Genomic DNA, 131,201 nt, shown 5'->3' on the forward strand with positions numbered 1-131,201 from the left:
CAGCAGTTAAGAGCACTGACTGTTCTTCCAGAGGTCCTGGGTTCAATTCCCAGCAACCATATGGTGGCACACAACCACCTGTAATGGGATCCGATGCAACTCCTCTGGTGTGTGTCTGAAGACAGCAACAGTGTACTAATATTAAATAAATAAATAAATGGAAAAAGATGAATCAAGAGATGGGTAAATTGAGGGTAGCTAACCTTATAATTCTCTTATCTCATGTATATTAATAAGACTAGCTAAGCCGGGCGTGGTGGCGCACGCCTTTAGTCCCAGCACTCGGGAGGCAGAGGCAGGCGGATTTCTGAGTTCGAGGCCAGCCTGGTCTACAAAGTGAGTGCCAGGACAGCCAGGGCTACACAGAGAAACCCTGTCTCGAAAAACCAAAAAAAAAAAAAAAAAAAAAAGACTAGCTAAAAAGGCAATGTATTCAACCTTGGTCTCTATTACAGCCACTATTTTTTTTTCTTTAAAAACGTTAGAAGGGGGCTGGGCATGGTGGCGCACACCTTTAATCCCAGCACTTGGGAGGCAGAGGCAGGCGGATTTCTGAGTCCAGTCTGGTCTACAGAGTGAGTTCCAGGACAGCCAGGGCTATATGGAGAAACCCTGTCTCGAAAACAAAAACAAAAAACAAACAAACAAAAACAAAAAACATTAGAAGAGGGGGGCTGGAGAGGTGGCTCAGTGCTTAAGAGCACTGACTGCTCTTCTAGAGGTCCTGAGTTCAATTCCCAGCAACCACATGGTGACTCACAACCATCTGTAATGGGATCCGATGCACTTTTCTGGTGTGTCTGAAGACAGCTACCATATACTTATAGACATAAAATAAATAAATCTTAAAGAGAAGGAGAAGGGGGGGAGGAGATGTCCAGGGAACAGACGTCCTTGTAGACACTTGAGAATCACTAACATCACTAGGGATGTCAATTGTAGAGGGAACATCTTGTGTATTGTATGGAGGCAGCATCTGTCAATTAACTCAGAGAGCCACCTGCCTCTGTTTCCGAGTGCTGAGGTTAAAGGTCTATACCACCGCTGCCCTGTTTTGTCTTCACTGGATTCTTGCTGGAAGCAGGGAGGTGGCCGGATATCCGGGGTGGAAGTCAGGCTTCTTCATAAGTTGATTTAGGGATTTTATTTTGCAGCAGTGCGTATAAAACCAAAGGCCTCATAGAAGCTAGGCAGGTGCTCTACCATTACTTCAGGGGAGGCTGTCTGAGGTCTGGCCAAGGGACTCACACAGGCCAGGATTTTGGCTACATGGACACTCTTATAATGAATATCCAGCAGGGACCCAGCAGATAAAACAATCTGCCTGGGCAAAGACATACTTGGAGCAGGGAAGAGGAACAGTGAGGGTGAGAGTCTTAGGTTGGAAGCCAGCTAAATTGATCCTACATTGAATGGGTTCCCTAGGCAGCTGGGCTGAGCCTCCTGCAGCCTCTTTACTACTTAAAGGTAAACTGGAGCCAGCCTTTTCTTATCTACCTTTTTGATATATTTCCATCCATCTCTTCCTAGTTAAAATTCATCCCTAGGAGGACAGGGCTGGACTCTCTAGTGTGTCCTGTGTGCTACATGCCAGGATGAAAGTGAGGGATTCTTGGAGAAGGCATGACCTTCAAAGCAATCAAGGGTGAGTTCTGGTATCTGAATAGGTTCTGGAGGAGAGTATAGCTTTTAAGTGTGAAAACAGCTAGAAAGTGGACTGGGGGGGGGGAGGTGGGAGGGGCGGGCTGGTGAGGGCCACAGTGCCCCTTGACCTCTTTGCATGGGGGCACCAAGAGGTAGTCGAGTGTGGCCAAGCGCAGTGTGGGGCTGGCATCAAACCAGATACAAGGGTCATAACTGGCAACCTCCTGACGCTGCACAAGAGGCCATTAGCCCTCCCCCTTCACAGCGAAGCTCCGAGGCTCAGGGGCCTGGACCACTTGTGAGATTCTAGAGATCTGGGCTCATGTGCGGCAGGCCTGGGAGCCCAGGCTGGCAGGATGCAGGATTATCCATTAAAGGAGGTGTGGGGGCAACAAAGTGCTCCTAAAAGAGATGTCTTATGCTGAAGAACGGGCCACCAGGGCTCAAGAGAAGTGCAAGGTTGGACCTTGCCCAAGATCCAGAGTACCTAAGAGGGTTCTTGTAAATCTGGGCCTTGGAGACTCTGTTTGTCTGTCCTCGGCTTGCTCTTGATCCCTCCCTTTTACTCCAGGACCTAGAGACTCTTTAGTTACCACCTCCCGTTACAGCTCCTGTTCTGGTCTCTCTGTGCCCAGAGGTTTCTATGCTAGCAATGCAGGGACCAAGCTAAACGGGTTTATTGTGGAAGGAAGGTGAGTTTCCAGAATACAAACCTGGTAAGCACAAGGATGGAGGCCCAGAAGGATACTTTCAGGATGCTCCTAACTGGGGACCATCTCTGCTCACTGGAAGGTAGACCTGACTCTTGAGCACAAAGACAGTAGCCACCGGGGCATGTCACTGACCTCAGTGCGGCTGCCTATAGATCTGGAGTAATGAATTCCTACACCAGGGAGGCATCCATCCAGGTGGCGCTGGACCACACAGGCAAGTACTGTGAGTACTTGTGAGGAGCGACAACTCTCTGGGAACCCTGTGTTCTGACAGGACAATTGCAAGGTTTGAGTGAAATAATGTGTGCAAAGACCTTGTACCAAGAAACCATTTCCAGGCTGTGATTAACGTCCTCTTCCTCCCAACCTGTTTTGTTTTGTTTTAAACAGAGTCTTTGTAACAAAGGCTGGTCTTGAACTTGTGATTCCAGATGGTTTGGTTCTCCTCTTGATTATTATTTATGGTCCATCTCCCTCCCTTTCTCTCTTTCTCTCTTTCTTCCTTCCTTCCTTCCTTCCTTCCTTTTTTTAAAGAAATATTTATTTTATGTTTGTGAGTACACTGTTGCTCTCTTCAGACACACCAGAAGAGGGCATCAGATCCCATTACAGATGGTTGTGAGCCCCCATGTGGTGGCTGGGATTTGAACTCAGGACCTCTGGAAGAGCAGTCAGTGCTCTTAACCACTGAGCCACCACTCCAGCCACCCAATTTCCCTTTCTCGATCTCTCAGCTGGGAACAGAGGAATACGCCTGTCAGACTCTACTATCTTTACTGGTTTATGCCGGATGTCCTCGTGGGATGGGGGTGGGCAGATTGCAGAGACAACCTTGTTTAAATGCCTCCAGCTTTCCTGAGGTAGGCTTGGGTTGGTTGGTTTCCTGAGGTGGGTTTGGCTTTGTTTGTTTATTTTTCCCTGATTTGGAGTAGTTTTGTTGATTGAGTTTTTGAGATAGGATCTTGCTACACAGCCTAAGCTGGTCATGAATTTCTCATCCTCTTGTCTCAGTCTTCTGAGTGCTGAGGTTGCTGTGTGTCACCATCTCTTGCTCAGGGGTAGGTCATACTCAACCTTTAGAGACGGGCCAATAAGAGATTTGTCTCCTCCCCTGCCTTGGCCTGAGGGTAAGAAGGGTTGTCTCTGCTGTACTTTATCCCAGAATGCCCAGGAGTCTCCATCACCACTTTGGCCTGGACTCCACGTTACCCACAGCCACTGGAGGTCTCTTTTCTGACTGTCTCTAGGGACCACACCATATAGCCCTTCTTTCTGCCCCTCCTGTCTCAGTTCACGAACGGAAAAAGTCCATTGTTCCTGATCAGATACAGAAAGGTAAACTGCACAAGAGAGTGGCCACAGCTTTCGCCCACAGTCAGACTTTAATTCCCAGTGGGGTTGGGGTGGGGTGGGGGTCACAGGGGTCACTCCAGCCTTTCTCCTGCTTATTCACAGGTGGAGATGTGTTAACGTTTCTAGCTTTTGCCCATTTCTTTAGGTACACGCCTCCTCGCGTTCTTTGTGGCCTATGATATCGACAGCACTTCTTCCAAGCACCTGTACCCTGAGTGTACACAGTTCTGAGATGCGCAGGCCCCTGTCGGTGCTGATTCTACAGCCTAGATCCACATATCCTCATAGGTTTAGGGTATCCAAAGCCACGAGGAATGGCTACAAGCAGGAGCTCCAGAGAATCGGGCCAGGGCGTGGAGCTCAGCTGCAGCTCTGGGATCAGAGCACAGCACTCCAGATGGAGTACCTAGGACCCACGTCAGCCATAACTGTGGGGGCTGCTGGGATCCACAGGAGCTGAGTCCCGCCGACCAGCTGGCCGGACAAGCTGCCACAGGCGATGGCTAAGATTCTGGACTTGGCATGTACCCAGTACACAGCCAACCCGCAGGAGCTGGGCATGGGGTCTTCGGGATCCCGTGGGACGCTGGGGACCAGGGTGTCTTGAGCCACCACCCTGAGGCAGATGAACCATAGCAAGGGCCCTGTTGCCCTTTCCCTGTGGCTGGGGGGCATGTCGACGAGACTTCCAGACTACAGGCTGAAGGGAAGGGTGTCCAGGCTGCAGGTTACTGGAAGGAATCTTAGCTGGGGGCTCTCTGCAGAAGGGGAGAGAAACATGTAGTAAACTCAGTGGCCTAGTAGAGCCTTCCAAAAGCCCTTTAAAACCACCTACTTCTCTTCTTCACAGTCTGAGGGCACTGGCAGGGGAAGCCCACAGCTTCCCTAAAAGCCTGGCCCAGGACCAGGGGAAGCCCAAAAGTTTGGTCTCCAACCTGAAGGCTGGGAGGGGGGAGCCCACCATCTTTCTGGGCTTACTGGCAGCTTGGCCATCTCAATAGCCCAAGTCACATGTACCATTAACAATACCATTCTGGGCAAAGGTCCCCAAGAAAGACCCCCCCCTCATCCTCCCGCCCTGGGTTCTTCCCTTATGTGGTCAGAGGCCAGCAGATTTGAGAATCTCTAAGCTCTCTTCCTCCAGCAGACCTCAATGTCTATTGTATCCGAGGGGGTGGGGGAATAAGTACCCCAAGTAGAAAGAGGCAAAGGAAGAAAAAAGTTCTCCTGCCTTGTTCAGGCAACACTAAACGTGGAGGGTGGCCCCTGAGCTGGGAGATGAACTCTAGAAAAGTTAGGTTCCCCGTGAGGAGTTCGGTCCAACCCTGTACTCACCTGGGTCTGGAGTGCCTCAGTCCCTTGCCTAGGCTGCCAGACAACGTGCCCGGGAGCAGGTAGAGGAGGCTGATGCAACCGAGGGTTACCGTGACCATCAGCAACTGGGCCATGGCGGGCTGGGCTGTGGAGCAAGAATGCAGTGAAGCTAGCAAATGGGGTGGAGGAGGTGGGCCACTCTGGCCTGGAGCCAACCCTCTTTGCCTACCAGTTGGGGAGCCCTTCTCTGCCCCGGGGCGCTCGGAATGTGGGAAGATTGGTTGGTACCTGCGTCTGTTGTCTGTCGGGGCACAGGTCTCAGGATCTGGAGACAGTTGGCAAGGCTGGGATCTGCTGGCAGTTCCCAGAGCACGCAACGGAACTTGAGGGTCAGGTCGTGGTCTCCTAGGAGAGAGAGCCTTCTGGGGTCCAGCGGAAAACCAGTTTGGGAAGCACTTCCAGCACTAAGTAGTCTTTGGAGCTAAAGGCGTGGCCCAGACGCTGATGGGGCGGAGCGTCCTCCACCCGGTGGGCTGCGGTAGCCACGCTCTCCTGGTGGCTACTCCTGCCCAGCAAAAAGCAGTAGAGCCACAGGGGGTCACTTCAAGGGGCCCATCCTTGCCGAGAAATGCTCAACAGCTGACCAGAAACCCTGTGGGGCTACTACCCTCACTCCTGGTACCTTCTGGTGCGCGACAAAGTCTCAGAGACTAGTGGAGCCAAATGGTTGGCCAGGCAGGTGAGTGCTAAGGTAGGGAGTTGTGCTCTGGCCACAAGGGCATTCACCTGTGGTTGCCCAGCATCCCCAGGGGATAATGGCAGATTCCCGTGGTCTGCCTGCTTGTTTCCCAGGCAGGCTGTTCCTCATTACCAAATGCTGTAATACAAATACAGAGAGAGACCACACCACAGCAATATTCTGGGTGCTCTTTTCTGCACACAGTATTCTCTGCATGAGTTACACACGCATGCACAAGCAAGTTGTGTGTGTGTGTGTGGTGTGTGTGTGTTAGTTAGCATAAAGGCACTCTTATGGTTGGGCATACTTGAAAGTATGCAGGTGTTCTGTGAGTTGCTTTACTATATTTTTTTATCAGCTTTTTCCTCCCACTGGGGAGTGAACCAAGCAAGCACACACCACTGAGCTACATCCTCTGTTACCTTATTTGCTTTCTTAGTTGAGGTAGGGTCTCCCTAAGATGCTCAGGCCAGCCCTGAACTCCCTCTATCACCAAGGGAGGAATTCAACCTGAAGTCTTCCTAGCTCTGCCTCTTGAATAGCTGGGATTACAATCCTGCACCATCATCCCAGCAATCAGCCTTTTTTTTAACGCTAATTTTTATTTTTCCATGCTTTGATATGTCTCCTTTTGACTTATTTTTGTTAATCTTTAGCATATAGAATTATGGATTTTATTATGACATGTTCATAAACATACTGTTGGGTTTTGCTCATATTCATACCATAGGTGCTTGGTTAAGCTATATTCCAGTGATTCTTTTTTTCAGATTTTTTTTTTTTTTTTTTTTTTTTTTGGTTTTTCGAGACAGGGTTTCTCTGTGTAGTTTTTTTTTTTTTTTTTTTCAGATTTTACACAATTAAAACCCCTACCATTGGAAGCTCACACATATGCGGTATATGCCAAATTGTTCTTCACAATGATTGTGCCAATCCACCATCCACCGTGGATTCTGTGACATTAGTTCTTAGCATCTTTGTCAGCCTGACAAAACTATTCAAAACAAAACAAAGCAAAACCTATCAGAAGCACTTTTTTTTTTTTTTTTCTGACTGCAGGAACATCTCTTCAACTCTCTGTGTTTCCTCTTCTGTTTCACTATGTCCTTTTGTGGGGCTTCCCCGGGACTTGGTCACTCTGTCCCTCCTGCTGAACGAACATACACGGGTGCTCAGTAAGCATTTGCTGGATGCGTACATACAAGTCTTCAGTGCAAACCATGCTGGAGATGTTACTTTACCCTCTGAGAAAAATATTAGCAGAGTCACCCAATTGCTGGTTCTTATCAGTTGTGGGAAGGGTGGTTTCGTCAGACTTACGGAAGAACAGTGTGCTAAGCATGGTGGTGCACACTTGTAAACCAGCATCAGGAAACAGAGGTAGGATCGTTAGTTTTAAGACCAGTCTGGGCTACATAGCAAAACCCTGCTCCCCCCCCCCGTGTCTCCCCCCAAGCCAAGGCTGAGGAATGGACCTTTGTAGTAGGTAGAGTGCTTTTCTATGTGTTCAAGACCCTGGGTTGCATCTACAACCCCTTCAAAAATGAACAAAATGTGACCCACCCCCAAGCAAGTGAGCCTGGGGCTGAGGCAGGTGTTAGAGAGGTCAGAAGGAAGGGATGCAGAGACAACAGGACAGATGGGTCAGGGAAACTAGGCAGAGAAGGGGAGGGACAAGGAGGCTGAAGATTGGTCCACAGCCCTTCTATTTGATGGTGCAGGAAGCCATTCGCACAGGAAGAGGCTACAATGTGGACATGCCCAAGCTAAGTTGCCTTCTCTGGATAGAGGTGTCTGTCTAGGAGGCCTCCAGTGCTGTGGGCCTAGGCTAAGGTTGGGAGGAGGGGGAGGTTGGATGGGGTGGAAGGCTGGAACAGCTTTTGGTTTTCCAGGGATGGCTTGGTTCTGAGAGCTATTGTAAGCATCATCTGAGAGAATGAAGAGATGGTGCGGCTGAGTACAGAATCTGTGTGCCAGTTCTCAAGGGGGAGAGGTGATCAGAGGGTGCTGGGACATCTTAGGTTCTTCAGCTGAGCATCCTGTCTCCAGCCCACCTCCATGTTCAGTTTGCCTTCACACTGCTGCTGGAACTGCCATCCAAAATTCGAACACTATCATGTCATTCACTCCCCCACCCCCAGCCTCCAATAAGTGCAAAATACACCCAGTGGGCTGTCAAAACGACTCAGTGGATAAAGGCACTTGCCACCAAGCCTAGCAACTTGAGTTTGATCCCCTAGAGCCCACATATTGGAGAGATCTGACTTTTTGTTTTGTTTTGTTTTTGTTTTTTTGGGTGTTTTGGGTTTTGTTTTGGGTTTTTTTGGTTTTTTTGTTTGTTTGTTTGTTTTCATGACAGAGTTTCTCTGTATAGCCCAGGCTATACAAAAACTCACTTTGAAACCAGGAACTCACTTTGTAGACCAGGCTGGCCTCGAACTCAGAAATCCGCCTGCCTCTGCCTCCCGAGTGCTGGAATTAAAGGCGTGCACCACCACACCCAGCTCTGACTTGTTTTTAATTTTTTTTTTTTATTTATTCACTTTACACCCTGCTCATTTGCCCCCCCAGACCACCCCACCCACAATCCTTCCTCCATCCCCCTTCCACTTCTTTTCTGAATTGGTGGGGGCCCTTGAGGTCTCTGCGAGGCTAGGCATTTCCTCTCCCACTGAGGCCAGGCAAGGCAGCCCAGCTAGTAGAACATACCCCACAGAAAGGCAACAGCTTCTGGGATAGCACCCTCCCCTCCCCCCCTCCTGAGAACTGACTCTTAGCAGCTGTCCTCTGACTAATACACACGTGCATGGAACGCAAAATCAAAAATTTTGTAGTAATATTATTTTTGGAAAATATCTCTTGCAATCAAAGAGACTGAGCTTTCGTTGGACCTCACAACGAAGTTAATAATATAGTTTGAGATCACTCAAGATTTAACCTGGAGGTTGGGGAGACTTAACCTGCTATTCTACTGGGCACTCGAGCTTTTATTGATTTATTTATTTATTTTTCCTTATTTGAGGCAGGGTCTCACTATGTAGCCCTGTCTGCAGTCTGGCCTGGAACTCTCAAAGATCTGTCTCCTAAATGCTGGGATTAAAAGCAGTGTTTGAGTTTAACCTGCCCATAAAGAACAATGTAACAAACTGCCTTGGGTTTCCCAGGTAACCAGCTTTTTTATCAGTTAAGTTATCACATAGCTTTAATCTTATATTTTCTTCCATGCCTGGGTCCCAGAGTAATGTGTGTGTTGTGATCGTTTGCTGAAAACAGCCAACAGTTAAAAGCAACCTTCTCCAATCCATAAATACCTAGAATAAATCCTGCAAATACGTGGATACAGGGTGAGAGCATTTGTCTGCAGATTTCGTTCACTATTCTGGGCTACTTGGGAGTGGCACTGTAGTTTCTTCCTCATAAAAACTCTTTATAATCTCTGTAAAGAGTCCCTCGTCCCTTCCCCAGGTGATAGTTTCTGTGCTGGTCAGTGAGCACAGAGTGAAGCCTTTTGCTAGGGACAGATGGAAGACATAGGAAGAGAAGTGGAGAGTTCAAATTTGAGTTTACTCTTGGTCAAACTAATTCAAGGGAAAGTCTCTGTTTTCGTTCCTTAATGCATTTGAAAAAGAACAGAGGAGAAGGAGCTTGAATTCTGCCTTAATCAATGTTGGAGTTTCTGCCTGTCTGTTCTGTCTGCTCCTTTCCCTCCCACTGTGGTCCCACGGTCACCTATGTAGTACATTATCTGACACCTATTGGATACAACTGCTCTGCCCCTGTGGCTCTCAGTGGAAACCCTAGTACCTCTTACCTTTAGTTGCAGAAGCTGCCTTTGGGAGTAACTCACAGGCCAGCAGGGCCCCAGCACCTCTTTGTTTGTTTGTTTGGTTTTTGTTATTGCTTTGAGACAAAGTATTACTATGTAGCCCTGGGTAGCCTAGAACTTCTGATGTAGTTCAAAATGGACTCAAACTCATAGAGATCCACCTGCCTCTGACTCCCATATGCTGGGATTAAAGAAAATGTCCCATTATATCCAGCCTGTCTTATCAGGGCTTTTTTTTTTTTTTAGATTTATTTATTTATTTTATGTATATGAGAACACCGTAGCTGTACAGATGTTTGTGAGCCTTCATGTGGTTATTGGAAGTTGAATTTAGGACCTCTGCTGGCTCCAGTCAACCCTGCTTTCTCAATCCCTGCTCACTCTGGCCCAAAGATTTATTTATTATTATGAATAAGTACATTGTAGCTGACTTCAGACACACCAGAAGAGGGTGTCAGGTCTCATTACGGATGGTTGTTGAGTCACCATGTAGTTGCTGGGATTTGAACTCAGGACCTTTGGAAGAGCAGTCAGTGCTCTTACCTGCTGAGCCATCTCACCAGCCCAATCAGGGCTTTTTTTTTTTTTTTTTTTTTTTTTTTTGTTTTGTTTTGTTTTGTTTTGTTTTTCGAGACAGGGTTTCTCTGTATAGTCCTGGCTGTCCTGGAACTCACTCTGTAGACCAGGCTGGCCTCGAACTCAGAAATCCACCTGCCTCTGCCTCCCGAGTGCTGGAATTAAAGGCCTGCACCACCACACCTGGCTTTTTTTTTAAAAGAGATTTATTTATTTTATTATATTTAAGTACACTGTAGCTGCCTTCAGACACACCAGAAGAGGGCATCAGATTCCATTACAGATGGCTGTGAGCCACCATGTGGTTGCTGGGATTTGAACTCAGGACCTCTGGAAGAACAATCAGTGCTCTTAACCGCTGAGCCATCTCACCAGCCCCGGGCTTTTTTCTAAAGTTTATTTTTATTACACTTATTTATGTGTGTGGTGAGCCATAGTACACATGTGGAGGTCAGAGGACAGCTGACAGGAGTCAGTGCTCTCCTTCTACAGAGTAGGGCCTGGGGATCAAACTCAGGTTTATGAGGTTTGGTGGCAAACACTTTGACCTGCTGAGCCATCTCACAAGCCCTTTGTCAGTTTGTTTGTTTGTTTGGTTGGTTTGGTTTTTCAAGACAGGATTTCTCTGTGTAGCCCTGGATGTCCTGGAACTCACTCTGTAGACCAGACTGTCCTCGAACTCAGAAACCCCTCCCAAGTGCTGGGATTAAAGCATGTGCCACCACTGCCTGGCTTTTATTTATTTATTTATTTATTTATTTATTTAGGTTCAGCTGTCAGTTTTTAAACATTATTTTATGTGTGTACATGTTCTGCCTGTCTGTCTGTCCTTGCAGCGCGTGTACTCCTGCTGCCCTCTGAGGACAGAAGAGAGCATCAATCTTCCCGGAACTTGAGATCAGGAGGGTGTAAGCGCCCTTGTAGGTACTAGGAAGCAAACCTGGGTCATCTGAAAGAGCAGCCAATGTCCTAAACATGGGATCATCTCTCCATGCCTATCAGTTTTTTTTGTTTTGTTTTGTTTTGTTTTGTTTTGTTTTGTTTTGTTTTGTTTTGTTTTTCTGTTTTTTGGTTTTTCGAGACAGGGTTTCTCTGTGTAGCCCTGGCTGTCCTGGAACTCACTCTGTAGACCAGGCTGGCCTTGAACTCAGAAATCCGCCTGCCTCTGCCTCCAAGTTTTTATTTTTTTAGGTTAGATTTATGTGCTAGTATGTGGGTCTGAGCATCCCAAAGTCAGAGAATAACTTGTAGGACTCAGATATCTCCTTTACCACATAGGTCCCAAACTTAAGAGTACGTAGGGCATCACACATGGCAGCAAGCACATTGGTCCACTGAGCCATCTCACTTGCCACAGATTTTCTTTCTTTCTTCCTTTTTCTTTTGAGGCAGGGTCTTAATATGTTATATATCCCAAACTGGCTCTCTCTGCCTCAGTCTCCCAAGTGCTGGGATCCCAGGGATGCACCAATACATAAAAGATTTTTTTTTAAATTAACTTATTTATTTTATTTATGAGTACACAGTCAGTGCTCTTAACCAGTGAGCCATCTCTCCTGTCTGCTACATAAGATTTTAAATTTGGGACAGGTGGAGATGAGCCTTGCTGAGAGAGAGGACTGAAGTCCCCTATGCTGTCCTTCCAAGCTCTGGGCGACAGGACAATTGCTGCTTCCTGAGCTTATTCAAGCTTGTCCCAAGCCCATGGCAGGTAAGGATAGGGTTAGTCTCTGACCCCCAAGTTTTGGCCTGACTGTCTAGTCTGCTTCTTTTCCTTCTATCACAGTCCCCACTGTCACCTATACAGTGCATCATCTGACACCTGTTGTATACAACTGCCCATGTGGCCTCCCAGGGGAAACTCTAGCACCTTTTTCTGTTAACCTTTAGTTGCAGAAGCTGCCTTTGGGAGTAACGTGCAGGCTGGCAGGGCCCCAGCACCTTTGACTTTTGAATGGGGTTGGGGGTGGGGAGCAGACAAGAGTTTTCTCGGGGAGTCCTGCCCTGGGATCAAAGGGTTGTTTGGTGTTGGTGACATTGGGGAAGACTTTTGAGTAGTGGCTCTCAACTTTCCACTGCTGCGACCCTTCAGTACAGCGCCTCATGTTGTGATGACCCCCCCAACCATAAAATTATTTCCCCCTGCCCCCTGCTTGCTCCAGTCCAAAGATTTATTTATTTATTATATGTAAGTACACTGTAACTGTCTTCAGACACCCCAGAAAAGGGCATCAGATCTCATTACAGATGGTTGTCCATGTTGCTGCTGGGATTTGAACTCAGGATCTCCAGAAGAGCAGTCAGTGCTCTTACCCGTTGAGCCATCTCTCCAGCCCCCATAACGTTATTTTTGCTGCTGCTTTATACCTGTAATTTTGCAACCGCTATGAATCATAATGTAAACTGTGCCTTCCGATGGTCTTAGGCGATCCCTGTGAAAGGGCCATTCAACTAATCCAAAGGGCTCTTGACGCACAGGTTGAAAACTGCTACTTTAATTTTCTTGGGGCAACTTCACCAAGAGATATTGTTTTCACCAAGAGGAATAAATTTGAGGTTTGATCCCAATGGTGAGGATTTTGAAAGTAAAAGGCTTGGTGCACTGGGGGAACTGATACAGAGCAGTGGGAAGTGCGTAGGTCGGTGGGAAAGGCAAGTGACTCTGGAAGGAAGGTAGTGTAGATGAGTCACGTTGGGGGTCTACAATATGATGGGAGTGCTTTTGTTTCCTCTAGGAAAAGCCAACTCAAGGCTTAGCTGGCCATCCCCAAAACACAGGTAGGATGTTGGAGAGTGAAGACCAAAAGACAACTGCCTACTAACCAGCAGGCGAGGGAGTATGTTTTGGGAGTATCCATCCAACACAAGCTAGGCTCACTGTGTCACTGTGGGCCATCCTGCTCTGTCGGGGGTATCCATTTATCTCAAGTTGAGTCAGTTGTGTCATCAAGAAGGGTCACTCCACCTTCTTAGGTCTGCAGGATACAGATGGCGAGGAGACTACATAGCTGGGTGAGACGTGGGCAACAAACAACAGAGGCAGCAGTCTGCAAGGGGACAGGAGTTTGGAGGTGTGCATGTGCATAGCAATGGGATGCGAGAATATTGTCTTGGAGGAGGGCCCTACACTGGTTGAGGAGAGGAGACGACAGGCCCTTGAGGAGAAGAGGTCGCTAGCAGGTGACCTGGGGATGCAGTGGTTAGAGTACTCAATTTAGTGGCAAGACATTTGAGGATAGTTGGAAAGGACCCCCTGCCAGGGTTGGGGTTCTTTTAGGTAATGACACTGGGCCCCCATGGTCATGAGAGGAATAGGGTACGGGGTCCTATTAGTTTTCAGGAGAGGCAACCCCAGGTTCAGACACCAAGTCAAACTTGCCTGCCACCATTAAAAAAAAAAGATTTATTTATTTTATGTATATGAGTACATTGTAGGTGTCTTCAGACACACCGGAAGAGGGTATTGGATCCCATTACAGAAGGCTGTGAGCCACCATGTGGTTGCTGGGAATTGAACTCAGGACCTCTGGAAGAGCAGTCAGTGCTCTTAACCTCTGAGCCATCTCTCCAGCCCCCCTGCCACCATTTCTTAATGGTATCGAGACGAGTTTTAGTTGATTGACAGAAGCAGCCAACTCAATCAAGTCCAAACACAGGTTTTAAGCAGAAAGGAAGATTTTGCAGCCCACCTGGCACTGGCAGAGAGCTAGGTTTGTGTCTCTGTGCACAGAACTTTCCTAGGACAGTCTTTTCCTCTTCCCCCTCTTTTATTTATTTTTATTTTATCTTATTCTTTTCAAGACAGGGCTTCCTGGCTGTTCTGGAACTGGCTCCGTAGACCAGGCTGGCTTCAAACTCCATCTGCTTATGACTCCCAAGTGCTTTAATTAAAGGCGTGCGCTGCCACCACCACCACCACGACCACCAAGCTCATCCCTCTCTCGTAAAAAAGACATTTTCACTTTATGTGTATGGGTGCCTTCCCTGCATTTATGTCCATGCACCACCACGAACACGTTCTGGAGGCCAGAAGAGGGCGACAGATCCCCCTGGAACCAGAATTGCAGGCGAGGGTCCTGCAAATCCAGCACAGATTCCCATAACCTCTAAGCTATCTCTCCAGAAAGGCCCTCGCATCTCCTGTTGTTTGGACACATGGTTTCCCGATGAAGCCAAGGAGACTGGACTGGAATTCATGAACGACCTGCTTCAGCCCCCAAGGGCTGAGACTCTTTATACACATACACCGACGACTGGACTCGTCTCTCCTGAGATTGCTTTCATTCATTCTCCAGATCTTGCAGGTGGAGGGAACAAGATGCTAATAGGTGGCTTGTCTTTCAGTTCTCACAGAAAACTAAACTCATCAACAAGCAAGCCTAGTCCTCCCCCTTTAATCTCCTGGTCAAGGACCTTGCCCCTCCTACAAGTGTCCATTCCTGTGTTACTGCAAGAGGCCTGGCCAACCCCCTGACCTCCAGGGCGATCCAACTTCGCAGGAAGGTGACTCAAGCTGGGACTTTTTTTTTTTAATGCAGGTGTTGGATATCCCACCCATCCAATGGTGAAATATCTAGCTGCTCCTTTTTGCACTGGGAACTTAAAAAAAAAAAAAGCCTGTAAAGTCTTTCCCTTGGCCACCATAAGGTTGACAGGGTGTGTGGCGAAGCCATGACACTCCTCCATCCCCCAGCTCGGTCCTCTAGTTTGGGAGACTTGCTGGACAAGGCCTGAGCTCCACTGGTTTGCTTCAGGCAGACTGAGCTGGACCACGCCCCTTGACCCTCAGAGTTAGGCTCTCCCAAGGGTGAGGTCCAGGTCTCCCTTCATTCCGGGGCTTCAGTTCCGACGGAGAAGTATGCCCTAATCCTGACCGGTGCTTCAGGTCGAAATGTCGGCCGCGGGACCAGGGTAGCTGACCCGCCCCGGCCGCCGTAAGCTTCACCCGCCCAAAGGGTTGAGCCGGTCCTTGAGAGTGAGGTAGTAGGCGGGGCAGCGCCCTCTGGACCCGCCCCACGCGGAGTGGACCAATGGAAGCGCACTGTGCCCGGTCCCGCCTACACGGGAGGGGCAGAACTGCGCAGGCTCCCGAAGCGCCCGGGCGGGCCGGCTGGCTGGGAAGATGGCGGCGGAAGCCCTGGTCAGCGGCGCCGCAGAGGAGCGGGCCCGGGGTGTCCCAAGTGTGCAGCTTAGGGCCAGCGCCGGGCCATGAGCGCGCCGCCATCGAACCCTCGAGCCGTGGAGCCCGCCTGCGCCCCTTGCCATGGCGCGGCTCGCGGACTACTTCGTGCTGGTGGCGTTCGGGCCGCACCCGCGCGGTGAGTCTCAGCGCCGAGGGGGACGAGCTGGGGGGACTGAGGGACTGGGACTGAGGACTCGAAGCTAAGAAGACCCGGCCGGAGGCAGGGTCAGGAGCTGGGGCCGAGTTCTCGGGGCTCGCGAAAAGAGGCCTCCGTAGTTATTGGCCACGGTGGCGTCGGGGCAACCCGCGAGGACCCCGGACGACATGGCCTGTGTAAGAACCATCCCTCCTACACCTGGGCACCTGCGTCGCTGTTCCGAGGTGGGCAGGGGCGTGTCGCTCGGGCGTGGGAGGCTGGAGGACCCTGCTGCAGTTCGGTCTCCCCGATTCCAAGTTGGGTGGGATGGGCTCACCCCGCCTTGGCCGACTGCTGGTGGCTGGGTCTGGGAATTTCAGAGAGGGGGGCGGAACGTTTTCGTTTTCCAGCTTCTCTGACCCAGTGCTAGGTCTGAAGCCTCAAGCATCGCTTGATGGGGTGCAGTGGAGGGGGAGGGGTTCGTAGGTGGTATGGAGCCGGACTTCAGACGAAAGTGTCACACTTGGAGGAGAGCATTCCTGGTGTTCAAGCCTCTAAGCCAGGCCCCTCAGCGGGGGATCAGTGTGGTGATCGGTACTCCGTGTCTAGGAGGCCCTGATCTGGAGTCAGCACCTGTGTCTGAGAGCCCTTCAGTCCCGGGGGGTAGGAGAAAACGGAGCCTGACAGTGACATCAACCACAGCCATGGAGACAACAGTGTTGGGGGTGTTGGCTGGAGTCCTCAGTGTGCCAGGCCCTGCACAACCCTTTGTGTGTATGATCTCATTTCTCCCAATAGCCCACTGAGATTGCCTCGCTGTTGCCCTGTCTTCAGCATAGAATCTGGCATAGAGAAGTTGAGTGTGTGGGTCTGGAATGGAGGCTGGGACTTGTACTCTGGCTGTCAGAGTCCACCTGCAGAGGGGTGGTATCTTAGGGACAACTGTGGCCAGATGAGGTAGCCCCTAATCCCTAGATGTAATGCCTCCTACCGTGTTCCAGTTATCTATTCCACACAATTATTCTGCTGCTTCTCAGACCAGCTGTCACTGTCACCATTTAGGACCCAAACTTTTTTCTTTGCCTTTCTTCTTGCTAAGTCTCCACTAGGACTGTTCTTTTGTTTAATGTCCACATGATGGACCCTGTACGCACTGGAAAACATCACCACCACCACCACCACCACCACCACCACCACCACCACCACCACCACCTCTGCCTTCAGATCTGTTCAGTACCCTCGCTTCTTTCTGCTCTCATGTATTCAAGTCTATATCTTTTGGCACTCAGTCCAGAGCATCTGTCTTTCCCTCCAAAGAGGGAGTTCTCAAAGGCAGAGACCACATTGTGTTCATCCCCCTGTCCTCCATGAGCAGGAGGCTTGCCACCAGTGTTGTACTGGCACACACAGGGAGAACCTGTGCTCCAAGGCATATGTGAAGGCCAGTGAGGTGCCTCCTCTGGAATGGAGTAGGAGTACTGCTGGAGAGTGAGGAACCAAGCTGGCCAAGGCTGGCTGGGGTCTCGGGCTGGGCGCTGGGCCAGGGCTGGAGAAACAGAATGGACTTGGATGGTGGTGAGAAGGGTATGAAGAAGGTCTTGTGAGACAGAATGTAGGTAAAGGCCAGGTAGGGGAGGTCTGCTGGGAGTGGGGTAAAATTGAGGGTGACGTGTGGGTAGCTCCATGGGAAGTTGCTGTGGCACATGGGGGCTTACTGATACAACTATACAAGAGGTGTGGACCTCTAACCTCTGTACAGGACGGGATAGAAGGCTAAGGCCAGAGGTGGCTACTTTTCCTGAATCATCGGTGTGATGGAGTAATTCTCAGATTACCCATCACTGTGGAGACTGCAGGCCAGTGAGCTCTCTAAGCACTGCCTTCTAGGGTCAGAGTTGACTGGTTGTTGGCTGACCACTCGGCCTCAAGCATTCCTTTGAGGAACCAGCCTGGAATCGGGTTTCTGGATGTGGGCTGAAGGTAGATCTATAAGGCAAGGGATGTGAGTACCAAGAACAAAAGACCCCACGCTGAGGAGCACACTAAAGATTAGTTGTCCTTCCTTTGTCACTCTTCACCCTTGGCTTGCACCAGTTACTGTGCACTCTCGCCTCAGTTTTCCCATCTTTATATGGAATGGGCCACACGGAGCTGCTCTGAGGCTGTCGGGAACACTTGTGCATAAAGATATAGCACAGGACTGGCCCAAGGAGATAATTTACATCGAAGGTTTGAGTAGCCGATGTAAGAATGCTAGGTAGGTGTTTCTGAAGAAGGTGAAGGGCCCTCTGTGTGCTGACTGACCCAGGATGCAGGGTCTTTTAGATTAAGGGGATACGCGTGAGAGGATACCTCAGTTTTGTTCTGAATCAGAACTTTTTCTCTGCAGCTGCTAGGAGTAAAACCTTGGTAATGAGTGCCTTTTTAGAGAGGTAGCATTCTGGTTGCTAATGGTTACAGTTGGTGACCTGTGGGCAAGGCTACAGACAATAAATGCCTGAGCTGTGTGTAACCTTTTCCCTTTAGACTCTATAAAGTAGAGGTTCTAGATGGCACAGCATAGACCCCACACCTGGTGAGTAGGGCTGTGTGCTTTGTCCTGTCACTGAACTGGACACCTTTTTTAGTATGAGGAACCAGACAGCATAGTTTGAGACCCCTGCCCAGTTCCCAGACATGGTCACTTCGTTGCTTGTAGCTTGGGGAGTCCTCAGTTATCTGGGAACACCAATTATCAGACCCTTTACATGACTTAAACCTGACAGGTACCCTTCTACTACTTCCTGTGAGGAAAAGCTACATCTTCATCAACCAAGAAAACTATTTGTATTTCATGACCTGGCCTCTTTCAGCCTTGATGGTAATGAGGTGGCCACATTCTTGGGCCCATCTACTGTCCCCACCCATGGGCCTGCCCTCTCTCTGGATCAGGTTGGGGCTGTTTGGGGTGGCTGCAGTTCCCTCCCAGCTCCCCCCACACCCTGAGAGTTTAAGGGTCCAAGATCTTGGATTAAAGTTTCTGTGGTCCGTTTATAGATTGGGGGTAGGTCAAAGAGAACATCTGAAAGAGCTGTAAGCTCCTGCTGCACACGGAGTCAGCTGTAGCTTGCCTGGAGCATTGTGTCTTCGTGTTCAGGTCTGATAGGTAGAAGCAGCAAGGCAGTATTCTTTTGTTTCCTCTCCCTTTTCCTATAGCTAGGCTCCTGAGAGGCAGCAGCTATCTGGTGCTGTCCAGCATGTATGGTGAGGTATGTGGTAGGGCAGTCAGGGGAACTGCTATTCTGTCTGGGCCTTTCCACAGTGCACACTGTCCACGGCTGGTCCTCCAGGCATCAGAGCCTGGCACTAGTGATGAGGTGCCAGCAGATGACAGAATACATGATCTGTATTCTACCACCCAGTCTGCATGAGCCTGGCTGCTAGAGGTGCTTTGAGTTTAGGAATCACAGTGTATCTTCCTAGGGTGGGCCTACCCAGCCTGTGGGTTTAAGAGTGGTTCAGGAACTTTCTTTTTTAGGGGTTGTTTTGTTTTTTTGTTTTGTTTGTTTGTTGTTTTGTTTTGGGGGGTTTTTTGTTTGTTTTTGTTTGTTTTTTGAGACAGGGTTTCTCTGTGTAGCCCTGGCTGTCCTGGAACTCACTTTGTAGACCAGGCTGGCCGCGAACTCAGAAATCCTCCTGCCTCTTGTCTCCCATGTGCTGAGATTAAAGGCGTGCGCCACCACCGCCCTGCTGGTCAGGGACTTTCTATCTCTGCTTTAGTGGACCTCGGTGTCCATCCTCTATAAGCTGCCCAAAGAGCACTGCCTTGTAATATATGGCTGTGCTATCGGAATTCCTTTTAGCAGGGTTGGGATAGGGAGGGAGGATGTGCCTGCTCTTGTCTACCCAAAGTCGACAGTACATTGATGGGTTAAGTACAGTCATTGCAGGTTACTCCTGTTGCCAAAAGTCTTCAGTGGGTGACAGACACAGAGGAACATGGCAAAATCCTTCATACAAATGCAAGCTAGCAGTTTGGGGTCTCAGAGAAGCCAGAGAGAGTTAACAAGGCTTCCTCATGGTCTCACTGGGAGGGAGGGCCTACTGTGCCTAGGGCTCCGGAAGTTGTTCTGCACTTCTGACTGAAGAACCTGTTTGTTTGTGAGGTGTGAGTTGGGCAGGGTGTGGGGAAGATGGTCATATAGCTGACTACATGCATTCAACAAGTCCTAATTAGGCTGTAGTCTGTACCATGCACAGGAACTTGTGTCTGTTCAGGATACTACAGGTGCCTACCAGTTGCCTGGAGAGGGGCTTATACGAGTTGGGGGAAGGACCTCAGCGTCCTGCTTTGGACCCAGATTTAGGTAGAGAGTAGATAGCAAGCTTCTTAGAGGAGGCACTGGGCTGAAACCTGAAATTCAAACCTGGGCTGTCACAGGACAGGAAGGGGCTCAGGAGAGATGCCCACTGGGCTTCTGCCTTTATGAGGCAGTTGGGAGTCTCAGGAAAGGAGCTCTTTAGAGTGTAGAATCCTCAGGCTTTCAAGCTAGTGGGAAATGGGAATTAACATTGTACTGGCAGTGGAAGGTGACCATCCTTTCTGTGCCAACTCCCCTGGGTAGAGAGGCTGCTAAAAACAACCCTCAGAAGGTTACTAGCCCTCCTGGCCTTGTGGGAAAGCTGCAGAGCAGAGGCTGCAGTCCCTATCTGTGTACCCCCCGCCTTCCTTCCTCCGCATGCTGCCTCGTGGCAAGAACTGGGTGAGCCCTGGGTGCCAGCCAGGGCTGGGCCCAGATGGTGGTTTAGGGCCGAGCACAAGGAGGCTCTTGCCGGAGTGGGTGGGGGGAGGAGCCACAACTGAGGGGGGGGGGGTTAGTGTGTGTGTGTGTGTTTGTGTGTGTGTGTCTGTGTGTGTCTCTGTGTGTTTTCACAGTACATGCACTGTCCAGGCCTGTTGAGGGTGGGACCTGAGGAACCCCATAGGGGTTTTATCTTGGTGGGACAGGTGTGTGGGTGTGTGTAGGTAGGCATGACACCAGCAGACACCTGTCCCTTCCTTGTCTGTTGCCTGATGCCTGCAGGGTGTTGGTGGTAGGAGGAGGGGAGCAGGAAGCTGAGGTTTTGTGAGTCATAATAGGCCCTGCACCCCACCACCTCCTGCTTAGCAGCAACCTTCCTAGTGTTGACAGTCGTGGTGCTTGCTTCATGGTTCTGGAGGGATGCATGGTCTCCCATGGTTGCAGCTGAGTTCCTTTGCTTTTAGGGGACCTGGGAATTGTGGATTGTTGTGTTGAGCTTAGTGGTTCAGTACGACTGTGTTCAAGTGGACCAGGCTGGGTGGATGTGAGGCCATAGCTCAGCAAGCAGGCCCATTGCACACAGACATTTTCTGGAACTTAGGCTGAGCAGGGGGATCCATGACAAGACCTTTTATGTAGAGCACTCTCCCTTTACCGTCTGCTTCTGCTTCTTCCACTGGTGGGAACATCAGTATTGAGGCTGGTCCATGGGAAGGATGGGAGAGTACTGTGCCCTGAGGATCTTGAAGTGTGAGATGCAAAAGTGAGGAGGCCTGTTTTTCTTTGCATACCACAGTGGTTCTCAGCCTGTGGGCTGGGATCTCTTTGGGGTCAGATATCCTGTATATTAGATATTCACATTGCAATTCATAACAGTAGCAAAATTACAGCTATGAAGTAGCAACAAAATAATTGTATGGTTGGGGGTCACCACAACATGGGGAACATGAGGAATATTAAAGTCGCAACATTAGGAAGGTTGAGAAGCAATGCCATACGAGACTCCATCTTATGTGTGTATGTGAGGCAAAGGAAGCCATCACACATCCTCACCGCTGCCCTCACTTTGCCTCCTGATTTAATGGTGTAAAGATGAGCCCAGGCCAGGACCTTCACTCCACCTACATAGACTGTACTTAGAAGTACTTCCCTTGCTGGTACATACTGAGGGAGTCTGGGCGCTTCAGGGCTCAGAGGGGCAGCATATACTTGCTAAACTCTTTGTTTTTGGAGATTTGTGTTCTGGGAGGAACTGTCTCTGAGGTACTGTGGATAGGTAGCAACTTGGATCCATGGTTGGTGTTTCCACCCCCATCATAAGAGGAGCTAAGGCTTGAATTCCACTCATGGGTCCAGGGCAGACAGGTGACAGGGATCACCAAGATACCCAAATGTGCCCTGTATATTTAGACATGTCCACAGTTTGCATGGCGCTCACTGTGGCAGGGGTTGAGGCTAACGCTGCAGGTTGGCAGTCAGGGAAGATATTGAGTTCGCTAAAACTCCTCCTCCTCCCTGAAAGGTCCCTGTACAATGAAAGGTCAGCTTGGGCTGGCAGGTGAGAGGAAGGATCTGGAGGCTTCTCTACCTTCCTTATGGTGGCCTTGGGGTCTGCACCTATCCAATGGCTTATCTACCCAGAAGTCTATTGAGAGAAATAGTAGATCTGGGAGCTCAGGTTGGTCTGGTGCCAGATAAGAAGAGGTTGTTTCCATCCTGCGCCAGTCCTGGCAGTGTGAGGGTTGGGATGTGTGGGGAATGGTGCTCTGACCACCTGCTCTTGTTCTCAGGGAGTGGGGAAGGCCAGGGCCAGATCCTGCAGCGCTTCCCGGAGAAGGACTGGGAGGACAACCCTTTCCCCCAGGGCATTGAGCTGGTGAGTGTGGAGGTGTAGCATTAAGGGGGAAGTCAGGTCCACTGTTGATGGTAACTGGCCTGACAGGCAGGGTGTCTTGCTCATGTCACTGTGTCCCTCATGGGCTTCACCCTGGATGGTAAGGCCAGAGCTATATTACTCCTTTCCTTGAGAGAGCTGAGGCTAGGAGGCTAAGGTGTTGCCTAGGTAACTAACAGGCGCTTCATATACCCAGCAACTCTAGGCCCTGGCAGTACAGATGCTTGAGGATACATGGTAGGGGTAAGGGGGGAATTTTTGTTATAGGTGTGGGTGCAGGCACTAACTGCTGATCCCTCTGCAGTTTTGCCAGCCCAGTGGGTGGCAGCTATGTCCCGAGAGGAATCCACCAACTTTCTTTGTGGCTGTCCTTACTGACATCAACTCTGAGAGGCACTACTGCGCCTGCTTGACCTTCTGGGAGCCAGTGGAGTCCACACAGGTCAGCGTAAGCTCTGGTGTGCAACATGTGAGGCTGAGCCCTGGGCCGTGGCCAGCCTGCTCTACCTCTGGGGGTATGTTCCTGTTGGGAAGGCTGGGTCTCAGTCACCTCTGTCTTCCACTCGGTCTCATGGGATGACTCTGATTAGAGCCAGGAGAATGGGTTTCTGTTTGCAGGAAGTAGTGTGCACTGAAGATGCCACAGAGAAGGAGGAAGAGGCAGATGGAGGAGGCCAAGCGCGGCTGTCATCCACAGCCCCAGCCCAGCCTGGCCAACTTTTTGCGCCAAAGACTCTGGTTCTGGTGTCTCGACTGGACCATTCCGAAGTGTTCAGGGTGAGGAGGGCCGCCATAGCAGCAAGCCAGGGCACAGGGTGTTCCTGTCAGCTGTACCACTGTTCCCTATCTGGTTGTTGCAGAATAGCCTTGGTCTCATCTATGCTATCCATGTGGAAGGCCTGAATGTGAGCCTCGAGAACGTGATCGGGAACCTGCTCACATGCACTGTCCCATTGGCTGGCGGGTCTCAGGTGGGTCTTGGAGACAGCTGGATGGCCACAGGCCTTCCTGGTACAGTCACAGGAGGCAGGGGTGGGGTGGGGGAGTACCTATGGGGTACTGATAGACTGGCTAACTGAGCACACTCAGCCCAAAGCCTCAGATACTCCCTTCTGCTTTTGGTGCCACCCTTTGCCATCTGTTCTTAGCCCTGTCTACTTCATACCTGTACCTTTGGGCCTTCATTTTCTGTCTCTCTATCCTCTTGATCATTGGGTGTGTTCCTGTCACTGGATGCTGTTGTCCGTGTATCTGTCTGCTTCCTACTTTGTGCCTTGTCTAATGGTGTCTCTCTGTCTGTCTGTCCTGTGCAGCTGGACTCTGTTGAGGAAGGAGCGGTATGGATTCTTTGTTTCTTCTGCCCACTCAGGCCCTGCCCCCACCCAGATCAGAGGCATTCCCCCCTTACCTTGAGTTTTCTCTGCAGAGCTGCTCAGCCAACAGAGGCAGAGTGTGACCTTTCCCTCCAGTCATCTAAGCCAGCCCCATCTCAAGATTTGCCAGCTTACCTGGGTTCAAGTGCTCAGATTTGACCCAGCTATACTGCTAAACCCTGATCATTTTCTTTCTACAGAGAACCATCTCTTTGGGGGCTGGTGACCGGCAGGTCATTCAGACTCCACTGGTAGACTCACTGCCTGTCAGCCGCTGTAGTGTAGCCCTGCTCTTCCGCCAGCTGGGTGAGACTGCCTGTCATACCCTACCCCTAAATTCCTGTCCCGGGCTGGTGGTCAGAGGTGTGGTGCTCCCTGGGTTATGGAGTAGGGACATGCACCCTCACCAGGCCTTCTTTCTTCAGGTATCACCAATGTGCTGTCTTTGTTCTGTGCTGCCCTTACTGAGCACAAAGTCCTCTTCTTGTCCAGGAGCTACCAACGTCTAGCAGATGCTTGCAGGGGTCTCTTGGCACTGCTGTTCCCTCTCAGATACAGGTGCTTTTCTGCCTGTCCCCTCCTGTCTCCTCCGGGTCCCTCTGCCTACCCCTATGCCCTCTATCTGAGGCTTACAGTGTCTTCTGGCCTGTTACAGCTTCACTTATGTGCCCATCTTGCCGGCACAGCTGCTGGAAGTCCTTAGCACACCTACGCCTTTCATCATTGGGGTCAATGCAGCCTTCCAGGCAGAGACTCAGGAGCTGGTAAGGGCTGTGCCTTGTGTCTGCATCACTGCCTAGTTTGCTGGTCTCTCACTGTTTGTTCCTTTTGGTGCCCAGCTGGACGTGATTGTCGCTGATCTTGATGGAGGGACAGTGACTGTCCCTGAGTGTGTGCACATTCCACCCCTGCCAGAGCCACTACAAAGCCAGACCCACAATGTTCTGAGCATGGTGAGGGTTGGGGTCAGGGTGGGACTGGAACCTGGGGCTTGTGGGAACCATCATCTGACAGCCAGGGAACCCTAAGGTCACCATGCAGTTGTTCTCTGCTTCCACAGGTCCTGGATCCAGAACTGGAGTTGGCTGACCTTGCCTTCCCACCCCCTACAACATCTGCTTCCTCCCTGAAAATGCAGGTGGGGGTCACTGCTGCTCTGGGATAGAGATTGCATTGCCTCTCATGGCTAAGCTGATGGTGTCACAGCCTACCTCCAAGCTGACCTCAGGCATCTCTAGCCTGGGAGCAAAGGAGCGATACAAACAGTTAGGTGTGGTGACGGTGCCAGTCAGTACAGTGAACCGATCAAGGGGCTCTGAACAGGACCTGTCTGTTCAACACTTGCAGAACTCACTGGGCTAAGAAGCACTGTTGGGAAAGGCAAAGGGGGGTGGCAGAGGTGCCTGGGAAACCTGTGTCTGGCTGTGAGTGTTTCCTGGGACCTGATACTCACCGCACCGACCTGCTCTCCCAGGACAAGGAGCTCCGTGCTGTCTTTCTGCGGCTCTTTGCTCAGCTCCTGCAGGGCTACCGCTGGTGCCTGCACATCGTGCGCATCCACCCAGAGCCCGTCATCCGCTTCCATAAGGTAGGCTGTGGGGCTGGGGCTGGGGCTGGCTCGTGAGGCCATGAGGAGCTAACTTCCTGGTGTTCTCCCAGGCAGCATTCTTAGGCCAGCGTGGACTGGTGGAGGATGATTTCCTGATGAAAGTGTTGGAGGGCATGGCCTTCGCGGGCTTTGTATCTGAGCGCGGGGTTCCCTACCGTGCCACAGACCTGTTTGATGAGGTACAGCCTGCCTTTGCCTGCCTACCTGTCCCTCCCCCAGCCCACTTAACTGACCTCATCACCCTGCCTCCTTTCCCCTTAGCTGGTGGCTCATGAGGTAGCACGGATGCGAGCAGATGAGAGCCATCCCCACCGCGTCCTGCGTCATGTCCAGGAACTGGCAGAGCAACTTTATAAGAATGTATGGTGGGTGACATGGAGGGCATGCTACCACTTTGGTCCTGGCCCTCTAGCCAATGTCTGCCCATGTTCCCTCAGGAAAACCCGTACCCAGCTGTGGCGATGCACAAAGTGCAGAGGCCAGGAGAGGCCAGTCACCTGCGGCGGACCCACCGGCCATTCCCCCGGCTAGATGAGGGCACAATTCAGTGGATTGTGGACCAGGCTACGGCCAAGATGCAGGGCGCACCTCCAGCTGTCAAAGCTGAGCGGAGGAGCACTGTGCCTTCAGGGCCCCCCATGAGTATGTAACTTGAAGGGGAAGGCAGGCTGGTTTAGGATGGGCACGGGGCCAGGAGTTAAAGTGAACATGACCTTTCTCTTTAGCGGCCATACTGGAGCGCTGTAGTGGGCCTCATATCAACAGTGCACGTCGCCTGGAGGTAGTACGGAATTGCATCTCCTATGTGTTTGAAGGGAAAATGCTTGAGGCAAAGAAGGTGAGGCCTGTCAGATAGAACTTCTAATCTGGGATTTGGGCAACAGGTGTCAGGAGACTCAGTTCTTTCTTCTCGTGTTGTGATTCCGAGCTTGTGCAGTGCCTGGGTGGATGGAGGATGTTCTTTCATCCGAGTGACAGTAGTAGGGTGAATACACTATACACAGTGTCTTCTGCAGTTTTTGGAGTGTGTGTTTGTTTGCTTGATTTTTTTGCGGGGGAGGGGGTCTGAGGGAAGAGTTTTCAAGACAGGATCTTTATAGCCCAGGCTGGCCTGCAACTCACTATATAAGCAAAGCTGACTTTGCTCTTAGCTGCCTCAGCCTCTTGAATACTGGGATTACAGGTATAAGCCACCAGGCCTGGCTTAATGTTGCTTTAATAATAATCTTGCATGCTCTTGCCCTTCATTGCTCATGAACACATTTGAGGTCTTAATAACATTTGTGAGGTGTTCCTGTGAAGCCTCTCTCCAGAGCCCATGTCCACACTTGCTTGGGAGCCTGCACCATGCACATTTCTCTGTCCTTATGAACTGTCATTTGTGGAACTGCTGGGTCTGTTGGAAGATTTTGTCTGTATTGGTCAATGAAACCCAGCGCCTGGGCTTCCCTGAGTTACACTGGCTTTGGGTTTTTCTCTGCTTAGAGCTTGCGCTTAGCTACCTCCACGCTGACTCAGGGTGAGGTTCTCCCTGCACTGCTGTCTGTCCTTCATCACCTTTTGCCTCTGCTTTCAGTTGCTTCCGGCTGTACTCAGGGCCCTGAAGGGGCGAGCTGCCCGTCGCTGCCTTGCCCATGAGCTTCACCTGCACGTACAGCAGAACCGGGCAGTTTTGGATCATCAGCAGTTTGACTTTGTCGTCCGCATGATGAATTGCTGCCTGCAGGTGAAACTGGCCTCACCTTAGCAGTGATAGCACATGAGGAAGAGGGGGTTCAGGAGTCTCTCCCATGGGATAGGCTGGGGGAGGTGCTAAGGCTGAGGAGGGTGGGGAGCTGAAGAGCGAGCGTTCTTGTTGGAAATGACTTTGAAACCTGAGGCTAGAGTTCCAGCTGGCAGTGACGGGAGATGCTGGTCTGTAATGGCCTGAGAGGTGGGATTGGGCATGGATGTTGTCTAGTAGAGCTTCCCATCACTCATGGCTCTGTCCACAGGATTGCACTTCCCTGGATGAGCATGGCATTGCAGCTGCACTGCTGCCTTTGGTCACAGCCTTCTGCAGGGTAAGTGTTGGGAGTGAGGCGGGGCTGGGTTTCCTCTTTATGAGTTAGGTCTACTGTCTGTGAGCTCATGACTTTTCTAACTTCATTCCTATAGAAGCTGAGCCCAGGGGTGACACAGTTTGCATACAGCTGTGTTCAGGAGCATGTAGTGTGGAGCACACCTCAGTTCTGGGAGGCCATGTTCTATGGGGATGTGCAGACCCATATCCGAGCCCTCTACCTGGAGCCCTCTGATGGCATGAGCCCCACCCAGGTATGCAGGACTTTTTGGACCTGGACTGTCTGGGGTAGGCACCTTGGCCTTGCCTTACTTTTGTGTCCTGACAGGAGACTGGGGAGGCACAGTCTCAGGATGATGAACGATCTGCCCTGGATGTGGCTTCAGAGCAGAGGCGCCTGTGGCCAACCCTGAGCCGTGAGAAGCAGCAGGAGCTGGTACAGAAGGAGGAAAGCACTGTGTTCAGCCAGGCCATCCACTATGCCAACCGCATGAGCTACCTTCTGCTGCCTCTGGACAGCAGCAAGAGCCGGCTGCTGCGGGAGCGGGCAGGGTTGGGAGACCTGGAGAGTGCCAGCAACAGCCTGGTCACCAACAGGTGGGCTGGGGCCAGTGGTGAGGCCTGGGCCAGGGAGAAGGCTTATGGGGTTGCGGGGGTGCTAATGCCCACACCTCCCCCGCCCCCGACCCAGCATGGCAGGCAGTGTGGCTGAGAGCTATGACACAGAGAGTGGCTTTGAAGATGCAGAGACGTGCGATGTGGCTGGGGCTGTAGTCCGCTTCATCAACCGCTTTGTGGACAAGGTCTGCACAGAGAGTGGGGTCACCAGCGACCACCTCAAAGGACTGCATGTCATGGTACCAGGTATGGCAATACTGGTATGGGAGCATGCCTTAGGTGAGTGGCTGTAGGGGCCCAGGGTATGAGACCTGCTCTCCCCTAGACATTGTCCAGATGCACATTGAGACCCTGGAGGCCGTACACCGTGAGAGCAAGAGGCTGCCCCCGATACAGAAGGTGAGCAGCGGCTGACCAGCTGTGCATACAAAGTCTGGGCTGTGTTCTAAGTTTCTGCTCTGTTTCCTGGGTAGCCCAAGCTGCTGAGGCCACGCCTGTTGCCTGGTGAGGAGTGTGTCCTCGATGGCCTTCGAGTGTATCTGCTGCCAGATGGGCGTGAGGAGGGTGTAGGAGGCAGTGGAGGGGGCCCTGCTCTACTCCCAGCTGAGGGTGCTGTCTTCCTTACCACATACCGCGTCATCTTCACGGGGATGCCTACTGACCCCCTGGGTAAGCCTTTGGACCTTTTTTGTGCCTCTGCCAGCTCTTTGGAGGAGATAAGACTTCTCTTTCCCTTCCCTTTTCTCAAAGAGTCAAAGCCTAATGGGAGATCGGCTCATGTCTGGGCTTTCCTACCCACCCCAGACTTCTGTGTTTGGTACCCTGAGATAGTATGCTTTTCTTCTCCCTTCCCGTCACGACTCTGCTTGGCCTGTTTAAGTGGGGGAGCAGGTGGTAGTCCGTTCCTTCCCCGTGGCTGCATTGACCAAGGAGAAGCGCATTAGTGTGCAGACCCCTGTGGACCAGCTTCTGCAGGATGGGCTGCAGCTTCGTTCCTGCACATTCCAGGTGCGTAAACTCTTGTCCACTGCAGCTAGGTTGAGCCCTATAAGTGGTTTCCTGCCATGGGGCTGTTGACTTGGGAGTGTCACATTGGTTCTCTATAATGGGACTTTCTTGGACCCACCGGCAGTGTACTTGAAACATGGACACTTTTAATATAGTTTAAAGCTTAGACCTTTTGCTTGGGCAGTCTCCCAGCTACTTAAAACTAACCTGACTAACTAGCCTACCACCTGCCACGTGGCTAGCTCTAAACTGTTTCTGCTCCGTGGCAGTCCGTGTCTGTTCCTTCTGTGCCCCCAGCGTCTGCTTTCTTCTACTTCATTTTCTCTCCCTAGAAGTTCCCCTCCACCTCCTGCCCAGCTATTGGCTGTCAACTCTTTATTACAACCAATCAACAGCAAGATAATCTCTGATACAATCCTAGATTGCCTCTAGGCATAGAGGGCTGTCTGACCTTCAAGTATCTGAGCAGGTGTGGAAAAATAAGTATTTAAAATATAAGGCCATTGAGGGGCCATAGAAATGACAGTGCCAGAGTCCTGCCAGCATTTAGCTTTCTGTTAACAGAATTGAACAATTGGAAATACAGAGAGACACCTTCACACATGTAAAGAAAAGGTTACCCAACAGTTCCCAGCCTGCTATCTTTGGAAATAGTGGCCCGTGTCTTTGTTATTATCCTTGGGGCATTGACCTTTGAGTCCAAGTTATGAGTGTATTGTCTGCAGAGACCTCATCAGTTAACACTGAAGTGTACAGCATTGGGCTTTCTTCCAAGTTTACCTGCCTCTGGTGTGCATGCCATAAGAAGGGAGCCTGTGAACTGAATACTATGGTTGGGGAGGAGCCGGGGGGCCACTTAGAGTCCTGAGGGTTTATTGTTTTCTGACCCAGCTGCTGAAAATGGCCTTTGATGAGGAGGTGGGATCTGACAGTGCTGAGCTTTTCCGAAAGCAGCTTCACAAGCTTCGGTACCCACCAGACATCAGGGCCACCTTTGCATTCACACTTGGCTCAGCTCACACACCTGGCAGGCCGCCACGGGTTACCAAGGACAAGGGCCCTTCATTCAGGTATGGAACTGGGTCCCAGAGCCGGGGCAGCCAGGTGCTTGCTGTGCCCCTTGCAGAGTCTTCCTGGACTTCCTGTCCTCTCATCTCTGTTGGACTTTTACACCCCAGAACCCTATCCCGGAACCTGATGAAGAATGCTAAAAAGACCATTGGGCGGCAGTATGTTACTCGCAAGAAGTATAACCCCCCTGGCTGGGAGCATCGGGGCCAGCCACCCCCTGAGGACCAGGAGGACGAGATCTCAGGTGGGAGCAGGGTCAGGGAGATCGCTGTGCTCGTTATCAGAGTTGACCCCATGGAGGCTGGGGCCTGGGTGATGACCCCCAACTGTACCGTTTGCACAGTGTCAGAGGAGCTGGAACCCAGCACACTGACCCCGTCCTCAGCCCTGAAGCCCTCTGACCGCATGACCATGAGCAGCCTGGTGGAACGGGCATGTTGCCGTGACTACCAGCGCCTTGGACTAGGTACCCTGAGCAGCAGCCTGAGCCGGGCCAAGTCTGAGCCCTTTCGTATCTCTCCTGTTAATCGCATGTATGCCATATGTCGCAGGTGAGGGCTGGCTAGAACACGCCAGGAAGATTTTGCCGGGACTGACTAGGGTGGTAGGCAGTGCTTGGACACCTTCCCTGCTTGCCATGGATCCTGGAGAAACAAGGAGCATGGACAGGAGGTGGATAGAGAGTTGGGCTGCAGGTTTGGTGGAGGCTCCCAGATAAGCATAAAGTACCTTTGGCCTTTAGAGTTGGGAGCCATGAATTTGCTCCTTGGTGCTCATCCTGTTAGCTCTTCTTGCCTCCTGTGTGTAAGGCTGTGGGTAGGCACAGGCAAGGCCTCAGAGCTGTCCTCATGATACCTCCAACTCCTACAGCTATCCAGGATTGCTGATTGTTCCCCAGAGCATCCAGGACAACGCCCTGCAGCGTGTATCCCGCTGCTACCGCCAGAACCGCTTCCCTGTGGTCTGCTGGCGCAGTGGGCGCTCCAAGGCTGTCTTACTACGCTCTGGGGGCCTGCATGGCAAAGGTGTTGTTGGTCTCTTCAAGGCCCAGAATACACCTTCTCCAGGTAATCCTCCTTTGTTCTTCCTGTGTCTGCCTACCCTGCTTGTCCAATCTCTGCCTCCTTCAGCTCCAGCTTTTCCTTTCTCAGGCCAGGCCCAGGCCGACTCCAGCAGCCTGGAGCAAGAGAAGTACCTGCAGGCTGTGGTCAGCTCCATGCCACGTTATGCTGACTCATCAGGACGAAACACACTGAGTAGCTTCTCCTCAGCCCACATGGGTGGCCATGGTGAGAGGGGCTCCTGAGTAATGGTAGCCACAGAGCAAAGAGTACTTTGTGGGGCTGTGGCAGAATTTATGCTGGGCCGACCAGCAGGGGCAGAAGTGGCTTGACTGTGGTGTTGGGTATGGGACAAAGAGAGGGACTCCTCTCTGAGTTCTGGGACAGGGCAGGAACACTGCTCAGACCAGGTGAGTGTACTGAGGCCCTGACTCCTTTGACCATAACCCTGTCCATTTCCTCGCCTTCCGTAAACCAGCACATCTGCCAGCGGCCTCTCGGTCCAACAGATGGGTGCTCTGTCCATCCCTCTAGTCCAACAGATGGGTGCTCTGTCCATCCCTCTAGTCCAACAGATGGGTGCTCTGTCCATCCCTCTCGGTCTAACAGATGGGTGCTCTGTCCATCCCTCTCGGTCCAACAGATGGGTGCTCTGTCCATCCCTCTCGGTCCAACAGATGGGTGCTCTGTCCATCCCTCTAGTCCAACAGATGGGTGCTCTGTCCATCCCTCTAGTCCAACAGATGGGTGCTCTGTCCATCCCTCTCGGTCTAACAGATGGGTGCTCTGTCCATCCCTCTAGTCCAACAGATGGATGCTCTGTCCATCCCTCTCGGTCTAACAGATGGGTGCTCTGTCCATCCCTCTAGTCCAACAGATGGGTGCTCTGTCCATCCCTCTAGTCCAACAGATGGATGCTCTGTCCATCCCTCTCGGTCTAACAGATGGGTGCTCTGTCCATCCCTCTCGGTCTAACAGATGGGTGCTCTGTCCATCCCTCTAGTCCAACAGATGGATGCTCTGTCCATCCCTCTCGGTCCAACAGATGGGTGCTCTGTCCATCCCTCTAGTCCAACAGATGGGTGCTCTGTCCATCCCTCTAGTCCAACAGATGGATGCTCTGTCCATCCCTCTCGGTCTAACAGATGGGTGCTCTGTCCATCCCTCTAGTCCAACAGATGGATGCTCTGTCCATCCCTCTAGTCCAACAGATGGATGCTCTGTCCATCCCTCTAGTCCAACAGATGGATGCTCTGTCCATCCCTCTAGTCCAACAGATGGATGCTCTGTCCATCCCTCTAGTCCAACAGATGGGTGCTCTGTCCATCCCTCTAGTCCAACAGATGGGTGCTCTGTCCATCCCTCTAGTCCAACAGATGGATGCTCTGTCCATCCCTCTAGTCCAACAGATGGGTGCTCTGTCCATCCCTCTCGGTCCAACAGATGGGTGCTCTGTCCATCCCTCTAGTCCAACAGATGGATGCTCTGTCCATCCCTCTAGTCCAACAGATGGATGCTCTGTCCATCCCTCTAGTCCAACAGATGGGTGCTCTGTCCATCCCTCTCGGTCCAACAGATGGGTGCTCTGTCCATCCCTCTAGTCCAACAGATGGATGCTCTGTCCATCCCTCTAGTCCAACAGATGGGTGCTCTGTCCATCCCTCTCGGTCCAACAGATGGGTGCTCTGTCCATCCCTCTCGGTCCAACAGATGGGTGCTCTGTCCATCCCTCTAGTCCAACAGATGGATGCTCTGTCCATCCCTCTAGTCCAACAGATGGGTGCTCAGTCCATCCCTCTCGGTCCAACAGATGGGTGCTCTGTCCATCCCTCTCGGTCCAACAGATGGGTGCTCAGTCCATCCCTCTCGGTCCAACAGATGGATGCTCTGTCCATCCCTCTAGTCCAACAGATGGGTGCTCTGTCCATCCCTCTCGGTCCAACAGATGGGTGCTCTGTCCATCCCTCTCGGTCCAATAGATGGGTGCTCTGTCCATCCCTCTAGTCCAACAGATGGGTGCTCAGTCCATCCCTCTCGGTCCAACAGATGGGTGCTCTGTCCATCCCTCTCGGTCCAACAGATGGGTGCTCAGTCCATCCCTCTCGGTCCAACAGATGGGTGCTCTGTCCATCCCTCTCGGTCCAACAGATGGGTGCTCTGTCCATCCCTCTTGGTCCAACAGATGGGTGCTCTGTCCATCCCTCTCGGTCCAACAGATGGGTGCTCCGTCCATCCCTCTCGGTCCAACAGATGGGTGCTCTGTCCATCCCTCTAGTCCAACAGATGGGTGCTCCGTCCATCCCTTGCTGTGTTTGCTGATGGTACATCCTTAAACTCATTTTCTCATCCTTCCTCTAGCCTGTCTACTTCCAGCTGCCACTCTGCGCATTAGTGGGCCTTCATACTCTTGTGTCCAGGCTTTGGGTTTGTCTGCACTGTTCTTGCTGTCCTTGTCATCCCCTGTACATACCTTCATTGCACCTGAACTCACTAAGAGGCGCCAGGCCAACCTTCCCATGCTGACTTCTGCCTGTGAGGTGTGTGCGGACACAGTTCTCTGCCTGAGAACTGCTATTATCATAATTGTGTGCAGTGGCATTTGCTTCCCCGATGTAGCCGTGGGCTGGACTCTTCATAGTTGGTCTAGATGGCAGTCTAGAGGGGCGTCCTGGGTATGCTCTGGACACTCTCTGTGAGGGCAAATGCCTGGTTAGCAAATGAAGTGTGGGTTATGGGCACTGCTCTGGCCTCCTTCTCCTGACTTGACTGCTAGATGCTGGGATCTTTGGCTGATTCTTTGGCTTACAACTCTAGCCACTGACTTGCATACCAAGCCCAGTGCATGTCAAGCTAGGTCCCTGTGCTTGGAAATCTGTCTCAGCATTTGGTGTGGCATCTGCCATAGACTGCAGGGCCCATTTTTACCAAGCTGGTGTCACACTGTCACTTGGGAGTAAGTTGCCCCAGTCCATCTTGTGTGCTCAAAACCTCCAGTTCCCCCATTCCCCTCTTGAAGTTGTAGGGCTACATTTTCTCTTCTGGTCTCAGATCCTGAAAGTATAATGGCACTGGTGACTTTTAGGCTGGTGGTAGTTCCCACGAGAGCAGCCATCTTGTAGGCCAGGGTTCTTAAGTCTGTCTTGTCTGTCTTGTTCCTGTGGTTGATTGTTCTTTCTTATAGTTTTTCCAAGATACGGTTTCTCCTGTAGCCCTGGCTGTTCTGTAAATTGCTTTATAGACCAGGCTGGCCTCAAACTCACAGAGATTCATCTGCCTCTGCCTCCTGAGTGCTGTGATTAAAGGCATGCGCCACCACACCAAGCCTGATCTGTTCTTGTTTGTTTGTTTACAGGGTTTCTCTGTATAGTCTTGGCTGTCCTGGAACTTACTCTGTAGGCTAGGCTGGCCTTGAACTCAGAAATCTGTCTGCCTCTGCCTCTCAAGTGCTGGGATTAAAGGTGTGTGCCACCACTGCCCGGTGCCAGATCTGTTCTTGCTAGTAGCTTTCTGCCCTTCCTTTTTTCTGTACCTACTTACTCTACCCCAGGCTTCTTCACTCCCTGTTGAACTTGTGGTTCTCATTTGTATTTACCAGTGCTTATCAGTGATCTTCATCTCTTGTTAACACTTGCTGGCCACTGGTGCTGAGGACAGGCAGCAAGTCTGCTCTCATGGTCACCAAGTGATACTAGTAGGCCAGACTGACCAATTGTCATTGTTCCCTGAGAGTACCTGCTTTTTGTGTGATTAAATGTATTTTATAGTCTGATCTTTCTGCCAGAAAATCTGAGTGGCACCTTCAGGCAGCAGCCTCCCCTCCGAGTGTGTGCTTTCACCTTCCCTGATGTCTTCTGGACAGATCTGTAAACCTTCTCCAGTGCAAATGTTGCTACCTCTGGTGTTATAAATTCAGGGTGTAGGGCCACCCTCCCTGACTGTCCAGTGATGATCTGGAGTCTGGCTTCCTTCAGCTCTACTTGGATTTCCAGCTGCAGCCTAAATAGGCGGATACTGTCTGCACTCCAAGTTGGCTAACTGCCATCTGTAATGTGGGGTTGTCAGAGAAGTCAGGGTGTGGAAGACTGGCCTTGAGCTTGGCCATAGCGATCTCTGTGTTGGGTGGGGTGATGTTTTGCACCATGCCTTTTTCTGTGTCCTGTATGAGGGAGGCCTCTGCACAGTCAGGTAAACTTGAGGTGTGTATGACTCAGGCTTCTCCCAGATACATTGTCCCTGCCCGTAACTCTGCCTGGTGCAGTCCTAGGACTCAGATCTGCTCATGTCCTCGACTGAACTGTCACCCCACCACTCCAGCTCTTCTTTCTCCCTTTTCCAGTTGCCTCTAGGTCTCCTCCAAGACTGAGGCTCTCAGGTACCTGTGTTTTGTTCTGGGCAAGGCTACTACATGGCTGTGTGTTGAATATTCATGTAATTGTCCAGCAGTCAGACCCTGGCTTACTATAAAGATAGGTCTAAGAGAAACTTGAAGACAAGATTTCTCTGAGATGTTTGAAGAAGAGCCCACTATTCCAAAGTCTGACCTTTCCCAGTATCATAGAACCTCTATACCTAGTTACCCCTGGTGGAGAGGACCCATACCTGGACCAGACAAGGACCCATCCTGTTTCTGACCCCTGGGAGTGGGGCTTGGTGGGAGCCTTTGACAATCCAGGCCTGGAACCAAATCTGAGCCTTCTCTCTGCTGTGCCCTCAGTGCCCAGCCCCCGAGCCAGGGTCACCACGCTGTCCAACCCTTTGGCGGCCTCGGCCTCCAGATGGACTGCGTCCCGAGGTACTGTACTGGGGCTTTCCCCTTAACTGGAACTGATGGCCCCCTAGTATGAGTCAAGCCATCTTTGGCACTAATATCTCTTTTCACACCCAGCACTAACTGCCCCTTTGTGACAGACTAGCACAACTGACTCCTCCTAGCCCTAGTTACTTACCTGCCCAGCACCTGGTCCTGATCTAGACACTAACACAGGCCACCCCCACCCCCATGTGCCTCAGCATTTGTGTGTTCCAGCCCTCCTCCCTCTGTGGCCTGCCGACCACTCTGCCCTGCCTGGAAACTCAGTTCCCCTCCCTGGAGGCCAGGCCCAGCCAGCCCCAGGTAAGTGATGCTCTGACCTCAATCTAGCACTTACTGGGTGTCTCCTTTGCAGGGAAATGGAGCAGTGTCCGAGCCAGTGGTCGAAGCAGTGGTCTTGGTGCTGATGTGGGCTCTCGGCTAGCTGGCAGAGATCTCCTCAGTACTCCCCACACCAATGGAGCTCCACCTGATTCTGGTTTTCTGCGGCCACAGCGTGCAGCCCTCTACATCATTGGTGACAAAGCTCAGCTCAAGGTAACTGGGGTAGAGGTGTAGGGCTAGGAGGGGGAGCACAGGGCTAGGCATGGCTCACAGTTTGTCATTGGTTTTCTTCCAGGGTGTGCGCCCAGATCCCTTGCAACAGTGGGAGCTGGTACCTATTGAAGTATTTGAGGCAAGGCAGGTGAAAGCCAGCTTCAAGAAACTGTTGAAGGCCTGTGTGCCTGGTTGCCCTTCCACTGAGCCCAGCCCAGCCTCCTTTCTGCGCTCACTGGAGGACTCAGAATGGCTGATCCAGGTCTCTGCACTGCCTCTGCCTCTGCCCACCTGGGTGCTAGGTCTCTCTAGGTCTGGGCTTGCTTGTTTGACATCTTGGGCATGAGGAGGGGGAGGGGCGTAATAGGTGCTTGCTATGTAGTGTCATGTTGTTGGGGAGGCAGCTGGTGGTCTGGGCCAGTCTGCTGTGTGCAGGGAGTTAGGTGTCCAGTGTGGAATCACACTGGCTTGTGGGGCAGGGCCCTCTGCTGCTTTGCCCTTTTTGCAGAATGGACATAGGTTGTTGTGTCATCGGTGCCCAGTGAAAACTAGAGTGCTGAGGGGTGGGACTGCTGTCACCTGAAAGGCAGCACTTAACTCTCTTTTTGAGACACGGTCTCACAGTGTAGCACTCGCTGACCTAGAACTTGTGGCAATTCTAGGTCCTGAGATTACAGGCAACCACCGCCACACCCAGCAAAGGACAGGGACTTCTGAATCTGCCTTCCTTGTCATGGGTGGCTTGGGATGGGTGGGCAGGCTGGAGGGACAGTGCAAGCATGACCAGAGCAGAGTGGGTCCATCCAGTGCTGTAGACACTACTGGCCTTCCCAGGATTCTGTGGATGTGTGAGCCTCTGAGTCCTGATTGGCTGTAGTGTCCGTGCAGATCCACAAGCTGCTGCAGATATCGGTGCTGGTAGTGGAGCTGCTCGACTCTGGCTCCTCTGTCCTGGTGAGCCTGGAGGACGGCTGGGACATCACCACTCAGGTGTGTGCAGGTGTGGGGAAGCGGGGAGGGGAGGGGCCTCCGATGTCCTCCTGACATCTGCTGGTGTTGGCAGGTGGTATCCTTGGTGCAGCTGCTCTCAGACCCCTTCTACCGCACTCTGGAAGGCTTCCGACTGCTAGTGGAAAAAGAGTGGCTGTCCTTTGGCCATCGTTTCAGCCACCGTGGGGCCCACACCCTAGCTGGGCAGAGCAGTGGCTTCACACCTGTCTTCCTGCAGTTCCTGGACTGTGTACACCAGGTGGGTAGATTTCCATGTAGGTAGGCTTGACCTGTGCTCCCCTGCCTGACCTCTGACCCCCTACATATTACAGGTCCATTTGCAGTTCCCCATGGAGTTTGAGTTCAGTCAGTTCTACCTCAAGTTCCTTGGTTACCACCACACATCCCGCCGTTTCCGGACCTTCTTGCTGGACTCTGATTATGAGCGTATTGAGCTGGGTATGTAGGGAAGAAGGGGATCTGGGGTAACTGTCTGGGCCAGCGGGGCCTAAGCTCAGGGCTGCTCTTGTGTAGGGCTGCTGTATGAAGAGAAGGGTGAACGCAGGGGCCAGCTGGCATGTAAGTCAGTGTGGGAGTATGTAGACCGGCTAAGCAAGAGGACCCCCATGTTCTACAACTACACATATGCACCCGAGGACACAGAGGTGAGTGGGGCCTGACTGGGGCAGCGGCTCCTGCATGGCCCAGCTTCTGAACATAGGCTTACTTGCTCCCAGGTGCTGCGACCCTACAGCAACGTGTCCAATCTGAAGGTGTGGGATTTCTACACTGAGGAGACGCTGGCTGAGGGGCCCCCTTATGACTGGGAGCTGGCCCAGGGACCCCCTGAGCCCCCAGAAGAGGAACGTCCTGATGGAGGTGCTCCCCAGAGCAGGCGCCGTGTGGTATGGCCATGCTATGACAGCCGTCCTCGAGTCCAGCCTGATGCCATCTCACGTCTGCTGGAGGTGAGTGCTGTCCCACACAACATGGGAGTACAACACGGGAGTGCCTCTGTGTGTGTGTGTGTGTGTGTGCGCGTGCGCGTGCGCGTGTGTCAGTAGTTACTCTTGAGAACTGGGGTGGCACTGACTGCGCCCACCATGTGAACTGCTTACATACTTGGGGTAGCTGTGGTTCTTAGGTCCCTGTCCCATGCTAATAGATATTTACAGATAATGATAAGAAAGCATTTGTCAAGCCGGGCGTTGGTGGCGCACGCCTTTAATCCCAGCACTCGGGAGGCAGAGGCAGGCGGATTTCTGAGTTCGAGGCCAGCCTGGTCTACAGAGTGAGTTCCAGGACAGCCAGGGCTACACAGAGAAACCCTGTCTCGAAAAACCAAAAAAAAAAAAAAAAAAAGAAAGCATTTGTCAGAAACTCTCAAGACCTGGGACCTGGTTTTTACTCTTGGCATATGTGTATCCCTTTACCTCATATTTTAATCAGCTTTCATCACTGAGGAAATACTAGAGATAGGTTTGTTGACAGGGTACAGAAATTGATTTAGCTTGCAGTTCTGGAGGCTCAAGGGAGTGTGCTCAGTTCTAGGAAGTGTCTGGGCCGGGTCACATCATGGCAGTCTTCCAAGAAGTGTTCTCACCCTTCCCTATTACCCAAGGACCTTCCACCAGACCCCACCTCTTAAAGATCCATCACTTCCTACCTAGATCTGATACTCCGGGACACATCTATCCTTCAGTACCTGGGTGTCAGTGCAGGCAGTGTTTTCCCAGGAGCTACTCACTCTGCCTCTGCTCAGTTGTCTGTCAGGCATGTCTTAAAGTGAGCAGTAGCCCTTCTGGGCTCCGGCCCTGGAGTTTAGAGTCACCTTTACCTCCGACTTGCCATCTCTTCTGGCCATATCTGCTCAGGAGTCAGACTTAAACAAGGACAGAGATCCCTTGAAAGAAAAAATGGTCAAATGAGCTGTGGTAGTTGGTGTGTGGGAACTGAGGCAATGTACAGGGTGACAGATCTGTCCCTGAGTAGCTCATCAAAGGGGCTGAGCAGTCAGAAGGGTCTGGGCCTCAGGGCCTAAGTAAGAAGAAATTTGTACTCCTCTGTGCTGGCTGTGTTCCCTTCAAGATTCTGTGAGCACTGCCTGGTGTCCTCATGTGCAAAGTAGGATGTTGATTTGTGCTGCCCAAGCAAGGTGGTAAGCGTGAAATATGTTTTGATGATCCAGTGTAGGGCCTGGCCCAAAGGGTTTGTTACTTGAGTGCAGATGTGTGGGTAGTTTGGCACAGGGATGGTAGTGTGGAAATCAGAAGCACTGGCTTGATCGGATGTAACTGGAGCCTCTTAGTTTCCCTGTGGCATAAATATGCATAGTATTTTATTTTTGTTTTACTTTTTTAAAAGAAGTTAAAAAATGAGAGAAGGCTTTCTATTTCTGCTTCGCTTTGCTTTTCCAGTACTGAGAATTGAACTCAGAGCCTTATTTATGCTAGGTAGGTGCTCCACCACTGAGCTATAGCTGAAACTTGATTATTTTATTATTATTATTATTATTATTATTATTATTATTATTCTGAGACAAGATCTAAGTTGTCCTAGCTGGCTACAATTTGAGATCCTCCTGCCTCAGCCTCCCCAGTAGTTGGGAGTACGTACTCTAGGTCTGGCCTCTAATTCCTTTTTTCTTTGTATATCCAATCTAATACCAGTTCCTTTCAGTCTGAAAGACTTAGTATTTCTTGTACTACAGATCTGCTAGTCACACCTTGCCTCAAGCTTCTGTATTATTTATTATGTGTGAGAATGCTCCCCACCCTTTGGCGACAGTGCTATCAATGAGTGGGTCAGTCCAGGACCTTGTGTGCACAGGGAGGTGCTCTCCACCAAGCTATGACCTCTGCCTGCCTGCCTGCTGCATCCTTAAGGGGTTTTGTGTTTGGTTTTTGGGGGGTGGGGGTGGGCAGGGTTTACTCTAGCCCACGTTAACCTGGAACTAACATTTTTTTCTCAGGCTGACTTCAAACTCAGTAATCTTTGTGTTTCGACCTTGTAGTTAAAAGCGCCTGCTGCCGGGTGGTGGTGGCGGCGCACGCCTTTGATCCCAAGCACTCAGGAGGCAGAAGCAGGCAGATTTCTGAGTTCGAGGACAGCCCGGTCTACAGAGTGAGTTCCAGGACAGCCAGGGCGATACAGAGAAACCCTGTCTCGAAAAACCAAAACCAACCAAACAAACAAAGGCGCTTGCCGTCGTGCCCAGCTATTGACAGTCTTTGAGACATGGCTTGTGTAGCTAAAGACGGCCTGGGGCTCCTTCCTGATCCTTTGGCTTTCCCCTTCCTTCCAAGTGTTAGGATTACTAAACTCTTGTAAACTACCATGCCCAGCTCTCACTTAGTCTTAAGAGATAGGGTGTTGCTGTGTTTCCCTAGGTTGGCCTAGAGCTGCCAGTCTCAAGTGATCCTTCTAATTTAGCCTGCCAGGAAGGTAAAACTACATGGGAAACACAGTGCCTGGCTTTGCCTGCCTGCCTCTCCATCTTTCTTTCTTTTTACATGCTAGCAGTGCTGGATATTAAACCCAGCTTTGTGCCTGGGAAACGAGTGCTCTCTCTCACACTGCGCTGTACTACACTTACCCATGTGGCACTGCTTTTAAAGGATATTTTCTTTGAATATAGAATTCAGATGTGGCAAGTTTTTAAATTCAAGCCCCACGCTGAACCCCCACTGATAGAATACCAATTAAACCCACACACTACATTCAGTTTTAAGATATCATTACATTGTTTTCTGGCTTGCAGTATGTTCACCAAAATCAGTGTTCATTCATATCCTTATGGACTATAACATGTCATCTTCTATTTTTAACTTCTGATATAATATAGCCTTTGTTGGCCTGTAACTCATAAAGACTGGCCTGCATCTGCCTCCTGAGTGCTGGAATTAAAGAAGTATACCACCCCTGGATATATATATAGTTTTTTTTTAAATATTTATTTATTTATTTATTATAGGTAAGTACACTGTAGCTGTCTTCAGACACTCCAGAAGAGAGCATCAGATCTCATTACGGATGGTTGTGAACCACCATGTGGTTTCTGGGATTTGAACTCAGGACCTTTAGAAGAGCAGTTGGCGCTCTTAACCGCTGAGCCATCTCACCAGCCCTGGATATATCTTTTTTTTTTTTTTTTTTTGGTTTGTCGACACAGGGTTTCTCTGTGTAGCTCTGGAGCTCACTTTGTAGACCAGGATGGCCTCTAACTCAGAAATCCGCCTGCCTCTGCCTCCCGAGTGCTGGGATTAAAGGCATGCGCCACCACGCCCGGCTTGGATATATCTTTAAAATATTTTAAATTACATTTACTTATTTAGTGTGTCTGCCCGTGTGTGGGTGGAAGCTCAGAGGTGAACTTTGAGGAGCCAGTTCTCTCTCCTTCCATCATGTAGGTCTAAAGATTGTACTTCATTCAGTTGGCAGGCTCGGTGACAAACCTTCACTGACTAAACCAGTATGTTCACTCAGTCTGGATTTTTGTTTTCTTGTTGTTGTTGTTTTTGTTTTAAATTATTTTTAAATTAAAAAAAATCTTCATGTGTATGTACGCTTTGCCTGCATGTATGTATATGTCTGGATACATGCCTGGAACCTACAAAGGTCAGAAAAGGGTGTTGGGTCCCCAGGAACTACAGGTAGATGTGAGCACCATGTGGATGCTGGGCATCAAACCCAGCTCCTCTGCAAGAACAAGTGCTGTAGCTGCTGAGCTGTCTTCCCAGCCTCTGCATGATCTTCTGCTCACCAATTCTCCCCAGGAGCTGCAGCGCTTGGAGACAGAGTTAGGTCGGCCTTCTGAACGCTGGAAAGACACCTGGGACCGGGTGAAGGCTGCTCAGCGCCTTGAAAGCCGGCAAGATGGACGTGTGAGTGGGTGGGAGGATAGGCTGGGCAGAGGAATATCCAGTATGGGTGTTGCCAGGAGATGGAGGCTGATCAGCTTTGATAGTAATTCCATTCTGCTCTTTGCAGGGTACCCCCAGCTCACTTCTGGTGTCAGCTGTGCCCCACCACCGCCGCTCGCTAGGCGTCTATCTACAGGAGGGGCCTGTGGGCTCTACTCTTAGCCTCAGCCTGGACAGTGACCAGAGCAGTGGCTCAACCACATCTAGCTCTCGGCAGGCCGCCCGACGGAGCACCAGCACCCTGTACAGCCAGTTCCAGACAGCTGAGAGTGAGAACAGGTGTGAGCGGCACGGCCTGCTGCTACTTCTGGACTGGGAATTGGGACCCATGCATGACTCTCAAATGGGGTTTTAGGTTCTTTGAGGAGTTATTTTCTGTAGGTAAAAGGAGTTGTAGAAGCTATAACAATTGCCTAAGCATAGGTCAGCATCAAAAGAGGTTTGGGTTGTAGACCTGGTGACTGTAGCAGGTCTGAAATGGAGCTAAGAGGTATCATAGGACAGTCACTAGATGAGACTGGGGCAGACAGGATCCATCCTCCCTGGGCCTTGAGGGGCCATTTTACTCTGGTTCCCTCCACAGATTTGACTGCTAAGTTCCTCTTCCTCTTTAGGGTGTCTATGTCACATGGGACTACCTCCTAGATACGGTGTTTGGGACCCAGTGTCAGTCTCACGATGACTATAGAGGGACTCACCCTTCATCTAATTTCTAGAGGTGGTCCTCCACCTAATAGCTAACCTGGCCCTGATTCTGGTACAAATGCAGGTCCTATGAGGGCATCCTGTACAAGAAGGGGGCCTTCATGAAGCCCTGGAAAGCCCGTTGGTTTGTCCTAGACAAGACCAAGCACCAGGTGAGTGGTGGTACAGGGACAAGGGAAACAGAAGACAGGCCTGTCTTGACTCTGCACATCTTCTCATCCTCACCCCAGCTGCGATACTATGACCACCGAATGGACACAGAATGCAAGGGTGTCATTGACCTGGCAGAGGTGGAAGCTGTGGCACCTGGCACACCCACTATAGGTGCCCCTAAGACTGTGGATGAGAAGGCCTTCTTTGATGTGAGCCTCTGTCAAGGGGTGGGGAACACCTGGGGCCAGGGGCTTGGAGTTATAGGGGCACGAAGCCAGTAACCCGCTCTTCCCAGGTGAAGACAACACGTCGCGTTTACAACTTCTGTGCCCAGGATGTGCCCTCAGCCCAGCAGTGGGTGGACCGGATCCAGAGCTGCCTGTCGGATGCCTGACCCCACCCGGCCCTGCCCGGGCTGCTCTGCTTCCAGTCGTTACAGACCACTAGGGGTGGGCAGGGCCGCCCCGGCCATGTTTACAGCCCCGGCCCTCGACAGTATTTGAGGCCCTGAGCCCCCCAGCACTTGTGTGTACAGCCCCCGCCCCGCCCCACCTGGCCAGCTCTAACTTATTGTGGTGTCATGGCTGAGCCGTTTAGGGACGCGGCCATGGTACAGCCCTGCCCTGGGCTTGTAAATAGTCCACCCTACCCGGCCCATCAGTGTGCTGGCCCTGGCCGGCTGGCTGTGCTAAGTTGTTTCTAGAACCAGAGTCTATATAAAGAGAGAACTAACGACACACTTGTGCGCTTGCATCAGCACCGTGAGTTGTGGGTCTGCCCAGAGGGGCTCCTTTGTCTCAACCCTGGGTCTCCTGAGTGGGTAGCAGGTTGCTATCCTCTGTATGCCTTTTCTGGAGCCTGAGCCCATCTTCCTCCGAGATCCCCGGCCATGAGTGGCTTTGCACAGGAAGGGGACTTCCTGCAGCAAAGGAAGGACTTGTTAACCCGACTTCCCCAGGCCTCCACACCAGAGAAAGCCCCATCACTCTACCCAGATAGCTCTGGAAAATCAGTTCAAGTCCAGGATTCTGTGGAGTGTTGTAGAGGGAGTCGGAGACCTTGGGAAGGTGTTGTGAAGGCAAAGGGCAAAGGTCACAGACCCTGGACAGAAAGGAGCATGGGCTCTTAGGACAAAAGGTCCTCAAGGAAGCTGGGATGGGGAAAGGTGGCTCTGTGAAGGGCAACACCCCTAGTGGTCATGGCTCTCAGGCTGTCTACACCTCCTCCTCCTTCCCTGATAGCTCAGTGTGTTGTGGTTTGTTGTGGTTTTTGTTGTTGTTGTTGTTGCTGGGCTTGTTACTTCTTGCCTGTGAACCTCACTAGGCCTAGACTTCATTGGCTATGTCCTTGTAGTCAGGGTTGGGGCAGAGAGGTATGTATGAGGGTGGCTCAGGGTGGCTGTCGGTGTTGAGGCCTAACCACTGGAAATCTGGGGTGAGCAGCTGCAGGTAGAAAAGGGGCAGAGCCAGTGAAGATGCCAGAGGGCTGACCTTGTGTGGTGGGAGGTGGCTGTGAACCTCTGTCAGCTCTGCTGCTCTATTGTCATGACTTCTGGTCCCCACAACTGGACCTGGGATAACCATAGATCTTTCCTCAATTATGATTCAAGAAACCCATCAGGACAGACTCTGGGGAGGAGGGTCCTGCTCGCCACATTTCAGGTGTTAAGACAAGAGTTGGGGAAGTAGCTGGGGAAGTGGCTGACACACCTAAGAAAAAAGGTGAATGCTGGTAGAGGCCAAGGGCAGAACCATAGGACCCACTGAAGGAAGCAGAGGAGCTGCTGGGAGGGAGGGATATGAGCCTTGGGGCTGACTCACTTCCAGAGGGATACACCTCTCTTCCCAGGATGGGCCCTGGGGTTGAGTGAAACAAACCTTTACAAAATGGGTGTCCTTGGTTTGACTGTTAAGGAAGAGCTTTTCATTTCTGTCGCAACATGAGTCCCAACTACTGAGAATGAGCCTAGGGATAGCAAAGGTGTCCACACAGGCTGGGGCTCGGCATTTGTAGCCTAACAATAATACACACTTTTTCAATAAGAATACTTTTTATTGGGGGTTGGATGCCCTGTCAGAAGGTCAGAACATTTAAAGAAAAAAAAAAAAAAAAAGACAACATAGACTTTTAGACTCTTCGTGGACAATATGGGCCCGCCCTGTCTCTCAGCCTCCCAGTGGTTTTCTGTGCCCACTCTTACATGTCTGATGCAGCTCCAACACCCACCCAAGCATGCCAAGTCTGCCTGCTGAGCACAGAGACAACTCCATCAGGTCCAGAGGGTCTTTTGTTTTTAAGGCAGTCAAAATTTGTAGCCTGATTCAATGCCAGCTCCCAGGAGCCTCTGGGCAGCTAGAACTGGGGTTTGACCTCATGTGGCCAAACTAGTGCCAGACCCCCATGTATTATTATTATTGGGGATCAGGTCTCTCCAACTCAGGCCTTCACATCTGCCGTGAGCCAAGAGAGACCCTGTATTGAAGCTGGGTACAAAGTGCAAAAAAACCAAAAAACAAAAAAAAAAAAACGGCTTTTCCTCCGTGCATTAAAAAGTACAGATGAAACCAGAGCCTTCCTGCCCATCTGACGGTGCTGGCACCTTAGGGTCTTGTTCCCTCCCCATCCCCTGCAGGTAGAAGCTGCAAGTCAGGGGCCTCATTGCCAGACCAAGACCTGGACGGGGAGTGGCCAGGTCCATCTGTCCTCCAACAGGACCAAGGCAGGCAGGAGACACAGGAGCTGGGTCATCCAACTGGTTCAACTGCCAGCTTTACCAAATGCAGCATTTATTTTAAAGTTAAATTAAAAAAAAATTGCATCACCAGGTAGTTTTCTTGATTAAGGAAGCAGCCTGACCAGGGCGGGCCACGGCCGGATGGCAGCAGTTACACAGGACCATTTAAGGCAGCGCCTTCTGGCAGGGCATCTGCCTTCCTGCATAAATGGGGGAAGAGGCAGAGTTGCAGCATGTGAGCTTCTGGGGTTCACCCAGGCCCACCCTACCCTCTTTGGCCGATCTACTCACCTGTCCTTTGTCATCGTCCCCAGGGTGGCAACTATGGCTGGGGCTGCTGTGGTTACTGCCATGATCGGTCCTGGGGGCACTGCAGCAGCCACTGAGGAAGAGGCCACCATGGTGGCCGTGGGAGAGCCTGCCTTGCTTGGTGCTATGGTAGCCACGGCAGGACTGATGGTCACTTCTGAAGGTGCGGGGCGGGCAGGGGCTAACACGGTACTATCAGGACACTCAGCCCTGTGTGACAGACAGGCTCCAGTTATGGGTGCCCCTACTTCACTGCTGCCTATTTCAGATACCCAACAGCCAGCAAAGGGCCTACAAGTGATGCACACAGCTCCTTTCTGCTTCTCTCTTCTGTGGCATGACTACAGCTGGCTTTGTAGCCCTGAGTCCCTGAGACAGTGGGACAAACTACATGATGACCATGACCTCAATACTTCCTATAAACAGCACTCAAATCCTGACAGCTGTGGAGCTTCATTTACTGATGGCCCCAATGTTGCTGCTTAAATTTAACTTCACCCTTACGCTATCTAAAGGGTCCCTGATGGCCAGGCATAGTGAGCCATGCCTTTATCATGTACTTAGGAGGCATAGGCAGGCAGATCACTGAGTTTTGAGTCCATCCTGACCTCCATAGAGAGTTCCAGGCCAGCCAGGGCTATAAAGTGAGACCTGTGTTTGCAAAAAAAGTGGGGTGAGGAGGAGGGATTATATAAGGACTGAGGGTCTTCATACCCAAAGCTAGCCTAGACTAACCACAAGTAACAGATGGATCCTGCAGAACAAAGATACCTAGCTCTGGCCCAGGGAGGGGTTCTCAGATGAGATGCAGGACAAGCAAGGAGGGAGGGAGTTGTAAAGGCTGAATAAAACTTGGCAGTGGTTCAACTATCCAGCAAGTTTTGAAAATAGCTTTGTAAAGGGTTTACTTTGTCTTTTTGCAGCAGGGTTAAAGTACTTCTCTAGGAAGTACTTTAGAAAAAGGATGAAGGTCTCTAAACTTTTAAGGCAGGCTGTTAGTTGGATGTGATCTTCCTCGGTAATCTGATCACTAAAGAGATGGAGGTGGGACAGTAAACTCACAAACAAGCCTGTGTACTGTCAACCCAAGGAACTGCAGTCTAGGCTTTTCCTCTTAATTTTATCACATCTGAATCAGTAGCCATGTGAACCCTTCTCCAAGTCTTGGCTCTACATTTTTGCTTTTCTACGAATCTTTTCGATATATATAGTGGTGTTTGCGTTAGGGGCGATATCCTGCCTAGGGTTCCTAGAACACAGAGCCAGGGCCTCAATGAGCTTTGGACATGAGCAGCCAGACGCTATGGGTACAGAATATGAAACTTTGAGTCCCAGCTGCAAACAGCAGTTCTCAGCTGTGGGCTGTGGCCCTTTACAGTTATGTTCATCACAGTACCAAAGTTCTAGTTGTGAAGTAGCAACAAAAATAATTTATGATTGGGATCAGCACAGCATGTGAAACTGTATTAAAGGTCACACAGTAGGAAGGTTGGGAACCACCGGGTTACACCAACCATGGATTCCAGCTGCTTAATCTCCCCGCTTAGCTGAGGGAAACCCCTTAAGTCCCAATATCACAGAGGACCCTCTAGAAGCACACACATGGGCAGGGCCTACCCTGTGTGTGAGGAGGAGTAGGCAGGGCTGATAGGACCCAGAGCCTGAATGCATGATGGTAAACTTGTGCTAGGCAGTCTGTCTGCTGCCCACTGGGTCAAGAACAAGCTGGTGTCAGGTACATCCCAGACTTGGAAGTGTAGGCAGGGACAAGACCAGAAACCCCATAGGTGATACTCATTTAAGAGTAGATGCAGAATCCAAAACAAAACCCCCACATGGGCCTAAGGTCAAGAGCCTTGTGAGATTAGTACCTTGTCTCCTGGTAGGGTCCAGCCCTGAGACTTCCTCTACTGTACCCTGAACTTAGGTGGAGATTCTGCCTCAGGGCCTTTGTATGGGAAGCCATTTACAGTATCCTGTATCCACAGGCAACTCCTTATGCTCCTGAGCCTCACCACCTGCTCTCCCACCGCTGAATGCCAGGAGGCTGTGAGCTCCCTGGGGAACACAGGGATCTAGCTTTGTGGAGTAACCCTGACTCACTGGGTAGCTCCTTGACACCTTGGTCCTATCTTCTCATCTTGACCACTCAAAATCGAAGCACCTGCTGGAGTGGCTGGCCTCTTGGCAGGGACGATGACGACATACCTGATTCCTTCCCTAGGGACGGCCTTCAGACACTGCAAGGGAACTGTGGCTTGACCACCTGCGAGCTGTTTCTACTTCCCAGTCAGGGCTCAGACTACACCTAATCCCTAACCCTGAGATGCATTTTGTCCTACTGTGCGAGCATGCAGGCACCTGACTATAATCCACAAGAGCCCTACAACAAATGGCACAGCACAAAGTGGGGTAACAGGAGAGGGCTGGCCAGAGTCCTAAGCTTTCCCTACAGAAAGTTAAGAGCAACAGGCCTTTCCTCCACTGTCTGGGACAACTGTAGACACCAAGGAGGTTAGCCAGTCCCAGAGCCTGAAAACCAGGTATTCTCTGTAACTGGCTCCTGTAGTGGAGACTGTCATTCCAAGTTTCTGGGGAACTCTTGGGACATCCAGGTTCTATCTTCTACTCTGAAACATTTAAAACAGAAAATATACACTGTTGTCTAAGAAGCCCTCTGGTTCAGCCTTTCCCTTAGAAAGAGGCACTGTTTTTCTAGAGACAGCTTCACAGGATCATTAGCCATGGAGCATCAGTAAGGATTCTAGTCTAACCTCCACTTGTTCTCAAGGAGCTGGAGTCTGGCACTGAGCCCTGTTCTCAGAAGCCATGCAGTGTTCACTGGGCCCCCCAGGAAAGCTTTCTAGTCCCTTCACACCTGCCAATAGCAGCCTCCGCAGTCCTGGGTGGTGGGGAGACCTTTCCAGTATGGCCTGTGCACACAGCTTCCACAGTACCCGCTGCCTTCTCGTCATCTTCACTGTCAGATCCCCCAGAGGAGCTGCTGTCAGAGGCTACCAGGGGGGCCTTCCTAGTGACACACACATTCCAGGCACAAGGCGAGGTAGGACCAACTGCAAAAGAAGAAACCCTGCGATATTTGTGAGGGCAGAGGAGCCAGAGAACACAGCTACCATGGCCTCAGGGATCCCAGATTTGCATAAGTCAGTGTGAGATGAGCGGCAGAGACGGCACACGTTGGCTTCCTGAGTGTTACACACGTGTATCTGCATGTTCGCAGAAACCACATGAACTGCTATGTACCTTCCATGGGGGCTGCCCCACCACTCCACAAGATAGGAGATGTGTGCTCTTCTCAGAGGAGGAAGCATGGGCTCAGAGAAGCCACTTTAAACCTAATGCCATGTCAGGAGTGTTCTTACCCAGTCCAGTTGCCTGGGAAGGAGAGGGGCCAAGTCAAGTCCCATAGTGGCCTCCCAGCAGGGACTCCTCTACATAACAGTGTGACTCAGGGATGCAGGTAGGCTGTAAAGGACAGGCCTGGGCCACGCAGCCTGATTGGACCTGGCTCTGAGGACACCCTATATGCTCATGCATGTTGTCCTGCCTTATACCCCTAAAGCTGGAGGACCCTAAAGTTCTTCATGTACAGCGAACAAATCATGATAACTCCAATCCCATACGTATGTAAGGATCCCAACACTACAAATACATAACCACACCTGGGGCCGAGACCACTTCCCACCTTCTCAATAGGGTCTAGCCTTGCATCAGGCCTGCCAACTAGTCAAGGCAGCTGTCTGAGCTGCTGCTACTTACAGGGTTTCTCTGGGCCTGGACTCTGGCCACCCTCAGCATTGCTGTGGTCCATGTCCACAGGAGAGCTGCACCGGGGCCCCGTCTCAGAGCTAGAAGAGAAGATGACATACTGAGCCCACTGGGCAACACTGGTCCTGATACTCAACGGGCAAGATTCCATTCTGATGTTTGTTACCAGCAGAAAGGCTGGAAGTCGGTGAATTTGGCCCAGCCTTTCTCCTCTGCAACTGAAGGACCAGCCGCCCATGCACTAGAACCCACATCCCTCGCAGCTCCTGGGGTTGCAGACAGCGGGTTCACTGGCTCATCAAAAACTGCTGTCCATGTAGTACCTGCCAGAAGGAGATGCAGCAGTCAAGAATAGGCAGGCCTAGTAAGTGACAGACAAGGGAGAAGCATCTCTCACATAGATGAGTAGAGGGGTCATCAGAGCTGACCAGGAATGCAAGATGCTCCCAGTTAGGAAACCTCAGAAGAGCCCCCACTGTCTCGAGTGTCAGAGATGGCAGGACTCCCCAGTAGTGCTTGTGCTTTGCGAAAGGTAGTATGGCTTCAAACCCTGAACACTTGGGTATAAGGGCCCCTATGAATTACCTGGAAAGGGTCCCATTAAGTTACCCACTGCAGCAGCGCACATGTATGGGCATCAGTTCTTGCTGATGCGGTGCCTCATGAGATACCTGTAAAGCCCCATCTGTCCTCCAGTAAGGCTGATGTTACAAAGTAGGTACCATCTCCCCTGTCCCAACCCAGGTCATACCAGGCACACAGCATGGGTGGCCCCTACTGTGGGTGTTCCTGCCCTTGCAGCTGGTCAGCTCCAGCTAAGGTGCTGGCACCTCCTAACAGACAGCTGGTTTCTTGCCCGTGTCCTGAGTATCTGATACCCCAGAGCAGGTAAGAGAGGTCTCTAAGAGGAAGTATATGGGTAGATGCTCCCAAGTACATCTGAGAGATGGCAAATAGCGACCTGCAGGTTACATGGGGTTTCCTTTCCCTAGCAGAGAGAATGGACACCAGCTGTGCAAGTGCACATGCATACAGGCAGTAAGGGAGGAAGAACACCTGGCTCCATTCAGTGCACAGCAGAACCCGTGGTGGTCGGACCTCCCAGAACATTTCATGAAACCATGGGTAGATGGGGAACTAGGTCATCAACTGCTGGAAAAACAGTGGCTCCAAAGGGGGTCCCTCAGCCAAGTCACCACACCCTGTCCTCAGTACCCATGTCCCTGTACAGTCTTCAGGTACTACCTGCTGAATCACTCTCTGAGCGAGGACCTTCTTTCTGTGTAGGAGATGAAGGAGCAGCCAATCCAGGCACATTCCTAGCTACTGCTGAGCCAGTCTTCCTGTCCTGGCCTCCATGTTCCAAAGCATTCTTTGAGTAATTATCTGAGACATGAGGGGCTCCAAACCTGGGCAGACATAAAGGTAGCAGATGTTTGGTGAGCCTTGGTTAGATGCCCAATGCTGGAGAACCTGTGATGGCTCAGGAGTTGGGACCAGGGTTGAGTACGGGGGGTCTAAAATAAGCACTGCTTGGCTCCCAGGTCTGCTCTGGTTTCTGTAAGAAGGGCCACTGCCCCTCTAGGTGTCTGAGCACTTTTAACAGTGGCTGAATATCCAGTGCTTATCTTGTGTCTGCTCCCCACTGGTGGAGGCTTTGGGAGAATGAGTGAACCCCACACCTGGCTCTGGCCATCACCCGGGCAGTGCATCGAGTTTCGTCATCTTCCCAAATATCCTCCTCTTCATCATCATCAAAGGGCTGGATCCGATCACTGCAACAGGCTTCAAACAGAGCTGCACTGGGCTGTAAGACAGAATGCAGAGCTGTTTTCTGGAGAATCTGGTCCCAAAGAACTCCAGAGGGGCTAGCTCACAGAACATGGCCGACAGACAGTGTGAGAGGAGGCAAGGAGGGAAGCTCGGCTCTCAACTCCCATGGAGGGGAGCCTCCCAGTCCTGACACACAAATATACTGGCCAGGGCCCCATGGTTCCATCCACCTGCGACAAGGACCAAGTTGTGGACACTGTGAACTATCTGAGCAGTGTAATAAAATGCTGCTATGCCCTGCAGCCCTGCAGCGGCCCCCGTCACTCACACTGTCCTCATCGGCTTCAATGTTGAAGTTGATCTCTGCAATCCGGTCAAATGGGGCGCTGCAAGAACAAGGTCCCTCAGTACCGCCTCTGCTCCAGCAGGCCTGAGCCCTCAGGTAGTAGGTGGGGCACTTGCTATCTCCTCAGGGACAGTGGACCTCATTCCTGCCAAGATCACTTGGAGCTGCTTCTATGGTGCTGTTGCTTAGGGCAGTGCTAGCCTAGAGCCGGAGCCTTCATGGTGGCTGTACTCACTTGATGTTGTCGTCCTGGTCTGCAAACTCCTCATCATTGAAGCCAAACTGATCCACAAAGTTTGCTGTCATCTGCTGGATCTGGTACTCAGAGAAGGCCTGGGAGGAGAGGGTACAGCTATGGAACATGTTGTCGCCTGGTGGCTGCTCCTTGGAACCCACTCCATTGCTCAGGAGCCTCTTAGGAAGCAGGCAGTGGATTTTCGTAGAGGTTGACTGCTCACAGTGGTTGAGCAGTTGCATACAGACAGCACCTCCTCAGTCGGCCTCCAAGCTTCCTGTCCCCAGGAGTCTCTCTCACCCAGGTAACGTGACTTTGGGGTGCTCGCCCAGCCCCCTCTCCCCAGATGCGCTCAGAGATGAGTTCCTTCTCTCTTTTCTATGCAAGGTCACAGGAACTAAGCACTACCAAGGACACAGGCTCCAGAAGGGCCCGGCAGGGTGCAGAGTGCCGGCCATGCCCTCACCTGCTGAAGGGACAGCTCGTTAGGGAAAGTCCCCTCAATGTCCTCGTCCTCACTTGAGGAGTGAAGGTGGTGAGTGCTCACCTAAAACACAGGCCAGATGGGGTGGGCATGTGAGCTAGCCAGACCCCACCCAGTCCATTCCAGCCAGAGCCCCAGGCCCTGCCCAGCCCAGCCTGAGTCTCCCCCTCCCTGATACCCTCCCACACCACCAATCCCCTGACACCTGTAGGCCTGTGCAGCTCAGTGCAAGGAAATGGCAACTGAGGCCAAAGCCTCCTGAAAGAGAGCCCAGCCTCCCTGGTCCAGGTAATGCCCTGGGAACCAAGCAGAGTCCTTCACAAATAAGCCATAGCTCTGGAGGGAGATCAAGAAAGCACTAGCTTTGCAAAGAGATCCTCAGGGAGCCAGCTCTGCTGCGACATAGCAAGGGTATGTAACAAGACTGCAGGCCAGAGGCTGAACTAAATGTCCAGTCCTGCCCTTGCGCATTCCTCCTCCCCGTGTGCTGCAGAGTGGTACATATGGGACTGCCAATGGTCGCCATGGAAGGAGCCCCAGCTTCCTCACCAAGTCCACAGTGTTCCTGCGGTTGGTCTCCATCAATGTCTCTTCCACAAAGCTCTCCCAGCGTCCACGGCAATCTGCAGGGAGCCCTGCAAAGTAAGTGCTACTCATAAGTCCCTGTGAGTACCCTCATAAGTGTGGGACTTATGAGTCCCAAGGGTAGGGCACTCAGGAGCCCCCTCATAAGTGTGGGACTTATGAGTCCCAAGGGTAGGGCACTCAGGAGCCCTAGCAGGCAAAGGCTAGTCCAGAGAGGGTCAAGTTATGCTTCTACAATCAGCCCACTCAAGACAAACAGGGGCTGCTGATAGGAAGTAAGCCTATACAGCAAAGGGGGAGGGCTAATGTCCTCCAGGGCCTTAGGCTACAACAACTCTGAGCAGGGCAATGTTCAGCTTGTTCTACAGAGACCGTATGGGGCATGAGAGTTCTGTTGTTTTATGTTTTTTGAGACATGGTGAAACCATGTAACTCTGGCTGTCCTGGAACTCAGTATGTAGACCAGGCAGGCCTCAAACTCCTAAAGATCTGCCTATCTCTGCCTCCAGAGTACTGGGATTAAAAGTTTATGCCACCAGGCCTGGTGTCTGAAACTACCTGCTGGTACATATGTCTACCCTAAGGGTCTGAGGAAGTGAGCACCTTCCTACTGCATTCCTTCTAGGCCTGGAGTGTGGGAAACTAGAGCCTGTGCCTAACTGGGAACAAGAACCTTCTGCTCACCCCTCACCTCCCTAAACTGGGCTCCATGCCCATTTCTTTTTCCCTTCTAGCAACAAGGGAGCCACCCCAGCTTGTTCACTGTTCTGCCCTGCTGCCCACTCATCAGGTGTGATGATGGACCAGCAAGCTCAAGTTCACCACAGACTGTTGCAGTATACCTAGGAAGAAGGGGGACAGGCAAGTGGCCTCCAAGATACCACAAAGAAAAAAATTCCTCTGGTCCTGGGTCATGGGGAGGACCACCTGGAACTTCCTTAACTCATACTTGTTGGGGAGGAATTGCATAAAGGAACTGTGCACAGGGCAGAAGGCGTCATGTCTGAGGGCAGAAGCTCTGCTGTTTTGCTTGGGGTGTAGAGTTCAGGGTTTCAGGCCTTGCTGCCCACAACCTGCTTCTAGGGGACAGAATATCACCTACACTCATGCCTCCTGATATGAAAACTAGGAAGGCCCTCTAAATTGTGTGAGATGAAAACAAGACAGGAAGGTGAGTCAGGACCTCTAGTACAGGCATAGCTCTGGAAAGCCCGTGAGCACAAGAGAGCCTGGTGAGAAGCTCATGGCTTCGAAGCCCAGCACTGAGTCATGAATTGTCCTTGGCAGGCTGAGTCTCCTATACTCAGATCTCTGCTCCATGAAGAGGACACCCAGCCTACCCTGAGAAGATGACAAAGAAGGCTGCATGGTTTGACTATACCAGTGTAGTTGTCACTCCTGAGGACAGAGGGCAGAGGGAAGGGAGCATAGTGGGCACACCTCGGATGACTTCACTGATGTGGGTCTGCACCGGGCCCTGCTCCAGGTTCTGTACAACTGCATTGGCAATCCTTGTGAGGTGGCCCATATTCCCACGTCTCATGCCACCTGCTGCCCTGGAAGGGAAACCATCTATTAAGCAGATCATTCAGTCCAGGTTTTGCCCAACTTCTTGCTGGGAGGCTTCCTGAAGGTCATCTCCACTCACCTGTCACCTAGGCCTTTGCCTACTTTGCAGTTGCCACTCCAGGGTAAATTCTAGGGAAACAACCTAAGCAGTCAGTGCCTGACCAACAGCCTCAGCCCTAGGACCCTGGTGCGTAAGGAACATCTGCTATGCGTAAGTTCAGCCACTCCTCCCCCATCACACCTAGAAACACTGATGCTTACTCCGTGCCCAGGGATGGACACGAAGATGGAAGCAGAGAGCTCAGTGCTGGCCCAAGTTCCACCAGAGGCAGTAGTGACAGAGCAGCTGAGTCAGGACTGATAGCGGCACAGCTTGTCCTGGGCACACTGTTTCTGGGATACTGTCACTGCTGGAGCTTGGGAGGGCCTCCACACCAAGTGAGCTGCTCTAGCCTCTACTTGTGCCTCTCACAGATCCCGGGTGATAGTCCCACAACTGTACTCACACACCTTGGGCTCCTATGAGTGCTGCTCAAACTGCCTAGAAACAGCCTGTTCTCAGAGCACAACACATGAATGAGGGTGGCCACCTATCCCTGAGAAACACAGAGCATTGCTTCTGAGTGGAGGTAAGGCTCCAACAGATGCTGCAGAAAAGCTAACATGCATCCCTGTGCACATGTGTGCCAACAAAGTGTGCTCCAAGTTTAGTAAAAGCAAGAACAGTTACAGCTGGGGCTGGAGAAATGGCTTATCAGTTAAAAGCACTGGCTGCTCTTCCAGAAGACCTGGGTTTGAATCCTAGCACCCACATGGCAGCTCACAACCACCAGTAACTCCAGTTCTAGGGGATCCAGTGCCATCATCTGGCCTCTGAGGGTACCAGGCATATACTCATAGTGCACAAACATACATGAGGCAAAACACTCACACATAAAATAATAAATTTAAAAGAAAAAAGAAAAGAATGGTTGTAGCCAGCACATGGGAAGCTGAGGCAGCAGTAATAGAAGTTTTAGTTTAGTAATGAGACCCTGTCACACAGACACACAGACACCAAAAAACACAAACAAAAAATAAAACCCACAAGTACACAAAGATCAAGCCAGACAAGTAGGAAGGGGTCACTTACCGACCACTGTGTGGCCTGACCATCTGTCACTCAATATGACCCTCACAGTGGCCTGGCCATCTGTCACTCAGTATGACCCTCCTCTCCAGGCCTCCCTGCCTCCTCCTGTCTGAACAGCCCTTCCTGATGTATACCCAGTAGCAAGATCCCTTCTAGAACAGTCCCAGGCACCTATCTACATTAGACACTGCTGATGCCTGACAAGGGGCCTGGAGTCTTTCGGTGCCCAACATCCTGGTAAGATACATCTCTAATTGGCCAGGGGGGTTCCTCAGAGTCCTTACTGTGTGTGGTCATTGGCTTCCCAGGCTTCCAGGATCCTCTGTACCAGGCAGCACTTCTGGAACAGCTGTGAGAGCAGAGCGGCAAGCAGTGTGAGAGGGAGCCCAAGGTTCACACTGCCTCCTAGGTGCTGCAGGTAGAGAACTGGCAAATCAGCACTGAAGACCCTGTGGCAATGACATCACTGATGCTCATGTTACTGAATGGCCTGAGAATGAAGACCAGCACTGTAGTAAAGGCACTCTATGCTCCTCTGATATGCTAGATGACTTCTGCCTCCCCTCCTCCTATGGGCCCCCACCTATACCTCTGAGCACTCTCCCACCAGCTCTTGGGGCCCTCAACATTTTCTTTTCCCCCCACATAGACTATTTTCTTGGGTGTTTATTACAGACCCCTATTCACACCTCCATGTCACTATCCATGGTCCCTGTTGGCCTCTGAATAACGGTTCGTGGCTAGCTCTTGCCAATATAATTGCAAGCCTCATGGCTGGGCCATAAACTGTGGGCCAGACTAACTGCATCTTAGCCAGTCTTAGCTCCTGCCAGATTTGCTCACAGGTTCCCAGGATACACACCCCAAGCAAGTAGCACTGAGACCTTCTAAGCCCAGTCAAGCACTGTTGTCTATGAGGCACTGGGACAGAGACCCAGGAACCCTCTCTCAAACCTCTGCCCTCCTGTCAGCCCACATGGCCCAGAATGTTCTTTCCCACTTTAGAAGTGGGTAGCAGTCACAGCAGGTCTTGGCGCAGGTACAGCTTATGGCCCAAGCTGCTTGACCCTTTTTTCCCTGTCAGACATTCATTAGGGATGCTCTCTCCCAGGGACAGTGTTAAGTGCTGATGTCAAAAAGAGACTGAGCTGCAGGCTCTAACTCTAGGGTGACCTACACAGGGGAAGGGATGAGGTGACAACTATGGCCATTCTCTGGAGAATAAGAGAAGTCACAGAGAAAGCTGGGGCACTGGGCTTCGAGGTCTAAGGTTCCAGAAAGCTTTCTCATGAGAACTTAACTCTTGTGTTTTCCTTTGTGTTTAGTTATGAAGATGGATTGAGCAAAGCAGGGGCCACTTGTGAGTACAGCCGAGGGGGGGGGGGGGGTCGCTGCAGTATCCAGTATGCCTACCCAGACACAACCCACAACCACAAGATCATCTTTGCAAACAATGTCTTGCCTTCTCCAACTGAATGTTTCTTTACAATTTTGTGTTCTTGTGGGTCAAAGATGGCAGCACCTTGGACCCATGTGAGGGTTAGGAGATAACACACTGGAGCCTGGGAAGTGCTGGCTGCAGGTGGCACAACCCCACGTGGCCTGGACTTACATGGGTCACCATTGTGTTCTCAGGAGGACTGGTGATGGGTGGGGCGGTCTCCAGCTTCCCATTCCCATCTCCACTGCCCTGCAGAGGCTCCGCCTTGCCATCGGATCCACTGGCTTCTGCCTGCTCCTCCCGAGCAGCATGGGAAAGAATAGCGGCTATGCATAGTTCCACTTGGAGGTGCAAAAAGTTATTCCAGGTGTACTTAAAGAACAAGTCCTGAGTAAACAGAGGACAGAAGACAGGCTTTAGATGAGTTTGCTCCAAACAGCTGAAGTAGCAAGGTAAAGAAGAAACCATTCTCAAACGTCATCTGCTAATTTCACAAGTTACCGGTGTGCTGGGGCTGACCGACGCCCTCTTGCTTGCTACTCTGTGTGTCTCAATGACCTCCCTCTCATCCAAGTAACTGCCTTCTACTTTCTGTGCATTTATTCTTTGTTCTTTAAGTTAGAAGCTTAAATAATTTGGAGTATTTTTTTCTTTTATGGTGTCTTTATTTTCCTATAAAATTTATACTCTACACTTTAAATATCTTACTACACAGTAGTTTTGAAATTATTATTCAACTCTAGGCATTGGCATTTTCCTTCATTACTTTGTCTCTAAGCAGTGAGTAACCGGAGCAGGCTAAGCAAGCGGCATACGTCTCCTCCATAGGAACAAGAGACTGCAGTATGGCTGGATTATCACTGACAAAGTCTAGGCAAGGAGCAGTCCAGGGTCTCCTCTGGAATACAAAGAATTAAAGATACCCTGTCTCCTACAAAGCCTTTTCCAGACCAAAGCAGGAGAGCAGGGAAGGCACCCTGAGGCCGCAGCTCCTGACCTTTCCACTCTTGTTGTGTCCCACAGATGGGGAAGGGAGGGAGGGGTGTGGTTACAGCAGTCTACAGTCCCAGACCCAGCGACACACAGAAGGGTATGTGCTAGGTAGAGAAGTGGGGTATAAGTCTGGAACCCTTCTTTATACCAAAGGTTACATCAAGCCAAGAAATTATCTGTTTGATATACATCTCAAAACAAAAACAAACAAACAAACAAACAAACAAAAAAACCCCCAATCCCTTTCTGATTGTGCGCTGCTGCACACTGTTAATCCTAGCCCTTGGGAGGCAGAGGCAGGCAGGTCTCTGCGGTTCTAGGCCAGCATGATCTACATAGCAAGTTCCAGGCCATCTAAGGCTACATAGTGATACCCCATCTCAAAGAGAAAAAAAAAAATCTAAAGATTTCACATAAACTATTAGAGGTAAGAAATTATTTATAATTCACTAATATTGCAAAGTCAACACACACACACACACACACACACACACAATTGCATTTCTACACAGGAGCAATAACCAGCTGGAAAAGGAAGCCAATCCTTAGATGTAAGACACGATAACATTCAAAAGAATAAAGTCCTTGAGAGTAAGCTAACAAGGCAAACAAACAAACAAACCAACAAACCAAAAAACCAAAAAATCCAGTGTACTCAAAGCTACAAAACAGAGCCAGGCATGGTGGTGCAGGCCTTTAATCCCAGTACTAGGGAGGCAGAAGCAGGCAGATTTCTGAGTTCGAGGCCAGCCTGGTCTACACAGTGAGTTCCAGGACATCCACAGGGCTACACAGAGAAACCCTGTCTCAAAAAACAAACAAACAAACAAACAAACAACCTACAAAACACGCTGACAGAACTGAAGACCAGATTCATGTAATTATTTATTTTTGACATTAGGAATTGCAGGGTTTTGCTGGGTTATGTTTTCTTTGTTTTTTGTTATTATTATTTTTTTAATTTCTACACGTGTTTGGTTTACACATATGTCCTTGGAAGCCAGAAGTGGGTATCAGATTTTCTGGGCCTAGAGTTATAGATGGTTGTAAGCCACCTATCAGGTCCTCTGGAAGAATAGCCAATGCTCTAAACCACGGAGCCATCTCTAGTGTGAACAGGGCTTTGTATATTATCTAAGTACTCTGTCACTAAGCTATATACCCTTAGTCCCAAAGAAGATCTATTTAAACAAATGGAAAAACCACCGATATTCTCTTAATTGATGTTACATTGTATGATAAAGAAATAGAGGAAAGAAAACACAAATATCTATACAAACACATTCTTAGAAAATATGGCAGAAGCAATTATGTCAATTATAATCCTTATTTCTGTAACTGGCCATGTGGCCTTATAGTTGGTATTTCTAACTACCTTCTAGAAATTTGGCTTCTTTTTAAAAACCCCATAGAAATATTTTAAGAATGTGTTTCATTTTAATCCCAGGTGTGGGGCTGCTTTGGACTGTTGAACATATATAAATGCCAGAGTCTCGGGCTGGCGAGATGGCTCAGCAGTAAGAGCACTGACTGCTCCTCTGAAGGTCCTTCCTGAGTTCAAAGCCAAGCAACCACATGTTGGCTCACAACCACCCGTAATGAGATCTGACGCCCTCTTCTGGGGTGTCTGAAGACAGCTACAGTGTACTTATGCATAATAATAAATAAATCTTTGGGCCAGAGTGAGCAGGGACTGAGAGAGTGGGGCCGACCAGAGCAAGCAGGGCTGGCCGGAGCAAGCAGAGGTCCTAAAAATTCAATTCCCAACAACCACATGAAGGCTCACAACCATCTGTACAGCTACAGTGTACTCATATACATTAAATAAATGAATGAATGAATGAATCAATAAATAAAATGCCAGAGTCTTGGTAGAAGGGGTCAGCTGGCCAGCTGGTGGTTGGATGCTGCTGGTTGCAGTTAGTCACGTAGTCATTCATATAGCAGTCGTACACACAGAGACGAAAAGAAGATATTAGATATCCTGGTGTCCAAGATCAAACTTGCTCCAAGGAATTCTGTGCCCCTAATCAGCAGGAAGTAGTCGAAAGATTTCACCCCCGGCCCCTGTCCTTTAGTCTGTCCTAACTACTATCCACAGAGTAGCCAAAAGTCCGGCTACAACCTTTCTCTTCTACCCCTCCTGTATGTCCTTCACCCTCTGCGAGCACCTCAGCAGGTCTTAGCTCCTTTCCTGGAGGAGTGGCCCATACCTTCATTTCTGATGGATTCATACCTTTTCTTATCCTGCCTGGATTAGGTTGTTGCATTTCCCATTGATTTTAAGTCACAGGACACAGTAGCACTAAGAGATGCTATGCTCTAAAGGATCTCCGGCACTCCAGACATGATCCTTCTTACCTCCATTGTAGGGAAGCAATCCAACTTCCCCCATGGTGATCTGGATCAATCACCCTCCTGTCACTGTTATTTCTGTTTTTAGCCTGCTGATTTAAGGATATCAGAAGCTCAAAGTAGCCAGGGGCAAATCTGAGCTTCCAGCTCAATGGAACATTTGTTGTGACTCCTGGCAGAAGCATTCCCTACTCTGAAGCCAAAATTTCTAGCCAGAACAGGTCAGAGAAACTTTCCTAGTGGGTGATAGTGAGCAGAATTATTCCTTTCTACCCTCGATTCCAAGACCCGTGTACCTTGGATACGGGACACTGACTCCAAGCATACACCATCTTCTGGAGAATCCTGCCCTAGCCCTCAAGGCTGCTGCCACCTAACTGTAACTGTGTCTTCAAAAGTCCATTCCATCTTTTATCAGACCTGCTGCTCCCGGGCGGTAAAGAACATGGTAAGATCAGTAATCTACAGCCACTGGATAGCTTCTGACCATTTATCTACTGGTTTTAACAAGAACTATAAGGATGACTATTTTAGAAGACAAGGACCTTCTCTCTCAGGACCCTTCTCACTCAGGACCCTTCTGGTTTTCTTTCTTTCTTTCTTTCTTTCTTTCTTTCTTTCTTTCTTTCTTTCTTTCTATTATTCACTTATTTATTTATTGTTTTGTTTGAGGCAGGATCTATGTTGCTCTGGCTATCCTGGTGTTCACTATGTTGACCAGGCTGGCCTAGTACTCATGGATAGTCACCTCTCAGGATACTGTGACTTAAGAGAAAACAAGACCACCCATCCTCTGCCACTGGGAAGAGCCTCTGGCAGGGTACTATGAGCCTAAGACTGAGGTACATCTCTGTGTTGCTCTACCAGAGATCCATGATCAAGTCCTCCATACTGGCACCTCCCCTTAGCATGTCTTTTTGTCCAGATGCTGAAGTACCTGCCCTGATGGACTCATCTCCATGTTCAACTGCAGACTATGCAGGCCACATACAAACAGGCAGAACTCACCACTGCGCTGACTCACCAGCAGTAAGTCCATGGTGTTGAGCCGGCAGAGCTCCTGGTTGATGCCGGGTGTGTTTGTGTGCAGCAGTGCAGCCATGAGGCGTGCACCATGAAGACGAGCATTCCCCAGGGGCTCCTCTAACACACCAATAGTGGTCAGGATTGCTTTTTTCTGCAAACACAGAAGACACACCCAGCTGGAGTCTTATAACCAACAGGGGCACTCACCTATGATATGCCTGGCCTAAAGAGAGTGGGGTGTGATCAAGACAGGGCTTCCTACAAGAAGTGATAGAATCCAAAAGATGAAGGGCCCACTTTGTCCCCTCAGGACCAAAAGGAGTGGATAAGGCTCCTGGACTGGTATTCAGGCCCACTAGGCCAAAGGAGCAGTACTATGGCATATGAAATGTGTCTAGTGTTCATGACGGAGCTAGCAGTACCAATCTGAAGCAAGCTGATCCAACTAAGGGCTGGAGCCCTGGACATGGTGCTTGGCTGTGTATGCCCAAGGAATTCTTAGGAGGATTCTGAGCTAAGAGATGCTAAGTGAAGCCCCCACGTTTTAAAAACAGTTATCATGTGTGCATATTATGTATCTGCTCATGAGTGTACTATGGGCGTGTGTCTGCACACTCCTGGGCACATGTATACCACAGCACCGTGTGAAGGTCAGAAGGAAACTCTGTGGACTTGATCTTCTCCTTCCATCTTTATACGATTCCCAGGAAGCAAGGTCAGGTCATGAGGCCTGCACAGAAAGCACTTTGCCTGCTCAGCCATCTCATGGCCCCAGGTTTGCTTCATTCTATTGGATTCAGGTATTTTCTGATCATCTATGTTTGGCAAAACAGAGTTCTTGCCTCCATGAATCCTGACGTACTAGTGGGGGGACGAGACAATAAATAAGTCAGTGAGTATGGGTGTACCAGGAAAAAGGCTGGAATTGTGTGTGGGGAAGGAGAGTAATGTGAGGCTGGAGGGCAGGAAGCAGCTGAGGACCTTTATGAGTTTTACCGTCCTTGGCCTAACCCAAGAACTCCCCTGAGCTGTTGACTAAACAGAAAGTTCCCCTGGGATCTTGGCCTCCAGGAGCCACCCTTGACGAGTCATGCCCCTGACCAAGAGGCTAGGTAACCTCGTGCTTAGTTCAGAGGGTTCTGCAAATGCCCATGCCCAGGCCTCTCCTAGTGGAGGCAACCTGGCTATTTCTAGCTAATAGTATATTTTAACATCTGCCCAGTAGTTTTCCAGCTAGCATCTCGAAGGGCAACATCAAAGCACACTGTTTTCCATCCACTGTCCTGTCCTCTACACATGCCACCCCACACCTCTAACTGCTCTGTTTACCTTTGGTGGGTTGAGGAGGAGCTGATGGAAATTCTTCAGCCATGGCTCGATGCCACGAAGGATGCTGCTGCTGACAGAGTGTGACCTTTCCAGTCCCTGAGAAAAGGAGTCCACCAAGCCTTCTGTTCTGTGAATAAAGACAGCAGACAGAGGTGTGGCAGAGTGCTGTGTCCCGTGCATACCCCATTCATTTTGTCAATGTTCTATTAAGCATCTTCTCAAAACCATGTCTGAAAAGGAACATTACTCAAGACTTCTTCACACCATCTGCTGACTGGCATACTCTTGGCCCCTTAGCCAAATGCTTCTGGGTAAAATCCAAGACCACGAAGGGGCACAGGACTTGATGCCTTGCTGTCCCCTTAATCCCACCAGGGGTCCCCAGTCCTCAAGTGAGAAACAGGAGACAGACTGGCCACATAGTTTTTTTGCCCTTTCAAAACAATTCCTTTGATATATATTTAAATATATTTCCAATTAATCAAAATAAAACAAAACCAATGCAGAAAACCTTACAAATTAAAGAGAGCATCCTTTACTTAACAACTGTAACTTGTGATGCCATGCTTTGTTCATATCCCTGGGAGGCCTCCTCTCTCTCTCTCTCTCTCTCTCTCTCTCTCTCTCTCTCTCTCAAAGGAAACTATTTTTTGAATGGAAGCAGAGGATTTGGGAGAGAGGAGAGGTGGGAGAGGAGCTGGGAGGAGAGGACGGATGGGATTATGAGATGTAGGTGTGATGTATGAGAGAATAAAAAAATTAAAGACAAGTAGTGGACTATTTCTATTTTGCGTTTTTCTTTAAAAAATTGAAAGAGGATCTTAGTAGCCCTTGGCCAGCCTAAACCCCACCCCACCCCACCCCCACCTCACTAGTACAATTAAAGGCATGGACCGCCATACCTGGTTCTAGTTCTGGTTTTCTAAATTTTACACTATTCTCTCACTATTCTCACATTTAGTGCTGAGTTTGGCTTTCAAAGGTGGCCTAGGTGGCCTGGATTTGTTAAAGAAATTAAAATTCTAGTTGCTTAAGTAGAGAAAATAGCTACTCATTTGTAGGCAATGCACTAATACTGATGGACTGAGGTGTTCTAGAAATGATTTACCTGCTCTCTCGTCACTTTAATCATAACCTCGTGTTTAAAAACACAACAAGGTCAGCACCAGGAGATAATGAAGTTCTTCTCAACATGTGCTCACAAGGCAAGGGCCTTGAAGGAGAACTGGAGCATCCACCATTTTCAACACGTGACAGAGGAGGTCAGAGATGGTCCACTGGCTGCAGAGAACCTTCATCTACTGATGGAGCTTCAAGGCCTACTGAGAGGGAGGCTGGGAGCTCAGTGCTTAGCAATCTTAAGCTCCCCATCCATCACCTCCTGTGTGGCACAGTCATCCTTCCATGGGGTCCGTTCTCTCATCTGTGGTTCACAGGCCATCTTTGTTTAAGTGGCTGTGACCACACCTAACCTGCTGAGATCCCAGGGCCAGCCTGAGCCCCAAAGAAAGTTTCACTTTCCAGAATTTAAATTTGGATCCTAAGACCACTTGAATTCTCAAACAGATTCAGCCTTCTATATCAACTCCTGTCTCCTGCCATCTCCTGTCTTAGAACTGTCCCTTTATGGTTCCTGATTCAACTGGCTTCCAACAGCAATCCTGAGAACAGTGTGGATCTTCAAGTCCCACAGCCCCTTACCCATAGGATGGCTTTATGCTTTTGCTCCTACTGGGATCTTCTTCTTGTCAGGAATTATCTTTGACTAAATGGGGACTCTCAGAGAAAACCTCCCTGACCACAGGACTCTATCTTCCAGGCCCACACAGACTTTCCACACTGAGTAGAACCTGTACCATCTTCTGGAACAGACAGGAACACTGGGTGTAAGGGGGCCATATTTTGCTTGTCTTTGTCTCTTAGGACTCCATGCTAGGCATTCTAATAGCAACTGATGGATGAAAAAGCAGTGAAGGACAGTGAGGGGCTGGAGAAATGGCTCAGTGGTTAAGAGCACTTACTAGGTTTGGTTGACAACACCCTCATGGCTGCACATAACCACCTGTAACTCAGGTTCTGGGAAGCTCTTATCGTCTTCTGGCCTCCTCAGGCACTGCACCCACATAGTGTGCATACATTCACACACAGGCAAACATTCATGTACAGAAATTAATACATCTTAGCCAGGCATGGTGGTACATGCTTTTTGAGGCCAGCCTGGTCTACAAAGAGTTTCAGGAGGGCCAGGGCTACACAGAAAAACCCTATCTCAAAAAATAACAACAAAAATCAAAGAAGTGAAGGACATCCCAGAAACAAAGTGTCTTATTGAACACTTAGCAAAGATGAACACAGTGTGCTTCCTTTTCTAGCATGGGAGATAAACATATACAGAGCAAGCAGCTGCATGCTGGAGTAGAAGCCCTCCCTATAGGGGTACACATGCACACACACTCATGCATTGTGCATACTGGCCAAAGCAGTACCTAGAGAAAACTACATGTATTGCATACTCATCTATAAGCAGGTTACAAACTGGCAGCAGCTGAGTGCCACCAGGCTAGGGTGAAACTATGCCTGCTAGTAAGTGTCGAAGAGGACCTCACTACGGCTACAAAGGAGACCTTTCAAACAGGGTATCTAGCCACACTGTAACCTGTATAACCAAAAATTAAAAACAGCATGTCCTGGCTCTTCCTAGATACCCATGTCCTCTGGCCTAAGAACAGTGTATGCTGCTTTTTCAAAGAAAAGGCTCACCCAACACGCCTTGGCTCCAGCAAGGCAAGCAGCACCTGCATCCCACTGACCAGGCAGCTCTCCGTCTGATCCCCATCAAACATGTTCTTCAGAAGCTGCTCCACACAGTCCTGCCTGTTGGGCACATGCAGAGGTCATTCACAACCTGGCAGAGCAGACACACAGACATAATACAGGGACACTGTCTTCCCCGGAGGCCACCACAGCACCCTGAGCCAGGCGAGGCCTTCATTCTGGCTTTGTTCAGGTTCAAAGCCAGGTACTCCAAGCTTGCATAACACACAAGCCCACTAGTTCCAACTCCCTGGACCACCAGGGCTTCTAGTGATTGATAGCCCTTCGTGGGCTCTGAACCTGAGGAGTTACTCCAGTTCTGAATTAGTGATGGCAGTGTCATCTCCTGTGTTCAAAACAGGCTCCAAGACGTCCATAATCCAGACTGAGGCCCACCATATCACGACCCACGATCACTCACGACTCCAATGTTATGAGGAGGGGGTCTGGCTCCACAGTCTCCTGCAGCTGACTGCCCTGGTCTCTGCCCAGCCTGATGATGTCACAGAGTGCCTGAGAAGCATTTGACTGCCTCTGAAAAGACAAGGGAAACAGGCTCCCCTCAGCAAAAGACACCCATCAGCCACGTCAATCCAGCTAATGAATTTCCTGAGCCAGTTTTCTATAAAGATCCCTGAGATGGTTCATTTGAAAGTAGTGTGTGTCTGCTCTGCCCATCATCAAGACATGGATCCGGCTAGATTTATTTTAAAAGTCATACTAAACACATCCCCAGGAATTAAAAATGAGACCCCAAATAGCCAAGTATGTTATATACTTCATGTCTATTTTATACCTTTGATTCATATTCTAAAATGTACTGAATACATAACCATTTTATTCTGCATGTTAAATGTACTATTGGACAGTTACTGTTATTTATAGTGAGTCCTGTGGGCTTGGGAAAGCAGGATAAGACATTGAAAGAAACAAGAGACACTAGAGAACTCAACATCCCTAGGGATTTGAGTGCTGAGCCCCACCCCCAGCTCAGATGTGTGCTTGTGAGAACGTTAGTGGGTGGAGAGGAGAGTAATCACGAGACAAACAGCTTGATCTCTGCAATGTCATGTAAACACAGTAAAAATTTTTTAAAAATAAAAAAAAAAACTAAGATTAAAAAAAAAAAAAAAACTCGCAAGGCTTTCAGGGAAAATGAAGGTAGCCAGGTTGGCTCTATGGCCATAATTGCCTTCAGGACCAGAGACAGGCTAGTCACTCTATAACACTCATCTCATGATAGGATCTATCTTTTGGAACACTACTATAGGAAAGCCTCTAGTCACACAACAACAATTCCTTTCCCCGCCGTCCAGTGTGCTCATTGGGTGGACAGAGGCCAAAACAGGATGGTCAGGCAGCACTGAGGTCTTTGGACACATGTCAGGTACTGATGTCAGCATTCACCTGTCAAGTGCTCACTGATGGTAGTGTATCTGTGTGTGGATATTTAGAATGCATAGGATAAAACTCAAACCCTCAGCACTGATTTCTATAGGAAGGATGAAGATAGCTGAAAACAGAAGGACTTGTGTCACCTATGATGTGCTGACATCTATTTTTTGGCCTTTGTCCACAGTTCCGGGCTCATGGTCTACTCTGACAGAAGATTATAATATCCTCCTCATCCCAGGGGCTCCTGCTCCATGACCTGGATGGGTAATGCTGCACATCTGACCAGAAAGGTCTCATTGGGGTTTTCTCCTGAAGTCTATTAGTAATAATCCTGTGCAATCAAGTCTCTAAACAAACAAACAAACAAACAAACAAACAAACTACCTCAGAAAGACTGGATTGAGGGAGTTTCTGAATAGCAAACCACATTAAGATTCCTGCAGAAAAATACACCTGGAAAAGACAGGGAAGCTCCACACCCATCCTTCCATACTGTGCACCTCTTCATATTCATAGGTATCATTTATAATGTTCTTTATAGTAAACCAGAAATCTCGAAGAGTGTATAGAGGATCCAGTGTCAGCCAAAAGCACAGATGTAAGGCAGCACAGTTGGGATGGTCTTGGGCACTAAGCCCTCCAATCTGTACAGTCTGCTAGTACCCAGCCAGTGTCAGGAATGACCTGAGCTCCAGGGTGTCTGGCTGGTGTTCTCTGAGAACTGACTGCTTGGCCTGAGGGTGAGAAGCCTTACTGCTCACCTGCATCAGAAGTGGTCTTGTATAGTGAGCTCAGTGGGAGACACTGAGTGGGAGTTAGGTTTTCTTTCTGTGACTGCCTTACATGCTTCAGGGAAGTTTCCAGAACAACCCTAATTAGCCCTTTCCTGGTATTCATGCCCTTGTAAGTCCATGTCCTTGAATGAACCCTAGACTTGGACATTCAAGTCTAATGAACAGAATGCATTAGAGCAGTGGTTCTCAGCCTGTGGGTTGAGATGACACGATCCTGCATATCACGACTCATAACAGCAGCAAAATCAGGTTCTGAAGCAGCAGTAATTTTATAGTTGAGGGTCACCACAACATGGAAACTGTATTAAAGGGTCGCAGCACTAAGAAGGTTGAAGGAGGGCCATCATTTCTGAGCTGAATTTATAGAAGTCTGGTGTGAGTCCAGCTCACTTCTCAAAGCTAGCTAGCTTAGTGTGAGCCCTGTTGTCCACTCAGAAGCCCACACTGCACACACCTGAGGGGTGACCAGGACTGAAAGCCTCAACGGAATTGAATGTGCTGAGCCAGCAGTGAAAGTGGGTCTTCTTGGGCTGAGTCCTGAAGTGACTGTAATCTTATGAGAGACCCTGAGCAGAGGAGCCAACAGACCATGGCCAGATTCCTGACCAGAGAAACCCATACTGATAAAGACAAAAGGTACTTGTTACTGGCAACTCAGCTACTGGGCGATCGGTCATTCAGCCATGCAACCCTGTTACAACTATTTAATTATATGCATATGTGAAATAATTTGTGTGTATATATAAGTATGTAGATATATGTATGCATACTATACTATATACTATATTTATTTTATATATTTATTTATTTACTTACTTATTTATTTATTTATTCATAAATAACTGTTTTGGAGGCAAGGTCTTACTATGTAACTATGTAAAACAGTCCCAGAGCTCACTATGTAGACCAGGCTGGCCTTAAATTCACAGCGATCTGCCTACCTGTGCTACCCAAGGATTGGGAATAAAGACATGCACCATCGTGCCTGTCCAACATTTGTTTTTAGTAAAAACAAAATTACCCAGACATTAGCATTTGGTTAAAGAAAGTATCTAATGGTCCTCTTCAAAGGAAAGGAGTGACTTGCCCCCTTCACACAGCAGCATGTTTTCCAAGAGCCTGGGTGTGGGTCTGTCCATGAAAGAAGGTGGGCTCTGTGAGCATCACACTCACATCTTCATCCTGGTGGGGATGGATCAATTCCACAAGTCTCTGGATGATTTTCTCTTCATTAAGCCACTAAAAAGGGGGGAAAAGTCCAGTTCAGTATCTGCTCATCTAAGTGAATGGAAACAAGTCCTTTGGTACAGCAGAAACTCATGTGCCCAGGTCTCCTGGAATAGACTCTGGCATGCCTGTCTGACACGCATGTCCCAGAAAGAACCAAAATGACACAGTAAACTTTGGGAATGGCTGAGATACTTTCCACCTGTCTTAAACAGTGCACATTTTCTCTGCTTTCCTCAGTTGATGGAACTGTTTGGAAAGGATTAGGAGGCCTTCGAAAAAGATGTATTATTGGAAGTGGGTTCGAGGTTTTGAAATACTCTTGCCATCCCCAGTGTGCTCCTACTTGTGGTTCAAGATATGTGCTCTCAGCTGGCCCCACCACCATGCCTTTGCTCTAACACCATAGACTCTAACCCTCTAGAACCAAAAATCCCAATTTTAAATTTTAAATTTCTTTCTTTTTTTTTTTTTTTTTTTGGTTTTTCGAGACAGGGTTTCTCTGTGTAGCCCTGGCTGTCCTGGAACTCACTCTGTAGACCAGGCTGGCCTCGAACTCAGAAATCTGCCTGCCTCTGCCTCCCGAGTGCTGGGATTAAAGGCGTGCGCCACCAACGCCCGGCTTTTAAATTTCTTTTAAATTGCCATGGTCAATGGCAATTTAAAGATAGGTGGATCCCTGTCTGGTGTACAGAGCAAGTTCTAGGACAGCCAGGACTACACACAGAGAAACACTGTCTCAAAAAACCAAAGAGAAGAGAAGAGAAGAGAAGAGAAGAGAAGAGAAGAGAAGAGAAGAGAAGAGAAGAGAAGAGAAGAGAAGAGAAGAGAAGAGACGAGACAAGGAAAGGAAAGGAAAGGAAAGGAAAGGAAAGGAAAGGAAAGGAAAGGAAAGGAAAGGAAAGGAAAGGAAAGGAAAGGAAAGGAAAGGAAAGGAAAGGAAAGGAAAGGAAAGGAAAGGAAAGGAAAGAAATTGTCTTGGTCATGGTATTTGTAATGATTACTCTTGGTTGTCAATGTAACCCCCCCAAAAAATGGACCACACCTGTGAGATTTTTTTTTAAACTTAATTTGAAGTGGGAAAATCTAGTTCTAATCTGGATCTTTGCGATGAGAAGACACCTTTAGTGCAGAGCTTTTAGGTGGGAAGATCCACCTTTAGTCTTTCAGTCCACAGCTCCTGCTGGAAGCTTCTGTAAAGGATTTGGAAGAAGGAAGCTTACTTGCTTTGTCTGCTTGCTCTCTCCTTACTAGCAAGTCAACCCCCTTTCCCTGCCATTAGAGCCTACTTCTTCCGGACCCCAGTGTATACTGAAGACCAGCTGACACTCCCAGCCTTGTGGACGGAGCTGCTACTGGACTCTTGGCCCTTCCATCCACAGGCAGCCGTTGTTGGATTAGCTGGACTACAGCCTGTAAATCACTCTAATAAATCCCATATATACACATTCTGTAAGTTCTGTTACTCTAGTAACCTCTGACTAATACAGTGTTTTAAACCAACAATAGAAAAGTAAGTAAATTAGCTTTCAACAAAACTTATTAGCCAGGCGTGGTGGCGCACGCCTTTAATCCCAGCACTCAGGAGGCAGAGGCAGGTGGATTTCTGAGTTCGAGGCCAGCCTGGTCTACAAAGTGAGTTCCAGGTCAGCCAGGGTTACACACAGAAACCCTGTCTCGAAAAACCAAAAAAAAAAAAAAACAAAAAAACAAAAAAACAAAAAAACCCTTATTACTAGCTAAGGTGCATTCTGCATTCTCTCTATAATGCCGTAAGGAAAGTTATGAACCTAAGAGTGAGAACAACTACCACATTATTTTCTTTTTATTTTTTCCCTTTTCACCAAAAACAGGTTCTTTCTTAATACAATATATCCTGATTACAGTTTCCCCTTCTTCTGTTTCCCCCCCAGCTCCTCCCCACCTTTCCCTCACACCTGGATCCACTTCCTTTGGGTCTCTCGTTAGAAAAGAACAGGTCTCTAAGAGATAACAAGATATAACATAAACTATAATAAAACAAAAACCATTATCACATCTTTAATTTGCTTTTGAGACAAGGTTTCACTTCGTAGCCCTTGGTAGCCTGGAGCTCACAATCCTACCTCTGCCTCCCGGTTGTTGGGGTTATCGGCTTCAATCACCATGCCCACTGAGAACAGCCATTTCAATGACTCTTGCTTCTCAGAGGGAGAAAATGGACAAAGGTCTAACAGGTTAGCTGGGTGTCCTGCCTGTCTTCCCAGGGACTGCTACAACACCCTTCCTAGCAGCACAGCTACCCACACCCAGACTGAGAGATGGACCCTTCCTGACCTCCAGGCAGCACCTAGGTTTGCAGCACACAGCTCAGTACGAATTGGCTCTAAGGCCTGGACGAGGGAAAGGCAGGAAAGAGCACTTTCATTTCTGGAGCTAGCAAAGGGCCGTATGCTGGGGAAGAAGGTACCTCTGCTTTGCTTCTAAGTGGCCTGAAGCAGAATAAAAATACAGACATAAGCAAGTGGTGCCGAGGGACTGGGTGAAAAGCCCAAGGCTGGGCATCTGGTGCTCCTAACCCAGGGAGCCTGGCCTGGTACACCCTCCCACACATTGACACTCACGCCCTGGCACTCACATGTAGGACCTCCTGCCGGAGACCAACTGGCTCCACACAGCTGACCAGGCGCAGCAGCAGGTCCATGAGAGCTGAGGTGCCTATGTGCTTCAGGATCTGAGTGATGAACCTCTCCTTCTTCTTCAGGAACATCATCACCTGCAATCAAACACTCCTGAGAGAGAAACAAGGCCGGCTCCTGACAGGGAGGGACACTCCCTCAAAAGCTCACATCAGCCGGGCGTGGTGGCACACACCTTTAATCCCAGCACTCGGAGGCAGAGGCAGGTGGATTTCTGAGTTTGAGGCCAGCCAGGTCTACAGAGTGAGTTCCAGGACAGCCAGGGCTACACAGAGAAACCCTGTCTCGAAAAAAAACAAAAACAAAACAAAACAAAACAAAAAACCCAAAACCAAACCAAAACAAAACAAAACAAAAAACCCTCACATCAGAAAGATCATTAACTTTCAAGTATACTGAGAAGAAATGACAGAAAGACCAAGGAAAGGCTATGTGAAAAAAATCCCTCCCCAGACAGGCAAGCACAGGGCAGCAGTGCTGCTAACTGGACAACAGTGTGAATTACTGCAAAGTCACCACTGGACATTTGCTAGCTTAGGTTTGCCCCGCAAAGGCAAAGGCATAGGAAGCACTGCTGGGAGATGAGAGTCATTGTTCTAGAACTGCACAGAGAGAACCTGTCTTAAAAGTTGTCCTCCCAGGGTAGAGAGATGGTTCAGAGGTTAAGAGCACTGGCTGTTCTTCCAGAGGTCCTGAGTTCAATTCCCAGCAACCACATGGTGGCTCACAACCATCTTAATGAGATCTGACTCCCTCTTCTGGCCTGCCTACCACAGCTAACCCTAGGAATAGGCCATCTCTGGTGACTGATGACCAAATTTTCCATAGACAATTTTGGTAGAGCAATACAAGGAACTGTCAGAATGAAGCAGGTATTTCTATAAGAAAAGACACACAAGATTTATGTGTGTATTAGAAAAGCAGCTTGTAGTACTCAGAATGGTACTGTTAGGTGAGAACTCACAGCCATCCATCTGCTCTCTACCGAAAAGGCTACTGAGGGAGTACAGGGCCTATATGCTTACTTCTTACTTGAATTCCACATAAATGTGACATGTTTGTCTGCACAATATTTTCTTTCTTTTCATCTCTCTGTGTAGCCATGGCTGTCCTGCAACTCACTCTATAGAGCAGGCTGGCCTCAAACTCACAGATCTACTTGCCTCTGCCTCCTAAGCACTGGGCCTAAAGGTGTGCGCTGCTGCACCCACCACCACCTGGCAATGAAATGTGTTAAGGAGTTCATTTCCTATTGCTCTAATGCAGAAGGCACCAGATAAAGGAAGAAAGGGGGATATATGAGATAGTAAAACTGTAAAGAAAATCTGAAAGTGGCAAAAGAATATGATCAGTGTACAGTAACTGAGGAGATTCACACACCCAGTTGTTCGGCTGCAAGATCTAGACACACGAGGTCTCTGAAACTCAAAATGAAGACCCCACAGCACCTTTCTTCTCCTAGGGCAATTGCTTTCTTCCCCTACAGTAATGCCCCAGCACTACACATACAAGTGAGGATGGGATATGCACACACATACAGACAGAGACAGATACACAGACACATGCACACAGACACACAGACACTCATACACATACATGCACATGCGCGCACACATGCGCACACACACGCACACACACAGGCGCACACTCACATGCACACACACGCGCACACACACGAACACGCACATACACGCGCACATACACACACGCACACACACACACGCGGCACTCCACTCTTCACCTCTGCTGTTTCAAACCAAATGTGAGATGAAACAGCCCTCCGCAGTCCCAGGGTTCAAGACATAGACAAAATACAGGTTTGTTGGATGAGACCAAAAAAATTACTGCCAGTATTTTAGGAATATAATAATACCTACCAATATTAAAAAGAGAAAAGTCCTCATAACTTAAACACATAGTAGAAAATTAAACAAGACATCTAAGCTGTGTGCTGAAATTATCCACTGGGGACTGGTAAGTGAGGGGGTCAGACAGACACTGATCCCTGCAGGAGGCACGGACTGCCGTTTCACTCCCCACGCACGGCCACACTCACACAAGGTTAAACAAGACCGGGGAAGGACAGTGGTACATGGGAAATATGAGTTTCCTTACCCACAAAAGCCTGATTCTAACATTATCTTTGTTTGCTTTAAAGCAATCACTGTTCTGGACACACAGCCATGCTACTCCCAAAGACCCCAAAACGTAGATGTCTCAGATCCCTCCACAGTGAGGGCATGTCATAGGACCTCGTGTTCATGCCTGGTCTGAGGTTTGCAAAGCACCCAGGGAGGGCAGCAAGTGCTGCTTGCTTACTCCAGAGCTGGTTACCAGAAGCATCTGTGGAAAGCCACGCGACTTACACTACAGTTCAGATATCAGCCACCCATACTGTTCATCTGTGTTCTGTTAAACTAACAAAGTGCTGTCCCAGGAGCCTGGTAACAGTTGCGCAGTATCAACAGTGGTTGTCCAGTACATTTGTCTTCACACATCATTACCTGTTCAGTTTTCCTTGCAATAAGATTGCCAATGGTCTTGCTGAAAAAACTGGCAAGCAGAGGGTTGAGTGGCGGCTCCTGATCCAGGAAGTCATAGAGAAGGTTCAGCAGACTCTCGTCCTCGCCTAGTCTGTCGCTGATCTGTGGCACATCACAAGTCAGAAGCTCACAGGCTGTGTTTGGGTATCTAAAAGGGCACAGTCCAAGTACTGGATGTGAAATTAGACTTCTCCAACTCTCAGGAAACTGTTGAAGTAAACTGATGCTTAGGAGCAGACACGTGTCAGGGCTGGAGCTCTACCTCTGTGGTTAAGAGCATGTACTGCTCTTCCTGAGGACCTGAGTTCAGTTCCCAGTGCCCATGGCGGGTGGCTGACCCACCTACATCCTCGAGGGGCTCTCACATCTTGTTTCCATGCATCCATGAGAACGGCACACTCTCATTTAGACACACACACACACATAATCCAAAATAAACACATTTTTCAAAGCAAGAGGAAGCAGACCCACGTGAAAAGAGCAAATTACTGAACAGATCTCAGAACAGAACGAACATGGCATGACACAACTTGAATCTCTAACTATTGGAACTTCCAAGTTTGTAATCCATCTTTTATGGGTTCTATATATCCTATACTCTGATATTCAACATTTTTCTGACTCTACTTCTTTTCTGTAAATAACATTATTTTTAAAAACAAACAAACAAGCAAGCAAGCACAATTTCCTGTAGTCTGGATTGGCCATAAATTCATTATGTCCCAAGGCTGACCCTGCGGCCTCCTCCTCTTCCTGCTCTTACCTCCCAAGCTCTGTAATTAAGTGTGTACTACCTACCAGACCAGACCTAAACAAAACTCCTCTTTCTCCTAGATTCTCTCTGCAGGCCATGCTTATCTCCCCACTTGCAGTGAGGCTGAGTCCCAGGCATCCTTGGAAAACTGCTCCTCTCTCTACTCTCTGTGCCTTCAAATCAGTAAGCACAGGCCCACACTGTTCTAAACTCAAGAAAAATGCCTGCAGCTATGAACAGCATCTGCTGTGAGACTCCAAGCAAGCAATTTACTCTTAAGAAATGCTAGTTTGGGGCTGGTGAGATGGCTCAGTGGGTAAGAGCACCCGACTGCTCTTCTGAAGGTCCAGAGTTCAAATCCCAGCAACCACATGGTGGCTCACAACCATCTGTAATGAGATCTGGTGCCCTCTTCTGGAGTGTCTGAAGACAGCTACAGTGTACTTACATATAATAAATAAATAAATCTTTAAAAAAAAAGAAATGCTAGTTTGTACAAATATACTTTTTATTTGATCCAAATGACAACAAAGTAACCCTTAGCCCAGTGTGTGTGATTCCAGGCTTTCTTGGTAGCAGCTGGTCTACACAGGACAGAAGACAATCAATGCCCCAGAGACAAAGAGCGCTCCACTGGCTATACAATGTAGGCACTGCTTCTCAGCCTGCAAGAAGGGAGCAGCCTTCAGAGCCAAAAAGGGTCTGTCAGTCACAGAGGCCCAGCAGGACTACAAAACAGCAGGCCTTTGGACAGGACAACAGTGTGGTCAGTGTTCAGGCCCCACAGGCTGTGTGTGGGAGGGGACCTACAGATTAAGTCAGTTCTGGGATTACTTCTTCCTGGCTAACCTCTCTGGCCTTGTCTGTGAAGTGGGGCAGCCAGGGCCCCACCTCATGGGGTTGTTGTAATCCTGCACAAGGGTTTAGTGTAGGGGTAACACATGGCCACGGAGGACAGGGAGCCCAGTGAGAGGAGGAAGAGGGCCAGGTCAGCTGCAGTGAGGGCCACAGTGATGCTCCAAAGGACCCCACAAGACACAACCCACTGGAGCAGCACAGGAACTCAAATCCTATGAGGCAATGAAGCAAAGTACAGACAGCATTTTGAAACATTTCCAGAGCCCAGGGAAGTCATCTTGTCTACACAGAGAACAGGATCTCTCTACATAGCCCTGGCTGTCTAAAACTTACTGTGTAGACCAGGCTAGCCTGGTCCTATTCTGCTCCTATTCAAGTGTGCTAGGTTAAAGGTAAGAAGAGCATCTAGCTACAGAAGCCGTTGTAGCAGAGCACCCTCCTAGTGTCTGGCATGCAGGAGACCCTGAAGTAAGTCACATGACCACATGCTAGGCATGGGTAAGAAGAAGGAAAAGAAGAGGGAAACACACTGGAGTAGACCAAGCACAACCTCAGGTGCTCATGGAGCGTGAAGGTAAGGGTTTAAGTTACACAGCTCCAGAGGGCTCCAGGCATGCATACAGGCGAAGCACCATATACATATGTACATTACGATGGGCACACAGCCATCCACCTGCGGACCATGTATGGGGCTCCCGAGAGTCATGAGCTTCCTCATGGCCTTCTCTGCCTCACCTTAGCACTCATGCATTGGTAATTTCTGACTCTCTGCAAGGCTCCTGAGTCATTAGTGCTGTTCTGAGAATCTCTTGTCTTGGCCCCCTAAATATCCCCTACCCTGTCACTTTGTTCTGACGTGTCATCTAAACTGGCAGACACATGGAAGTAAGATGCAGGTAGGCTGTGAATAGTTGATACTGAGACCATGACAGCCTCCAGCTATAGTTACCCTTTCCATGAAGCCATGGCTCATTTGACAGCAGGCCTATCTCTTCCTATCACGTGATTTCCCCTGTTAGAGACAGACTGACTACCCTGGAGAAAGTACTGACAGCCCCCAACAAGCTGCCTCAAAATCCAGCCCTGCCCTTCTTCCAAAGGACAAATGTCAGCCAAGATTTGTTGTGAAGGGACAAATTAAAGATATTTTTGTGAGTCTCTTTTGTGACTGGACTCTGACTATATATGGATTAGTGCGGCATGCCAATGACACCCAAAAGACCTGAGCATGTGTAACAAAGTCCTCTCTCTTAATTGTTCAAACATTTAAAAATGTGAAGCTGCCAAGCATGGGAGGCTGTGAAAGTCAGACCAGTATGTGAACACAGCGAGTCTTTGTGTCATAGGCTGGGGGGCTGGAAGGACTGACAACCATGCATGATGACCTACTGATCCTACTGTAAGACCTTCCCAGCATACCTGTGTACAGTGGACTTCCTCATAAGCACCCACATCTGTCTGGTGTGTTAGACGTCCTTAACTGCTCCCAGAAACACTACGGACCATGCGGCCTATTCAGGAAGCCAAATCTTGGCCTGAAGGTGTGGCCTGACTTTTTGCTACCCTCCCAATTCAGACTGTACTTCCTCAAAGTTCCATTCTGTGAGGACACTGTCCCCTCCCTTTTGTCACCTCACAACATCCTGCTCAAACTGGAAGTAAAACATTCTAGGAAAAATTTCTAAAGGTTTAGTGCCACTAATGATAATGACATCCTCCTCTTAACTAAACACCCTAAAAGGAAACCTTTCCTGGGGCTCAGAAGTCAGACATCAAACCTCTAATGCACCTGCCAACTCTAATGACGTGGCACAGCTCTGCAGTCTCAGGAACCTATTTATCTATTGATCTTGGGGCCTTTCAGCAGTGTCTCTCAATTGCCCCAACACAGGCCAACTTAATATAAACTCATTTACAACTCGGAATGAGAAAACATTTATACAAGAGATTCAGAACTCTTACAGCGCACAACCAGCCAACCAACTGTACAACAGCCTCCTCATGTCTCATGAGGTGATACCCTGGCTCCAGCTGTCCTGAGACACTAACCACAGCCTCGCTAACAGCCTCAGTACATACTTGAATCGGACCTTCTCTTCCATGTCCTGGGGTGGGTCCTGTGTGATGAGGTTCACCAGCTCTTCCATGCACTGCTGCCTGCACAGGAAGTCCAGCAGCTTCTGGTTCTGGGCCTTACACTCCTGCAAGATGTCATCTTCATCCATTAGCTCCTGCAGGGTCACATGTTCCTTGTCCAGGAGCTTGTCAACATGGGATGTGGTGTTCAAGTCAAATTTCCAGAACATGATGGCGGTCGCAGAGCTGCAAACAAGGACAAAAGCAGCTTGCTCGTCCCACCCTCAGCCATGATGTACCAAAAGTCCAAGGGGCTCATCCCCAACACACACACAAGCAACCCTGGGGTCCTTTCCTCTGTGCCCCTTATCTGACCTACCTTCTCCCTCACTTCAGTGCTTGAGTCCCTAGGGGCTCTCACTTTGCTCATGGCTCTGTGAGGCCCACACACCTGTCTCCCAAGTACCAGCACCAGGGATGTCTCTCTGCCCTGAAGAGGATAGGAGCCCATCCTCTCCCAGTGTCTAACCCTCCTGAGTGAACACTGGACATGTACTCCTGGAACAGTCTCAGAGGCTACATGTAGCAAGCCAAACAAAAGACAGCACATTGCTTGATCCTGTCATTCTCTGTGGTCATCTGCCATCCAGCACCTCAGCTTACTGTGGCAATCTTGCTGAATACTATCGAGGGTTACCCAGGAGACAACTATCTCCTTCGCATGCATACAAACTGTGCATGAAGTCTTGCCACAGCAACGGGAAGATCACCACTAGCCCGGCCCTTCCTCTGCCTCCCCAACCCTGCTTCCAGCTTGAACTGTCACACCCAGATGAGGCTGTCTGTCCCAGGGAGGCTCACTGTCAGTGTGCAGGCCGCTGCAAGTTAGCTAACAGGTTTCACTGTTCTGATAACAAAAAGAAAGCATGAAGCTTCATCTTCAACAAAGCGAAAGCCTATCTTCAAATGACAGATCTTTTAAATTATTTTTATATGTATTTATTTGTGTGTATGTGTACATGCATGCACACACTCACCCAGTAAAGCACACATGTGTAGAGGTCAGAGGACAACTTGGGGGAGTCAGTTCTTACTTTCTATCATGTGGGTCCCACGGCCCTAACCCAGCAAGCCATCTCACTGGTCTAAATTACCAATCTTTTTAATGTCATAGGAAGTTATTTACAAACCTATGATAAAATCTGAGGTGCTTATCTTACTTAGTATTTTTACTTTTTTGGGGTTTGTTTGTTTGTTTGTTTGAGACAGGGTTTCTCTGTATAGCCCTGGCTGTCCTGGAACTCACTTTGTAGACCAGGCTGGCCTTGAACTCAGAAATCCACCTGCCTCTGCCTCCCGAGTGCTGGAATTAAAGGCATGCGCCACCACGCCCAGCTTAGTATTTTTACTTTAAAAAATCTAAAAGACTGTGGCTAAAGAGATAGCTCAGTAGTTAAGAGTCCTGGTTCTTGATCCAAAGGATCTGAGGATCGGTTTCTAGTACCCAAACTATCACTCACAACAGTCCGTAATTCCAGTTCCAGGGGATATAATGCCATTTTCTGACCTGTGTGGCCACTGCACACATATGGTATACAGATATGAATACAGGCAAAAAAAATCCAATTATATATAGTAATTCTTTGAGATAGATTTTCACTGTGTGGCTCTAGCTGGCCTGGAACTCATTATGTAGACTAGAGTGACCTCAAACTCACAGAGGGACACCTGCCTCTTCCTCCCAAATGCTGAGAATAAAGATGCGTGCCACCACACCTGGTGCTAAAATAAACCCTAAATGAAAAAAAAAAAAAAAACTAAGACTGGTTGCAGTTCTTTTTTCTTTTCTTTTCTTTTTTAATTTTACTTATTTTATTTATATGAGTACACTGTAGCTGTCTCAGACACACCAGAAGAGGGCATTGGATCCCATTACAGATGGTTGTGAGCCACCATACGGTTGCTGGGAGTTGAACTCAGGACCTCTGGAAGAGCAGTCTCAGTGCTCTTAACCGCTGAGCCATCTTTCCAGCCCAATTGGCTGCAGTTCTTAAATGTGTTTGTTTGTTTGTTTGTTTGTGAATCTGAGCTATCGGTGAAGCCCTGACACAGCAACCTCTGACACCAATATATATTCAGTTGACTGTCAATAAATGTACAAAATCAAATAAATGAAGAAAAGTATGTAAGTCTTTTTCAACATATTATGCCAGAAAACAAAATATACATAAAAAACCTTGAAGCTCAATACTTCCTTCACTCCAGACCCCAAATTAACATGATATACATTACAGGTTTAATCAAAAGTCTACAACTTTAAATTCTAGAGAACAGTGTTTGGAGGCTGGGAGTACAGCACAGTGGTAAAGCCGTATAAAGGGTTTTTAGGTTTGTTTCCCAGCACTACAGAGGCAGGAGGGAGACTACAAAGGAAAGGCCAGAGCAGGATGACTGAGTGACTAAAGGCACTTGTCACCACATAAGATAATGTGAGTTTAATCTCTGGACCTCATATGGTAAAAGGAGAGGGCCATTCCCATAAGTTGTCCTCTGACAGCCACATGCAAATCAAAACAAGCATTAGAGCGAGACAGAGAGAGAGAGAGAGAGACAGAGAGACAGAGAGACAGAGAGACAGAGAGACAGAGAGAGCAGTCAGACACTCATGGTGAGACTATCTCAAATCAATAACAAAAGATAATATGACAAAGTGCTTAAAAAAAAAAAAAAAAAAGCTTGGCAGTTCATAAACATACTAAACATTATTTATAGCCAAGCAGTGGTGAAGCACGCCTTTGATTCAAGCACTCGGGAGTCAGAGACAGAGAGATCTCTGTGAGTTCAAGGCCAGCCTGGTCTACAGATGGAGTTCCAGGACAGCCAAGACTGTTACTCAGAGATACCCTGTCTCCAAAAACAAACAAAATGGAGATTCTTCATTTTAAAAGACAGAAAGCTACAGATGCCAATTTGCACCTTTTATCCAAGAATTTGGGATGATAAGGCAGGATGACCATGCATTTGAAGCCATCCTTGGCAACACAGTAAGATCTTGTCTCAAAACGACACGCCAGTGGTAAGTTCATGACATGTTCACTATTGACTGCAGTGAAGCTCCACTGCATACCTACTACAGCTACCATCAAAAAGCCGCCCAGGAGCTGAGGAGGCTACTCAACAACTGACTCCTATCCACTTCCAGGAAGGGAGCACACTGTGGCACAGACACTTTGAAAAGAATCTGACAGCTAAAAAGTTATAAAAAGCTAAAAAGTTATAAAAAGCTATAAAGTTAGGCGTACTTTTACCATGTGATCAACCAGTTTTACTCTCAGGGCCAATGTAAGAAAAATTGAATTCTATGTTTATACAAACCTAAGAGAAGGTTGGCAGCCACCTGATGCACAGCAGTTACACAGAGGGAGCAGCTCAAATGCCTGTCAACAGGTGAGTTACCTCCCCATATAACAGACCCTTCCTCCCTGAGAAGAACAAGCACAGCACAGGGAGTGACAGGGCAAGAAGGCCGATAGCTCTGTTCATATGGAATTCACAAAGTGTAAAACAGACGCGAGGCAAGGAGAGCAGAGGCTGCTCAGGGCCAGGGATATGGCACAGACTAACACATGCGATGGAGGGAATGTGGGGTAACATAGAGGCTAGGATTAGAGTCAGGTCTTGAGTGAGGTCACAGTTTACCTGGTGCTGTGGTAAAGCACCATGACCCTACGTAACTCTGGAAGGAAGGGGTCTTTTTCAGATTACACTTCCACGTCACAGTCCACTAGGAGTCAGGGTGGGAACTGATGCAGAGGCCACAGAGAAACCCTGCTCACTGGCTCACTCTACCCTGGTTTACTCAGTTTGCTTTCTTATGTGCCCAGGCGCAGGCTCAGCTCCCTGTACAGAGCTCTGTACAGAGCATCTTACAATTCTCAATGCCACCGGTCTCTTCTTTCTTTTTCTCTCTTTGGTTGTTTGAGGCAGGGTTTCTCTGTGTAGCCTTGGCTGAAATCCTGAAACTTTTGTAGACCAGGCTGAACTTGAACTCACAGAGATCCACTTGCCTCTGCTTCCCAAGTGCTGAGACTAAAGGTGTGTACCACCACTGCCCAGATACTGGTCTCTTCTTTTTTTTTTTTTTGGTTTTTTCAAGACAGGGTTTCTCTGTAGCCCTGGCTGTCCTGGAACTCACTTTGTTCGAGACCAGGCTGGCCTCGAACTCAGAAATCCGTCTGCCTCCGCCTCCAAAGTGTTGGGATTAAAGGCGTGCACCACCACGCCCAGCTGGTCTCTTCTTAATCACCACTAATTTCTCAGCTCCAGCTAATCAGCATCGATTTATATCAAAACAAAGGTTTCATTCCAAAACAAAGTCTCTCCTTAATCACGGCCAATTCTTCAGCCCCAGCTGACCAGAACCATAGATTCTTAATCCAAAATATCACATAAGTGGCCTTGAGTCTCTGCTTCCCTCTGAAACGTCACAAGCCAGGCCTCGTCACCAGCAGACCTCTCAGCATTACCTTTTGAGTCCCTAGAGAACAGCCCACGGAGCACTGAGCACTCAACAGCCTTTCCAGCCTGTCTTAGGGTCCTATTGCTGTGACAAAACGCCATGACCAACAAGTGAGTTGGAGAGGAAAGGGCTTGTCTTACCGGTCCAGATCATAGTCCTCACTGGAGGAAGGGAGAACCTAGAGGAGGGAGCTAGCACAGAGGCCATGGGGGGGGGGGGGGATGCTTACTGCATGGGGATGTTGCTTACTGCATGGGGATGTTGCTTACTGGCCTGTTTCCATGGCTTGCTCAGCCTGCTTTCTTTCTTTTTTTTTTTCTTTCTTGTAGCCCTGGCTGTCCTGGAACTCACTTTCATTGTAGACCAAGCTGGCCTCGAACTCAGAAAACCGCCTGCCTCTGCCTCCCTAGTGCTGGGATTAAAGGCGTGAGCCACCACGCCCGGCCTTCAGCCTGCTTTTTTATAGAACTCAGGACACCACCCACCATAAGCTGGGCCCTTCCCTATTGATTACTAGTTAAGAAAATCCCCTACAACTGGATCTCATAGAGGCATTTTCTCAGTTGAGGTTCCTTTCTCTCTGATGACTCTAACTTGTTTCAAGTTGATAAACAAAACCATCCAGTACACAACCCAAAGTTTAATTGCTATCATAAATCTCCCAAAAACACATGGTCAGGACTGTCACTGCAATACCCCATGGCCAGGTACAAATCCATCTTAGTTAGGATTTCTATTGCTGTGACAAAACACCATGATCATATGCAAACCAGAGTGAACAGGGTTTATCTCGATTATACTTCCACATCATACTCCATCACTGAAGGAAGGTAGGGCAAGAACTCAAGGACAGGAACTGAAGATGAAGCCTTTGCTGGAACACTTTAGTGGTGTCTTGCTCCTCATGGCTTGCTCAACCTGTTTTCTTATAGCACCCAGGACTACCAGCCCACAATGAGCTGGGCCCTCCCACATCAATCAAAAAAATGATTGGCCTACAGGCCAATCTGGTGGAAGCATTTTCTGAATTGAGGCTCCCTCTTCCCAAATGCCTCTAGCTTAGGTGACATAAAACTAACTATGGGCCTGAGCTCGGCAATGGTGCTGCATGCCTTTAATCCCAGTACTTGGGAGGCAGAGATAGGCAGATCTCTGAGTTCAAGGTCAGCCTGGTCTGTACAGTGAGTTTTAGGACAGCCAGGACTACAGGCAGGCAGGTTTCTGTTAGTCTGATACTAGCCTAATCCTCATGGCCAGTTCTAGCCCAAACAAGGCTACATACAGAGAGCTTGTCTCAGGAAGAGATAGAGATAAGGGAAAGAGACAAGACAACACAATCTGCATGACGTAAAAACAGCACAACAGTAACATCTGGCCCGCCAAGTTTAACTCAAGTAATCTATATTTTGTTTGGTTTTGGTCTTTTTTTTTTTTAAGATTGGTTTATCCAGTATAGCTAAAGTTGGCCTCAAACTCAAAATTCTTCTGCTTCAGCATCCACAAAAGTCTAGGATTTCAGATGCAAACTACCACACCCAATAGCAATTTATTACTCTATCAACTAAACATTCATTCTTTGGAAATAGCCATTCATGTGGCCAGAATTACTAAATAGGCAGTTCTCTTCCTGTTGCTATGGCATGTTATAGTTATGTTATATAGTTATACAGTTATAGCTATGTTATAGCTATGTCACAGTGGAAAGAGAACAGATAAAAGCCACACAACTGGGATTACACCTATTACTAAATCTCTTAATATCCATGACAATGGGAATACATAACTAAGAAAACAGCAATAAAACAAACAAAAGCAAAGGCCAAAATGAAACACCTCCCATAATCTTGTCAACAAAACTAGGAAAGAAGAAATGAAAACAAAACTAAAGAATCAGTAAGTAGAAAACATTAACTAAAATGACAGGAACCAGCACTAATAACATCAGTGAGCACACACGCGATAAACTTACCAAAGTAAAAGTCTCTTGGACTGGATATAAAAATTCCAACAATGTTTACTATAAACAATATACTTTAGCCAGGTGTCATGGCACACACTTTTGGTCCCAGCACTTGGGAGGCAGAGGAAGGCAGATCTATGTGAGTTCAAGCAGCCTGAACCTCAGAGTGAGTTCTACAACAGCCAGGGACACACAGAGAGACCTTGTTTCAAACAAACAAACAATATATACTTTAAAAACTGAGAGAGGCAGAAATAGGACAACTGAAACATACAGTGGGCAAATATAAACCAAAAGCTGAGATTCACTGTTAATATTTGATAAATAACTTTACAGCAAAAAAAAAAAAAAAAAAATAAGAGGCACTGTTTTATACAGGTAAGAAAGAAAAGATCCAAGCATGATAAACATACAAACCTTAAGGGATTCTGCAACCTCTATAATGCAGCAGTAAACAGAAATCCATACAAATAAAACTGCCTTGGCCCTGGACATTGATCCTAGGGAAACAAAAACTTAAATTCACACAAAATCCTTCACATAAATGTTGACAGCAGTTTAATTTGTAACAGTCAAAAGCTAGAATAGCATCAGATAGCATCAGAGCACACTGTTAATCTCAGGACTCAGGAGACAGAGACAAGCAGAGCTCTCTGAGCTTGACGCTAGCCTGGTGTACAGAGTGAGTTCTAGGACAGCCAGGGCCACATAGTGAGACCCTGTATCAAATAAAACAAACCCACAAAACAACAAAGTTAGACTCACATAATGAAGTTAATGTCCTTGTATGCTAACCAAAAAGGGGGGTGAGGAAGGCTGGGATCTACCTGGACAGCCTTCAAAATGCAGGCTATAGCACAACACGTAGTACCAACATAGTAAGGAAAATGGGGTAACAAAAAGGCCTATCTATGCTCACTTTGGTAATACACATACTAAGCTAGACTAACATGGCCCCATGCTAGGAAGATATAAAAATTCATGAATCTTTCCTTATTTTCTTGCCTAACATGCATATGCTATAGAAACAGTTAACAAGGAAATAACTAGTTTCATGTCATATGAAACTTTTATGTACAACTCCAAGCACCTATGTGTTAATAAGTTCATGTAAGTGAACTAAGTGTTTTATGATTGGGAAAACTTTGTTTTTGAGCCAGAGTGTCCTGTTTGCCAGAATACCTGCAAACCTGCTAGGCAGCTGAGAGCCACCTTGACCTCCTAGTCTTTCCACCTCTGCCTCCTGCTGCTGAATGGGGCTCAAGTCCAGGGCTTTCATTCACATCAGGCAAGCACTCTGCCAACTGAGTTATATTCCCAGCTCCACAAAGGAAATACTGGTGAGTGGAAAAAAAACTAAGTGTCTAGAAAATTATTACTGGGCAAAGTAGATCATTTCCAAAAGGTTGCATTCTATGATCCAATTAACAACTTGGTGGGTTTTGTGTTGCTTGTTTTATTTGTTTGAGATATAGCCTCACTATGGTGCCCAGACTGATCTTAAACCTCTTGGGCTCAAACAATCCTCCCACTTCAGCCTCTTGAAAGGTTAAGAGTACACTACCATGCCTAGCTCCAGTATAACATTTTAGATGATAAAATTTTAGAAGTGGCATAACCTTAATCACAGCATTTGGAAGGCAGAGGCAGGTGGCTCTCTGTGAGTTCAAGGTTCACCTGGTCTATATAGCAAGCAAGTTCCAGAAGAGCCAGAGCTGCTTAGAAAGACCCTACCTCAAAGAACGAGCAACAAGGACACGGTTCTAGAGACAGAAGCTGAGGAGACGGCTCAGGGGTTAAGAGAGCACGAGCTGTTCTCGCAGAGGACCTGGGTTTGAGTTCTAGCACCCACATGGTGGCTCACAACAGTCTGTAACTCTAGCTCTGGGGCATCTTATATCCTTGTCCTCTTCTGACATCTGAAGGCACCAGGAATACGAATAGTACAGACATATATGCAGGTAAAACACTCATATACAGAAAATAAATAAAACTTTTTTAAAACCTAGAAGTGGGAGGACGGTGTGGTGATTAATACTGTTAACTAAGAGGATAAGTGTGCAGCACACTTCTTAAGTCTATATGGACTTCAGTCTTACAAGGTTTTGGAAAGTGTAAGATTGATAATGCTCCATCTTCTCATTTTCACAGTGGGATCCCACTGTCCACGTGCCACCCTTGTATTGTAGCCTCTGGTGTTACTGAATCTCAGCTTCTATTTCCCATCTCTCAGTTCAACTTCTGAATAATTTTTCAAATACTTATTAAATTCACTAATTGTCTTAAATATGTTTAATCTGTTTAAATTCACCAGTGCCTTTAGTTGATAAGCCATCTTGTAGGCCCAATTGTTGAATATTTCTTTTTCAAACTTTATTGTTTTGTTTTGTTTTGTTTTAATAGAAGTAAGAGTCTAAGTATACAAGCTGGTCTTAAACTTATGGTGATCATCTTTTTTCTTTTTTCTTTTTTTTTTTTTTTGTTGGTGTTTTTGAGACAGGGTTTCTCTGTATAGCCCTGGCTGTCCTGGAACTCACTTTGTAGACCAGGCTGGCCTCGAACTCAGAAATCCTCCTGCCTCTGCCTCCCGAGTGCTGGGATTAAAGGCGTGAGCCACCACGCCCAGTTTATGGTGATAATCTTACCTCAGATTTTCAAATCCTGGGATTACAGGTGTCAAACACTATGCCTGGTCTCTACACCCTGTCTTCCATAGAGATGCTTAACTATCCATTGATGACTGGCTGGTTACTACTGAGAGCATCCTTGTCCATAAGGCAGCTTTGGACTTAGTACATCCACACAGCAGGATGGTCTTCCCGCTCTGACTACTGTCCTTGAGATTCCTTCCAGACTGTAAAGAACAAGATACGGCCAAACCTCCTACATGCTTACCCAGCAGTGAATGAATGAAAGGAGCCTCAAGTTCTGCTTCTTTATTTCCCAGGGTGACAGAATCGGAAGACAGAGGATAGGATTCAAACACAAGTGTCGCCCATATGATGCTACAGTTCCATGAAAGAGTCCAACAGAACACTCTGTGGTAGAGACTGTTGCCAAGAGAGAATTAGAATCTAAACTGCAACTGATCATCGACCCAGCCACAAATCTGCTCTTACTTTTTTGTATTTTAACTTTTTACAATTTATCAATTACAAGTATAGTGGTGGCCCATGCAGAGGCAGGTAACTGTGAATTCAAGGCCAGCATGGTCTATAGTGAGTTCCAGGACTGCCAGGGCTACATAGACAGAGTTTGCCTCAATTTAAAGAATAAACAAATAAGCTTTATCATTATTGTGCATGTGTAATGTTTGTCAGTACAGGCGTATATATGCCATGGCACATATCTAGAGACCAAAAACCAACTTTTGGGGGTCAATTCTCTCCCTCCAACTTGGATTCCAGGGATCCAACTGAGGTCATCCGGCTCCTGGAGTAAGAACTATTACCAATCAAACCATGCTGCCAGCCCTTTTCCTTTTCAGTTCCTATCAGTTGGGATAAAACATGCTCCTTAAATCTGTGGACCTGGGTCTTTGTTTTTGAAAAGTGGAACTTTTTTATCACAGTGACAGAAAAGGAAGCAATGCCCAGAGCATGCTTTGTTCTTCAGTACAGAGCAGAACAGAGCCGCCATAATGCTCAGTGTCCTCTCTTCTCTCTCACCCTTTGGGTTTTATCTTAATGTCTAATACAACAAAATGCTGGCAAGAAATTACATTAACCAGGTGTTGTGATGTTCAGCTGTAATCTCAGCATTCAGGACACAGAGGCAGGAGAATCTTAAATTTAAGAACAGTTTTAGCAGCTGGGGGTGGGGTTGGGGGTGGGGTTGGGGTGGTGTACACCTTTAATCCCAGCACTTGGGAGACAAGAGGCAGATATAGCTCGGTGAGTTCAAGGCCCATCTGATTTAAAGAGCTAGTTCCACAACAGGCAACACAGTGAAACCCTGTCTTAAGACCAAAAACAACAAACCAGTTTTGGTTACATAGTGAGATCCTATCATCTGACCTACAAATGTCTATCTATAAAATATATTTGAGTAACGTGTACAATAAACTATAATTTAATTGAAAAGATTACCTTACCTTCTATTGCAATACCTTGTTTAAATCTTGCATTCAGGCAAAATAAAAAGCATTTGGGTTTTTTCTTTTGTATATATGCAACTTTAAAAAAAAAAAAAAGGTGTTTTCATTCAGGGAATAGTTTTGGCTGGTTTACCTGAAAATAAAAGAAAAAGTATTTAATTTTCTTTTATAGAGTTAATCTTGCATCTTAATTTCTTTTCCTGATTCTGTGATAAAATGCAAGAGTAAGGAAGGGCTGGTTTAGCTCTCAGTTCCAGGCCCTTCAGAAGGGACTGGGGCAAGCAGTCAAAAGCCACCTGTACTCATCCCACCGTCTCCTCTCACTCTCCCTCACACAGTCTAAGGTCTGCCCACAGAATGGCGCCGCCCACAGTGGGCAAGTCTTCCCACCTCAGTCACTGCAATCAGAATAGTCTCCTGCAGACATGACCATTTCCCATGTGATTCTAGATCCTGGCAAGTAGCTGACAATGTTATCACACTAACGAAAATGTCAGACCAAAAAGAAAAAAAAAGAAATGAAGAGCCATTATTGTGGCTGTCATCTTGATGGGACTAGGAAGCACCTAGGAAGCTATAAAGCACCTCCGGGTGATCTGAAGGCATCCAAGAGATGATTGATCATGGTGGAAAGATCTGCCTTGGATGTATTGTTGATACCATCTAATACGCTGAGGGCCTGAAAAAAGAATAACAGAAAAAAAAAAAAAAGAGGCTAGCTAAGAGCTTTCTATCTGTTTCTTTGTCTTTTTCTCTCCTTCCCTCCTTCCCCTCATTCTTTTCTATCCTTCCTGGTTCCCATGACGTGAGCTGTTCTGCTCTGCCATGGTCTCCCCACTATGAAAGAGTAAGACTACTCAGCCTATGAAACAAAATAATCTTCTCTTAAGTTGTTTATATGGGTATTTTGTCACAGAAATGTAAAACCAACACACGAGTGGGGGCTGGAACTGTGGTCTGCTGTTATAAGCACTGGATTCTCTTCAGAGGATCTGGGTTTAATTCCTACACCCATTCTCCAGTTCTAGGGGATCAGATGCCGTCTTCTGGTCACCACAGTCATCCAACATGCACACATACAGACATACACATATAAGCAAAATACTCATTTAAATTAAAATGACTGGGGGGGGGGAGTAGGCACTGTCAAGACTAAACAATAGGGTTCTTTGTACTTTGAGGTTTGTTTTTTGTTTGTTTGTTTGTTTAAAGACAGTTTATGTAGCCCTGGCAGGCCTGAAGGGACTATGTAGACCAAGGTGGCCTTACAGAAAGTTCTCTCTCTGCCTCCCTGTGCTGAATTAAAGGCATGCCCCACCATATCCAGATTCACAGTGTAGGGTTTTATTGTTATTTTGTTTTGGTTTTTTTTTTTTTTTTTTTTTTTTTAAAGATTTATTTATCATATGTAAGTACACTGTAGCTATCTTCAGACACCCCAGAAGAGGGCTTCAGACCTCATTACAGATGGTTGTGAGCCACCATATGGTTGCTGGGAATTGAACTCATGACCTTTAGATGAGCAGTCAGTGCTCTTAACCACTGAGCTATCTCTCCAGCCCCATTGTTTTGGTTTTAAGACAGGGTATCACAGTGAGGCCTTGGCTAGCCTGACATTCACTAAGTAGACCAGGCTGGCCTCATACTCAGAGATCTAACTGCCGTCCACATGCTGGGATTAAAAGTGTGTGCCACCACACCCAGCCACAATGAGGTTCTTAAGCCTCCAGAGCTCGTGTGATTGTTGGAGGTATTTGGAACAGCTTGGAGAAACACATTAGAAAGACTTTAGGATGCTATAAGTTGAGATTTCTATGTAATTCTGCTGGGATCTCAGAAGAACAGAATACTGACAGGGGTGTGGGAAAGAAAGAGCAGTTTTATATAGGAGCAACATCTATATTAGGAACTGGATTAGAGGCCACTTGTATTACATTGTGGGGGGAAAATTCGTCTATATTCTGTCAGTGAAGAGAGACTGTGTGGAGGCTGGGTTTATTTATTTGTTTATTTGTTTGTTTGTTTTTAATATGCATGGGTGTTTTGCCTGAATGTGTGCCTGGGGATTGGATGCCCTGGAACTAGAATTATAAATGGCTGTGAGCCACCAGGTAGGTGCTGTGAGTTTAATCTGGGACCTCTGGATAAGGAGCCAGAATTCCTAACCACTGAGCAATCCCTCTAGCTCCTTGAAGGCTTAAGTTAAAGGTGAACAACTAGCTTCTGGTGCAGGCCCGGGGTCTCCCAAGCCCTTTCATTCCTGTCTCTCCAGACTTCCTCTTTATACTACCACAGCCTCTCACCAGAGGCCCCTCCACCCAACTCATTTCCTGAGGACTCTGCCTCTTGGTTCAGATCCAGCTTTCCCTTCTGGCCTATCTCCACTCCTTTATGTCAGCCAGCAGTCCTCAAAAACTCTTTTTACCAGGGATTCCCAGTGACATGCTGGGCTGGTACAATGAAAGGCAATTTTCACTCTCCTTCCTGTCTGTCCCCACTGCTGATCTTTCAGGGGTGTGGTGTGTGTGGGGGGGTTAGTCTTAGTCCTGTAGCAGCCTACCTACAAGATCTCCCTCCTCCTGCCATCTCCACTCACTGGGGACTCTGCCTCTCGGTGCAGATCCCAGCCTCCCTAGCTCTTCCCTGTGGACTTATTGCTTCATTTTGCTTTGAATATTTTTTTGTCTTATTGTTCTTTTGCTTGATTATTTTTTATCTTTGTTTTGTAGAAGGAGTTGTATTTCTTGATTTTGTTTGTTTGTTTTTGTTTCTTCTTTGTTTCTTTGAAAAGAGACAGAAAAAAACAAAACCATTAAGTTGGATAAGTAGGATCAGAAAGGAACCTGAAGAGGGCAAAACCATGATCTCAAAAAAGTGATGAATTAGATAATTACCTAGCACAGGAAACTCACTGCATGCTGGCATTCAGGCTGAAGCATGGATATTAGTGGCTGCATCTAGAGAAGCTCACAGCATGAGTATGAGCAGACACACGGCAGAAGAAAGGCCTGAAAGCTTTCCACTTGCTCAGCAAAGCACCCCATGGAAAGTGGGGGCCTGGGGAAGCGTGGCTGCTGAAAAGGCAGAGGTGCTTAGAAAGAAGCCAAGTATTTGGCATCAGGACAATAGGAACCTACCGCTCCCACTTTAGTTGAGGCAGAAAGCTTTTATGTCTTTTGAAAGACAGCTCTAGTGAATCCGACTCATGCTCAGGCTCTTAGGAAAGTGTCTCCTCACATTCAGCCATCTAAGCACTCAGAGAACACTGCACCCATGGTCCAAGGGGTACCAGCTACTGACCAAGCTGGTGGCAGACTGGGCACTGCCCATATGATGCTCAGGGCTGGTAGTCTGAATGCTATTAAAAACAAAACAAAACAAAACAAAACAGGCCGAGCAAGCCAGAAGCAGCACCACTGCATAACCTCTATATCAGCAGCTCCTGCCGCCTACCAGGTTCTTGCCCTGTGTCCAGTGATGAACTATAAGGCAGAAGTGTAAACAAAATAAAACCTTTCCTCCCCATATTGCGTTTGGTCACAGTGTTCTATCATAGCTATAGAAACTCTAAGGCATAAAATTACTGAGGCTTCCATTCTCGTTTCAAAGAAAAGTCTGGAAGGCCAGGCAATGTGTAGTAGGGTCTGGATCCCCAAAGAAAGGCCGTGCAGAGAGTGATGCTTAACTCTGTAAAGGTAAGGCCAAGATTCAATGGAGACTCCAGGAACCAAATGTGCTGTCTCATATAGGTATTCCCAGCACTGGCAAGACTGAGGCAGGAGGATTACAATGAGTTCGAGGCCAGCCTGGTCTACAAAGTGAGCTCCAGGACAGCCAGGGCTACACAGAGAAACCCTGTCTCGAAAAAACCAAAAAAAAAAAAAAAAAAAAAAAAAAAAACTACCAGACCTCTTAGAGATAGATTTGCATTATACTATCAACATAAGACTTTTGGGAGTCAAAAGTGGAATATTACAGTTTAAGGAGATGTGTTTGCCTAGCAAGTTGATAAAGGATAGACCTGTAGTGGTCAGGGTTAGTAAGACACACTCTGGTTGTGTCTGAGTGTGTTTTTAGAGAACATTAATGAAGTGTATTAAGACCTACACTGGAATAGGCAGCACCGATTCTTACACTGGGAGTACAAATGGAATAAAAGGAGAAAATGAAGCCAGGCAGTGGTGGCGCACACCTTTAATTCCAGCACTTGGGAGGCAGAGGCAGGTGGATCTCTGCATCTCTGGCCAGCCTGGTCTATGGAGTGAGTTCCAGGACAGCCAGGGCTACACAGAGAAATTATGTCTGGGAAAAAAAAAACAGAGGCGGGGGTGGGGGGAGAAAGAAGCAAGCGAGTATAGCCCCCCCCACCCCCCATTTCCTTAGCAGCAGAATGGAACCACTTTTTCCCCGTTTCCTTAGCAGCACAATGGAACCACTTTTTGTTCACCATACCTGACATGATAGATCAAAGCCTCGGAAACTGACTGTGAGCCAGAGTCATCTTTCCACCCTTGTTTTGTTCTGCTCAGCTGGTCACATTATCTGGTGACATTATCTGGTCACACTGACATAAAACTGACACACTACCTTTAGTTAGTATCCAAATCACCAGAACATTTCATAATTATGGAACTAAAAAATTCATGCTACTTATTCTACAAAAATTTAGTATTGCCTTGGCGGTGCTGGTATACACCTTTGATCTCAGTACTCAGGAGGCAGAGGCAGGCAGATCTCTCTAAGTTCAAGGCCAGCCTGGTCTTCAGAAAGACTTCCAGGACAGCCAAGGCTACACAGTGAGACCCTGTCTGGAAAAAAAAAAAAAAACAATTTAGTATTAATATGAATCCATTCTATTTGACTAACTGGGTCAGTGGCTAGAACGGCACCCCAAACAATCCACAGACAATGGGTGCTGTGAGCGTGATTACAGTATCACGTGAGCGTGATTACAGTATCACGTACTCAGGGGACTGGGGAAAAAGGATCTCTGGAGGCCAAGAGTTAAAGGCCAGCCTGGGCAACACTAGAAGACTTGTTTTGTTTCTTTTGCATCTGGAGATACCCGTATTAAATGAACTAAGTCAGTCTAAGAGAGACAATGTTGCATGTTTTCTTTTCCTTGTAGCTCCTGAACATAGAAACATACATAGAAACAAGATTGTCTGGAGGGACAGAGGGGAGTGAGGAAATTTCGAAAAGAAAATTGCAGCAGAGGATAGAGAGAATGTGCTCAAAGAATATTAATAGACTTGCATGAAAGTGGCTTTTGGTAACCATGTACAATTTAAAAAAATAAAAAGAACCTGCGGGCATGAGAAAGACTGCAAGGAAGTTTCCAGTTTCATAACAGTGCTGGAACTCCATTAACAAATGCATATCCCCAGTGTGGTGGTTGAATGAGAACATATACTTGCATGTAAGCACCGGCTGGTGAACTACTCGGGAGCAGTAGGAGGAGCCCTTTCTGGAGTAGGTGTGTTACTGGAGGTGGACTTTGAGGTTCTTTTCTTTTCTTTTCTTTTCTTTTCTTTTCTTTTCTCTTCTTTTCTTTTCTTTTCTTTCATCTGTTCATTCATTAGAGGTTTCTTTCTTTTCTTTCTTTTGTTCCTTCATTTGTTTGTTTGTTCTTTGTTTTTGGGTTTTGGGGTTTTTTTCCAAGACAGGGTCTCACTATAGAGCTCTGGCTGTTCTAGAACTCAGTGTGTAGACAAAGCTGGCCTCAACCTTACAGAGATCTGCCTGTTTCTGCCTCCCAAGTGCTGGGATTAAGGGCCTGCAACACTACATCCAGCTTTGGACTTTGCGGTTTCAATATCCCATGCCAGGCCCAGTGTCCCTGTCTCTCTGCTGCCTGCAGATCAGAATGTAAAGTTCTCAGCTACTTCTCTAGCACCATGCCTGACTGTTCTCAGCTACTTCTCTAGCACCATGCCTGACTGTTCTCAGCTACTTCTCTAGCACCATGCCTGACTGTTCTCAGCTACTTCTCTAGCACCATGCCTGACTGTTCTCAGCTACTTCTCTAGCACCATGCCTGACTGTTCTCAGCTACTTCTCTAGCACCATGCCTGACTGTTCTCAGCTACTTCTCTAGCACCATGCCTGACTGTTCTCAGCTACTTCTCTAGCACCATGCCTGACTGTTCTCAGCTACTTCTCTAGCACCATGCCTGACTGTTCTCAGCTACTTCTCTAGCACCATGCCTGACTGTTCTCAGCTACTTCTCTAGCACCATGCCTGACTTGAGTGGTACCATGCTCCCCACCATGATGATGATGGACTAAACCCCTGAGACTATAAGCCAGCCCAGTCAAATGTTCTCTTTTATAAGAGTTGCCATGGCCATGGTACTCCCTGGAAACAACAGGACACATCTGAGCACAAGCTAACTGATAATTCCTCTCAACTTGTAGAAGAAAAGCACTATAAACTGTGCTCTTTAGCTACCTCAAACAATACACATTCCTCAAAGACATGAGTAACTCCAAGGACTGCAGTAAAAATATGTAGAATTGCATGTACATTAATAAAATAAAAGCAGCTGGGCAAACTGGCACACACCTGTAATCTCAGCACTCACCAGGCAGATCTCTAGGAGCTCAAGGCCAGACTGGTCTACATACCAAGACCCTGTCACGGAGAGATTCCTCATAGAATCTAGACATTTATGTATTTAATACATATATGCACACACATAAAGGTGTGAGAGTAAAAGAGGATACTATATGGGAGGAAGAAGGAGACCAGCAGGAAGGAGGACATGGGAAAGTAATGGAACATGAATATAAACAAGGTAAAATTGTCCTGTGTGTCAACTAAAAAATTAAAAAAGTGAAATGATCTTATCTCAAAAAAAGAAAAAAAAACCTGACTGAAAGACAAAAGACAAAAAGCAGAAACAACTGCAGTGTGCATCAACAGCCGAAAGAATAGACAAAATAAGACCCAGGCACTGAGGAATGTAGCTCAGTGGAAAAGCATATGCTTAGCATGGATACAGCATGCATACAACCCCAACACCAAAGAACATGTGCATAAATGAACGGTGGAACAGTACTCAGTATTCAATAGGAAATCCAAAGGCAGGTGGATCTCTGTGAGTTCCAGGCCAACCTTGGCTACAAAGCAAGTTCCAGGACAGCCAGGGCTACCCTGTCTCAAAAAAAAAAAAAAATTATAATAGTAATAATAATAATGTAAACACTTTAGAATAGTAATACACAAAGGTCTTTAAATACATGCCATTATCTTTTATTTTATTACTTACAAAACTAACTAAGGGTTAAGTAGCTATAGAATTTGAATGTAGTCGGGCCAGGACAGCTCAGTGGCTAAAAGGTATTTACTGTCAAGCCTGGCAAACTGAGTTCTATCCCTAGAAGCCACATAAAGGCAGATGGACAGAGGCTGGGCATGGGGATGCAGGTCTTTAGTCCAGCACTTAGGAAGCAAAAGTTGGGGAGCAGGGTGGGATCACTGTGAATTTGAGGCCAGCCTGATCTACAGAACAAATTCCAAGCTATGTATCCAGGGACACATGGTAAGCCCATCTTGAAAAAAAGAAAGAAAGAAAAAAAGCAGATGGAAAAAAAAATAACAACTACAGGGGGCTGGAGAGATGGCTCAGTGGGTAAGAACATTGACTGCTCTTCCAGAGGTCCTGAGTTCAAATCCCAGCAATCACATGGTGGCTTGCAACCATCTGTAACAGATCTGCAGACAGCTACAGTGTACTCATATGCATTAAATAAATAAAATCCTTAAAAAAAAAAAACCCGGGCTGGTGAGATGGCTCAGTGGGTAAGAGCACCCGACTGCTCTTCCGAAGGTCCGGAGTTCAAATCCCAGCAACCACATGGTGGCTCACAACCATCCGTAACGAGATCTGACGCCCTCTTCTGGAGTGTCTGAAGACAGCTACAGTGTACTTACATATAATAAATAAATAAATCTTTAAAAAAAAAAAAAAAAAACCCAACAACTCCAAAAAGTTGTCCAACTGTATGAATGTCATGCAAATACTCCCCCTCAACCTGCCCCGCACATACACGATAAATAAAAATGTTTAAGAGATTTTATTTTGTTTATTTACGTTTGTTTATTGAGACAGGGTCTTTCTCTATATATAGTACTGACTGTCCTGAACTCACAGAGAACTTCCTGCATCTGCTTCCCAAATGCTGACATTAAGGTACATGCCCAGTCCAATATTCTATTTCTATCTATCTGTATGTATGTCTGTCTGTCTATCTAATGAGTGAGTGCTCTGCTGCATGTACACCTGCATGCCAGAAAAGGGCATCGGATGCCCTCATAAATGGTTGTGAGCCACCATGTGGCTGCTAGGAATTGAACTCAGGACCTCTGGAAGAGCAGTCAGTGCTCTTAACCATTGAGCCAACTCTCTAGCCCAGAATTTTAAATTAGAAGCCTTGTGCTATTTTTTTTATTTGTTTTTTAAAGACCTGCCAGTCAGGTGTGGTAGTAGTTCAAGTTTTTTTTTTTTTTTAAAGATTTATTTATTGATTATATGTAAGTACACTGTAGCTGTCTTCAGACACTCCAGAAGAGGGAGTCAGATCTCGTTATGGATGGTTGTGAGCCACCATGTGGTTGCTGGGATTTGAACTCTGGACCTTCGGAAGAGCAGTCGGGTGCTCTTACCCACTGAGCCATCTCACCAGCCCCCGTAGTTCAAGTTTTTAATCCCAGTACATGGGAGGCAGAGGTAGGTCGATCTCTGTGTTCAGGCCAACCTAATCTACAAGTAAGCCTAGGTCAACCATGGTCTTTATCTCAAAAATAAATTACACTAGAAGTGTGTGTGTGTGTGTGTGTGTGCATGCCTATGTCTGCAAGTGTGTCGGACAGAGTTTGGGGTAGGAGAGGCCTCAACTATTAAGAGGAAATACTGGTCTTGCAAAAGACTCATGTTTGGTTGACAGCCTCTACACTGAGTGGCGCCGAGTGACTCGCAACAACCTGTAAGTCCAATTCCAGAGGATTTGATGCTTCTGGCCTCCAATAACATTATCATTCATGTGCAGACATACACATAATTAAAAATAAAATTAAAATCGAGCGAGGAATAGTGATGCTCAGCTTTAATCCCAACACTTGGGAGGCCGAGGCATAGATCTACAAAGTGAAGACTTATCTCCACAAATAAATTAATTAAGTTAAAACTTAAAATCCTCATAAAGCATATGGAGAACTGCCCGAGGAACAAATTTGTCTGCGTATTTGTCCAGGAGCAAGCACAGCACAGTGTAGACTAACTCCAGACACGAAAAAGAGAAAGGGAAAACGGGGATACCAGCTCCAGTCAAAAGTGAGCATCCTACAATTCTAGACCTCTGTGATGCAAACCTTTCTCACTGTGGCAATGAAAACGTGCCAGCCACCCAACTGCTGATCCTCCTGTCACTTCCTAAAGCAAGGACTGCAACACAGAGCCCTTTTAGCACGGGGCAGTGTAGGGAACAGAGGACCCTGAACAGCTCTGAGGGATTGTTTGATATGAGCCTGCCATGTCAGGGACCAAGGCCTAGGATTCATGGGAAGTTGGAAAAGCCTTCCTCTGTGTCAGCTAAGAGAGGCAAAGCTGGCTTCTGGTCCAAGTTCCTCTGTTTACAAACAACTGACCAGTATGTACAAAAAACCCTAGCAATGGAACTTCTCGTTTCCCAGATGTTTACAGCCTGAAGTCTCGGGCATCTGTATCTCTTACAGATATCTCCTGTCTAACTCTTCCCCACTGTGCTGTACAAAATAAACATGCCAAACTCCCCCAGATTGGTAGTTGGTGCACACAACCTACCTGGCTCCAGTATCTATCCTTTCTTCACTCCCTCATTGCTCTACACGGGGTTCTAGAACAGTCACTCTAGAAGAGCAAGAACATAAGAGTGTAAGCAGAGCCGGGCGTGGTGGCGCACGCCTTTAATCCCAGCACTTGGGAGGCAGAGGCAGGCGGATTTCTGAGTTCGAGGCCAGCCTGGTCTACAAAGTGAGTTCCAGGACAGCCAGGGCTATACAGAGAAACCCTGTCTCGAAAAACCAAAAAAAAAAAAGAGTGTAAGCAGAAGGAAGGAAGCTGGATGGAGAAGACAGGCAGGATGAGGCTGCTGGACAAGATAGATGCTCACCTACAGAAACACCATGTAGAAGACAATCAACAGGGGAACGGTTGTTTTGTTGTTGGTTTGCTTTGGTTTAATTTGGTTTGGTTTGGTTTTTTGGAGGAGGTATTTCAAGACCAGGTTTCTTTGTGTGGCTTTGGCTATCCTGAAGCTCACATTATAGACCAGGCTGGGCTCGAACTCACAGAATTCTGCTTGCCTCTGTCTCCATAGTGCTGGAATTAAAGGCATACACCACTGCCACCCAGCTGATATATCTTTTAAATCTCCAAAGTTTTTGTTTATTTTTAGTTTGGGTACAAACTACTTACTGTGTAGCCCTGGCTAGCCTGAAACTCATGGAGAGCTGCCTGCCTCTGCTTCCAGAGTGCCAGGATTAAAGGTGGGCACTACCATGCCCAGCATAATCTCCAAATCTTCTATTTGTTGATGTTGTTTGTTTTCACTATATCCTAGACTGGCCAAGAACTCACAATATAACCCAGGCTGGATCTAAACTAGCAGAATTTTCTACTTCCGTCTGCTGGGACCACAGGTATGAGCCCCACATCTGGCTCCACATCCCCATTGGTGTAACCACTTTCACTTTTAGCCCTGTTCAGGCCAGTGCTGTGCAGGATGCACTCTGAAGCCAACAGGACTGTGGATGACTTTTCTGCCAGTAACCAGGCAGTGGTGGTGCATGCCTTTAATTCCAGCACTCGGGAGGCAGAGGCAGCGGATTTCTGAGTTCGAGGCCAGCCTGGTCTACAGAGTGAGTTCTAGGACAGCCAGGGCTACACAGAGGAACCCTGTCTCAAAAAAAAAAAAAAAAAAAACAAGCAAGCAAACAAACAAAAACACCCTTTTCTGCCATCATGTTTTCCTGCCTAGCCTTTGATCTCAGCTCACTAGACTTTAAGTCCTCCACTGACTGGTGTCTTAGCTCAACTTGTTAAAACACATAGGTTGGGGCATTAGAACAGTGGTTATTTCTCATATTTTATAATCTAGTAGAAGTCAAAATCAAGGAGCTGGTAGGTTCTAGTCCTAGTACAGATGGCTGCCATCTTAGCTAATCCAAATTTGAGAGTCCCATCCTCATGTCTTCATCTAGCTTAGTCATCTCTTAAAGACTCACCTCCAAATATGATTAGTCTGGGGGTTAGGGCTTGAATGTATAATGGGGGTGCACTCCATCCATAACCCTGCCTACCTGTGTGCTCCTATCCCACCCAAGTTTAAGGACAACATGAAGACTTAGAGGGACGGCACCTGCCTTGTGCTTCAGAGTGAGGACTAAGCGCCCGGCAGCTGGCAGCACCCAGTGCTGTCCTAGGCTTGGTTTGCGTGTGGTTGCTCGCTCCTGGGTCTTCTAACTCTCAAGAGAGTAGTCTACATGCCAGCAGAGTCTCGGAAAGGTAACTTCAACACTAAGTCCCCAAACATCAAGGGCTCTGCCAGGCTCTCAGTGTCCCCTGGTTTTCACAGGAGCATCTTATCTGTTAGATAGGATGGAGGCACGATAAAAAGTAAAACCTTAACTCTTAACTGGCAGTTCTTCCAGTTAAGGACAGAGCTGCCCAACATTATGAAGACACATTCTCAGGACTGGAATTGAGAGACTTGGCTCATCATGAAATCAAACAATGACCCCAACCAGCCATAGAACTGGTATTAAGCAGGCCAGGCTATAACAGAATACCCAGTCTACAGACCAGTCTCTGTCACTGATCAAGTTGGCAGTCTTAGGAAAATGGCTGGTGAATGTGTAATAGAAAAGAGCACACAGTTCCAGAACACAGAGATGTTATGCCACCAGTCACCCCCAAGCAATGACAGAGAACCACAGACACATCATACTAACCTACTCACTAGGGACAGAGTTGCCACACTCTGCTTATTCTCAGTACAGCATTGTTCATTCAGAACCAGAATGGGAACCTTTGGCTAAGGGCTAGCAGGAGAGGGCACACTGTAGCTGCTCTTAGGGGAAAACAGCTAAAGACAAATTTGGGGGAAAAAAAACATTACCCGGGTTAGAGAGATATCTCCATGGTTAAGAACACATAACTGGGGCTGGAGAGATAGCTCTGACTGATCTTCCAGAGGACCTGCGTTCACTTCCCAGCATCCACATAACAGCTCAAAGTTGTAACTCTAAGATCTGACACCCTCACACAGATATACATGCAGGCAAAACACTAGTGCATGCAGGGCGGTGGTGGCCTACTTTTTCAATCCCAGCACTCGGGAGGCAAAGGCAGGTGGATTTCTGAGTTCGAAGCCAGCCTGGTCTACATAGTGAGTTCCAGGACAGCCAAGGCTATACAAAGAAACCCTGTCTCGAAAAACCAAAAAAAAAAAAAAAAAAACCAAAAAAAAAAAAAAAAAACCAAAAAAAAAAAAAAAAAAAAACACTACCACTGCTTTTGCAGAGGATTTGAATTCTGTTCCTAGCGCAGCTGACAGCCTATAACTCCAGCTCCAGTGGAACCTGATGCCTCCAGCCTCCAAATGCACCTGCACTCTCAGGCACAGACACACACACACACAGAGCCACAAACATATACACTTAATTAAAAGTAACAATAACAACAGCCAGGCATGGTAGAACATGCCTTTAATCCCAGCACTCTGGAGACAAAGGGTACCAGATCTCTGTGAGTTCCAGGCCAGCCTGGTTTATACAGTGAGTTCCAGGCTACTAAGGCTCCACAGTGAGACTCTGTTTCAAATAAGTAGTAGTAATAATAATAACAACAACAATACAAAAAAATTGCTACAGGCTAGGCATGGTGTACAGGCTTTGTTTGTCTGTCTGTTTTAGGATTTATTTATTTTATGTATATGAGTACACTGTAGCTGTCTTCAAACACACCAGCAGAGGGCATCCGTTCCCATTACAGATGGTTGTGAGCCACCATGTGGTTGCTGGGTATTGAACTCAGGACCTCTGGAAGAGCACTCAGTGCTCTTAACTTCTGTGCCATCTCTCCAGCCCTGTTTGATTTTTGAGACAGGGTTTCTCTGTATAGCCCTGGCTATCCTGGAACTCACTCTGTGGACCAGGCTGGCCTCAAACTCACAGAGTTGTGCCCTGCCTGTGCCCCCTGAATGCTGGAATTAAAGAAGTGTGCTATCACCAACCAGTCAAAAGAGTGATTTGGGGGCTTGGGGGTAGCACATGCCTTTAATTCCAACACTTGGGAAACAGAGTCGGATTGACTCTATGAGTTCAAGGTCAGCCTGCCTCAAAATAATAAAATAAAAGTTAAAACCAAAAGTGCCACAACACGACACTAAAAGGCACCAGGGAGGGAAGTGGGGCAGTAGGCAAAGCTAAACCGCAAACAGCAGCACAGGAACTAAGCCAAGGAACTCAGACTTTAGGACCATCTCAGCCACCATGAGGAGAAGCATCGCCAAGCCCAGCGCTGTATGGACTTTGCTATGCGTGGGCACTGAGGCGGCCAGTCACTCAAAGCTCAGCACCACTCAGTGCTGTCTGCTGCGACTTCCATTCACAGGCCAAAAGTAGAAGGTCGCCATCTTGGTCGTTTCTTTTACACTTCCTTTGAAGACTTCTCTTCCTTTTATTAAATGTACTAGAATATGGCTACCTTCTTGAGAAAACATGGATTGTGCCGTCAGCCATTCCTAGGTTCTTCAAGTCCTCAGTTTTGTGTCTGTGCCCTCTAATACATGATTTAGAACATGACAGTATATACCTCACAAAATAACCTGGAGCCAAGTGTGAAATCTTAGCACTCAGGAGGCAGAGGCAGGAGAATTAGCATGACTTCAAGGCCAGTCTGAGTTACACATTGTGTTACAGGCCAGCCTAGGTTTGGAGTAGAATTGTATCTAGAAAACACACACACTCTAAAAACAAACCAAAATATGTAATTTATATAAAGTGCCCAACATATGCCCAGCACTGTAAACCCATAGTAAACGTCAGTAACTGTCTTTAGTCATGGGTGAGGAAGGCTGATAGGGGAAGCACTGGTCAGAGAAGGCTTCTGTGAATAATCTAGCTGGCCCTTACTCATTCTAAATAACCACAAACCTCAATTAAGTAATCATTTAATGTAGCCTGGATTCTTAATCTCTCGTTAGGAAGCTGGTTTCCCTCTCTTATAATGATGGCAGTAAGCTTAAACACAGACAGCTCTGGCCTCTAGAGGTGAAGTCTAAGCCTGGAACACTGGCTCATACCCTCAACACTTGTAATCCTAACACTCCAGAGACTAGACAGGAGGACTGCCACGGATTTGAGATAGCCTGAACAATATAGCACTTCTGACATTAGCACAGGCTAGTCAGACCCTATCTAAAAATAAAGAGTCAAAGTTTCTTCGCTTTCCCTTCATGCTCAGCAGCTCTTAAAACCCACCCTAACCAACAAAGTTAACAAGACGGGTGCCAGAGCCTGATCCCCAAGAGGCTTCACAGCTTCACTCAATGCCTTTGAGTTCATTGACTAAATGTGAAGAAGCTTCCTCAGGCCGCCCTAATGATGGTAAAACCCTGGAGAGAGGCATAAACATCCAGCTGAGCCAGGCCTACGAGTAAACCAAGATGGCTTTGTGGAGAAGAGAGAAGAGAATCCTGCGCTCGGCACACACTACCAACAACCAACCTGGACTCATAACCGAAAAATAATCTTGTTTTAAGCCACTAATCACTAGAGTGGGTTGTCACACAGTAGCATAAATCATAAAACACCTTAATCCTTTCAGTCTTTCCTTATCTTTCTAATATCCTTATTCCCTTAATTCACAGCAAAAGGTCTCTCGTGTTAATGCCTCCTCTCCTCTGAGTTCAGTTCCCAGGACCACCTACACCTAACAGCTTACCTGTAATCCCAGCTCCTGGGGAATCTGGCCTCTGGCCTTTTTAGGTCTGTCTTCTCACACATGCACACACATGCACACACACACAGAGTTCAGAATGAACAAAAAGAAAGTCTAACAAATAAAGAAATCCTAGGTTAGCATTAAACTTCTCTCCAAATCCCCATACGGGACAACAGATGAGACTGCAAAGAACAAAGCAGAAAGCAGTTGCTGTGGCTATGGGTGGGTGAGAGGTGGAACATACTATATGTTTGACTCCGAGAGCAGCTGCCCCACGGGAAAAGCTATCCAGAACTGAGGAGACGATATTGGGAATCCAAGTCAGAACTGCCAATTAGAGGAATTTTCCATTTCAATACAGAAGGGTCACGATTTATAAAAACCATGACTAATGACTGGTACCTAAAACTTATGTTCAAACCAAAAAGACCCATCCTGACAAAGGTCACAATCAAGTCTTGATGGTATTAAGGTGCTGTCCCCATAATTTAATAGCCTAACCAAACAAAATTCAACATTCTTTTTTAAAAATTGTAATAGTAGTGTGTGTGTGTGTGTGTGTGTGTGTGTGTGTGAGAGAGAGAGAGAGAGAGAGAGAGAGAGAGAGAGAGAGAGAGAGAGAGAGAGTGCAGGCAGACATGCGGGTCTGTGTGGAGGTCAGAAGGCAACTTTGTGGAATCTTCTTTTCTTCCATGTTTGGTGGGTTCCGAGGATCTAACTCAGTAGTCAAGCTTGCATGACAGGCACTTTAAGCTGCTAAAACATCTTGCCAGCCCAAACCTCAACATCCTTATTGGGGTTTTTTTTTTTTGTTTTTTTTTTTGTTTTTTTTTTTTTTTTTTTTGGTTTTTTGAGACAGGGTTTCTCTGTGTAGCCCTGGCTGTCCTGGAACTCACTTTGTAGACCAGGCTGGCCTCGAACTCAGAAATCCGCCTGCCTCTGCCTCCCGAGTGCTGGGATTAAAGGCATGCGCCACCACGCCCGGCTGGGGTTTTTTTGTTTTTGTTCTTTCTTTTGGTTTTTTGGTTTTTTTCAAGACAGGGTTTCTCTGTGTATCCCTGGCTGTCCTGGAACTCACTCTGTAGACCAGGCTGGCCTTGAACTCAAAAATTCACCTACCTCTGCCTCCCAAGTGCTGAGATTAAAGGCATGCGCCAAGCTAAAACTCAACATTCTTATTGGGGATGTAGCTCAGTGATACAGTACATGCTTACACTGCACAAGGGACCCAGTTCAATACCAGCAGTTAAAAAAACAAAAATTGGAGGGAGGGGAGGGGAGGCTAGAGCAATGGATTGGCAGTTAAGAGCACTGACTGCTCGTCAGAGGTCCTGAGTTCAATTCCCAGCTCACAGTCCTCTGTAATGGGATCCCAGGCCCTCTTCTGAATGTCTGAAGACAGCTACAGTGTCTATACATAAATAATTCTTTTTTTAAAAAATTGGAGCTGGGTGTGGTGGCGCACACTTTTAATCCCAGCACTCAGGAGGCAGAGGCAGGCGGATTTCTGAGTTCGAGGCCAGCCTGGTCTACAAAGTGAGTTCCAGGACAGCCAGGGATACACAGAGAAACCCTGTCTTGGGGGGGAAAAAAGTTGTCAAACAGGATTTCTACAGCCAGCAAAAGAATCTTTCAAAGAAAACAGGTAGGGTCTAAGAATATACATCAGTTGAAAGAATGCTTGCCCAGCATAAATGAAGCACAGTCATGCTGTAAGCCCAGCACTCAAACAGTAACAGCAGAAGGATCCAAGTTAGGAAGGTCAAGGCCATTCTCTGCCAAGAGCCTAGTGTCAGCCTGGGCTTACAGGAGAACACATCTCTAAATAAGTACATCCCAGCTTTCAGGAAGCTGATGCAGGAGGATCCCAAAATCAACCTGAGCAAAACCTCAGCTCAAAAGGAGGCCAGGAGCTGAGCACCAGGACTCACACCTGAAATCTCACTAGTCCAGAGGCTGACAAGGATCCTTGTGACTTCAGGCCAGCCAGAGCCATAGAATGAGACTCTGTCTCAAGGGGAAAAAATCTGGCTGAGAATGTAGCTCAATGGCACACAAAAGGCCCTGGCATCAATTTCCAATATAGCCAAAAATGACTGTATAGATATTTATATAGTATTTTGCTCAAGTCTTTTAATTCCAGTACTTGAAGGCTGAGATAAGAGGACAGCTGAGTTTCAGGCCAGCCTGAACTACAGAGTGATAGCCTGTCTCAAAACACCAAAACCAAAACAGCACTGTCAAGCATATACAAGGTTTGACCCTAGAACAGAAATGAAGAAAAGGAAAGAGGGAGAGAAGGGAGGAAAGAAGAGAAAGAAAAGAAAAGGAGAAAAGAAGGAAAACCTGGCATTTATAAATAGCTCTTCATAAATGTGCAAGATCCTCAACAAAAGCAAATCACACACATGAAAAGAATGTACATTGTACATCACTCAGAATTTATTCTAAAAATGCAGTTATTTTTAACATCTGAAAAACCAATCAATATAACATACCACAGATCAATGAAAATAAAATAACCATTTGAATTGATGCAGAAAAAGCATTTGACAAGATCCAACAACACTCTTTCATTATAAGAGCATTCCAGGGACCAGTGAGACGACTTAGCAGGTAAGTCACTTGCTACACAAGCCAGGTGACCTGCTTCTCCTGAACCCACTTAAAAGTGGAAGGAGAAAGCTGACCTCATGAACTTGTCCTATCACTTCCATATGCACACCATGGCACACACACTCACATACTACATACACACAGTCATAACACATGCAACCATGGTTCACATATTCACAAACTACACACACAGTCACAACACATGCAACCATGGTTCACATACTCACAAACTACACACACACAGTCATAACACATGCAACCATGGCACACACATACTCACATACTATACACACACAGTCATAACACATGCAACCATGGCACACACATACTCACATACTATACACACACAGTCATAACACATGCAACCATGGCACACACATACTCACATATTATACACACACAGTCATAACACATGCAACCATGGCACACACATACTCACATATTATACAAACACAGTCATAATACATGCAACCATGGCACACACATACTCACATACTACACACACACAGTCATAACACATGCAACCTTGGCACACATATACTCACATACCACACACACACAGTCATAACACATGCAACCATGGCACACACATACTCACATATTATACACACACAGTCATAACACATGCAACCTTGGCACATATACTCACATACCACACACACACAGTCATAACACATGCAACCTTGGCACACATACTCACATACTACACACACACAGTCATGACACATGCAACCTTGGCACATATACTCACATACCACACACACAGTCATAACACATGCAACCTTGGCACACACATACTCACATATTATACACACACAGTCATAACACATGCAACCTTGGCACACACATACTCACTTACTACACACACACAGTCATAACACATGCAACCTTGGCACACATACTCACATATTATACACACACAGTCATAACACATGCAACCTTGGCACACACATACTCACTTACTACACACACACAGTCATAACACATGCAACCTTGGCACATATACTCACATACCACACACACAGTCATAACACATGCAACCATGGCACACATACTCACTTACTACACACACAGTCATAACACATGCAACCTTGGCACATATACTCACATACCACACACACAGTCATAACACATGCAACCTTGGCACATATACTCACATACCACACACACACAGTCATAACACATGCAACCATGGCACACATACTCACTTACTACACACACAGTCATAACACATGCAACCATGGCACACACATACTCACTTACTACACACACAGAGTCACAACACATGCAACCTTGGCACACACATATTCACATACCACACACACACAGTCATAACACATGCAACCATGGCACACATACTCACATACTACACACACATAGTCATAACACATGCAACCTTGACATACATACTCACATACCACACATACAGTCATGACACATGCAACCTTGGCACACATACTCACATACCACACACACACAGTCATAACACATGCAACCATGGCACACATACTCACTTACTACACACACAGTCATAACACATGCAACCTTGGCACATATACTCACATACAACACACACAGTCATAACACATGCAACCTTGGCACACACATACTCACATATTATACACACACAGTCATAACACATGCAACCTTGGCACACACATACTCACTTACTACACACACACAGTCATAACACATGCAACCTTGGCACACATACTCACATATTATACACACACAGTCATAACACATGCAACCTTGGCACACACATACTCACTTACTACACACACACAGTCATAACACATGCAACCTTGGCACATATACTCACATACCACACACACAGTCATAACACATGCAACCATGGCACACATACTCACTTACTACACACACAGTCATAACACATGCAACCTTGGCACATATACTCACATACCACACACACAGTCATAACACATGCAACCTTGGCACATATACTCACATACCACACACACACAGTCATAACACATGCAACCATGGCACACATACTCACTTACTACACACAGTCATAACACATGCAACCATGGCACACACATACTCACTTACTACACACACAGAGTCACAACACATGCAACCTTGGCACACACATATTCACATACCACACACACACAGTCATAACACATGCAACCATGGCACACATACTCACATACTACACACACATAGTCATAACACATGCAACCTTGACATACATACTCACATACCACACACACAGTCATGACACATGCAACCTTGGCACACATACTCACATACTACACACACAAAGTCACAACACATGCAACCATAGCACACATACTCACATACTACACACACAGTCATAACACATGCAGCCATAGCACACAGATAATCACATGTCATACACAAACCATAATAATACATGCAACCATGGCACACACATACTCACATACTACACACACAGTCATGACACATGCAACCATGGCACACACATGCTCACATACTACACACACAGTAATAATAAATAACTGTTTAATTGCACAAAGTGGAGACAAAGGCAACTTTCTCCGCCATTGAAGGCCCAGTATTATCCTTTATGTAACACTGTTTGGAGGTTTTTACTCAATGCAATAGAGGAAAGTAAAACAAAAGGCATACCAATTGAGGAGGGAAAGTAAAACTATCTTTATTTGCAAATAGAATTATCTAAATCCAAAGGGATATAGTATGGAAACTAATAAGTTATACAATGTTGCAGAATATAACAGCAAATATATCTTTGTACAACAACAATTAAAAACAATATAAAAACATTCATGATACCACCAAGAGGACAAAACAGCTCAAAATAATTCAAATGAAAAAACTACTCTTACAGTGAAAACAAAAATAATGCTAAAAAAAAAAATCTAGGGCTGGAGAGATGGCTCAGTGGTCAAGAGCACTGTCTGCTCTTTCAGAGGTCCTGAGTTCAATTCCCAGTTGAACTTGATCGTTCACAAACATTTATACTAGAATCTGATACCCTCTTTTGGCACACTGGTATACATGCAGATAGAGCACTCATATACATATAAATAAATAAATAAATCTTTTTTTAATCTAAATAAATGAAGAAATCAAATTAAATGCATACATAAAAGATCCAATAATTTAACTCTGAATTTGATCTATAGATTCTATATAATAGCAATCCAACTTATAGCAAAATTAATCACTCACATTTAAAAGCTTATTCTAAAACTAGCAGGACAAATTGGGTTAAAGAAATTTGTTTTGGCCAGGCAATGGTGGCGCATGCCTTTAATCCCAGAACTTGGGAGGCAACCTTGGGAGGCAGGTGGATTTCTGAATTTGAGGCCAACTGGTCTACAGAGTGAGTTCCAGGACAGCCAAGGGCTATACAGAGAAACCCTGTCTCAAAAAGACAAACGAACAAACAAACAAACAAAAAATAGTTTGTTTTCATATCTCCATCCATCCCAGGGTGGCTTCATGATTCTCCTTTTATTCAGCAGATTCCAGACTGCTGAAATCACAGGTGTGTGTCATTCCACACAAGGTGCATGTATTTTATAATTCCATTTAAAGTCTGAAGACCTGCCGGGCGGTGGTGGCGCACGCCTTTAATCCCAGCACTCGGGAGGCAGAGGCAGGCAGATTTCTGAGTTCGAGGCCAGCCTGGTCTACAAAGTGAGTTCCAGGACAGCCAGGGCTATACAGAGAAACCCTGTCTCGAAAAACCAAAAAAAAAAAAAAAAAAAAAAAAGTCTGAAGACCTGGAAATTAATCTATAGTGACAGAATAAGAACATCAACTACTTGAAGATTGAGAAGATGGTTGTAATGACTGAAAAGAACCCAGGAAATGTTCAAGGGTGTTAGAAATGTTCTATATATTGACATGAGAGATGTCCATAGTAATGCTTGTTTTTGAGACAGGATCTCACTAGGTAGCCCTGGCTGGCCCAGTAGTCATTGTAAAGATTAGACTGGCTTTGAACTCAAAGAGCTCTGCCTGCTTCTGACTCCTTATTGCCAGAATTAAAAGTATGAGCCACCTCAACTGGCAACATTAATATTCATACTTGTTAAATTAAAACAGATAAGATTTCCCTGGGTATGAAATATACTTGAATAATTTTAAATACAATACTGTAAACAAAATAAAAACAAAAGAATGTAGTTTAGCTAAAAGGATGAAAGCTGCTAGCTATATATGAATACAACATAATTTCCAAAATAATTTTAAAAAACAAGACATAGAGGGGCCAGCAATGTGGCTCAGGATTCGAGTTTGACCCCAGAAACCCACATGATGGAAAGGGATGACCAACTTCAGCAAGTTGTCCACTGACCTCACACAAATATACACACTAATTATGTAAATTTAAAATAATAATGAAAAGATACAGAACAATGTGTGACATCTGCTTTATGGATACTTTTTTTTAAGGATCTCTGGTGGTTTGAATGAGGACACACACACACAATGGACTTATATATTTGAATACTTGGACCCCAGTTGGTGGAACTGTTTGGGAAGGATTAGGAGGCGTGGCCTTGCTGGAGGAGGTGCATCACTGGTGGGCTTTGAGGTTCAAAAGCCCACACACCATTCCCAGTCTCTTTGACTCTCTGACTCATGTCTGTGGATCAGGATGTGAGCTCTCAGCTCTGGCTCCAGCACCATGCCTGCCTGCTGGACCACCAAACGATGAGTCCCCAATTATATGCTTTCTTTTGTTGCCTTGGTCATGGGTGCTTTGTCACAGTCTCAGTATGTACCACACAGATGTCCTGGAACTTGCTATGTAGACCACGCTCCTTGGTCATCCCTCTGCCAGGATTAAGTGTGTCATCCCTGGTTACATAATTTGTTTCCATAAAATGTATACCTCTTTCTCTCAAATATATTTATACACAGAATTATTAGTTAGAAACTATCTTTAGAATGACACAAAAGAAAATAGCAACATCAATTGCCTTGGAAGAGGATTTTAAGCACCCTGAGAGGTCACATCAACCATTTGTATAAGCCACCTATAAACTGCAGCTGTGAAAGGCACAGGCTCTGGAGTCTGGACAAACCTCAACTCTCTGGTTTATTTGTTTTGACCTCAAATACTATACTTTGTATCTCAGTATTCTCAAATGATTATTTTGACTGTGGCATGTATGGGGGAGGGGTGGCTCAGGGTGCGCACCTGTGAATGCAGAGGGCAGAAGATGCTTCATCCTTCATTCTCCTTTTTTCTTCTTTTTTAAAGATAGGCTATGTCACTAGGCCAGAAGCTTACCACTGGATTTTGCCGTTGCTTTTGGTTCCAGTTTTGAAGAGGCTCGCTGGTCAGAGGACCCCTGATAGCCACCTGCCTCCACCCTGCAGCCCTTGAGTTACAGGCATGTTATATGTGATTACTGTACAGAGAAAACCTAATTGCTGGCAAAATATAAAAAGCTTAGTTTGTCAGATGCAGTTAGGTGTGTCCAGAAGAGCTGTTGTTAGGGTGCACCCCTAAAAGCCTCCACAGATACGAATGCAAGCATGGAAAGCTCTTGCCTAGTTTAAGGCAAGTTGCTTGGGAGAGATACTGTGCTCTTTGCTCTATGACCAGAGGCAAAGTCAGCTGGCTGGCCTTGAGCTGCTCCACAGTAAAGGTGAAATGGCTCTGCCCCTATGACTTGGCTTGGAGCACCCCCATGACAGTGACAAGGCTTAGCCTGCCAAGGGAGTAGAGGAGGAGCTAGAGACTTCTTTTATAGCAATTGGACCTTTGAGAGGACTCTCTCTAGCTCTCTCACTGTCTTGGCTTGGAAGAACTTCATAGAAGGAACTCTGGGTAGGAGACGGGGCTTGAAGGAACCACACAGAAGCAGCTGGCAGGACACAGGCAAAACAGTATCCTAGGGAGGGGAGAGAGCTATGGAGCCCTTGACTCTGGAGGAGCTCCAGAGAAAGGGAGGCTAGCTAGGTAGAATGACACAGATACAGAGAGATTTCTAAAGAGCTAGCAGTTTAATCATAGGATCAGGCTTATAAATAGATATTTTGTATATAGTTCAGAAAATAAAGTTACCTCACTGAGCTAGCAAGTTTTTGCCTCAGTTTACTCCTCCCGTGTCTTTATTGGTATAAATATTAGTTGGATTTGAAAGGGTAAATATTCCACAGGCACACAGAGCTACGCCCAGCTTCTACATGGAGGCTGGGATTTACGCTCAGCTCTCTTACCTTTGTAGCAAGTACCCACTGAGTCATCTCTCTAGCCCTCATATGATATTAATAGAAATGTCAAGAGTAACTACTAGCCAGGGATGGCAGCATATGGCTGCAATCTCAGTACAGGTGCGAAGCAGGAGGAGTTCAAGGCCTTAGTTACCTAGCCAAGTTCCAGGTCAGCTATAATACATGAGATCCTGTTTCAAAAAAAAAAAAAAAAAAAAGAGGGACTGCGATGTAGCTTAGTTAGTAGAATGCTTAATAGCATGCATGGAACCCTGGGTTTAATCCCAAACATTATATAAATTAGTCATGGTGGTACACCCTGTAATCCAGGCACTTGGGAAACAGAGGAAGGGGAACAGAAGCTTACAGTAACACTCAATCTATAAAGTAATATTTGAGATCAGACTGGATAAAATTAGATCCTGTCTCAAAAAAAATAAACAAGTAAAGAGTTGAAAGAAGAGCAATTTCATGGCTACATCATTGTGAAGATTACACAAGATGATACAGGTAAGACACTTAAAAAGTGTTTCGGCCTGCCAAGCATGGTAGAACTGGAACTGGTCATTATTGTTATTAGTTTAAATATTTTAAACAGCACCCTTTCCATAAGGAGAAACAGAGAGGAGGGATGCAGAGCCAAACTGCCTTAAGTACAAATTCTGGCTCTCTTACATCAGTCTCTTTATCTCTCCAACAGGGAAATTATAGCTCCTATAGTCTATGGTTACCTTAAGGATTAGATGAGAAATTCCCATATAAATTAAATACAGAGCTGGGCATGGTGGTGCATGCCTTGAATCCTAGCACTTGTGGGGCAGAAGAAGTAGGTAGATCTCTGCTAGTTCTAGGCCAGTCTGGTCTATAAAGCAAGTTCCAGAACAGCTGAGGCTACATAGAGAGACCTTGTCTCCAAATAAATAAATGAATGAATCAATAGTAAATGCAATGGCACACAAGAAATACTCATCATGTGCACTAAGTAAAGAGCTATTCCCAAAGCTTTAAATATCTCCCTGCTCAAAATTGTATGTTCAGCCTAACCTCTCTTGTTTCACATCTGTCCGTTAGATACATTCTCCCTAATGACCCCTGGGCTTCTTAGACATCTCCCACTACTCTCAGCCGAAAGAAAACCTTGCTTGCTCTCTCTAACATGTAACCATTCCCTCATATCTATCACTGCCTCAACCCAGCTTCTCCATTTAATTAAACGATGCTAGTACCCAACAATTTGTTCCACCGAGAAGCCTGGAACTCTCTCTGAGCTCTCTCATTCTCTCATACCCCTCTTCAATCGTTACTTACAGCTCTAAGAAGTTTCAACAGTTTTTCCCCCAAAATACCTCCCTAAATTAACTACTGAGGTTTGAACCACAATACCCCCTCCTATCCATATAGTCATAATACCCCACAACTCAATCTCCAGCCTAGAAGCCCCCCCCCCCCCAAGCTGTAAGGTTGACTAGAAGACAAACATTCTCAGCCAACCTAGACACACCAATATTATCTAGCTCCTGCAAGAGATCTGGGCCCTTCCCATCTCCTCCCGATGTCTGTGTTGAAAGGCTCTGGCCTGCTCTCTCACCCTCCTCCTTAAAGCTAATTTCTTACTGGGCAATGGTAGCACACTTTAATCCCAGCAGTTGGGAGGCAGAGGCCAGGTGGATCTCTGTGAGTCTGAGGCCAGCCTGGTCTACAGAGCTAGTTTTAGGACAGCCAGGACTATGCAAAGAAACCCTGTCTAGAAAAACCAAACAAAAGGCAGCCTCTTTTTTGCCTCCAAGAGCTTATTTAGCTCACATGAGAACTAGAGAGGTCAAAGGGATGACCCAGAACATAAGAACATCAAGAGATGAACACATCAGACTTGGTTGGGAAACTTTTAATCCCAGGCAAAGGTAGATAAATCTCTGAGTTTCAGTCCAGCTTGCTCTACATAGATAGCCAAGACTCCATAGCAAGACCCTGTCTCAGAAAAACAGAAAGGGAGAGAGATGTGAAGAGATAAGAATGAGGACTGGCCAGGCGTGCAAGCCTTTGATCCCAGCACTTGGGAGGCAGAGGCAGGCGGATCTCTGAGTTCGAGGTCAGCCTGGTCTACAGAGTGAGTTCCAGGACAGCCAAGGCTACACAGAGAAACCCTGTCTCGAGAAAAAAAAAAAAAAAGAATGAGGACTGAAGCTGGGTGACAGTAGCCCTCGCCTTTGATACCAGCACTAGGGAGGCAGAGGCAGGCGGATCTCTATGGAGTTTAAGGCCAGAGTTCCGGGACATCTATGGCTACACAGAAAAACCCAGGCTGGGGGATGGTGGGGGTGGGGGAGTGGGGAATAGGGAAAGAGATGGTAAGAAGTCAGCAAGCAGCATAGTCTGGTAGGACACAGATGAAGGTGTCAGTGAAAGTCTGTCTAGAATAAGGCCTAGGGACATGGTTGAGGATGGTGACAAATTGCGGGGAGGGGCTACAGCAGAAAGCGAGAATTGGGGAAAGTGACTGGACTGAGAGCTGATAGGGAACAGCAAGAGCTCGATAATAGATTGGAAACAGCCTTCACTAAGTGAGTAGTCAGCTGTGAGGATACAAAGTAGCAGGTGAAGAAGTTCCAGAAAGAAGAGGCGCATGGGAGAAGCAAAAGATGATTTGGGGCGGGGGGGGGGGGTAGAGTGGGAGAAAGGCAGTGGGTGATGATGACAACTGGGGAACGACCCGGAAGAGGAATGGGATGGAAATAAAGGACAACAACAAAGCGAGCGCTTGGCAGTGGGCACTGGTCGGAGGAGATGAGCGGGGAGGGAACGCTTGATAGGTGGAAAGGTCACCACCAGCGGGCCCCTGATGAGGAAGGTGGCTAAAAAAACAAACAAACAAACAAAGATGAGACCGGGAACACTGACAACTCCCCAGGCCCTGTATCCAAGGTCCGCCCCACCTCTACAGCCACGGACAGAGGTGAGGGACCTTGATAAGGGCAGAGGTGGACAACTGGGAGGCAGAGGACCAGGCGGCCACTAAGAGGCTGAGACTAATTCTGAGAGTGGGGAAAACTGACCACTGACAGGCCAGGAGCTGGGATAGTAGCTAAAAGGGATGTTGACTGTCAAGAAGGGTGAGCGCTGAGGGAACGGATGGATGGATGGATGGATGGATGGATGAATGACGGCAGTGGAGAGTGCTGGCTGACCCGGGAGCAGACTGATGGAGACGCTGACCCCCCTGACGAAGCGCAGGGTGACAAAGGCGCTGCTCTACCGACAGGGCGCTGACGGCACAAGCTGAGTGACAGCAGGACGCTGACGGCCCGAGGGGGGGGGGGGGTCCCTCCTGTCCCCGGGCCGCAGGAAGCGGCGGGCGCGCGGCCGCACTCACCTGCCCCGCAGGCTGGGGGTCGCGGCGACTCCTCCTCCGAGGGAGGCCCGAGCGAGGCCAGGACGCTCGCGGAGGTGAAGTGCGGACGGCCTGGAGCGGGCCGCACGCACATGGGCCCGACCCCGCGGCGCGGCGCCTTCGGACTCGGGCGCAGCCGGCGGGAGGCTCGGGACCCGCTCGGGACCGGCTCGGGGCCGCGGGCGAGATCGCTCCAAAATGGCGGCGGCGGCGGCGGGGGCGCGCGCGAGAGCGAGCGGGCGCGCGCGCAGACGGGGGCGGGGCGGGGCGGGGGCGCGCTCCGGGGGCGGGGCCACCGGAGGAGGCGCAGAATCGCGGCCGCGGTCCAGGGTCTGTCTGGTGGAGTCGCGCTGGGGAACGTCCTGAGGCGTCCCCGTGATCGAGCTGGCTGTGCTAAATAAATCCTCTGGGCACCTTCAGTCACGCGCTCGTCTCCGCTACGTCCTGTTTCTGAACTGGACTGCCCGCTGATCTACTTGGTTTGTTTTTTGTTTTTTCTTATTTGTTTATTTATTTACTTATTTAATGTAAGTACACTGTCGCTGTCTTCAGACACTCCAGAAGAGGGCGTCAGATCTCGTTACGAGATGGTTGTGAGCCATCATGTGGTGGCTGGTATTTGAACTCAGGGCCTTCGGAAGAGCAGTCAGTGCTCTTAACCGCGGAGCTAGCCCTTTTCCCCTCTTTTTGGTTTCTCGAGATAGGATTTCTCAGTGTAACAGAGTCCTGGCGGTCCGGGACTTGCTTTGTACACCAGGCTGGCCTCGAACTCACAGAGATTCTCCTGTCTCTCTGCCTCTGCCTCTGTGTTGAGATCAAAGCCGTGTGCCATCACGACCCGCCCTGCCGTTTTGTTTTGTTGTTTAGTTTCGTTTTGTTTTTTTCTTTTCCTGGATACCGATCCTTGTTGTCCAGGGCTTGTGTCCATCTAACATGGGTTGAAATGAGTTCAAATTAAATTAATCTCTAAAATGAGACTGATTTCCGGTGGCAGTGTGAGCCGTGGGAAAATATATATATATATATAAAGATATGAAACATGTAAGGAATGTGTCAACACATGCTAGCTATGAACTCACTCCCTTCCAGTGGCAAGTTCACTACCGCTGTGCGAAAGTATAACCCGGCGTGGGTGGTTGCACTTGGGAGACCAAAGCAGGAGGATAACGAGTTCCAGGCAAGCAAAATATACTGGCGCACATCTTTAATACCAGCACTCCAGAGGCAGAGGGGAATCTCTACCAGTTCGAGACTCGCCTAGTCTACTCAGCGAGTTCCGGGTCAGCTAGGACTACAGAGTGTAAAAATGTCTGAAGGGGAGACATTTCTGAGCCCTTCCAAGTATTTTTTTCTTTGAAGTGGTGCTGCTGTGTTTCCCCCTTTTCTCAGCAGAGGGCGTCCAAGAGACACTGTTGGAGGAAAGGAAATCGATTTTTTGTTTTTTGTTTTGTTTTGTTTTGTTTTGTTTTGTTTTGTTTTCTTCCCCGGTTTGGAAAGCAAAATTGGAGGCGCCTGGGTTCACGGTGTGGTCTCTTACAGCACAGCTTTTCCCAGGCCATCCTGACTGAAAGTGATTCTGGGTAAGATTTACCCTGAATACAGAAGCCGAATGTGCTGCAGAACTGGGGCTTGGGCGGGGATACCAAATACAGGGGATGACCCACTAGTCCCATTACCGCAGCAGCGAGCAGGTGCAAGCCTGGTCCTGACCTTTACACTATTTTTATGTCCAGGCCAGAGTTCATGTATCAGAAGCAGCTCCGAGCACCCTCTTCCCAGACACACACACACACCACCATTTTTTGTGGTACTGGTCTGACATATATAAACTGAGGAAACAGAACCAATGAACTGCATCTCCAGCCCTTTAGCTCCTCCACACACACTTTTTTTCTTTCTTTCTTTCTTTCTTTCTTTCTTTCTTTCTTTCTTTCTTTTTTTTTTTTTTTAGATTTATTTATTATTATTGTATGTAAGTATACTGTAGCTGGCTTCAGATGCACCAGATCTCATTACAGATGGTTGTGAGCCACCATGTGATTTGCTGTGATTTGAACTCAGGACCTTTGCAAGAGCAGTCAGGGCTCTTACCCGATGAGCCATCTCGCCAGCCTATCTTTCTTCTTCTTCTTTTTTTTTTTTTTTTTTTTTTTTTTTTTTTTTTTCTTAATTTTGAGCTGGGCATTTAGTCCCAACATTTGGGAGATTGAGGCAGGAGAATCGGTAGTTTAAGATTAGCTTTGGCCACTTACTGAGTTCAAGGGCAGCCTGGGCTATTAAGACCTGTCTTAAAAGACCTTTTGGGGCTGGAGAGATGGCTCAGTGGTTAAGAGCACCAACTGCTCTTCCGAAGGTCCTGAATTCAAATCCCAGCAACCACATGGTGGCTCACAACCATCTGTAATGAGATCTGGTGCCCTCTTCTGGAGTGTCTGAAGACAGCTACAGTGTACTTAAATAAATAAATCTTTAAAAAAAGACCTTTTGTTTGTCTGTTTTGAGGGCATAAGATTTTGATAAGTTGTGCAAGCTGGCCTTGAACCTGTGGCCTTGCCCTACTCTTTTCACACCCACACTGAGTTCATCAGCAAATCTCTTGTTCTTCTTGTCTGTATCTAACCTGTAAGACCAGTTTCTCTCCTGTGGCTGTAAACAGTGTAGACTGGCCCCCTACTTTTATCCTGGACAACTTGCTGCAGGCCCTTCAGCATGGTGTTCAAAGGGATCCAATTAAAATAAGTCAGATCACATCTCTGACCTCAGGGGCTTGCTGTCTCACCCAAGATGAAAGCAAGAATCCTTGCTGCTGCCCACAAAGTTGTTTGTGATGTGATCTCACTTTATCTGCTTATATTATTTCATTTAAGTCCTGATAACCTCCTGCCCCAGGTCAGCTGCTTAAGTGGCCTCTGTATCTTTTCAGGCATCTCCCCTTTTATTGCTATGCTTGCTAACTTGTCTCATAGATACTTATTCATTGCGGTTGCCTCCTCCTCCTCCTCTCCCTCCCCTTTCCTCTTCCCGTTCCTCCTCCCCCTTCTCCACTGAGGGCTTCCCTGGCTGCTCTATTCCAAGCCTCAGGCTTACATCATACCAGGTTTATAGCCTTGTCTCTCATCTGGTCTTTCCTCCTTCCTAATGGTATCACAACCCAGAAAGGAGACCTGAAACCACACAATGATTTCAATGGAGAGAGTTTGGTATGAAAATTATCAATTACAAGAATATTCTGAGCCGGACGTGGTGGCTCACGCCTTTAATCCCAGCACTGGGGAGGCAAAGGCAGGCGGATTTCTGAGTTCGAGGCCAGCCTGGTCTATAGAATGAGTTCCAGGACAGCCAGGGCTATACAGAGAAACCCTGTCTCAAAAAAAAAAAAAAAAAGAATATTCTGAAGAACTAAAACGATATTCAAGGGGGGGGGGGGAATCTAGGAAAGTAGTTCCTTTTCCCAACGGGAGTTCATTCTTTCTTGGAGAAGTTTGACTGCATCCTAGTTGAAGACAGAGACATTCCATGGGCTGTCCTGAGTTATTCTGGTTAGAACAGCCATGCACTATAGAACGGAGCTTATAAAGAAATACATCTTCGAGCCGGGCGTGGTGGCGCACGCCTTTAATCCCAGCACTCGGGAGGCAGAGGCAGGTGGATTTCTGAGTTCGAGGCCAGCCTGGTCTACAAAGTGAGTGCCAGGGCAGCCAGGGCTACACAGAGAAACCCTGTCTCGAAAAACCAAAAAAAAAAAAAGAAAGAAATACATCTTCTGCCGGGCAGTGGTGGCGCACGCCTTTAATCACAGCACTCGGGAGGCAGAGGCAGGTGGATTTCTGAGTTCAAGGCCAACCTGGTCTACAAAGTGAGTTCCAGGACAGCCAGGGCTACACAGAGAAAAAAAAAGAGGAAATGCATCTTCCAAAGAGCAAGCAAGGATGAGCACTAACCAACCACTGGAGGGCGCCATAAGCATCACTGGGAATGACCCTTAGGGATGGCAGGCAGTGGGAAGCACCAATACCTGATGAGAGGAGAACTCCGTGTCCATCCCATACCACTGGCAACTACACAACAGAAGCCAAGGTGGAGAATGCATGGGGAAAGCCAGAGGTCTCTTCTTTCCTGTTGGATCTTAATATGGTGGGTGGGGGTGGATTTGGACCTGGTGTGGTAAGTGGGAAGCTGGAGAGCCAACTCTGTGGACATCCTTCGATGTCACAACAGAACAACTACATTTCCAGTGAATGATATTGCTCTTGGGGTGGACAGGATGGCTCAGTGTTCAGAGTCAATCACTGCCAAACCTGACAGTGTGAATTTGACCCATAGGACCCACATGGTATCGAGAAGTGACTGCCACACTGTTACAGATTGTCCTCTGACCTCCACAGGAACACAGTGGCTGGCAAACACACACAGACACACACACACACAAAGAAAAGTAACTTTGAACAATTGTTCTGTATTGTAATCCCTACAATTTTCCTAAAAATGAGGTTATGTACAGTCCCAGTGTTATTTCGGTCATTGACTACTTTGATTCACTCCCCAAGTATAGTTGCTATCCCACCAAAAAAGTTTCTTTTCTTTTTTTTTTTTTTTTTTTTTTGGTTTTTCGAGACAGGGTTTCTCTGTATAGCCCTGGCTGTCCTGGAACTCACTTTGTAGACCAGGCTGGCCTCGAACTCAGAAATCCGCCTGCCTCTGCCTCCCGAGTGCTGGGATTAAAGGTGTGCGCCACCACGCCCGGCTCTCTTTTCTTTTTTATTTATTTTTTTTTTATTTATTTATTTATTTTTTTTTTGGTTTTTCGAGACAGGGTTTCTCTGTGTAGCCCTGGCTGTCCTGGCACTCACTTTGTAGACCAGGCTGGCCTCGAACTCAGAAATCCGCCTGCCTCTGCCTCCCGAGTGCTGGGATTAAAGGCGTGCGCCACCACGCCCGGCTTCTTTTCTTTTTTAAAATGATATATTTATTTTATGTGTATGAGTAGACTATAGCTGCAGACACACCAGAAGAGGACGTTGGATCCCATTACAGATGGTTGTGAGCCACCATGTGGTTGCTGGGAATTGAACTCAGGACCCCTGGAAGAGCAGTCAGTACTCTTAACCACTGAGCCATCTCTCCAGCCCCACTAAAAAGCTTCTTATGCTAGCATTAAATGGTGACACCGTCATCCAACGGCAGGGGGAGGTGAAGAGTCTGCGTAAATACATAACAAATAATGAAGGATATGCAAAGCTACTACATTCCTTGCTTCTGTGACTGGTGATAATACCCGTGATACATAATCAGCATGTGTTATCGTTAATCATTTATGATGTACACAAAACACCTAGCACAAAGGTAAGTATGAAAGGACCAAAGAGTGAACTTTTTGCTAAGAACATGGAGCAAAAAGTTGTTCACCAATAAAATGGAGACAGCAAAGCTGTCATACAAAATTAGTGCCACCTCAGACCACTGTCAGAACAGGCCTAGTAGTGGCCTGAGTTGTCCTTCCCTCAAGAGACCCCAGGTTTCTGTTCCGAGACAGACCCATGCAGAAAGGATGAATGCAGGCAGAACTGCATTGCATACACGTAATCGAATTGCTGTGGGCCAAAGACAGAAAAATCATAAAAGTAGCAAGAAAAAAAAAATGACTCACCAACATTAAACAGAAGCAACCATAAAGTTTATAGCTAAGGACTCATACAGGACCACAGAAGTGATAAAATTACAGAGTGTGAAGGAAAACTAAAACCTGTTAGTGAAGGAACTCTACGGCAGAGATAGGCTGAGCTCTGTGGGTTAAAGGCCAGCCTGGTCTGCAGAGTGAGTTACAGGACAGCCAGGGCTACACAGGGAAGCCCTGTCTCAAAGAAGGAGGAGGAGGAGGAAGAAGAAGAGAAGGAAGACTGGGGAAATAGCTTAGTCAGTAGAGTGATTACTGGATAAGCACGAGGACCTGGGTTCGATACCAGAAACCCACATAAAAAGCCAGTGGTGGCTGGTCGTGGTAGCACACACGTTTAATCCCAGCACTAGGGAGGCAGAAGCAGGTAGATTTCTGAGTTCGGGGCCAGCCTGGTCTACAGAGTGAGTTCCAGGACAGCCAGAGCTATACAGAGAAACCCTGTCTTGAAAAACCAAACCAACCAAACAAACAAACAAAAGCCAGTGGTGGTGGTGCACACCTTTATTCTCAGCATTCTGGAGGAAAAGGCAGGCAGAGCTCCGAATTCAAGACCAGCCTGGTCTACAGATAGAGTTCTAGGACAGCCAGGAATACACAGAGAAACACTGTCTTGAGAAGGGGGAAAAAAAAGACAAGCCAGGCCTAGCGATTGGGGGAATTAACTTAGCAATTAATAGCACTAGCTGCTCTTCCAGGGAACCTGGATTTGATTCCCAGCAACCATGTGTCAACCTACAATCACCTTCAATTCCAGTTCCAAGGTCTACTGCTGGCCTCTCCTCACACATAAACAGTTTGTTTGTTTGTTTGTTTGTTTGTTTGTGTGCTTGTTTTTTGAGACAGGGTTTTCAATTTTAAGAAAGAAAGAAAGAAAGAGAGAGAGAGAGAGAGAGAGAAAGAAAGAAAGAAAGAAAGAAAGAAAGAAAGAAAGAAAGAAAGAAAGAAAGAAAGAAAGATAGAAAGATAGAAAGAAAGGAAAGAATGGACATGATTGTTCGTGAGTATGATGGAGGAGAAAGTTTGTTGTAGATAAAGAGGAGAGCAAGCATAGCCAGAGGCAGGGACATCCGGAGAATCAGAGCTGACAAGGCAGACAGACTGAGCTGAGCCGACCGAGCCATGGGGGGTGGGGGGGTGGGGTGAGAGGAAAGTGAAAGGAGCCAGGTGCAATAGCCAGAGGGTCAAAAGTACAGGAAGGGCAAGAAACCAAAATGGCGGCACTATATGGGGAAGAGCCTCTGGGAGAAGGGCAGCACCCCTGTGCTGGTGAGCTCAAGCTAGAGGCTCAGGTATGCCAGACATAACCCTGTATCAGGTCGAGACTGGGGGATGCTGAGAAAACGTGGAAGCCAGGTCCTCTTTTGATATATTAAACAGGCCCCTCAGCCATTTGTCTGGGGTTAAAGCTTAGCAGGTTTGTCTGTGTAGCCCTGGTGGTCCCGGAACTCACGATGTAGATCAGGATGAACTTGAACCTGGAGATCCTCCTGCCTCTGCCCCCAAGAGCTGCGATTAAAGGTGTGTGTCTGGCTATATGCATTCTTTCTTGCAGAAAATTTTTAAATGATGATTGGAATGCAGAAGAGACTATTGGACTGGGAAGGATGCCAGGGGGGAAACAGAAGAGGAGTGTAGGCATGATCTTAACATGATCTATATATCATATGTGTCATATATCATATGTATCATATGTATCATATATATCACATGTATTACATATACCATATATATCATAGTGAGACCACTAAAATTACACTGAAATGGTGCACACCTATAATCTCAATATTTAGTACATATAGGCCAAAGAATCCTAGGACTTCAAGGTCATTTTCATCGACATAGCAAGACAAAGGCCAGCCTTGGCAAGAAGACACCCTGCATCAGGAAAAGGAAGTCATTACTTTGTACAATTAATACATGTCAATAAAAACTGCATTATAGCAGAGCTACAGTAGTAGCTAAACTAGAGGTCATCTAACCCCGCAGAAAGAAATGAAGAGCTCCAGAGCAAGACTCAGTAACATATAAAAAGAGATTGGGGGGTGGGTGGGTGGGGTACTGGAGAGATGGCTCAGCAGGTAAGAGCACTGACTGCTCTTCTGAAGGTCCTGAGTTCAAATCCCAGCAACCACATGGTGGCTCACAACCACCCGTAATGAGATATGACGCCCTCTTCTGGTGCCTCTGAAGCCAGCTACAGTGTACTTACATATAATAATAAATCTTTTTTAAAAAGACAGAGAGAGAGAGAGAGAGATTCTGTCCCAAGAACAATGGGGTTTATCCCTTTGTTTGTTTAGCACACAGAATTCAACCGCAACACTCTACGTCAATAAAGGAGAGAACCACACATGGTTATCATAATAAGGCAGGGATGGTATTTCATACAACTTTAAGTTGTTCATAACAAATACTCTTCACAAACTGGGGATGGATAAGAAATTCTGAAAGCTTTGGAAAGGGATCTATGGAAATCTCTGCATACTAAGTATAAAACATACTTAATGACACTAATATCTTTCCAATAGGATTTGGAGGTGACAAGAATGTCTTCTTTCACCACCTTGAGTCTGTATTGCACTGACATTCTAAATAGAACCATAAAACAAGAGAAAATAAATGGGCACATGCATGGGTGTGTGCGCGTGTGTGCATGCGAGTGGAGACTGGAACACAACCTGGGGTTCTTTGCCTCAAGACATTATACACACACTTTTTTCTTTTCTTTTCTTTTCTTTTCTTTTCTTTTCTTTTCTTTTCTTTTCTTTTTTTTTCTTTTTTTTTTTTTTTTTTTTTTTTTTGGTTTTTCGAGACAGGGTTTCTCTGTATAGCCCTGGCTGTCCTGGAACTCACTTTGTAGACCAGGCTGGCCTCGAACTCAGAAATCTGCCTGCCTCTGCCTCCTGAGTTCTGGGATTAAAAGCGTGCATCACCATGCCCGGCTGACATTATACACTTTTACTTTATTTTATGTTTATGTTTTTAAGACCGAGTCTCTCACTGGCCTAGAACTCACAAATAGGAGGGGCTGGCTAGCCAGCAAGCCCCAAGGAACCAGCTATCTCCCTTCCCAGAATGAAAATTACAAGAACATGCCACCACACCTAACCTTTTTTTTTTTTAGATTTATTTCATCTTTTATTTCTATGTACTTATGTTTGCATGCACAAGTTCCTTCAGGTGACCTTAGAAGCCAGAAGGTGTCAGATTCCCTGGAGCTGGAGTTATAGACAGTTGTGAGCTAGCTGGCTATATGATGTGAATCCTAGGAACTGAACCTGGCTCCTTTGCAAGTACTCTTTTTGTTATTTTGTCTTTTTTTTTTTTTCCCCAGAGCTGAGGACCGAACCTAGGGCCTTCCACTTCCTAGGCAAGTGCTCTATCACTGAGCTAAATCCCCAATCCCTGCAAGTACTCTTAACCACTAAGCCATCTCTCCACTGCCCCATCTTCTCTCCTTCTCTCCTACCGATGACTTTTTGGGGTTCTTTTGTTTGGATATATATATGTGTGTGATATATATGACTTTTTGGGGTTCTTTTGTTTGGAGATATATATGTGAGATATATATATGTGTGTGTGTGTGTGTGTCTGTGTGTGTGTGCGTACTGCTCTCCACAGCAGTAAAACCCTAGCTAAGACACAGCACATTTAGATAGATATAGATACAGATGTGTTTCACGTGTGTGCACGAGGTCAGAGGAGGCCATCAGGACTCCTGAAACTGAAGTTGTTGCTGACTGGGAACTGCCCTGTGGGTTCTGGGAACTGAAGCTCGGTTTTCTGCAAGAGTAGCAAGTGCTCTTAACTACTGAATCATCTATTCAGCTCCCTATTTTTCATAATTTTACTTATTTCATGTATGAGTGTTCTGCTGGGTGTACACTTGCATGCGGGAAGAGTATGAGATTCCTTTATAGATGGCTGTGAGCCACCATGTTGGGTGCTGGGAATTGAAGTCAGGACCTCCAGAAGGTCAGTGCTCTGAACCTCTGAGCCATCAGGTCCTCACATTTACAAAGTAACCATTTTCTGACCAAGCTATCTCTCCATATTCTCCCATACACATGTTTGTTTGTTTGTTTGTTTGTTTGTTTGTTTGTTCATTCTGAGATACTCTCTCTATGTAGCCATGGCTGTCCTGGAACTCACTCTGTAGAATAGGCTGGCCTCAAATTCATATAGATCTGTCTGCCTCTGTCTTCCGAGTGCTGGGATTAAAGGCATATACAGGTGCCATCACTACTGCCTTTTCTTTTTGTATGTATATAAATTAGAAAGGAAGAAGTCAGGCTGAGTGTGGTGGAGCATATCTGTCATCCCAGGACTCAGGAGGATCACCAGTGGAGGTCACTCTGAGCTGCTGTATGAAAACCTGTTAAGTACTTTAAAAACAAAGAAACAAAGCCAGGCATGGTGGCACACGCCTTTAATCCCAGCAGAGGCAGGCGGATTTCTGAGTTCGAGGCCAGCCTGGTCTACAAAGTGAGTTCCAGGACAGCCAGGGCTATACAGAGAAACCCTGTCTCGAAAAACCAAAAACAAACAAATCTCTTAAAAAAAAAAAAAAAAAAAAAACCCTATGGGGCTGGAGAGATGACGTAGTGGTTTGAGTAGGTTATGCCTCATTGATTCACGTGTTTGAATGCTTAGTCATAGGGAGTGGCACTATTAGGGGGTGTGGCCTTGTTGGAGTAGGTGTGGCCTTGATGGAGGGAGTGTGTCACTGTGGAGCGGAGCTTTAAGGTCTCATGCATAAACTCAAGCTATGCCCAAGGTGGAATTCCAGTCTCCTCCTGGCTGCCTTCAGATCAAGATGTAGAGCTCTTGGCATCTCCAGCACCATGTCTGCCTGCATGCTGCCATGCCTCCTGCCAGGATGATAGTGGACTGAACCTCTGAACCTGTAAGCCAGCCCCAATTAAATGTTGTCCTTTATAAGAGTTGCCTTGGGGGGCTGGTGAGATGGCTCAGTGGGTTAGAGCACCCGACTGCTCTTCCGAAGGTCCAGAGTTCAAATCCCAGCAACCACATGGTGGCTCACAACCATCCATAATGAAATCTGACTCCCTCTTCTGGAGGTCTAAACAGCTACAGTGTACTTACATATAATAAATAAATCTTAAAAAAAAAAAAAAAAAAAAAAAGAGTTGCCTTGGTCATGGTGCCTCTTCACTTCCCTGTAAGCCCTTACACTCATTTGTGTGTAATTCTTCCAAGGTGCATATGGTCCATAGAGGTTCTAGAACAGTGGTTCTCAACCTTCCTGCCGCTGTGGCCCTTTAATACGGGTCTTCATGCTGTGGTGACCACCCCCCTCCCCACCATAACATTATTTCATTACACTTCATAAGTGTAATTTTGACACTGTTACGAGTAATATTATCTGATGTTCGGCCCTGTGAAAGGGTTGTTCAGCCCCAAAGGGATCTCAACCCACAGGTATGAGAACCAGTGTGCTAAAGTATACAGGACGGGAAAGGTTAACTGAAGCAGGGAACTCCATATACATAGATTCCAGGTCATATTCTGGGATGGGGTGGAATTTTTCAGCTGCCCGGGGGGCACCATCCTTCTGTAAGCCCAATGAACTCCTTGGTTCACTCAGTTGGGACTCACAGTACTACTCACTCACCCACCAAGGACTGAGTAAAATAGTGTCTCCCTACACTATTGTGTAGGCTTGAATAGGTTTGGCTCCTGTGGACGTGTGTTTGAATGCTTGGCCCATGGGGAGTGGCACTATTAGGATGGTGGATGGCCTTATTGGAGTAGGTGTGGCCTTGGAGGAAGTGTGTCACAGTAGGGGTAGACTTTGAGGCCTCTGTGCTGAAGCTTCACCCAGTGTGGAATGAGAACCTCCTCCTGACTGCCTTCTGCCGGCCTGGTCAGATCAAGGTGTAGAACTCTCGGCTTCATCTCCAGAGCCTGGATGCTGCCATGCTTCCCACCGTGATAATAATGGATTGAAGTGCTGAACCTGTAAGCCAGCCCCAGTTAAATGTTGTCCTTATAGAACTGCCCTGGTCTCTCCACAGCAGTAAAACCCTAGCTAAGACACAGCACATTTAGATAGATATAGATACAGATGTGTTTCACGTGTGTGCACGAGGTCAGAGGAGGCCATCAGGACTCCTGAAACTGAAGTTGTTGCTGACTGGGAACTGCCCTGTGGGTTCTGGGAACTGAAGCTCGGTTTTCTGCAAGAGTAGCAAGTGCTCTTAACTACTGAATCATCTATTCGGCTCCCTCGGTAGTTTCTCTCTCTCTCTCTCTCTCTCTCTCTCTCTCTCTCTCCCTCTCCCTCTCCCTCTCCCTCTCCCTCTCCCTCTCCCTCTCCCTCTCCCTCTCTCTCTCTCTCTCTTTTTTAGATTTATTTATTTCTAGTGCAATGTAACATCATCTACGGTGAAAGCCATCTGACAGGTCAGTGAGTAAGGGCACTGCCTGCTGAGCTTGCACACTGGAGTTTGATCCTTCGAACCCACACAGAAGGACTCAAAATCAACTCACAGAATCAACTCCCAAAAGTTGTCCTCTGACCATCACATACACACCCTCATAGGAGCATAGGTCCACTAAAATAAGTTAAAAATGTAAAAACAAAAAAACCCAAAAAACAAAACCTGAACTAGCTCAGCAGGTAAGGGCACACTGGCTGTGTTCTATGCCTGGAACCTACATGGTAGAAAGAGAGAGAATTCTTGAAAGTTGTCCTCTGACCTCCACATGTGAGTTATGTAGCATGTATGTGCACCCTACCCTGAATAAACAAATAAGTATGGTGCAAAAAAAAAAAAATCAGAATAATGGGGCCTGGGCATGGAGACAGAGTCATGAGCTTTTGGGGCTGATGGCAACTTTCCCTAATGCTTGGGCTCCATCGGTTTGTCCATTTGTCAGCGTACATTGAAGATTCATGCTTTTGATATATATACGATTTGCTTACAAAGAAAAAAATATCCTGGAAAGAAATAGTAGTTAAGGATGAACATGGGTTCACTGCAGTTGTTGTTATTGGTTTTTAGAAATAGTGTTGCTGGAATCCAGGCTGGTCCTGATTCAGCCTTCCTAGCGCTAAGATTATTATAAGCATGTGCAGCCATACCTGGCCAATAATATGGGTCTTAAAATGAGTGTGTCCAGAGGTTGGAGAGATGGCTCAGCAATTAAGAGCACTGACTGCTCTTCCAGAGGTCCTGAGTTCAAACCCCAGCAACCACATGGTGGCTCACAGCCATCTGTAATGGGATCCGATGCTCTCTTCTGGAGTATCTAAAGATGTCGACAGTGTACTCATACATAAAATAAATCTTTTTTTTTTTTTTAAGATTTATTTATTATATGTAAGTACACTGTAGCTGTCTTCAAACACTCCAGAAGAGGGCGCCAGATCTCGTTACGGATGGTTGTGAGCCACCATGTGGTTGCTGGGATTTGAACTCTGGACCTTCGGAAGAGCAGTCGGGTGCTCTTACCCACTGAGCCATCTCACCAGCCCAAATCTTTTTTTTTTTAAATGAGTGTGTCTATGTCTTTAACTCTCTTTTAGATTGATCTAAATGGATATCCAGGCATGATGGTATGTCTGTAATTCCCATACTCGAGAGATTCGGATAGTAGGATTTCGAAACCGAGGTCAGCTTGGACTATGTAGCAAAATCTTATCTCAAAAAAATACAAATAAAGACATGAGTAAATACACGGTGGTGGTGGTGGTGGTGGTGGTGGTGGTGGTGGTGGTGGTGGCAGCAGGTGCCTTTAATCCTGGCACTCCAGAGGCAGAGGCAGAAACAGGAAGATCTCTGTAAGCTTGAGGCTAGCCTGGTCTACAGAGCGAGTTCCAGGATAGCCAGGGCTACAAAAATGGGTTCAGTTGTAGGCTGATATGGTGGCCTACAACCATCTGTAACTCCAGTTATAGATCTGATACCCTCCTTTTGCCTCTGCAAGCACCAGTGCATACGTGGTACACACACACACACACACACACACACAGACCACTCATGCACATAAAATAATGTTTTTTGAAACTAAAACGATCGGGGGTTGGCAAGATTACTCAGTGGTTAAGAGTGCCGACTGCTCTTGTAAAGGTCCTGAGTTCAAATCCCAGCAACCACCGTAATGAAATCTGATGCCCTCTTCTGGAGTGTCTGAAGACAACTACAGTGTACTTACATATAAATAAATAAATAAATAAATAAATATATTTTTTTAAAAGACAAACATATCCTTAAAAAAAAAAAAAAGAAACTTAAACGATCACCAACTTCAAAGCCTCAGATAATAGTCCCTTGATGTTTAGCTAACTGCACGTGAATAGATCATACCACCTCTGCCTTTCCCGATTCCAGTCAATAAGGACTCCTACCTGGGGAATACAGACTTGACACAGACTCTCATCTCCACATTTGACTGCCCTGTGAACAATCTTGCCAAACAATCCCGTCAGTGTCTGGCGTGCCGCAGGTGGATGTAAGGGGCTTGGTTCACTTGTGACTGTGCAGTTGGTAGCAGTTTTCTTATTTATAAAATGATAGTTGCCTTAAATTCAGCAAAATGTGGTAATTAAAAGGGTAATGAGTTTGCGGCTCATAAATAACCAGAAGCTCACATCCCTGCTTGGAAACTCAAGCTTACTTTTGGCAGACGGGCTGCAAGCTCTTCCGTTCGAGGCAATTAGAAGTCAAGTGAACAACAATAATAACAAAAAAGGGGTTGATGGGTTTTACAGTCTTTTCTGCTTTGATGCTGAGTGTCCCCGAGGTCAATTTGACATTCCCTTAAGTCCACAGGAATGAAAAAAAAAACCCAAAAAACCCGCTGGGCGTGGTGGTGCACGACTTTAATCCCAGCACAGAAGCAGGTGGATTTCTGAGTTTAAGGCCAGCCTGGTCTACAAAGTGCGTTCCAGGACAGCCAGGGCTACACAGAGAAACCTTGTCTCGAAAAACAAACAAACAAAACCACTTGAGACTTGGAAATTGAACCTGGGTGTGGTGGTGTCCGCCTTTAATCCCAGTGTTAGGAAGGCAGAGATGGGTGGACCTCTGTGAGTTCAAGGCCAGCCCCGTCTGCAGAGCAAGTTCCAGGACAACCAGGGCTGTTACACAGAGAAACCCTATCTGGAACAAAACAAGGACAAACAAAACAAAAGACCTGGAGATTGTTGCTGAAGCCTGCTCTAAGTAATTTTAGGAGAGGACTTAAAAAATGAAAACGCCAAAATCACATCGTATGCTGGATAGGATGACTGTTCAACCACCCTCAACAGCCAGAGTTCTAGACCTTAGGGATCCTCAAACCACACTCGGAACTGTGGCTTTGACATAGAAAAGAATGTCAAGACTGTCCATCTGATAAAGCAGAGTTTGGTTGGTTGGTTTGTTTGTTTGTTTAGTGGAAATATCTTTGTTTATAGTTTAGTATTGT

At 47.6% G+C, this 131,201-nt stretch overlaps 3 protein-coding genes across 19 annotated transcripts; 1 reads left to right on the top strand and 2 right to left on the bottom strand.

Annotated features, from left to right (window-relative positions):
- Nucleotides 1-3,769: 3,769 nt before the first annotated feature.
- On the bottom strand, nucleotides 3,770-5,743 carry Adm2 (adrenomedullin 2). Its single transcript, XM_085831597.1, has 4 exons — nucleotides 5,707-5,743; nucleotides 5,313-5,429; nucleotides 5,046-5,169; nucleotides 3,770-4,468 (listed from the first exon to the last, which is right to left on the bottom strand). Exons 3-4 carry the CDS (start codon nucleotides 5,156-5,158, stop codon nucleotides 4,129-4,131), a joined length of 453 nt encoding a protein of 150 aa, XP_085687723.1. The 5' UTR covers nucleotides 5,159-5,169; nucleotides 5,313-5,429; nucleotides 5,707-5,743; the 3' UTR covers nucleotides 3,770-4,128.
- A 9,517-nt stretch (nucleotides 5,744-15,260) lies between these two features.
- Sbf1 (SET binding factor 1) lies at nucleotides 15,261-43,814 on the top strand. Of its 4 annotated transcripts, XM_029470002.1 has the most exons (42): nucleotides 15,261-15,483; nucleotides 22,055-22,140; nucleotides 22,463-22,600; nucleotides 22,777-22,935; nucleotides 23,019-23,129; nucleotides 23,472-23,495; nucleotides 23,732-23,837; nucleotides 23,957-24,089; nucleotides 24,187-24,295; nucleotides 24,371-24,484; nucleotides 24,592-24,669; nucleotides 25,006-25,119; nucleotides 25,191-25,319; nucleotides 25,402-25,500; nucleotides 25,578-25,782; nucleotides 25,866-25,978; nucleotides 26,717-26,866; nucleotides 27,135-27,203; nucleotides 27,298-27,456; nucleotides 27,531-27,799; nucleotides 27,894-28,066; nucleotides 28,146-28,219; nucleotides 28,294-28,489; nucleotides 28,701-28,828; nucleotides 29,720-29,898; nucleotides 30,007-30,143; nucleotides 30,243-30,450; nucleotides 30,770-30,966; nucleotides 31,051-31,188; nucleotides 35,675-35,752; nucleotides 36,126-36,307; nucleotides 36,390-36,569; nucleotides 37,196-37,297; nucleotides 37,371-37,556; nucleotides 37,630-37,756; nucleotides 37,832-37,962; nucleotides 38,035-38,265; nucleotides 42,073-42,180; nucleotides 42,287-42,498; nucleotides 42,989-43,076; nucleotides 43,155-43,286; nucleotides 43,373-43,814. In XM_029470002.1, the coding sequence occupies exons 1-42, from the start codon at nucleotides 15,429-15,431 to the stop codon at nucleotides 43,469-43,471; spliced, it is 5,706 nt and encodes a 1,901-aa protein (XP_029325862.1). In that variant the 5' UTR covers nucleotides 15,261-15,428; the 3' UTR covers nucleotides 43,472-43,814. The 4 variants fall into 4 exon arrangements, with proteins under 4 accessions (XP_029325862.1, XP_029325863.1, XP_021040001.1 ...); XM_029470003.1 differs by lacking the exon at nucleotides 35,675-35,752; XM_021184342.2 differs by lacking the exon at nucleotides 23,472-23,495.
- A 1,294-nt stretch (nucleotides 43,815-45,108) lies between these two features.
- Nucleotides 45,109-116,295, bottom strand: Ppp6r2 (protein phosphatase 6 regulatory subunit 2). Of its 14 annotated transcripts, none has more exons than XM_085831970.1 (28): nucleotides 116,072-116,295; nucleotides 98,716-98,781; nucleotides 89,477-89,570; nucleotides 88,889-89,024; nucleotides 87,691-87,845; nucleotides 85,213-85,295; nucleotides 78,320-78,562; nucleotides 74,590-74,776; nucleotides 72,025-72,162; nucleotides 69,354-69,419; nucleotides 66,413-66,525; nucleotides 65,938-66,051; nucleotides 63,178-63,304; nucleotides 61,847-61,999; nucleotides 57,646-57,861; nucleotides 56,318-56,445; nucleotides 54,773-54,888; nucleotides 53,297-53,382; nucleotides 52,730-52,810; nucleotides 52,264-52,361; nucleotides 52,011-52,068; nucleotides 51,592-51,716; nucleotides 51,155-51,318; nucleotides 50,076-50,232; nucleotides 49,901-49,989; nucleotides 48,999-49,194; nucleotides 46,103-46,330; nucleotides 45,109-46,011 (listed from the first exon to the last, which is right to left on the bottom strand). In XM_085831970.1, exons 7-28 carry the CDS (start codon nucleotides 78,544-78,546, stop codon nucleotides 45,963-45,965), a joined length of 2,916 nt encoding a protein of 971 aa, XP_085688096.1. In that variant the 5' UTR covers nucleotides 78,547-78,562; nucleotides 85,213-85,295; nucleotides 87,691-87,845; nucleotides 88,889-89,024; nucleotides 89,477-89,570; nucleotides 98,716-98,781; nucleotides 116,072-116,295; the 3' UTR covers nucleotides 45,109-45,962. The 14 variants fall into 14 exon arrangements, with proteins under 14 accessions (XP_085688096.1, XP_085688102.1, XP_029325864.1 ...); XM_085831976.1 differs by having other exon boundaries at nucleotides 74,590-74,730; nucleotides 78,331-78,562; nucleotides 89,458-89,570; XM_029470004.2 differs by having other exon boundaries at nucleotides 56,318-56,382; nucleotides 89,458-89,570.
- Nucleotides 116,296-131,201: the final 14,906 nt, after the last annotated feature.

The sequence above is a fragment of the Mus caroli genome, unplaced genomic scaffold (assembly GCF_978045245.1).
Source record: "Mus caroli unplaced genomic scaffold, Mus_caroli_1 scaffold_16, whole genome shotgun sequence".
Classification (NCBI taxonomy): domain Eukaryota; kingdom Metazoa; phylum Chordata; class Mammalia; order Rodentia; family Muridae; genus Mus; species Mus caroli.

Bases quoted from the DNA above. Each gene is read 5' to 3' on its own strand.
- Sbf1 (XM_029470002.1), top strand. From the start codon at position 15,429: ATGGCGCGGCTCGCGGACTACTTCGTGCTGGTGGCGTTCGGGCCGCAC. The intron at 23,496-23,731 runs GTATGGATTCTT...TTCTTTCTACAG, and splicing joins ACTCTGTTGAGGAAGGAGCG to AGAACCATCTCTTTGGGGGC. The intron at 30,967-31,050 runs GTAATCCTCCTT...TTCCTTTCTCAG, and splicing joins CCAGAATACACCTTCTCCAG to GCCAGGCCCAGGCCGACTCC.
- Adm2 (XM_085831597.1), bottom strand. From the start codon at position 5,158: ATGGCCCAGTTGCTGATGGTCACGGTAACCCTCGGTTGCATCAGCCTC. The intron at 4,469-5,045 runs GTGAGTACAGGG...CCCCTTCTGCAG, and splicing joins CTGAGGCACTCCAGACCCAG to AGAGCCCCCAGCTAAGATTC.
- Ppp6r2 (XM_085831973.1), bottom strand. From the start codon at position 78,546: ATGTTCTGGAAATTTGACTTGAACACCACATCCCATGTTGACAAGCTC. The intron at 51,319-51,591 runs GTGTGGGGTTCA...ATGTCTGCCCAG, and splicing joins CGGGTGATGGCCAGAGCCAG to GTTTGGAGCCCCTCATGTCT. The intron at 46,331-48,998 runs GTGTGAAGGGAC...TCTGTCACACAG, and splicing joins GCGGAGGCTGCTATTGGCAG to GGCTGAGTGTCCTGATAGTA.